General features: G+C 33.2%; 8 protein-coding genes and 3 pseudogenes across 14 annotated transcripts in view; 4 read left to right on the top strand and 7 right to left on the bottom strand.

Moving 5' to 3' along the window:
• LOC114181611 (acidic endochitinase-like) overlaps positions 1-807 on the bottom strand; it is a 1,597-nt gene extending 790 nt beyond the window's left edge. Inside the window, exon 1 of the mRNA XM_028068112.2 lies at positions 345-807. Coding sequence (XP_027923913.2) covers positions 345-747 — 403 coding nt within the window. The 5' untranslated portion in view covers positions 748-807. The remainder of the gene's footprint in view (positions 1-344) is intronic.
• Positions 808-8,188: 7,381 nt separating this feature from the next.
• On the bottom strand, positions 8,189-10,364 carry LOC114181475 (tRNA dimethylallyltransferase). The gene is made up of 2 exons (XM_028067943.2): positions 9,848-10,364; positions 8,189-8,486 (listed from the first exon to the last, which is right to left on the bottom strand). Exons 1-2 carry the CDS (start codon positions 10,246-10,248, stop codon positions 8,381-8,383), a joined length of 507 nt encoding a protein of 168 aa, XP_027923744.2. The 5' UTR covers positions 10,249-10,364; the 3' UTR covers positions 8,189-8,380.
• Positions 10,365-20,324: 9,960 nt separating this feature from the next.
• Positions 20,325-26,320, bottom strand: LOC114182214 (ABC transporter C family member 10-like; annotated as a pseudogene).
• A 21,826-nt stretch (positions 26,321-48,146) lies between these two features.
• LOC114182217 (Tetratricopeptide repeat (TPR)-like superfamily protein) lies at positions 48,147-51,325 on the bottom strand. The gene has a single exon (XM_028069033.2). The coding sequence runs from the start codon at positions 50,519-50,521 to the stop codon at positions 48,500-48,502; it is 2,022 nt and encodes a 673-aa protein (XP_027924834.2). The 5' UTR covers positions 50,522-51,325; the 3' UTR covers positions 48,147-48,499.
• A 35,009-nt stretch (positions 51,326-86,334) lies between these two features.
• On the top strand, positions 86,335-92,673 carry LOC114182212 (ABC transporter C family member 10-like). Its single transcript, XM_028069031.2, has 11 exons — positions 86,335-88,558; positions 88,777-89,097; positions 89,174-89,260; positions 89,397-89,984; positions 90,056-90,220; positions 90,420-90,714; positions 90,857-91,071; positions 91,159-91,464; positions 91,539-91,602; positions 91,811-92,050; positions 92,363-92,673. Exons 1-11 carry the CDS (start codon positions 86,513-86,515, stop codon positions 92,473-92,475), a joined length of 4,440 nt encoding a protein of 1,479 aa, XP_027924832.2. The 5' UTR covers positions 86,335-86,512; the 3' UTR covers positions 92,476-92,673.
• A 13,891-nt stretch (positions 92,674-106,564) lies between these two features.
• LOC114182215 (uncharacterized) lies at positions 106,565-123,595 on the top strand. The gene is given in 15 exon segments (XM_085672062.1): positions 106,565-106,920; positions 107,000-107,639; positions 107,730-108,021; positions 108,024-108,236; positions 108,239-108,455; positions 108,457-108,727; positions 108,729-108,881; positions 108,967-109,521; positions 115,267-115,537; positions 115,784-116,034; positions 120,435-120,718; positions 121,227-122,334; positions 122,485-122,775; positions 122,876-123,023; positions 123,026-123,595. Coding segments are annotated over 15 exon segments (5,496 nt in total). The 3' UTR covers positions 123,472-123,595.
• On the bottom strand, positions 110,366-112,907 carry LOC114181793 (uncharacterized). Of its 2 annotated transcripts, none has more exons than XM_085672293.1 (2): positions 112,267-112,907; positions 110,366-112,129 (listed from the first exon to the last, which is right to left on the bottom strand). In XM_085672293.1, exons 1-2 carry the CDS (start codon positions 112,585-112,587, stop codon positions 112,052-112,054), a joined length of 399 nt encoding a protein of 132 aa, XP_085528419.1. In that variant the 5' UTR covers positions 112,588-112,907; the 3' UTR covers positions 110,366-112,051. The 2 variants fall into 2 exon arrangements, with proteins under 2 accessions (XP_085528419.1, XP_085528420.1); XM_085672294.1 differs by having other exon boundaries at positions 110,366-112,126.
• Positions 118,512-120,051, bottom strand: LOC146887211 (uncharacterized; annotated as a pseudogene). The gene is made up of 2 exons (XR_014994364.1): positions 118,956-120,051; positions 118,512-118,641 (listed from the first exon to the last, which is right to left on the bottom strand). The product of XR_014994364.1 is annotated as an uncharacterized LOC146887211 (transcript).
• A 171-nt stretch (positions 123,596-123,766) lies between the features above and the next one.
• Positions 123,767-125,135, top strand: LOC114181799 (uncharacterized). Of its 2 annotated transcripts, none has more exons than XM_085672291.1 (2): positions 123,767-124,299; positions 124,376-125,135. In XM_085672291.1, exons 1-2 carry the CDS (start codon positions 124,150-124,152, stop codon positions 124,856-124,858), a joined length of 633 nt encoding a protein of 210 aa, XP_085528417.1. In that variant the 5' UTR covers positions 123,767-124,149; the 3' UTR covers positions 124,859-125,135. The 2 variants fall into 2 exon arrangements, with proteins under 2 accessions (XP_085528417.1, XP_085528418.1); XM_085672292.1 differs by having other exon boundaries at positions 123,773-124,299; positions 124,379-125,135.
• A 929-nt stretch (positions 125,136-126,064) lies between these two features.
• On the top strand, positions 126,065-132,757 carry LOC114182218 (disease resistance protein RML1A-like; annotated as a pseudogene). Its single transcript, XR_014994237.1, has 7 exons — positions 126,065-126,643; positions 127,013-128,117; positions 128,279-128,569; positions 128,906-129,700; positions 129,781-130,327; positions 131,163-131,212; positions 131,577-132,757. The product of XR_014994237.1 is annotated as a disease resistance protein RML1A-like (transcript).
• Positions 132,758-137,797: 5,040 nt separating this feature from the next.
• Positions 137,798-143,826, bottom strand: LOC114182211 (ABC transporter C family member 10-like). 3 transcript variants are annotated; one of them, XM_028069028.2, is made up of 11 exons: positions 143,668-143,825; positions 141,473-143,550; positions 140,770-141,261; positions 140,036-140,623; positions 139,786-139,950; positions 139,352-139,646; positions 139,057-139,271; positions 138,662-138,967; positions 138,526-138,589; positions 138,219-138,458; positions 137,798-138,090 (listed from the first exon to the last, which is right to left on the bottom strand). In XM_028069028.2, the coding sequence occupies exons 2-11, from the start codon at positions 143,519-143,521 to the stop codon at positions 137,978-137,980; spliced, it is 4,527 nt and encodes a 1,508-aa protein (XP_027924829.2). In that variant the 5' UTR covers positions 143,522-143,550; positions 143,668-143,825; the 3' UTR covers positions 137,798-137,977. The 3 variants fall into 3 exon arrangements, 2 of the variants coding, with proteins under 2 accessions (XP_027924829.2, XP_027924831.2); XM_028069030.2 differs by lacking the exon at positions 143,668-143,825 and having other exon boundaries at positions 140,770-140,856; positions 140,941-141,261; positions 141,473-143,557; XR_014994514.1 differs by lacking the exons at positions 137,798-138,090; positions 138,219-138,458 and having other exon boundaries at positions 138,563-138,589; positions 138,662-138,956; positions 143,668-143,826.
• Positions 143,827-144,179: the final 353 nt, after the last annotated feature.

Raw genomic sequence — 144,179 nt, 5'->3', positions numbered from 1 at the left:
ACATAAGGTATTGACACCATTCTCAACTCAAACACTTATCTAAAACCCTTGCTAGGAAGACTTTCGATACAAGAACCACTGCATTCAGGAAGACTTTCGATATAAGGATCATACTGCACTCGTCTGAGTCGGTTTTAACCTTCGGCTTATACTACTTTTTAGGTCTACAGAGGAGATTTCACTAGAAAGATACAACACTAATGAGACTTGAACTCAACCACATAAGACATTGACACCACTTTTAATCAAAAACCTTAAAACAATGAGTTTATGAGTCTTACATAACCATTTTACGCTTATATAAGTGTGAAATGGTTGATAAATAGTTTCAAACGATTTCTTACCAGATTGTCCTCCAAGAAAATTGTCCCAGAGGTAGGTTGCAAGTTGATTGGCTTCCTCAGCTGAGTTGAGGGAGTAGCTTCCAGCACCTCCTCCAAGGGAGAGGAACACTTTGACTCCACCGTTTTGGCAAGTTGTGATGTCACTGCTCAAGCCATTGCAATCATTATTCTGGGGGTTACAGTGGTCAGCGAGGTTGAGTTGAGGGGTTTGGCCATTGCCAAAAGTGGACAAAAAGGCTATGTTCACAAATTGGTAGTTTTTGGTGTTGCAAGTTTCTGCTAAGGTGCCTTCTCTACCGTCTTGGCCCCAGTACACAGCTATTCCTCCACCATGGGAATGGCTGAGCAGGGAAAGGAGCAAGAGAGGGAGTAAGAGGAGTGAGGCTTTGTTTAGGGATTCCATGGTTCTAGGGCTTGGTGTTTGTTGTGTGTTATAGCTTCTGGTTTGGTTTTGTTTGGTTTATAAGATGCAAGAGATGGTACCAATTTATAGGTGCTTCAACGTGTGTGAACAACATAAATGTAAATGTTGGGTATTTTAGAAAAGTCTTTAGTTGACTGACTGGAATGTATATAAATTCTAAAACATTATTTGTAGTGCATTTTTTTAATATTTTTATAAGAAATATGAAATAACGAGGAAGAAACATTAAACGGGAAAAAATTATAAATTTTTTACCAATAATAATAAATATATTAAAAGAGTGTTAATTTTTTACATTTTTAATCAATTAAAATTATTTAAAGAAATCGTTATAAAATTATGGTTTTATATATATATATATATATATATCAAATAAATATTTATTTTATATAATTGAAAATTATAATGAATAAATATTTTTAGTATATAAGTTATATTTAAATGTATGATAAATAATGTATATTGTAATGCAATTCTATATTTAATATAAGATGAAAAATATTTTATAAAAAGATAAAAATGTTAATATTTATATTGAAAGAAACTTTTATGTATAATTATAATATATATATATATATATATATATATATATATATATATATATATATATATATATATATATATATATTTACATGATTGTTTTTTTGTGCTAGAAAAACTTTACATCGTTTTACATACACCCCATAAACTAATTTAAATAGCATTGTGAAATTAAGCTTTTGACTCTAGTAATGATGCATGACTCTAACTTGTTAAATTGGGTTTAGGCATGATTTTTCGGGGTTTTGTTTTTTTGTAAAAGAGAAAGTAAGAAAATGAAAAAAAGAAATAAAGAATAATTAGAATGAAAAGTAAAATTTTTTGGAGTATGTAAAAGTGAGAACAAAAAAAATGAAAAGTTTATATGAATTTGAGGAAAAGAAAAAAGAAAAAAAAAGAGAGTAAATCCTAATTAGCTTTCAAAAATTGAATATTTTTGCAATGTGAATGAGTATATAATGGACTATTTTCATTATGCTTATTAATATATATATATATATATATATATATATATATATATATATATATATATATATATATATATATATATACCAAATTGATGAGTATATAAAAATTGTGTGAACACCACATCAATTTACAATATATTTTGTAGTAACATAATGATTTGAAACTAACATATTCATGTTTTGAACAATAGGTGATTATTAGTCATCGATAATGTAAAAAAATATATAAATAAACATGGATGGGTAATGGATTGAGAGCAAAATTATTCTCCATCATGCAAAACCCAGCGTGACTTTCACTTTAGTTCTTCCTTCAACATCTCTTTAAATTTCATATCACTTTCAGTCAGTCAATAGATGCAAAGAAACAGAAACTTAAAGGACCCAGATCTAAATTATGTTCCCTTTGAGTCAAGTTATTGTGGAAATAAGACTTCGAAAGTTGATGATTCAAAAGTTGAACGTGTCCTATGGTTTTTTCTTATGCTATAACGTATCCTATGGTCACATTATTATTCTCAACTGCATGTTGTCTTTACGGTCACAAATAAATTTTTTCTTATGCCAAAGTCAACCTAAAACGAAATTTGGCTCACAAATAAATTTTTTCTTATGCCAAAGGCAACATCGAACGAAATTTAGTTGTATTTGGTTGAGTTAACTCCGATCTAAATTTAATTGTATTGGACTGAGTCGATCTATGACAAAATTTATTCATATACGACTGAGTTGACCGTGAACAAAATTTTGTCATATTCAGACTAGCCGACTCTAATCGTAATTTGGTCGAATTTAGTCGAGTCAGCCTCACAAAAATTTGGCGGAGTCGACACTGCACCAAATTTAGCAATATTCGGCCAAGTTGGCCTCAGACGAAATTTTGCCGTTTCGGCCGAGCCAATCGTGACCGAAATTTGGTAGTATTCAGATGAGGCGACCTCAACTAAAATTTGGCCAAATCAGCCCTGGCCTAAATTTAGTTGTATTTGGCCCAGTCATCCCCGGACAAAATTTGGTCGTATTCTGCTAAGTCGGTCATGACCGAAATTTGGTTGTATTAAGTCGAGTCGACCTTAATTGACGTATTTAGTTGAGTCAACCCTGACCGAAATTTGGCCAAGTGGGTCTTGGCCTAAATTTGGCCATATTCGACCGAATCAACTCTCACTGAAATTTGGATGTATTAGGCTAAATCGGCCTCGGTCGAAATTTGGCTAAATCCAGTTAAGTCGATCCCAATCGAAATTATACAGTCTTGTTTACATGAAAACAAATTCGATCTTATTGGCCTAAACTTTTTCTTCATATATATTAAAATTTTTAAGTTAGATAAAATTAAGTTAAAGTATTCTTATTTACTATATATTTAATGTAAGTTTTCTAAAAGATATATAGTATTAATACTTCACAATGAAAGCTATCTTGTAAAAGCCAAAGATATTAATAATTTATTATGAAATGGACTTAATTAGAGTATAATAGAAAATAGTGTAAATTACTCTTGAAATTTTTAGAAAAGCTAGAAATGCTAGCAACAACATATTAGGAATGGAGGGAAATCTGTTTAGTTTGAAAATGATAAAAGAGACTTTCTTATGATGTAGACCTTTGGACAAAATAAAAATATTTTTAAAGTATTCAATAAACCATTGAAATCAAACTTCTAAATAAAAATTATTTTGATAAAAAAAATTCAAGTTTAATTTATGTTTAATTAGTAATTCAATTCTTATATTTAGGTTTTGATTTGTTGCTACCTTTCTATTTGTTTTTTACTTAATTGAGTCATAATATATATTAAATAGTTAATATTGTTGCTTTAGTTAAAGTGGTGTTAAGGCCATTAAGGATATGACTAATGTGTCATTTCAATAAAAGACTTAATTAGTAATTTAGTTACTATATTTTTCTTCTTTGCGTCTCTATATTTTTTACATGAAAATAATGTGTTCCTTTTCTGTCAGTGTAGACTTCCATGGATCCTAGGGATAAACCTAAAATCCACAACAAAATTTATATGTTCATCTCCCCAATGATGTAGTAGGCAAAAACAAAAAATTTGGATATGTGGTATTAGATTTGAATGAGACAATCTTGAATCTGAAGGAAACAATCTCAATGGGATTGTATTATTGAAGAAAATTTCAGTAAGATTGTATTGTCGGAGAAGGGTTGGAGAGGGAGAAGGGTTTGGACTCACATGTGGTGACCTCCTAATTATGTTAACGTTGATTTCACATAAGGGACCACATTGTCTCTATTTAAAAAATAGGGTTAAATATGTTTTTTGTCCCTTAACTTTCATTAAAAATTAGAATTAGTCTCTCTTCAAAAATTTGACTCAATTTAGTCCTCCAACTTTATAAATGTTTGGATTTAGTCTTTTTAACCAAATTTTATTAAGTTTATTTGACATTTCAAATGCATGTTATGATATCATTTGAGTTGTTTACATTGTTTGACATATTAAAGCTTCAACATTAGTCGAGAAACTTTTTTGAAACGTAAAATAAACTTAACAAAATTTGACTAAAAAGACTAAATCCAAACATTTCTAAAGTTGGGAGACTAAATTGGGTCAAAGTTTTGAAGAAGGACTAATTCCAATTTTCCATAAAAGTTAAGAGGACCAAAAACATATTTAATCCTAAAAAATATAGAGACTCAACTGAGTAAAAAACAAAATATATAGGGATCGTTGGAAGAAGGAGCTATAGATCTCCATGTTCTCCAAGTCTTTGGTTTTTTATGATGCCTATCTACTGACTTTGTCTAGATAAGTAAATTAAGTTTAAATAATATTGTAAGCCAAGCAAAATGTTTTAAAATTAACCATGAAGAACAATGAAAGAACCAATGAAACAGTATTGCAAGAAAGGGATATAATTGATCAAAATAGAGAAGTTTGAATAATATGAAAACAACATAAATGAAACATAACACGAACAAATTCTATGAAAGTATGGCTCCTCTATAGCACGAGTCAACCTAGAAAAGAGAGAATGAACACTCTAATGAGAAAGGAACAGTAGAAATTCAAAGAAAGAGTCACACCATACAAGTCATTCCTTATTTTGCATTATCTTTTAGGCTGTGTTAGGATTCATGAGAAGATTTAAAGGAGAATAAGTGGATGAATTTGAAAGAATGAATAGAGAATTATGGTGTTGTTTGTTTTAAAAGATGAATGAAGAGATTTAGTGAAAATTTATAAAAGTTTGTGAATAATTTGATTGATGGATAAAAAAAATGTTTTAGTAGATAAAATGTGTTGATTACTGTATTGTCCTTATGTTTAAAATGAATATAAAATAAAAAATATTAATGGTGTTATTAATATAATAAGTATTATTATGATTATGATTATTGTTATTATGATTAAAAACCATTATAATAATTAATAATATGACTATTAATATTAGAGGTGTCAATTTGGCCCAGTCCACAAGACTTGGTTCTGGTCCATGTGTGCTAGGACCAAAAAACCCCACATTGAAAAAAAGTCCCCTCATCAAAGAAGCCTACAAGGCCAAAAACCACACAAAAGCCCTGTGGGTCAGGGCCAATCTATGGGCTTTCATCTTCAACATGAAAAATATATTATTTTTTAAAATATATTATTAAACTTTCTGGCGACCTAAACGTGTCCGATGACCCAGATTGACCGAGCAGGCCCAGCAACCTAGACGGGTCGAGCGGGCACGATGACTCAAACATGCCCAACGAACCGGACGAGCCCGATGACCCAGACGGTACCGACGATACTGACGACCCGAACATGTCCAACGACCAAGCCAACCTGGACTGCACCTACGATCCGAATGGACCCCACGACCTGAACGATCTTGAAGACCCAAACAAGATCGAGAACCTGGACGGGCTCCAGGACCCAAACAACCTAGATGTGCTCGAAGACCCGAACGAGCCCGATGAGACAGACAGGCCTAACGAGACAGACAGGCCCGACGATCTCGACGGACCAACAACCCAAATGACCCGAAAAGTTCTGAAAAACCAGGACGAGCCCTACGACCTTGATGAGCCTGACGACATAACAACCTTGTCGACTCGGACGGGCCCAAAGACCCAAACGGATCCGACGACCCAGATGGGCTTGACGATCCGGATAGGCCTCACGACCTAAACAACCAAGACGGGCCCGACAAATAGAATAGACCTAACGACTCGAACGAACCCGATGAGCTGGACGGGCTTGTCAACCCAAACGACCCAGACAAGCCAAAAGACCAGGATGGGGCCCGACGACCTGAAAAAACCCGACGATTTGGGCGGACCTGACGATCTTGACGGGCCCGATGATCCGAACAAGCCTGATGACCCGAACTGGCTTGACGACTCGGACGGGTCCAACGACCCGGACAGGCACGACTACTCAAGCTGGAATAACGACTTAGAAGGGCCTGACGACCCGGACGGGCCTGACGACCCAGATGGGCCCTACGAGCCTGACATCCAAGATGGGCTTAACGACCTAGATCGACCTGACTATCTGAACGAGACCACGACCTGGATGAGCCTGAATCCAGGACGTCCAGGCCGGGTCAGACCAGTCGTCCAGATCGTCTGAGTCGTTGGGCTTGTTTGGGTCGTCGGGATGGTTTTTGTCATCGACACATTCGAGTCATCGACACGTTCGAGTCATCGAACTCGTCTTAGTCATCTGTATCGTCCAACTCGTCGGACTCATTCGGGTTGTCGTGCTTGTTCGTGTAGTCGAGCCCGTGCAGATCGTTGGGGCTTTCCGGATCATCTGGCACGTCCGGGTCGTTGGGCTCGTCTAGGTTGTCGAATATGTCCTGGTCGTCAAGCCCTTTCAGATCGTTGGGCTCGTCTGGGTTGTCGGGCACGTCCGGGTTGTCACGCCTGTCCAGTTCGTCGTGCTTGTCCGGATTGTCGGACCATTCCGGATCGTCAAGCTTGTCAAGCCCGTCTAGGTCTTCAGGCCCATTAGGGTCGTCAGGCCCATCTAGGTTGTCAATCGTCGGGCCCATCTGGGTCATCATGCTTGTTTGTGTAGTTGGGCCCGTTCTGATCGTCAGGCCCGTCTTGGTCGTCGATGCATCTGGCTCTTCAGATACGTCCGGGTCTTCAGGCCTGTTTAGATCGCTCGACTTAATCTTTGACTTTGGCTTAATGTAGTATTATTTGGGGGGCCTAACCCACCTTAGCCCTGACTCTAACCGACTAAAGAAGGAGCTTTGAGAGCTTAAACTTTTGTTTGACCCCCTCATTTGGGACCTCCTAAAAGGGGCTTAATGAAGAGTGGGTCAAGATGACCCTCGGACTAATTTCGAATTGACACCTCCAATTAATATCATTGTTACTATTAATAATAATAATAATAATAATAATATTATCATTATCAATCTTGTTACTATTCTTTCATTATTATTAAACTTGGTAATATTGTAAATTTTTAATATTATAATTAATATTTCTATTATTAAGCATGATTAATTCTAGTTTGTTATAGAAAAAATATTCTAATATTTTTATTCCTGTTGCACAGTAAACATAGTAAATCTACGGTCCCTTCAGTTTGCAAGTATGATTCATGCACCAAATTCTTTGCAATCCGTATGTGCATTCACCTTTAAATGTCCAAAAACAAACCCCTTAAAACATTGATGAAATATCTTCTTTAATTTTCAGTTTCTTAATTTTCAGTGAAGTCTGTTTTAAAAATTGAACCAATTCAATCTTTTATCTTTTAAAATACGTGAATTTAGTCCTTTTAATCAAATTTTGTTAAATTTATTTAACATTTCAAACGTCTTTCATAATAATATTTCACTTAAAAGTTAAATATGTTTTTGATTTCTTAACTTTCAGTAAATTTTGGAATTAATCTATTTCAAAACTTTGAAACAATTTAGTCATTCATCTTTACGTGAATTTAATCATTTTAATCAAATTTTGATAGATTTAAACAACTCAAATATAATCATAAAATACGAACAAAATTTTAAATAAACTTAACAAAAAGACTAAATTGATAAAAAACTAAATTAGTGTAAAATTTCAAAATAGACTAAAATTATGTTAAATTTAAGAGATTAAAATCATATTTCACTCATTAAACATTCTCCTTCGTGATACATGCACTTTTTCTGATTCCCACTACTCCATGATAGTCCTCCACATGACTAACTAACTCTGCCTCTTCCTTTCTTGTTACAAATACGGTAATAAGAGAAATGCAGAAGCTGAAAATCCAATGAAATATAATGGATGGTTTCAAGGGTGTTAACGAGAAGACGGAAAATCTCTAACGGAAGCATATGACACAAGTTTATTAAAAGAATTATTTTACGCTGGCAGTACATTTTTTTTAATATTTCATTTAGGTAAAACATTAAAAAGAATTTGGACTGAAGGAATACTAACTCATCTTTCAACAAAAAAACTATATTAACATTACAGTGTATTGTCAGAGCACCAAAAATATATCTATGTTAAGGGGAAACATGGGTAACATTTTCTTTAGTGCTTCCTTTAAAAAAAGGCCATGCTGACATGAAAGTTAACAATTCAACAAATAATCAAGCCATTTTTGTATATTTGACAGATCGAAAGAACAATGACTATGGTCCTCCAAGTACAGCATTCTCAATGTCTTCTCGGCTTAAAGCATAACTAAACCTCCTCTCTACATCTTTTTCAAGATTCCCTGGTCCACTCTTCAAATACCTGCACCATTTATACAATCATTGACATTAACTTTCTAGTTAAACTTCAGTATGCACCAATACAATGGGACTACTCAATCCATAGTTACCAAATATTTCACACTCAACTTGTTATTAAAAGACCAACAATTTACTCTGTAATCAAACTTATTGATCTATGGATAGTATGAACTATGAATAAATATGACTAATTGGAGGATGTTAAGGTTATAGCATGAATCAGAAGAAGTTCAATCCTAGCACCTGGCCTTCTCTGTCCCCAACAGACAAACCAGATATCGATAACAAGCTAGTCACAGAAATGCAGACAAAAAGTCGACCTTTAATATTGTCTATATATTTTTCTTTAATGCCTTCAGCAGAATCTCCAAGAAGAATTCCATCAACATTTTCTCAAAAATTCAATAGACATTGAAGTAATATTATCAGTTATGTTTTCAAATATTGACACCAATTACTTCTCAGGTCCAAATTATGCATCAGTTCAACTTTTAGAAACAAAAGGCATTCATGTTTTCAGTTTGCGAGCTTTCTGATTGACAAACCTTCCTAAGCCTTTCACAAAAATACAACCCTTGAGGCAGGGAAGGGAATGTTTCTACATACAAAACAGATATAATTAGAGAGGAAAGGAGCAAACTCCACATCTTTCTACTTTCATAACCATAGCTGCTCCTCTATCTTCCTCAGAATGCATACTATCATTTTCCTTCCTTTTAATCAAAGAGAAAACTCTTATCCTTAACCATGCAACACATTCTATGGTCAATCTTTAGAAACTCTGAGGAATACATGAAAGTTTGCTATGTCCATTTTAGCAAAGAACGTGACTATTAAACAGTGAAGTATGAAATATTTACATACATTGAGCATAGCATTTACATACATATGAAATATTTACCTTGCCAACTGTTTTCAGTACTTTGGCAGATGTATATATATAATGAACAACTACTCAACTTATTCTTTATAATGAGAACAAAAAAGAAAGGAAGGTTGTCACAGTTTTCTTCTGCTCACCATCGTTACTACTATATATATTGTTTCTATATCACTCTTTTTCACTACATCGACACATTATATGTGAAAAGTAAACAAATTTCATGCTTGATTCGACCTACTAGTGTAAATTTAAAAAAAAAAAAAAAAGAAAACACAGCAGTCACCGTTAATAATGATAATAATTAAAGGAATTGATATTTTGCAGTCTCAGTGTACCATAATCAATGGCTGTAATTTACAGAAATATTGCTCCATGCTCATAACAATGCAAAAGCAAGTTAATTTACAATGAAAAAAGAGAAATCAAATATTGTTTGAAGTAGCAAGGAAGTGAAGGAAGCATAAAAGAGAGGCAAGCACCTTATGTAGAGATCAGTGACATCAAGGGAGAGATGGGCGTGCCAATCGGGCTTGTGAACCAGCCAGAGGGCCCTGTCTTCCTTGCTCTGGCAGAAGCCCAGGCTTCGGAGCCAGGCCTCAATGCAGGGCAGGCTGTGGGAGTAGAGCGGCTTCGACTTCTCCGGAAGCTTCTGCAGCCAGTGGTCCTCCGGCGGCGGCGCCTCCGCTTCCGCCTCAGGAGACTTGCAGAGAAGCGGAGAGAGGAAGGTCGGTGTTCGGAGGGGGAGAGAGAGGGGGTGGGAAAAGGGAAGAAGAAGGGGTTTGGGGAAGAGAGGGAACTTTTGGGAAGATAAAGTGAGAGAGGGATTAGAGTTTGGGAAGGTTGAAGAGGAAAGTGTAGAAATGGACATGGAAATGGACATGGATGAAGGTGGAAGAAAAATGAAGAAGAAGAAGAAGAAGAAGAAGAGAAAGAGGTTGGGTGAGAGAGACGAAGACAGTGGTGAAAGGAGAGTGTTATCCTGCAGCACGGCACAGAGAGGTTTAAGTCGGTTATTTGTTCTAATGAATCTTCGTTATCGGCTGCACGTGCAAGGCACGGGAAATGCTTCACACTTAGGTGTGGGAATTTGGTTACTTAAAAGGAGATTATGGAGAATAATTCACACTTTGATTTTCTTCTCCAAACAAAAAAATAAAAAATAAAAGTATATCTTATAATTGAATTAGTGTTATAAATTTGAATTACTTGTTTACATAAGAACATTTTTTTTTTCTGGATTATAAACGTGCAGTAAACAGGTTACTTTTTTAATTGTACAATAAATAGGAGCTTAATTTGTCCACTCTATTCGATGTATTTCTTTTACTAATCAAAGACCATTTTAAAATAATCTCATTTCTAGGATAATTATCTTCTATTTAAGTTATAACTATCTGGAAATTATATTTGATTATCTTTGACATAAGTAACTGAAAAATTAGTTTAATGTTGCTAACGAGTAGTTGAAAGATATTAGATTAACTTACTAAAATCATAAATGTTTAATAAAAGTACATAATAAACTAACTAAAAATGTAGAATAATAAATATATACATATCTATGTTAGATTTTTTATATATATTTTTAATTTTATGGTGGAAAATATACTTTGTGTGAAACCCCTTAAAATCTAAAACTACCTTTCTCACTCTCAAAAACCATCAGAAAACACCACTCTCATTCTTCCTCTCTGCTTCCAAGTTCTTTCCTCTGTTTTCACCAATTACTCAGTTCCCTCACCAGTTCCTTTAATCTTGTGATCAGATTCTGGAGGATCAGACCCAGCTGGACCCTCTAGTGCTTCAACCCTCAGCTCCCACCCTCCTCGGTAGGTTCCAATTCTCCGTTTTGGTTCAATTTCCACTAGAGTTCATCTGCTCATCCCTGAATTCGAAATTAATTATAAGTTTCCATCTTTTCTATCTCTTGCTACTGAATCTCTAGGTTAAATTGAGATCTCTGCCACCTTGGTGCCTTTTTCAAACTCTACCAAACTCAATCTTAGCAAAAGAGGTAAGGGAAGCTAACCTTCGATCAATTTTCGAGTAATTAGACTTCTTGTGTGTTTGGATGAGACGATCCTTAGTTTAATTCTCCTTTATGAACTGTTATTGGTGTGCAATTGGATTGTGGTGTGGATTTCGTAACCTTGCATGTGAAGAACAGTGCAGAAAACCTGATAATTTCGCCTAGGCGAGTGGCTCTCGCCTAAGCGAAAGTATCAGAAGGTTGCCTCTGGGTGTTGCGCGAGATCTCGCTTAGGCGAGCTGGGGTCGCCTGAGCGAGACATCTTCTCGTCTAGGCGAACCAGCCTGGCCTGAGCGAGAACTCGCTCTGGCATTCGAGTTGCCCACTATAACGGGTCTCGCCCAGGCGAGGGTAGTTCGCCTAAGCGAGACTACTTCCTAGCCTAGGCGAGATTCGCTAGCTTAGGCGAGTTCCACTGCAGGGTTATACTTCCTTCTCTGTTTTGAATGAATGATGGTTGTATTAATATAAAAGAAATGATGTTTGCTTTTAGTATGTTGGATGATGATGAGATGTAGTATATATATATAATGGTATGAGGAAATTTGATAAAATGAGAATTGTGAAGAGATGAGATGAACTAGGATTTCATGGGAATTCCTAGGAAAAGTACATAGTGTGTGTAAACATTTAAGGACTCAGTTTTGGTTAGCATCCTGACACTCCAATAATCCATTGAGACTTATGTAGAGTGTGATGGGTTATGTCGTGAGGAGTAGCAGGAGGTCCTAGTCTATGGACCCGATCAGTCATAGACGCGAAGGGGACTTACCTTGGGAGTGGTTGGGTGATAACCCCTTGAGCCTAAACTCTGCAGAGTTTAGGAACCTTCACAGGTGCAAGCTACCAAGAGCTCCAATTTGTTTACATAATCCGGATATTGAGTTAGAGTCGGGTACTTGTGCGTCTTGAAATAGTGATTTGCTTTCAATCTATGATGTGTGTAAAATTTTTTGTATTATATTTATGAAAATTCACCTCTTACTATATGAGCTGTTAGCTTACCCTTCTTACCTGTCATGTTTGCCCTTGAACTTCTTCTTTTGCTATGATCACTTGCGACTTGGTGTGAGTAAAGAAGAATTTAGGTGAAGGAACTCCTCCTTTAGACCGGACCTGATCTGTGGCTCTTGATGTTCCCTTCTTTCAATCTGTGTTGTTAGAGAAAGCATTTTGGAATGTATAACGTTTATTCTCCTTAAGTTTGTTTTAGAAAATAGTACAATAGTTAGAACAGGTTCTTTTGGGATGACTGTATTATACTCCTGAATGACTTTTCTGACTATCTGCTTACTTTATCATAATATGATATTTTGTTTAGTAGTTTAACAGACTATTAAATGGGATGTTACATTTTTGGTATCAGAGCAGTGGTTCCTTTAGGATCTGTAGGTGTGAGCTTGCTTAGTTTCTGTTGTGTGTTTCTCAGTGTTGTGTCTTGGTTGTGGTATCTATTAGAAAGACTAATGATTCCCTCTTTGTGTGGTCAGAGAGAGAGAACTATGGCACCTAGACTTCCTCCTCCTCCTATTCCGAATCCTGATAATCCTCACTTGGTGGGAGCGATTGAGGCTATGATCGCAGTCATGCAGCAACAAAACACCAATATGATGAATCAGCAGAATCTAGCCTTGCAACAAATGGAGTCTGCTAGGCTAGCAGCAGAGGCAACACAACAGAGACATTTAGAGGCTTTACATCAATTGGGGGAAAACCGTTCAGCAGCCGGCTCCTCCCAAGCTCCACCACCCCGGGTACAAGAATGGAGTTTGGAGGATTTCTTACAGCATCATCCATCCCGCTTCGATGGCAAGACTAGCCCGGATGAAGCCGACCAGTGGATGCGAGACATGGAACGGATTTATGATGCTAAGCGGTGTCCTACAGAAAACAGATTGGCGTATACTGAGTACCTTCTTGCTGGAGAAGCCGTTCATTGGTGGTCTAGCATGAAGATGATGTTGGAGGATAGTCAGGACCCCATCTCTTGGGAGTTGTTTAAGAAGAAATTCTATGCTGAATATTTCCCAGATAGTGTGAGGTATGCCAAGGAGGTTGAGTTCCTACAACTGATGCAAGGGAACATGTCGGTATCTGAATATGCTGAGAAATTTAAACATCTAGGCAGATTTCATACCTTGAAGATGGCTGAAGACTGGCAATGCAGAAAGTTTGAAAATGGGTTGAGGGGAGATCTCAAGCTCATGGTGGCCCCACTCTCGATTAAAGAATTTCCGGCCTTGGTGGAGAAGGCACGAGTGATGGAGAAGCTTAAGGCTGAGGTTGAAGCACAACAGCGACCCCAACAGAAGGTGGGAGGATCATCAGTGTCCATGAGCAGACATGAGGACAAGGGGAAACCATACTCCAGGCCTCAGCCTCAGGGGCCTAGGAGGCCTACTCACCAGCCTCAGCAGTTTCAGCCCCATAGGGCACAGTGCTTTCTTTGTGGAGGACCCCATATGAAGAATGCTTGCCCTCGGATCTCTAGCAAGAGGACGTGTCACGGTTGTGGCAAGGAGGGTCATTTCATCAGGGATTGTCCTACCAACAGGAATGCATCGCTGAGACCTTCATCACAGTCTCAGCCGCAACAGTCTAGGGGAGGTGTGAGACCTTAGGCAGCCGGTCGGGTATATGCTATGACGAGTACAGAGGCGGTCAGATCAGGTAACCTTATCATTGGATCATGTATGATTGCTGGTAGGAGTTTATGCGTTCTGTATGATTCAGGAGCTACGCACTCCTTCGTGTCGGAGTCTAAAGTGCTTGAGTTGGGTCTTCCGGTGAGGGAGCTCCAGTTTGACCTGGTAGTATCCACGCCTGCTTCTGGGATAGTCAGGACCTCGACCTTGTGCACGAGGTGTTTGATAGAGGTTGAGGGGCGCAAATACAGAGTGAATCTTATTTGTTTACCCCTGGAAGGGCTAGATGTAATCTTAGGAATGGATTGGTTGTCCACTAATCATATTCTTATTGATTGCAACGAGAAGAAGGTGGTGTTTCCTAGCTTGGAAGATGAAGATCAGTTGATATCCTCGCAACAGGTGGACCAGGCAATCAAGGAAGGATCTCAATGTTTCTTAATTCTGACTCACTTGTCCGTTGAGGGGGAAGGTGGGAGTGTTGAGACACTTGTGGTGAGGGACTTCCCAGACGTGTTCCCTGAAGATGTGCCTGGTTTACCCCCTCCTAGAGAAATAGAGTTCTCTATTGATCTTGTGCCAGGAGCAGGGACAGTATCAATGGCACCCTACAGGATGGTTCCGGCTGAGCTTGAGGAATTGAAGAAACAAATTGAAGAGCTGCTTGAGAAACAGTTTATTAGACCGAGTGTATCACCTTGGGGAGCGCCAGTGTTGCTAGTTAAGAAGAAAGACGGCAGTTCTAGGCTATGTGTGGACTACAGGCAGCTAAATAAGTTAACCATCAAGAATAAATACCCTCTGCCGAGAATAGACGACTTGATGGATCAATTACATGGAGCCACAGTGTTTTCTAAGATCGATCTAAGATCGGGATACCATCAAATTCTGGTCAAGTCAGATGATATTCAGAAAACCGCTTTCAGGTCCAGGTACGGGCATTACGAGTACGTAGTAATGCCTTTCGGAGTGACTAATGCCCCTGCCATGTTCATGGACTATATGAACAGAATCTTCAGACCATTCTTAGACAAGTTTGTGGTGGTTTTTATTGACGACATCTTGATATACTCTCGGAGTTATGAGGAACATGCTGAACACTTGAGAACAGTTTTGAGCATCTTGAGAGAAAAACAGTTGTATGCGAAACTGTCAAAATGTGAGTTTTGGATGTCTACAGTTCAATTCCTGGGGCATATGATATCAGCTCAGGGCATATCTGTAGATCCATCCAAGGTGGAAGCGGTATTAAAGTGGGAGCGTCCTAAGTCAGTGACAGAAATAAGAAGCTTTGTGGGGCTAGCGGGCTACTACAGGAGATTCATTGAGAGATTTTCCAAAATGGTAGCACCTTTGACACAACTGACTAGGAAAGATCAGCCTTTCGCTTGGACTGACCGTTGTGAGGAAAGCTTCCTTGAATTGAAGAAAAAATTGACAAGTGCACCTGTGCTAGTGATTCCAGATGCTAGTAAACCATTTGAAGTGTTTTGCGATGCTTCCCATCAGGGGTTAGGATGTGTTTTGATGCAAAGCAGGAGGGTGGTTGCCTATGCCTCGAGACAGTTAAAGAATCATGAGAAGAACTATCCCACTCATGATTTGGAGTTGGCAGCCGTAGTTTTTGCCTTAAAAATCTGGAGACATTATCTGTATGGCGCACAGTTTCAGGTTTTCAGCGACCACAAGAGCCTGAGATACCTGTTTGACCAGAAAGAGTTGAACATGAGGCAGAGACGATGGATGGAATTTCTTAAAGACTTTGACTTTGAGTTACTATACCACCCAGGGAAGGCAAATGTAGTGGCTGATGCTTTGAGCAAAAAAACGGTTCATGCAGCTCATATGATGGTTAGGGAGATGGGCTTAGTGGAACAGTTCAGGGATATGCGGATACAGATAGTCCTAGGGGAGGGAGTCATTAGATGCAATCATCTAACTGTGTCTAACGATTTCCTTATTCTGATAAAAGAGAGGCAACTATCTGACCCTAAGCTACAGAAGACCGTGGGACTACTTGGCACCGAAAAGGCCAAGGACTTCACAGTGGGAGTTGACGGGGTGTTGAGATTTAGAGGCAGAGTCTGCATACCTGAAGACTTAGAGGTGAAGGGTATGATTCTTGAAGAAGGCCATAAAAGCCGTTTTAATATGCACCCGGGCATGACCAAAATGTACCATGATTTGAAAGAGTCTTTTTGGTGGTCGGGTATGAAGCAAGATGTTGCTCATTTCGTGTCGTCCTGCTTGACCTGTCAGAAGGCCAAAGCAGAGCACCAGAGACCTGGAGGGATGTTGCAAAAGCTGGAAATACCAGAGTGGAAGTGGGATAGCATTTCCATGGATTTTGTTACCCATTTGCCTCGAACTATGAAGAATCATGATGCCATCTGGGTTATAGTGGACCGCCTGACTAAGAGCGCCCACTTTTTAGCTATAAATCTGAGGATGTCCATGACAAAGCTGGCCCAACTATATATCAACGAGATAGTGAGATTACATGGAGTACCATCTAGCATAGTCTCGGATCGAGACCCACGGTTCACCTCCCGCTTCTGGCAGACCTTGCAGAGTGCCTTGGGCAGTAGATTGGCCATGAGCTCCGCTTATCACCCCCAGACAGACGGTCAGTCCGAGAGGACGATCCAGTCTCTCGAGGACCTTCTGCGGACTTGTGCAATAGATCATCTGGGCGCCTGGGATGACGTTTTGCCTTTGGTTGAATTCACCTATAATAACAGCTTCCATGCAAGTATTGGCATGGCACCTTATGAGGCTCTCTATGGCAGGAAGTGCAGAACCCCTTTGTGCTGGTTCCAAGATGGGGAGTCGGTAGTAGTGGGTCCAGAATTGCTAAGGCAGACTACCGAGAAGGTTAAACTAATACAAGAAAGAATGAAGGCCTCTCAGAGCAGACAGAAATCCTATGCTGATCAGAGGAGGAGACTGGAGTTTGCAGTCGGAGACCATGTGTTCTTGAGAGTATCCCCGACTACTGGTATAGGGAGGGCCATCCGCTCGAGAAAACTATCTCCTAAGTTCATTGGTCCATATCAGATCTTGAGAAAGATAGGACCAGTGGCATATGAGGTCGCTCTGCCTCCTCAGTTGGCTAACCTTCACTCTGTGTTTCACGTCTCACAACTCAGGAAGTACGTACCTGACCCCTCCCATGTACTGGAAGCAGAAGATTTACAGATTATAGGAGATCTTTCAGTAGAGGTTCATCCAGTGGGTCTTGGTGATTTTCAGACAAGACAACTAAAAGGAAAGGTCATCAGATTAGTCCAAGTCATATGGGACAAACGGACGGGCGATTCCACCTGGGAATTAGAAGAGGATGTGAGAAGGTCATACCCCCACATGTTTGCAGGTAAGCCTTAATTTTCGGGACGGAAATTTTTGATGATGGGGAGAATGTGAAACCCCTTAAAATCTAAATCTACCTTTCTCACTCTCAAAAACCATCAGAAAACACCACTCTCATTCTTCCTCTCTGCTTCCAAGTTCTTTCCTCTGTTTTCACCAATTACTCAGTTCCCTCACCAGTTCCTTTAATCTTGTGATCAGATTCTGGAGGATCAGACTCAGCTGGACCCTCTGGTGCTTCAACCCTCAGCTCCCACCCTCCTCGGTAGGTTCCAATTCTCCGTTTTGGTTCAATTTCCACTAGAGTTCATCTGCTCATCCCTGAATTCGAAATTAATTATAAGTTTCCATCTTTTCTATGTCTTGCTACTGAATCTCTAGGTTAAATTGAGATCTCTACCACCTTGGTGCCTTTTTCAAACTCCACCAAACTCAATCTTAGCAAAAGAGGTAAGGGAAGCTAACCTTCGATCAATTTTCGAGTAATTAGACTTCTTGTGTGTTTGGATGAGACGATCCTTAGTTTAATTCTCCTTTATGAACTGTTATTGGTGTGCAATTGGATTGTGGTGTGGATTTTGTAACCTTGCATGTGAAGAACAGTGCAGAAAACCTGATAATTTCGCCTAGGCGAGTGGCTCTCGCCTAAGCGAAAGTATCAGGAGGTTGCCTCTGGGTGTTGCGCGAGATCTCGCTTAGGCGAGCTGGGGTCGCCTGAGCGAGACATCTTCTCGTCTAGGCGAACCAGCTTGGCCTGAGCGAGAACTCGCTCTGGCATTCGAGTTGCCCACTATAACGGGTCTCGCCCAGGCGAGGGTAGTTCGCCTAAGCGAGACTACTTCCTAGCTTAGGCGAGATTCGCTAGCTTAGGCGAGTTCCACTGCAGGGTTATACTTCCTTCTCTGTTTTGAATGAATGATGGTTGTATTAATATAAAAGAAATGATGTTTGCTTTTAGTATGTTGGATGATGATGAGATGTAGTATATATATATATAATGGTATGAGGAAAGTTGATAAAATGAGAATTGTGAAGAGATGAGATGAACTAGGATTTCATGGGAATTCCTAGGAAAAGTACATAGTGTGTGTAAACATTTAAGGACTCAGTTTTGGTTAGCATCCTGACGCTCCAATAATCCATTGAGACTCATGTAGAGTGTGATGGGTTATGTCGTGAGGAGTAGCAGGAGGTCCTAGTCTATGGACCCGATCAGTCATAGACGCGAAGGGGACTTACCTTGGGAGTGGTTGGGTGATAACCCCTTGAGCCTAAACTCTGCAGAGTTTAGGAACCTTCACAGGTGCAAGCTACCAAGAGCTCCAATTTGTTTACATAATCCGGATATTGAGTTAGAGCCGGGTACTTGTGCGTCTTGAAATAGTGATTTGCTTTCAATCTATGATGTGTGTAAAATTTTTTGTATTATATTTATGAAAATTCACCTCTTACTATATGAGCTGTTAGCTTACCCTTCTTACCTGTCATGTTTGCCCTTGAACTTCTTCTTTTGCTATGATCACTTGCGACTTGGTGTGAGCAGAGAAGAATTTAGGTGAAGGAACTCCTCCTTTGGACCGGACCTGATCTGTGGCTCCTGATGTTCCCTTACTTTCAATCTGTGTTGTTAGAGAAAGCATTTTGGAATGTATAACGTTTATTCTCCTTAAGTTTGTTTTAGAAAATAGTACAATAGTTAGAACAGGTTCTTTTGGGATGACTGTATTATACTCCTGAATGGCTTTTCTGACTATCTGCTTACTTTATCATAATATGATATTTTGTTTAGTAGTTTAACAGACTATTAAATGGGATGTTACACTGTGAGGTGTCTATAGTTTTTTATTTTAATTATTTTTCAACTCTTGAATATTTTGGAGATTAATTATTTTAATTTCATTTTTTAGTTTTAATATTCATGTTTTTCACTATATATTATACTATTAATGTCATATTGTATTTTAAAGTATTTTGAATGAAGTTTACAATTAAGTAAAAAAATAAAGTATCCTTTAGTAGATATATTTTTGTGATGATAACTAGTGTAGTGTTAAAATAAATGATAAAACATCAAACTATTAAAAAATAAAATGAATCTGTCATTACCAGTTTATCGAATTATAATATTGAATTGATAAAATAAATATTATAAGTAATATACTAGTTAAAATAAATAATACAATATAAAAGAGTAAAACTGTGAAAGAAAAAAAAATCAAGTAAATAAATAAATTACCTTATTTAAAAGGAGTAACAATAAGATTTAATAAATATTTAAAACATAAAAATAGAATAAACATAAAAAAGGTGAGGAACTAGAAGACAGAAAGCTAACAAATTTAAAAAGACTACTTCAACCGGTGTCTCAGAAATCACTAATTTATTTAAGGACTATGATATTTCTTCTTTTTTTTTTGTCAAAATTTACTTGTTAACACGTGTAAACTTTTTTCTTCAAACATTTCTTTCATTTCTTTTATTTATTAAAGTGTTCTTATGTATACATTGTTAAAAATTTGTTAACCAAACTTTGTTTAAATATATGAAGTGATAAAGTGATTTAGTAATAAAAAAAAAAAAAAAGAGAGCGAAAGATTGTGGGTTCAGTCCCTCGTATTATCAGAAGAAATAAGATCTTTAACATATATAAAATTAAATTAATTTCTATTATTTTTCAATCTCTACGTATGTTCATCCTACATCTCTGTTTCTTAATTTCAGTTTTTAAAATATATTCGTCATTTATATTTTCCTTTTATGATTTGTACTCACACAGTACAAGTTATATTTAAAGCTGAAGTGGAGAAATACTAATTTCACAATTTATAGTCACATCACATACCTACAAAATAGCATACATGTGAAAATGTAAAACTTCTCAGGATTATAGGCCAACTTTGGCAAAGGGTTGGAACTAAATTTGAACAATTGTGATCCATTGAGTAACAAAAGTTCCATTAAACCTTACATCTTCATAGAAAACTTCGTTTACTTTTTTCTAGCACATAACAATAGCATCAATGGGATTCTGAAGAGTGAAAATGAGACCAATATTCTTGGACAAGTTGTCTGAACAATGACCCTTCTCTCTTCATCAAGGTATTTGGTTCATCATACTCTACCAATTTTCCTGTAAATGGAATCATAAGGTTCTTTTTCTTTGATCAAGCATAGTATTAACATTTTTTCCCTGATAAAAGTTCAAGTGTGAAAATCAAGAACTCCATATTTTATATGTTATAAAGATGTGCCATGCAAATTGAAATGTTAACTTCATCTTGTAAATAGGTTAATGCAACCATTTTTTCGGTTTAAGCAAACATATATTTGGTGTGTTAAATCAAGTGGTATTAAGCAACTGAACTCACTGTTTATGTGAAATGGAATAGGAGTCATGAACTAGAATGAAAAGTGTTTGTCAAATGACATAAAGAGACTACAACGATCAATATGAAACGTACCATCACTGATTGAAAGAACCATAGTGCAATCCATCACAGTTGGTATTCTGTGTGCTAGCTACTGTTATAACTGTACAATCAGCAAATTCAGTCCTAATGGTTTTCTGCAGAATCAAATCAGTTGCATTATCAATTGATGCTGTAGCTTCATCTAGCACCAATATCTTACTACTTCTCAAAATAGCACGCCCCAAACAAAATAGCTGCCTCTGTCCCATGCTCCAGTTTAATCCATCTTCAACAACTGTGTAACAATTTAACATTGTTCTTCATTACTAATTGCTAACTTGGAGGAAAAAAAGTACTTCAAATGCTTGCAACATAGTTATGATAAAGAAACTTGGAAGTGTACCTGAGGAGTTTAAGCCCTCTTCTTTCTCTTGGACAACTTCTCTCAACTGACACTTCCCAAGAACCTTCATGTTAAGCAACAAAATTAGTCCACCTTTTGCTATGAAAAACAAAGACAAGTAGAATGCAACAAAGTTTTACCTCCCAGATCTCTTTATCAGAGTGTTGAAACAAAGGGTCCAAATTGTATCTAACAGTTCCATTAAAAAGGGTAGGATCCTGAGGTATAACACCAAAACGTGACCTCAAATCATGAAGGCCAATAGAAAATATGTCTATGCCATCAACTACAATTTTTCCACCTGCTGCCTCCACCAGACGAAATAAAGAAGCAATAAGAGTGGATTTTCCACTGCCTGTTCTTCCAACAATTCCAACCTTGTGTCCTGCTTTGAATGTGCATGTCATTCCATGGAGTATAAGTGGTCCATCAGGCCTGTATCGTACCTGTCTTAGTGTATGAACCAGTAAATTATTCAGTTCACTTCAACATTACTTTTTCTAAACATTATACTCCAAATTCTAAAGTATGTACCAGTTACCTGCAAGTCTTTTACTTCTATTTCACCTTCATCTGGCCAATTAAAAGGAGGGCGTCTTGTTTCTATTACTTCTTCAGCCTCACTTTGTATATGCATATACTGATTTAACCTCTCTACAGATATTATGTAATTTGCAAGGCTGCATTGACTTTGAATTGAAAGTACTAAGGAAGAGCTTAGTGTAAGGCCATAAGAGAGAGCCATGCCAATAAATCCTGGGTGAAAGGTTAGTGCAAATAAGAAGTTTGTTTCAAAAGTGATAATGCTTTTGCTCAATAATTTGAAAATAATTAAAATACTCAAACAAAAACATTTTAGATGTTACAATGACCAAGTCTCACCAGATGTAAAAGTCCCAGGTGGAAACAAGACCATGCAAAGTGCTGAGAAGGAAAGAACAACTGCAGCTACAGTTTCTAAACGTAGGATCAACCACTCATTTGAGGCAAAACTATGGAAGAAAGAACTAGCATTGATGTCAATCAAATCAAGATTCTTTACAAAATAACGATATTCCTCCTCAAAAGCCCTTATTGTCACAACTCCAGCAACAGTTTCAGCAATATGATTAGCCACAGAGGATTTTGTTGTGCCATTCATCCGCATTACTTCTTTAGCAGAGGCAAAGTAATATCTCTGTTAAAAGAAGAAACAAAACTTACCATGTTTACTTTCCAACTAATATTTTAAATACTATAAAAAAAATTAATAAGTTAACCCAAGGGCATAAGGTAGAAGCTCCAAAAACCTCATGAAATTAAAATTTGTTGTATTTCTCACAGTTGATAAAGAACACTATTTCAGTGTTTTAATGAATTCGAAGAATAGTCTGTGTTACCTGCAAGCGAATTGCAACATAAACTAATGGTATTGAGATAACCAAGACTGGCCAAGTGACAACTGCTAAAACTGTCAGAGTTGAATAAGCATTTATTGTTGCTCCCACAGTAAAGGTGAGGCTAAATGGAATATCAAGATCCACAATGCTTAGATCTGATGAGACCTAACGAAGAAAATAAGAGTCAAAGTACTATGTTACTTCCATCACCATCACATTTCGCAGCAAAGAAAAAGATTGTTTAATATACTTACCCTACTAAGTATCCTTCCTAATGGTGTAGAGTCATAAAATGACATTGGTGCACGAAAAAGTGAGTTCATTAATTGTAAAAAAAGATACTTTGATGATAGAAACCCCAAAGAAACAAGACTTAGACTTCTGATGAACATGAAAAGTATTGAAATAACTCCAAGCAAGAAGTAAACTACAATCAACAGCAAAGTGCTGACATGATGATTATCAACATTAGTAGCCATCCATGAGTTTTGTAATATTTGGAAAATTGAAAATGTAATGTGACAAAGAGCAGCAACAGAGAAGAGTATATAGCACTTCATTTGATTCAAATATTGTAAGTAAGGCTTCAACCCAGTATCTCCTATCTCTCTCTCTTCCTGCTTTATCAATTTACTCTGTGCTATGCTGAATTGGTTTATCATGAAAGCTTGTCTAATCTCTCTAACAGAAGTTGAATGTCTCTTGGAAAAAGTAACATTCCCAAGCTTGTTAGAACCAGCCGTCTTCTTGTGAGCATTGACAAGGTTCTGGAATTCTTTGCTTGAGCTCAATAGATGATGATAAGGAGCAACTTCAAGGATTTCTCCCTTCGAAATTAACTATACATAAAACAAAATTTGAATTAGAAAGTCCAAGATGGAGGAGTGTCATCAAAAGTATTTGAACACTAATTTACTTCAGTTAGCTACATTAACTTGAGTGTTGAAATATGATTAACATTTCCCTAAGATGAATGAAATTACCAAAACATAATCAAAGGCTGAGAGGAAGTCAACTTGATGAGTTACTACTAAAACTGTTTTCTCTTTAAGTCCTTCCATGATGTAATCCTGCCATATTTCAAAGCCATGTTGAAGTAAAAAATGACACTTACAATATTAATGCAGCATGAGAAGAAAGGAAGATGTGATTACATTAAACAAATTTGTGGCAGTATGGGCATCAACAGCACTGAATGGATCATCCAAAAGATATATATCAGCATTCTGATAAAAAGCACGTGCAAGTTGAATTCGCTGCTTCTGACCTCCACTTAAGGTAACTCCTCTCTCACCTATTTCTGTTAGGTCACCATTGGGAAACAACTCCAGGTCCTTCACTAGTGAAGATCTATGAAGTGTTTCTTGATATCTTTCAGCTTCTAATTCCGATCCAAACAAAATGTTTTCCCTTACAGTACCTGTTTGTATCCATGCTGTTTGAGAAACATAAGCAAATTTCCCATAAACGTCTATCTGTAGTTCAGAAAAGAGAATCAGACACCTAATGGTTTGGCTAACAATGAACAAAAGGGAAAGAAATCCCTCCTTACAAATGTATGTGCTAATGACAAATCATTGTTCACTACAAAGTATGAATATCATCAAGTTATTACAGAATGGTAAATCACAAGATTTAGTAGTTTATTCTATGAGCACATAAGGAGAAAAAAAAACTTACAGTTCCTTTTGTGATCGGAACCTCTCCAAGAATCAGTGATAAGAGGGTTGATTTGCCTGAGCCAACTTCTCCACAAATAGCCACCTTTTGCCCATGTTTAATCTCCAGATTTATGTTCCTCAATGTTGGCTTTGATACATTATCTTCCCACGAAAAATCGGCATGTTTGATTAAAATTGGGTCATTAAGACTGTTAACAAAGCTCTCTTTTCTAAAACTGTTACTCTGTAGTTCTTGTGCCTCAAGGAACTTAATAATTCGAGTGAATGCAACCTTAGCTTGAATGACGACCCCGATAACATCTGGGATGGTTGTAATTGGCTCTTGCACAATCCGTAGAGCTGCTACAAATGTGAAAACATTATTTGCATGCAATGGAACTTTAAGGAAGTAACATACCCCAAAGGAAGCAGCAGAAACCAAAACAGGTGAACACCAAAAGATAATTACGTTGTATGCCTTTCGTAGTTGCACTGCAGCTAACAATTTGAGTTCCACTTTTCTTAACTTCTCTATAGCATTTTTAAAATGGTTTTCCCATGCATATAGCTTTAGAACTTTCATGTTCAAAAGAGCTTCAGAAATAGCCTTCAATCTCTCATCTTGTGACACCATAAGTTCAGTCTGAAACTTGTGTTGTAACTTAGCTATTGGAGTATTGCACAACACAGTAAGAACTATCACCACCAATGAGGCAATAGTTGCCATCCCAATGGCACGAAAAAGTATCACTAATGCAATACATAGTTGGACACTTGTAGTCCATGTTTGGTGAAACCAAAATGGAAATTCTCCAATTCTATAAGCATCCACAGTCACATAATTCATTATCTCACCACCAGAGTGTGTCAATCTCGCAACATTGGACAACCTCAACAGTTTTTTATAAATGGCTGCAGTAAGCAATGACCTAACTTTCATCCCAATAAGTCTACTGCGGAAGTACCACTGCCTTTGTGATAGGGACTCTATGACCTTTATAATGAAAAGTGATATGACCAATACATAGCCCTCATACTTGAAACTTTCATTACCTTCAGCTACCAGTATAAAGGCATTTAGAAGAACAGGACCAGAAGACACAGTCACCACCTTAAGCAATGCAAAGAATCCTGATATCAAAATCTCTTTTTGATGGCACAAAATTATTGTCCGCAAAATTGACACAGGTGACGATGGATCTTTTTCTTTCTGTTTGTTCAAGTGTTCTTCAAACAATAGATAACAACTTTCTGCTCGATCTAACTCTCCCAACTTTGGGATATCCTCATCCTCAAGGGTTTTCTCTTGACCCTTTTTCATGAGTGGACTCAACCACCAAAACAACATCCTACTACAGAATCCAGCTTTTGCAAATGGGGTTACATACCTATTAGTAGGATCAACTCCATTGAACTGGTCGCTTAAAGGGGTATAAAGGCCTTCTCTAGTTTCTCTGTTAGTGTCTTCAATTTTACATACACTATATGTGCATGAAAGTAGTAGAAAGGCTCCAAAAAGAGATAAAACATCTAAAACGATCTTGAAGGATAGTTCTCTGCTGGTAATTAAGTAAGACATGGATAAAAGACAGACAATACCATGAACAAAGAATGTCAATATAGAGAACAACCATAACCATACTCTTGAAAGTTGCTTCAGCTTGAGACTTACAGTTAATCCCACAAACAACCATGTGAATCCCTGAAAAAGTTCTAGCACCCACCAGTGAAGGGGAAATGTAGTATTGTTTTTCCTTAACTTCTCCTCCAAAAACCAAATGCCTAAACACAAATTCAACAACCCAAGAGAGCCACTGGTTATGGCAGAACATAGTTGCAATTTTGAATATCTTCCCACTTGGATTAGACCCTGACATGGTCTTGAGAAAGACCTGTGGATCATAGCGAAAGACAACATGATCAAGAGTAACGCATCAAAGGAAATTATCAATAAATGGTTGATGCATAAGGAAGGATCTTTCAGAAAACACGAAAGCTTTCCCATAGTCGTTGAACTAACAGAATCACCACAAATCATGCTCCAAAAATCTTCCATCTTCTTTGTTATTTCCCCTTAAACACTGTAACATTCAAAACAAATTCATGAATGTCAATATTGAACCAAAACACTGGGTCATCAATAATAAGCTAACCGACACAGCTAGATGATGCAACTCTCAAGCAAGAAGCCTTAGTGTTCAATGATTAGGCCAATTCTATCATATGCTCAAATAGTATACTAAGTAAGTTGAAGGTTAACTTTCATGACCTCAAATGTCTTAAGCTATACAACACGCATTACCAAAATAGTAAGAGGAAGTTAATTTCTTGAGAGCTTATAAGTATCAAATATGAATGTTCAACTTGAATTCTCAAGACCTTTACTAAACGATGACTTAATGTCTAATAGTAACAAACGTCCGAAGCTAATTTAAGAGGATCACAAACACAAAAGTAAGCCTAGAAAAGATTTATAGAGACTATATCTCTGAACATAAATAGTTTACTGCAACACTATGCAGAGAGAAATGTTTAGTTTGTGAAGACAAAGTTGCATACACACAATGAACAATTTTTCATGAAAACTTTGTTGTTATGGATAAAATGAATACATCCACACCTTCTCAACTCATGCAGCGAGAACCTTTCCAGCATTGTGACTCAAGGGTCACGCAGATACTCAGTAGCTCAATGATTCACCAGAAAACATATGGTTCAGAAGGTAGAGGAAATCAGTGATGAAAATATGGTGGCAATGATAAATATATAGAAACTTGAAGCGTGCAAAAAAGCAACTTTAATATAAAAAATTTGTTAGGTTTATAAAGAGGGGGTATCACCGGGGAGAACAACACCAATGAGACCTGAGCCTAATCACACCAATGGATCTTTATTCACACCAATGAGACCTGACCCACACTGTCAGGAAGACTTTCGATACTAGGACCATACTGCACTCGTCTGAACCGATTTTTAACCATCGGCTCTGATACCAATTGTTAGGAACAAGGCAATAAATGAAAGAATAAAGGAGAGAAAAATAGACACAAAGAGTTTAACGTGGTTCGGCGTACAATATGTATGCCTAAATCCACGAATACACTAGAAAGTATTTGTATTTCTGGTGTATCTTAAAGTTTTACATAGAGTCTCTTATATAGTAAAATAGAAAACCACATCTCACTAGTCTAAACGATATAGTTCTTTATTTTAATAGTAAAATAGAAAACCACATCTCACTAGTCTAAACAATATAGTTCTTTATTTTAAGTGTTAAAGTGAGCTGAAAAGCCGGTTAAGTTAAAAATAAGTAAGTTTAATTCAATTTTCTAGTGAGCTGAAATTTGGTAATCTAACTCAATCGGGTGGATTGATCAATTCATTTTTCTAATAACACTATAATTAAAGTATTTTCCCATTTCACCGATTATTATTATAAAAGTAATTGTTTAAAATTAAAGTATTAATCTAAGTAATTTTAACAAATAAATAAATTAAATATTTAAATTATTTAAGTGAATAATGTTATAATATTTAAGAATACAAAATTGTTAATTTATCTAAGTAGAAGTAATAAATAATTATAATAAAAATATTATGAAAAAACTATAGAAGAACTAATAAAAGATTGTTAGTTGTTAAGTTTCGGATCAAACTACCCTCAATCTTATTTAAATTCGTGGGTTAAAGTAAGACAGTTTCGATTTAACTCACATTTAAAAAAAAAAAACTTAAATTTTCCAATGCCACTTAACCCATAATAAGCCATGTTAACTCATTAGTTGAAAGTATCACTAATTTAAGATTCACTGTCAATTTAAAAACTTACACTATGTTTATTAAAACGAAGCTCAATAAAATTCCTTATATACTTTTTGATGTTGTTTTCTGATTCAGTTAAAGTTTTACTTTAATAATTTTCATGATAAGGATATATATAGTGAAAGCGGCTATTAATTGTTGAGATAAAATTTAATTCTAATTAAAAAACAACCTCAAAAACACGTAGGAACTCTATTTGATTTTTTTACTTCAATTATTTTTCATCTTATACTTTTATTTTTTTAAATAATTTAATTTTTTTCTCTACAAGTTATTTATTTTAAGTTTTTTTTTTTTGTTTTTTGTTTAGAGATGTTACTTTTTTTACCTTTGGAAGTGTACGAGGGTCGTGGACAGTCTTTGGACAAAAGCAAGAGACAGGGAAAAAAGATGCTAGAGATGCTAGTTTATATACAACGATTGTTTTGCTGATTTCTCAATGGACAATGATTATTGCTTACATATGTTTCTTATGATAAATTTCTAAATTTTGTAATACTACATAGATTTAAAAGTTCAATTCAAAAGTATATTTAATACTAAGAATGTTAAACAAAATACTTATCTTAAATATTAAGTTTTATGAGTAGTTTTCTTTAATTAATACCAACCACAATGTAAATACATTGTTACATCATTTATACTTTAATAGAAAAAAAATTGTTAAAATAATTAACCCTACTTAACTTTAAGTATATAATTCATGCAATCACATTCGCTTGAGATTATCTTAAAGTATATATTTGGCAACTTGAAGTGTCATGAATATTTTGCGGTATAGTTGAAAAAACATGCGACAAGTGTTTAAAAAAAGCACTCAATGGGAGGGAGTATCTTTATATGACTACATTATAGAATATTCATATATCTTTGGTCACGTGCATATGTTGGATGTTTTTGGAGCTATTTTATATTGAATAGGAAAAAAATGTAGTCATGACTCCGACGTTTACTTTTGCAACCTTACGTGGTATGATAAGTCACAATATAGAATTTAGATGGATTTCACAAATCCTAATTAGTAAACACTTAATTTGATTGACACTCCGTTCTACCTTCCTCGCCTCTTGTATGTTAACTTTCTCCATAATATCAAAGGAATGGATGATGACGTTCAAACATCATGCCTCATATAACTTGTCGTCTTCAATGGTACCACAAACTTTCCTACCATACTTCCACCTATATGTAACATGCAACCTTTTGTCATCATACGCCTATCTAGACCTTGTATCTTCACCTTGGCGCAACATACTTCGTTAGACATAAAAACTATTTAGTTTTTGATTTTCAGAAAGAAAAGAATAGAATGCTATGTTCATAATCTAATTGATCTTTTTGCTCAAAGTGTCTTTGTTATCTATGAAAACCAAATTTTCCTTTTAGCTAGCCACAATACAATCCATTAAAGTCTTTGTGATTTTAGCATGTTTGTGAAAGTTCGTACCTCTCTTAAAACAAAAAGCAAACTTAAACTGCACTGAAATAATGATGGAAGAGAGGAAAACAAACATCCTTATACAGAAGTGTGCTTGAGTGCCACACTTATTCTAGTAAGGAGTGACTCTTTAGTTGATCAATGAAAACATGTTTCTGTGATTGTTAGCCTCTAATAAAACATGAGTGTATTTTTGTGATAATTATGATGTAGCTTAAACTTTACAAGGAAACACATTTTATTTGGATTGAATAAAAAAAAGGCTACATAAATGAAATTTTAAGAGATTGTGTGAACTTTCTTCTTTATCATTATACCATTCTTGATTAGATGACTTTTTGTGTCAAGTTACGTACAAATAAAGTTCTAAATCTGGGGAAGTTGATAATGTTAATTTTCACCATTATTATTTATCATGTTACATTTACAAAATCAATTCCATTTTAGATTTTAACTCAATTAGTCCTCATTTTGACCTTATTTTGTAAGTACTTAGATATTGATTACTCTTATCTAATTATACCATTAATCCTCATTATTTTTTTATAATAAGTGAACATGAAGCACTTGAGTTAGCAAAACAAGATTAAAATCCAAGGAAGAATGGATAGAAAACCAAAACTAAAAATTATAAAAGAGCATATGTGTCAAGCGCCACATGAATCACGCTCAACACCACTAAGGCGATTTTTCATTGTAGTTAGGTGCCACTAAGCCAAGGTTGAGCACCAACTCCCAGTGGTGAACTGTGTTGGGTGCCACTAAGCCAGGTTTGGGTGTCAATTGGATAGAAACCTTAATTTTTGCCTCTTAGTAAATGTAGTCAACGTAAGATAACTTGCACTAACCGCAAGTCGAATAAGGAGCTAAGTTTGTGTGTGAACCCGCTTGGAGTGTTTGGTGTTCGGCGATGCTTTGCTGATATGAAACATTTACTTATTTCTTCTTACATCTTCGAGGGAGATGGGGTTTTTAGTGATTTGGAAGAATAAAATGCATTGGGAAGACCTTTAGGGTCTGCTATGTTTTCTAGGAAAATCTTCTTTCTCCTTCTTGGATCTCCATGTTATTCCATTATTCACATTTCTCTTTTAGGATCTTCATGACAATGAAAAGATATACTTGTATTGTTGCGATTAGATGTAACCAACTAAACTCTCATGTAATTGGTATTAATTTTCTGAATATACATGTCTTTACATTCAATATTAGCATTGTTTCAATGCTTAATGTTTGTTGTGGTTTGATCATCTGTAGCTTGATATTTGATTCATTAGACATATGATCTAGAAATAAAACAAAAATACCTAACAAAGATTTATCTAGGAATAGACCATGACTCATTAATTGTATCAAACCCTTGTCATGAAAGCAAGTTTGTTGGTTAAGTATTCAAGGAATAGATCTATATGCTTTAGATAGTTATAAAGTCCTATTCTTTATGCAAGGATTAATCCAATTAGGGTTGAAGGAATCACACTGATTTTGAACTCCTTAGATTCTAAAGTCAAGGAAATGATTTAGAATTAACTTAGTACTTCCAAGAACATTGGATAATGATTTGATATTTAGTAAATCAATAATAGCGCAGTAGGATCAAAGGAGTGAAACTCAATCCTAACACACTCATTCTCATTAATTTTATTAACTTTAATTTGCATCTTCCTTTGATTTAAACAACCAATTTTTTTTCCATTCCAAATCTTTACAAATTAAAAGTTGTGGATAAATTTGAACAAATTCTTGTGACCTTTGTTTACTACAAGTAAACTAATGCATTTATTGGAATTTGACAATATATCAATAATGTGTCTCTTAAAATGATCAGGATTTTGATGGTATCTCTACATGCTGAAAACATTTGAGACTATATTTTGGAATTGTTTATGGTTCGAAGACCATGAAGACAATATTGTAGAATAATGAAATTTTTTTATAGTAAAGAACAATTCTAGATTTGTTGTCTTTTAACTTTTTAGTTTTAACTTTGATAGGTTGATATTACTAATGACTTCAAGACAATATTTTAATCTTGTAGTTTGAACTTTAAAATTGAAATATATGTATAGTGATATTTATCATGGATATTTTGTCTACAAATATTGCTTAAAATGTTAGTCACACTTAATATAGTGTGGCCTTTAACTACACCATGTTGTGATTCGAAGACATACATAATAATTTTTTCATTTGAACTCTTGTATAAACAATTTATACAAAATGAAAAAACAAATATTTTACATAAAGCAACAATTTAATAAATGCGATTTAAACCCAAATGTGACATTTATGTAAGTATTGGTTAAACCATTATAAAAATAAAAAGGAGTAAAAAATCATGATTGTTGTCATCATTTTAAAAACTAGTTTTAAAATTATTGTAACACTAAATCTGTTGTCTTGAAAAACCATTATCTATACTTTAGACCACAATTTTTATATTTTAAGTCACGATTTTACGATATTGTCTAGACTAATATTTGTTGGAGATGGTCACCAATGGCATTTTAAGTCAAAATTTGGGTCACAAATGTGAGATGAATACCAATTTTATATTTCACAAATATGTCTCACCTTATGTAAACCTTATAAATATGTTGTCATTTATGTTCATATCTTAATTATGGAGAAATATTATTAATAATTACTTTACATTTCACAATCACAACTCACGTGACCTCAACCTTCAAATTATATATTATTTTAATTATTTTAATATTATAATTTGGTTAAATCTTATTAAATGGTCCAATTTCCTCAATCATACTATGACTCATATACCATAAAAGTTAGGAGTGGCAATGCGGGCCGATCCGGTCCATTTATGCCCAGTGATAGAACTTGGACCAAAATCTTAGAGGAGCCAAAATTATTTTTTTCATATGTAAATTATTTTTTTCTACATTAAAATAAAATTATTTCCTCACATAATTTTCTATATTTAAAACAAGCATATATGATAATAGAATCCAGAAAAATATGATAATAATATATATGAAAGTGTAACATAAAGTTTATTATCAACAATCATATATTAAAAAAAGCAAAAGTTACCTTTAGTGTTTCTCAATGTTCTTTCAATTACTTAAAATCTTAAATAATGGATTTATAACTGAAGTTTATTGCAATATCTCTTCCAATATGGATTATTATAGTGCTTGTTATAAAATCTTTTAAAACCTATAAAAGAAACACTAAAAATGGTTAAAACATGTTGATGACAAACAACTGAATGCCAACTAGAATTCAATGAAAATCAATTCAATTACATGTAACAATAAAAACATTTAAGTCAAGTCGTCTGCTTGATTTTTTACTAAAAAAATAGCACAGTAAGCAATATGCAACATTTTTTAATTACGAATACCGAATACTTTAGCCATAAAGGAAATAAGTTAAATCATGTGTATTGAAATCTTCTTGGATAATCATCTTTAGTAGACAACAGATAATTTTATAGATGCATTTGATATGAACCCCATTTTAGATAAGCCCTTTGTACCTCATCAATTTGATTTGGTGGGTATTATCAGATTTGAGGATGTTTTCCCGGATCACATTCTAAAGCATTTTCAAATTCATTGTATGCAACTCTAGGAACTTTAGATAGTTGTTTTTCATTTTCTTCATTTTTTGGATTATCGTGAAGTTTTTCAAGTTTAGATGATGTAGATACATTTTTTCATCTTCATCACAAGCATTCCTTTTGAAAAAAGAATCAATTATTCTACTCTTTATCATAATTTTTCTAATGTAAATTTGTCACCCTCACCTATTTTGGAAAAGATAAAATTATGAATACCCCAACCAAATTAAATCTCAAAACCAAAACTTAATATTTTAAGAAAATTAACACCTTCTAAATGGTCCCTTACCTTAACGTAGATTCCTAATATTGTTCTTCTCTTATACAACTTCAAAGGCTAAAATAGCTCTATCTACATAAAGAGAGTTTGATAAACAATTAGAGTATGATTTTATGACCATAAAGATATGCCTAGAGTGTAGAAAAGCCATAAAGAAGAGGAAAACATATTGTTTCGAGAATAAAAAGGATAAAGAATGAACTTACTCAAAAGAAAAAATTGTTCAATCCAAAATGTTTCTTAACTCTTCAATTTTGTTGTGGTGCTGTTTGATTTTGAAAATGATAAGAGATTGATGGCAAAAATTGGAATGGAAAGAAGAACATAAAAAGAGATGAAAGTACTAAAGAAAAAAAATCAAATAAAGAAGTAAAATAATTTACAACAGGGAGAGAAAACATGATTTTTAAATTTAAATAAAACTTTTTAAAACTAAATTATATAAATTATATAAATAATATATAAATATATAAATATATTTTTAAAATATATATATAAAAAATAAAGGAAAAAAAAAGGTTGGGGGAGCCACGGCTCCCTCCTGTCATACGTAAGTTCCGCCATTGTTTATGCCAACCCTATACTTGGCCCGCCCCACGTTGAAAATGCGGGCTAAAAAGTCTGGCTTGTCTCACATAAGTTCTGACTCACGGGCTAGCTCACGTTTTTTCTTTTTAAATCTTATGATAAAACTTTTAATGTTCAACAAATTAGGAAACTTTAACAAGTTCACAAAATTAAGCAAAGATTTTGGGGAGTTGAATGATAAATTGATAATTCAACATTTTCATCATATTCATATTCGTACTTTGACATGCACAACGTATTCTGCAAATTTTATCACATTCAAAACTACATAACATTTATCTTTTTCATTAATACAAGAATTTTAAACGTTCATGCATAAGTCCATAAGGGAAGTAACCAATATAGATACAAGTACAAGTTTTTTTTATGTGAGTCGCGGACCAGCCCGTACAGGCTGCAAGTTATATGAGTTAGGCTTTTGCAGGTCAGCAAACTTAATATCTCAGTTGGTCCTATGTTTTTTTTTTTGCAAGTCTATGAATTGACCCACCAAGCCAAACCCATATTGCCACCTCTACTAAAAGTCTCCCAATATTTTTTAAAATATCTTACAAAAAAATTTGACCAAAATCTAAAGAACATTTTACTTTAATTGTAGTGTTAATTTAATGTGACTATCAAACTAAATTCACTCTTTTATATAAATCCAATAAACCACACGAGTTATGCGGGCTAGCAGACTCAACATCTCGATCTGCCCCACGTTTTTTCGGCGGGCTTACAAGCAACGTCTTACTTTAATTGTAATGTCATTTCATCATGTTAGCGTCAAATTAAATTCACTCTTTTATATATGCTAAATCCTATAAACCACACTGGAACAACTATGAAAGGTTTTTCAAATTTCAAATAAGGCACAACACATTTAGCAAATTAGTTACATAAAACACAAAACACCTAAAAACACGTAATCGTTGTCCTTACAACAATGTCAAGACAATAAACAAATCTATAACACTACAATTCTTACATGTTACCCATCTACACACACAACGAAACATAATTACAATAAAAAAATCCATTTTGCAACTATAATGGCACATATCGACCAAAAAATTGCCTTTAACCTTTTACCATTTTCAACCCATGCTTCAACGTTATGATTTAAATTCACCACTTCTTCCGTCAATGAATCAACTTTCTCCACTAGTAATTTTATCTCTTTAGTAATGTGCTCAACTTTCTCTACTGCATTTCCAATAGAAGATGTCTGACTTGACAATAATTCAATCATAGAAGAATTGTCATCTTCTTCGTTCGAACAATCACACCACAAAAAATACTTACAATGATTATCGCCACCATTGTAGTTTCCACACCCAAAAAATTTCCTTCCAGGGTTTTTAGCTGTCCTTGATATCTGAACTTTGCAAGGAATGCCACAATAACAAGTAGTTTTTGATGGGCTTGTTGTGGATGACTTCCAACTACTAAAGGTTGAACTTGCTGATTTTGCCATGTTCCCTAATTCAATTCAACCACAAGAACATCAATAATATACTTAACAATCATTATGTCGATTGTATTCCAAATTCATTAATAAAAGTGTATTCCAAATGTTAAACGATATATGTAACAACTACATCTCACAAAAATGTATTTGACTTACATTAAACAATCAACAATTCAAAACCTTATATCTCACAAACCCTAATCCACACCATTGTTTCCAAAAATCCCCTACAATTGGCCTCTACTCACACACAACAACAATAACAATGACTATTATAGATGAATGCATTTGTTATGCTAACATTAAGCCTCATCCCACATCTTTAAATACAAAAATTGAAATTTCCACAACAAATACCTTCTTTCATGGATATATGGTAAAAACAACAAACTCTTACAAAGTATATATCATAAACCAATATTAGGGTTCAACTGAGCATTCGAGTCACTAATCCCATTTCCTCCAATTACCTTCAAAATGAATTCCTCCAAATAAATTCCAAATCTCAATGCCTTGTACATTACATCATTCATTTTGTACTACATCAAGCACTTTGTTAGAAATACTTACTTTACTTTATTATTATGAACTACGATATCTGACATCCAATATTTTTTTACACTCATTCTATATATGTTATTTTATCCTCCATCATCTATTTTTCCCTATTACAAGTTCAAAAATACAAATTTTTAATGATCATCTAAAAAGTGGATTTTCAAATAGTTTGTACAGGGTCAAATGTATTGATCATGTATTTTTCTCTAGATAATACAATGCATTTGACTAAGCAAATGTTTAGTTTTTGAAGACAAAGATGTATAAACACAATAAGCAAAATTTTCATGGAAACTTTATTTCTATGAGTAAAGTAAATACCTACACACCTCAGCTCAAGCAAGTGTTGTGAATCAAAGATCACGCAGATACTCAATATCTCAATGATACCACAGAAAACGTTTTGGTTTAGAAGTTAGAGGAAGACAGTGATGAAAACAAGGTGTCAATGATATATAGAAATTTGAAGCGTGCAAAAGGCCACTTCACATATAAATTGTTAATTTGAGATTCACTGACAATTTAAAAACTTACACTAATTAACTTGTATCTTTATTAAAACGAAGGTCGATATAATTATTTATACACTTTTTATGTTGTTTTCTGATTCAGTTGAAGTGTTACTTTTAATAACTTTTATCATAAGGATTTATAAGTCACTAACAAACAACATTAGAAACACGTAAGAATTCTATTTAAAAAAATATATGTTATCCTTCTATTTTTTTTTTTAAAAACAATTAAAATATTTTCCCTACATTATCGTAATTTCTTTTGTTTGAGAAATGAGTTTGTTTACCTTTGGACGTGTACGAGGGCCGTGAACAGTCTTTAGACAAAAGCACGAGACAGGTAAAAAAGATGGTAGTGTGCATTGTTTGGTTAAAATTGTATCTGTTTATCTCAATATACAAAAGGATTGTTTCGCTGATTTCTCAAAAGACAATGATTATTGCTTCACATGTTTCTTATCATAAATTTGTAAATTTTGTAATACTACATCGATTTAAAAGTTTAATACAAAAGCATCTTTTATACTAAGAAACAAAATACTTATCTTAAGTATACAATACTAATGAGACCTAAGTCCAATCATATAATGAATTGATATCACTCTCAACTCAAAACTTTAAGACAATGGATTTATGGTTCTTTATCCTTATATTATATAGTACTCTACTTTTTCATTTCTATCCAATGTGAGACTTAGACTCACACTTGAATTCCTAACAATACAAACCACAATCTAATTTATTTAAGGAGCTCACTCATGTAAATATACATTTTTACGACATTTTGATAGAAAAAATTGTTAAATTAACTTTAAGTATTTCATGCAATCACATTTGAGATTTAGTATAATGTGTTTGGCAACTTTTTAGTGTCATCAACATTTTAGGGCACAGTTGGAAAAAAAAAATAATGTTAAAAAAACTCAGAGGGAGGGAATATCAGAATTCTTTTTTTTCATATTAGTATAAAATATTTATTTGAATTAAAGGAGAAGTCAATTTACAAGTATAATTATTTTATAAATCGATTTTTTGAAGACAAAGATTCACTATATGAAACGTATTCACTATTCATGTCACCAAAATATTCTTAATTTTTTATTTAGTTCTGGATCAAAATTTTAAGAATTTCATTAAATATCTTTCGAAGAATGTTTTCAAGATTTTCTTTTACTTATTTTTTCGGTCTCTTTTATGTATTTTCTTCCCTTTTCTTTCGAGCATTCGAAGTGTAATAAGAAAAGTAATAATAAGAATTTTGTATTATATACACAATGTAACATCTCATTTAAATAGAAAAATTTTATTAAATAAAAGTCGCATAGTCATAATATCTTAAAGCATAAGATAAACAATATATAAGAATCCACAGAATACAATCATCCATAAATATACTCAGAAAGAAAAGCTAAAGACACGCAACGATGCCATGGGTTAAAACATGAATTTAAGAGTTTGACAGTTGTCCCAAAAAAGTTGCTCATAAAGCACTGAAATTACAAAGGCAACAGTGTCCCTAAAGATACTCCATAGAGCAAGAGCCAACCCGTTCATAGTACTGCAGCATTTCCATCATCCTAATGACCACTAGGAGTTTCCATATCTGCTCACACCAATAAATTGTTGATCATTGTAAAAGGAAGAAACCACACAAGAAAACATACAAGCAAAAGGTAAGTTAGAGGAAAAAGAAATTGAACATATTATAGCAAGTAGATAAATAAAGCAGATTTAAACAAGCAAAACAGTAAGCATTCAATCATGTGATAGCAAACAAACAGGACTCTATGACTCAATTATCCGGATACATATAATAAGATCGGATTCACTGGATGTCTGCACTTTCCATTGCCAATGGGTTTCACCCTACCATGCACAAGGTTAGCCTTCAATCATCTAAGGCTATTATCCTGTCAAAGATTAGGGCCTCCCGCTACTCTCACCACTTGAATCAGTCTACTCTACGTGAGACTAACTGATTCTTTAGAGTTTTGGGATGCAATCCTTACTTGAATCCTTATCTAATTATTTACACTACAACACCACCGTGAAATCTCACCAAAAGATTCATGGAATTACGTCTATCTCATGCCACATCCATGTTCTCACACCATATTCCACATGTTATCTCATAACATCCAAATGGCATGCCAATACTCAACCAATCAGCCATGATTCATGATTTAATTCATACAAAGCTCATCAATTCCAGTTCATAACATGTAAAGCCCTATACCTCGTGCATTTCCAAGATATAAAACCAATTGTAGATGAAAGAAGGAAATTAAAATCAAATATGCACCATTCTCGCTTAGGCTATAAGTCTTTGCCCACGCGACATAGACTCTCTCGCTTAAGGTAGGCATTCTCACCTGAGCGAGAACTGCGACAGTGGTATAGTGAGCATTCTGCGAGTTCTTGCCTAAGCGGGGCCTTCTCGCCTGAGCGAGATCGCTCTTCGCCCAAAACTAAAGTCTCTCGCGTGAGTGATAATTCAAGCAGAAAACGCAACAGGTTTCCAGGAGTTTCTTGCCTAAGCGAGATGATTCGTCGCTCAAAACGAAAGCTTTTTGCCTGAGTGAGTGCTCGAGCAGAAACCAGGGCGAGATTCTACTATTCTTGCCTAGGCGAGACAAGCTCACTTGGGCGAAAATAAAAGTTCTCCCTAGTGTTCCATGCATGCAAGCCAGATTCAAATCAAAAGCGCACACCATACATTTTTCACACCATCAACAACACCATACAATCATTTAAGAACACAAAATAGTCCAACAACAGGCAAAATAACATAAGAACATGAAACCCTAGCTTTCCTTACCTTTGAGCGAAGCTAAGCTTGAGAGGATTTAAACACTGACAAAGGGAGCACCACAGCTCCAAAGACGAACTAAGCAGTTGTAAAGTACGAACATAGGAGTGAGAGTAAGTCTCTAGGGACAACTCAATACAGAACCAAGGCAATAAGAATGCAAAAGACAAGAGGAGGTTCGAGCTCAACTTACACGAAGAAAGAGTTTGAGTAGCTCACGAAAGGTTCTTGTTGTGCCCTAGCATAGCTTTATTGGAGAAAAAGAGAAAGGTAAGTGAGATGTTTGTGGAAAGGTGGCAGAATGGGAAGTGAAGGCAACTGGACAGGCTCCTAGGGACACAAGGCTGGTTATGGGCCCTTACTCACTAAAGTTGAGCCCATTAACTTAGAGCACAGAAAGTGGGCCTCACACACACCCGAGATAATTTCAATCTATATTTTCATATCATCTCAAATTATTGAATGCATGATATCATTTCAGATTGTGATGTGTATGACCTAGATCTCCTCAGAAAATACTACATCATGTCAGCTAGGACATTGCGGTAGAGGTTAACAAGGAAAAATCATAATCAATTAAGGTTTAAGAGTTAAAACATATTAGCAAAACATGAAGCAAATTAACCAATTATCTATATGGTTCTGGCCCAACCAAGTAAAGGCCCATAAAACATAATCTAATATAAATGGCACTGCTCACGAAATAATTATTACAACATTTATTATCATATGATGCACACCTCTAAATTGAGCGTGAGAGTCTCTTTTGCATAGACACACCTCCACTCGACTCGAGATGACATCCAAACCTAGGAGCATCTAAGACTAGAGACTGAAGAGTGAAGAAAAGAGCATCTTGTGGAATCTTTACCATGTGCATATTTTGTCCTGTAAGAACAAGTTTCGTATCATATGCAGAGATATGATAAAATATGTTTTATAATTTTATCATAGAGATAATTCAACTATTTGATATATTTTTAATAAAATACTGGAATATTAATTTATTATTTAATTTTAAGTAGTTTGTTCTTTAATGTTATTGTTATTAAGTTTATTCAATCCCTTAAGTTTTATACATTAATTCTTTTAATAATCAAAATTTTAATAATTAATCTTAGTGACCAATTTAGAATTTAATTTATAAATTAATTATAACTTTTTATTCATAATAAAAATTATTTTAAATATCAATAACTTTAACTTTATAAATTAATAAAGTAATTAATTATTATTTTTTCTCTGAAGTACAATTAGTTGATATTCTCACTGAACCTTTAAATATAAGAGAGCTGATTGGTGTTATTCATGTAAACACAACTTTAACTTAAGAAGGAGTGTTAGAAAGTTAAGTTAGTTTTCTGTTTATTCGGTTACTTTGTGTTCTATTTTTTCCGTAATTCTATATATATATATATATATATATATATATATATATATATATATATATATATATATATATATATATATATTCATATAGTTAGTGCAATAAAGTGTAGAACGAGACATTCTCTTTATAGATATTTTCTTTTATTTTTATTAGTTTTTACAATGGTGGATCTTAACTAAAAATGTTAGAGGGGTCAAAGCAATATAATTTTAAAATCATTAGATTTGATCATTAGTATAATGTTTCAAATGGTTTCTCTACTAAACAATTTGATCATTAGTATAATGTTTTAAAACATGTGAAGAAGTAGAATCTATCTTGTTTTTATCAATATTTTTTATCATTTTTAAACGATGAATTTATTATTTTATTCTTGATTAATATACTTTCTTTTTGTAAATAATTAAAAAATAATTTATCATAATCTAATAAAAAATTGAGGTACGTAATTATTAAAAGAAAAATATATTATAGTTAAATCACAATTAAAAATCAGTTATGAAAAACATATGATACATTATTTTTTTTTCTATATTCATTAAAAAAATGAATAGACAAAAAACTAATGAGATAAAAAATAATGTTTTCATTCTCAAGTGAGACAATAGACAAGAAAGGAAAAGGATAAATGAGAAATGAAACAAAAATAATGAGTTTGTGTCTAACTTTTTTTTTTCATAAAAAACAAAAGGAAAACATATGAGAGTGAGAGATGATTACAATTTGTGAAAAAACTAAAAAGACAATAATAAGAAGAAAAATAAAAGTTATCTTAATAAATATTTGGTTTAATTACTCTTTTGATTCATGTTTTCGTTTAAATATTTGGTCCATCAAATTTTTTAGTCTCAATTTAGTCCCGATTTTTTGAAAAACTAATGCAATTTGATCTTTCAGTCAATTTTTGACAAAAATAGAGACCAAAAGAAAAATTAAACCTAAATATTTTTATTCTTTATTATCTATTAACATTAAATATTGTGCTTTATAAAAGAAATAAAAAATACCCAATTTAATTTTCATCAATTCCTAAAATATATTACCTATAATTTAAAAAATTTAATATATATATATATATATATATAATTAAAAATATTTCAAAATTTTGGGAGTCATGGCCTCCCTACCCCGATAACATCCGCCCCTGTCTACATGCATAACAGGAATGAATGAACTATAGCATGAATAAGAAGATTTACAATAGCTTTTACTAATTCAATTAAACTAGGGTTTGAGACGACAAAAAAGGACGTGAAGATAGATGAATATAAACAGGAGGAAATGAAGACAAAACTACCTAAACTATCAAGGTTACGTTCATAGTAATAGTATCGACAGTTATATTACTATTATATTCGTCGGTGAAACTTCCTCCCCATTATAAACATCCTCCGAATTGGATCAGCTGCATTCACGAAACCATGCACACAAGAACCAATATTATTAAAATGAAGATCCAATGGTTCAAATTTTGTCTGCATGTTTCAGGTGTAATTTACCAATAAAGTATGATGAATTCCAACGGCCATGATTATCTGATTATGTGATGCTTTAAATTTCTGACTTTCAAAGCTTGTCCTTATCCTTTACAACTTCATGGCTTAGCATTCCTCACTTGTCTTTATAAGAACAACCTTTTAGGTTTAAGTACAAGAATTTTGGAATCATACTTCACACGGCCAAATGTATTTAATTGTGCCCGATACCTCTGTTTAATCGAGCAAACAAAGAAATCTACTTATATATATTTATATATATATATATATATATATATATATATATATATATATATATGGACATACACATATATCTCTGTAAATACTATCCAGCATTTATCTGCACTTTTCTCTTGATTGTGTTTGCATCAACACAATGAAGCAGAAAGCTTATACTATTCTGATGGCCCTTTTGTTAAGTTCCATTGGAATCAAGTATGAAGGCTCAAACAACAATCCCTTCCAACATGCAAGCCCCAGTAAAATGGTTTTTGTTACAGCTGCATGTTGTCATGTTCTTGTATCTGCTGTGGAAATGAGCTTACCAACCACTGATTTCATATTCCACTTGTCTGGGATTGTTGGATGTGAGGCACTGATGTGGATTCTGGTGGATGAGTTTGTATGGTGGTATCTCACCAACGTGCTTCTTTTACTAGTGGCTTCATTCTGCTTAAACGACTACAACCATATCATTGACTTCATTCGTGGGACAAGGGGCCACGTGCCAAATTTGGAAGCACAAGAAGGTCAAATGTGATACTATAATGGAACATGTTTTGTTTAGGAAAAGAAATGAAAGATATAAAAAGGATAACATGTTTATGGGTGCTTTTTAATATAGAAAATAATATGTTTATAAAATAATATAAATGCTCCGAATAAAAATGAAGGAGTATACTTCACTCTTCTATTGTATAACCAAAAGATTTTCACTGTGGGTCCCACCAAGTTTCTTTTGTTCTTCTACACTTTCAATCGTTATGTCTATAATCATTCTGTTGAAAGTCATGCGTTCAAAACAAGGTTGTGTTCCTGCAGAAATTTCCTTAGTAATGATATTTTGTTCTGTTTATCTAAATTTGAAGAATGTTATTCTGGACTTGCTCATTTTACATTATAGTGAAGTTAAAATGTTTTCTTTTCTAAAGTAGAAATTCATTTCGTTGCTTCTTGTGTTCACTGTATAATAAATATACTTTGTTTAAAAGAGATAATTGAGGATTTGTTAACATCACGGATTCATGAAAGTTATTATGACAAGTCACAGAGTTTCCGGATAAATTTTACATTTTGGATCTAAAAGTTGACAGGATAAGTGTCCTGTTATCATAAGAGTAGTTAAGAACCTTGTAGAGGATTTTCATAAACGTGGTGAAGGGAGGACCTCAATTGGTAGGAAAACAACACCAACTCCTTCGGGGGTTTTCTGCACCAGGAAGAAGTGTAGAAAATGGAATACAAATAGTGATAGTTTGATTAAATGACCCTACCTCTCTTAGAAATTCAAGTGTAAGTTTAAGTTCTATATTGATTAAAAATGAGAAAGTTGAACATTATATAAGGATAAAGACTCACAAACTCATTATTTTAAGGTTTTGGATTGAGAGTGGTATCAATACCTTATATAGTTAGACTTAAGTCTCATTAGTGTTGTATCTCCATAGTAAGAGATTCAAAAAAAATGCAAATGATGTTAAGAAAGCTCAGAGGGAGGGAATATCAAAATTCTTTTTTTTTTCATATTAGTATATAATATTTATGTTAATTAAAGAAGTTAATTTACAAAATATAATTATTTTATAAATTAATTTTATGAAGATTAATTAGACGGAAATTTAGAGTTTAGGATTTAGGATTTACGATATAAAAAGTATTTATTATTTTACCTCATGTCACCAAAATATTCTCAATCTTTTTTTAGTTCTGGATCAAAATTTTAAGAATTTCATTAAATATCTTTTGAAGAATGTTTTTAAGATTTTCTTTTTCTTATTGTTCATGTCCCTTTTATGTATGATATAACGAGAAAAGTAATAAAAATTTTGTATTATACATATCCGAGATCATTTCAACCTATATTTTCATGATCATCCTCAAATTGTTGAGTGCATGATATTCTAGATTGTGATGTGTATGGCCTAGATCTCCTCAAACAACTATAACATGTTAGCAAGGACATTGTGGTAGAGGTTAACAGGCGGGAAAAATGTAATCAGTTGAAATTAAGAGTTAAAACATATTAGTTGAACATGAAGCAAATTAACCAATTATTTATATGATTCCGGCCTAACCAGATAAAGACCCATAAAACCTGTGAGAAAAATGTAATCAGTTGAAGTTAAGAGCTAAAACATATTGGTTGAACTTGAAGCAAGTTAACCAAATTGATTATTTATGTGGTCCAAATAAATGTCATTGTGTTCACGAGGTAATTAATTATGTATTTATTATTATAATATTTATTATCATCTGATGTACTCCTCAAATTTAAATTTTCTATTAGGTTTTTTTGTATTGTTTATCTACTGTATCTTTAAAATACACCGATTATCCCACTCACTAGAAACAACATCCAAACCTAGGAACATCTAATACTAGAAACTGAAGAGTCCAGAACAGAACTTCTTATGGAGTCTACAATGTGCATATTCCGTCATGCAAAGATGAAAAGGGACGGGAATAAGTAAATAATATTATTTAACTAATTTTTTAGAAGTATCTTTTATAATTTTATCATAAAGATAATTCAACTTTTTATATATTTTTAATAAAATACTGGAATATTACTTTTTTCATTTTATTTTAAGTACTTTGTTCTTAATTGTTATAAAGTTCCTTTCGATCCCTAAGTTTTATTCACTAATTACTTTAAAATTAAAACCTTAATAATTAACATTAATAATTAATTTAGAGTTTAATTCATAAATTAATTATAATTTTTTATTCATAATAAAGACTATTTTAAATTCTAATAATTTTAATTTTATAAATTAATTAAGTATTTAATTATTTTTTTATCTTAAATACAATTAGGGGATATTTTCATTAAATCTTTAAAGGATACAATTAAGTTAATTTTCTGTTTTTTCGGTTACTTTTCTATGTGTTCTATTTTTTCGGTTCATATATATATATATATATATATATATATATATAAGTGCAATAAAGTGTAGAACGAGACATGTTTTCTCTTATTTTTACCATGAATAAGAAGATTTACAATAACTTTTACTAATTCAATTAAACTAGGGTTTGAGACGACAAAAAGACGTGAAGGTAGATGAATATAAACAGCAGGAAATGAAGACAAACTAGCTAAAACATCAAGGTTACGTTCATAGTAATAGTGGTGAAACTTCCTCCCCATTATAATATAAACATCCTCCGAATTGGATCAGCTGCATTCACGAAACCATGCACACAAGAACCAATATTATTAAAATGAAGATCCAATGGTTCAAATTTTGTCTGCTTGTTTCGGGTATAATTTACCAATAAAGTATGATGAGTTCCAACGGTCATGATTATCTGATTATGTGATGCTTTAAATTTCTGACTTTCAGAGAAGCTTGTCCTTATCCTTTACAACTTCATGGCTTAGCATTCTTCACTTGTCTTTATAAGAACAACCTTTTAGGTTTAAGTACAAGAATTGTGGAATCATACTTCACACCGCCAAATGTATTTAATTGTGCTCGCTACCTCTGTTTGTGCATATTAAACTCATCAATTTCCAGTTCAGGTTCAATTTTAGCATCTTACCCTAACAGGGGAAATTTTGTTCTGTTGATCTTTTAAGTTAATTAGCTGTTCTTAGGTTCAATTCACATTGCCTTAGTTGAGTTTGCATCATTAGCATATTACTTAGGTCATCTAGGTGCATAGAAACCGAATTCACAGTTCAGACCTTAGTGCTGTCACGATATTAAGCTGGCAACCTTTGGTTCAAAGTGTGGTTTTGGGTTCTTTGTATACTTTGCATGATTAAACAGCATTTTCCATATGCTCTCATCATTATATACTTGTCCAAACCAGTACATCTGCATAAACTGCATTTTAGGTTCATAGGGGCATTTAATCAAATAGTTTCATAAATTCTGCATTTTCATTCATGCATTACATCAAATAGTTTCAGATTTAACAGCAAATCACATCCTTCCTGCATTTATACCGTCAGCACATGTTCCTTTCATCATCCAACAGATCATAACTTCATTAGTGCATTCTTGCTAGACTATCATCACAGCATACATCATACAAGTTGAAATCTTCATACCTGCACAATCTTTCAAAGTTAGGTTCAGAACGTGATTCTTGATTTTGCATACTTTTTATGTGATTAGCTTGCATCTTCCATTCATAATCATCATTTTAAAATCATTCCAACCAGGAAGGTAGATTTGGCTTTGAACCTGTGTTCATAACCTGTCAAAACTGCCAGAATTGGTTTCCATGCATGATTTTTATTCTTTGCATCATTCTTTGTGTCCCAACTGCATATCTTGTTTTAGACAGTTTATAGGTTTTCTAGGTTTGATTCTCTTAGTAGCCAATATAAGGCTTAGTCTTGACCGAATTCGTGTGCTTTAAAAAAGGAGAGTTCATTTTAGTTTAGATTTTCTTCATTTTTTTCTCTGAAGTTGGGAGAGGGGACAGTATCTTTGGTGCATTCCAAATTCCAGCTCCAACATCTGTTTTTCATTTCTCTGAAGTTGGGAGTGGGACAGCAGCTCTAGCAAGGTGTTCCACATTCTAGCTCCAGCTCTTGTAATTTCATAATGCATTCAGCTTTGTTCTCTTCATGTTACTCTTCTATATTTTCCGTTGAACTTGAACTTTTTCTGCATTATGAACCATAGACATCACATTTATTCAGCTACTAGAAATCAAAATTGAAAGTAACATGAACAAGGATGAGTTTATGAACTAATTTTTCAGCATATTCAAGTTCTGCTCTATTTTCACCAATTCTGACTTTTGATTCTGTTTTCTTCAATTCAAACCATTGTTCTTTCTTTCCTTTCTTATCATACGTATACAATCCTTTAACTCATAAACACATCTTGCACCAAGTTTCAGAAAATTCAAAAGTTAGATTATTTAGTTTTTACCGTTAATATAGTTGTTCTTGGTTTAGCTTAGCAATTTCTCAGTTTTGCACTATTCTTTATGTTTTAATTCATTGTTTTGCATTTATTAGCTTAGGAAATTTGTACGAAGCACCTTCAACACGTTTGATTTTAGGTTTATCGGTTAGTTCCGTTCATTTCTATATTTAGAAATTAGGTTTTTTAGTTTTCCAGATTTATACGTGATTTTGCTGTTTGAGTATTTTAGTGATTCTAAATATTTTCCTTACATTGTTAAAATCGTTCAAACGTGTTCTAAGCATTAGCATTGCATAATCCACATTTTTAGTGCTTTGTGGCATTTTATCGAACACTTTCATTTCCATTGTTTTAGCATATCTCACTGTATCTTTTATTCAGATTTTAGGTTTCAATTTAAGTTCCATTCATTGTCTGTAGTTCTTTTAATTTCGTTTCCCCCAAATTATTCCTTTTACATGTTGGAATAGGATTTCTTTGGATTGACATTCATGGTCAAACTTATGCTACATTAGGGGCACTTTGGATTATTGTATGAACTTGACTGTGACTTTACAGTTCATCAAGGGTTCTACAAAATGAATTTGGATCAATTTGGACATATTTTACTCTATTTGTAATCAAATTATGCCACAGAAGTAGATTTTAACTTCCGGAAGTTTGATTCAATTTAACTCCATATTTTCTTCTTCTATAAATACTTACGAGAAGATTTATCCAAATTGGTAATTATTTTGAAAGCAAGTAAAGGCTTTAAGAAATCCAAAGCCACTAGGAATATATACTTTTGTCACCTAACTTTAGAACAGCATTGTCCCTAAAGCGTGGCCAATGCAAAATTGCAACCTTTAAATAACCTGTTGACAGTGTAATGAATAAGAACAACAATGGTTCTGCCTTATCCTGCAAGACGAATCAATCACTACTAAAATGCATTGTCCTGCATCAAAAAGGATTTTTCTTTGTTGTACAATCATAGAGGAAGCTAACTAGTACCATTTCCAATCTGTAACATTGGAGTGTGATGGTGCTACAAAATCCATCTCCCTCTACACCATTTATTCCCTCCTTTATCCAAGTTCTTGTTCATCTGATGTACCAAACAAATAAGAAATAAGAGAATTATCCATCAGCATGTATAGAAACCTTGGAACTTGCAGTTCTCTCGAACTATAATCAGCCTGAAAAAGCTTCACCAATAATCGCAACAAGAGCATGTACCATCCTTAAAATGGTGGAATCGATTGGTGTCCCTGACGACAATTTCACGTTGAACTATCTTAGAGATAAGCTTGATAGCAATATGACAATCTCCACAAACACGGAGGTTTTTGGTAATTCTGATTGGAAATTCTCGGGTATTCAGAATAGCAAACACAATAGCTAACTTCTCACTGTGAACAGCTAGATGGCATTCTTTATCCTCCTCCTCCACGTCATGAAGAGCAGAATCAGTCTCAGGGACGTATCCTAACTCTTTCATCTTTCCAACCAGCACACTTAGCTCTTCATATATCTCCTTTGACTGTGGGTGTGACGTGTCACCTGCAAGAAAGGTGTGGACCTGATTATTCAGCTCAACATTGCTGATCCCAGGCATTTTTCGAATTTTTCTTCTCTTCATTAGTGATCGAGTAGCTGTTACTTCTGTCCATCTACCAGCCTTTGCATAAATATTTGATAACAACACATAGTAGCCAGATTGCTCAGGAGCCAACTGAAGCAGTTTGTCAGCAGCTAAAAGCCCAATATCCATGTTGGAGTACACCCGACAGGAGCTAAGCAGTGACCCCCAAACTCTTTCATTAGGCTCCATTGGCATCTGTCTGATGAAATTATACGCCTCATCTACTCGTCCAGATCGTCCTAAAAGATCCACCAAACAAGCAAAGTGTTCAATTCTTGGTGTTATTCCATAATCGTCTGTCATCTGCTTAAAGTAAAGCTTCCCTTCATTGTATAATCCTGAATGGCTACAGGCTGAGATAATCGCGACAAAGGCAATGGAATCTGGACTTTGACCTGAATTTAGCATTTCAGTGAAGAGTGCCACGGCATTATAGCCTTTTCCAGTCATACCATAGGCAGATATCAATGAAGTCCATGATGCAACGTCACGAAACTTCATTCTGTCAAACACTCTTCTTGCATCTTCTAGACATCCACATCTAGCATACATGTCTATCAATGAATTCTCCAGAAGCAAATTTGGACACAGCTTCTTCCTCTCAACATATTCATGAATCCTCCTTCCTAACAACAAAACTGAAAGATCGCCACATGCTGGAAGTACACTAGCACAAGTGATTGCATCTGGTTCCACTTCACATTTCTCCATTTGTAAATAAAGATCAACAGCTTTTTCAGGCATTGAGTTTTTCATATACACAGTTATCATCACATTCCATGAGACCAAATTTTTCTTCTCCAAATTCACAAACATCTGCTTAACATATGAAATATTTTCTGATGAAGTGTCAGTTACTGCAGGAAGGAGACTAGCCATTGTACCAGCATCCGGTTTATGCCTTAGACACTCCATTTCTCGGCAAATATGTAGCGCATCATCAAACCGCATATTCTGAACATATCCAGCAACCATTGAGTTCCATGAAACAACATCCCTACTTGGCATTTCATCAAGAACACGCCGTGCCTCCAGCAAGCAACCACACTTCCCGTACAACGCAATGAGACCATTTCCAACAAATAAATTCAAGTCAAACCCAACCTTAAACACAGCTCCGTGAAGTTGAAACCCAATTCTCGCATTGTCAGAGCAAGAGCAAGCCTTCAAAACACAAGGGTAAGTATAGTTATCAGGACTAAATCCACCACCAACCATGTCCCTGAAAACAAGCAATGCATCATTGTACCAATGGTTATTCACATAGCTTCTGATCATAACATTATAGAAAATAACATTCCTCTCAGGAATTCCATCAAACACCTTGCGTGCCAACCCAGGTTCTCCACAGGCAGCATATGCCCGCATGAGTTTGATTCCCAGAGATGGGTTTTCGTGAAAACTGAGATTAAAAACCTTGGAATGCACATTTTTCAATGCTTTGATATCTGGGTATTGGTCTAACGCTTTGCCCAGAAGTTCCAAAGCAAGAACTGGGTTTTGTGAGGACCCCGATGAATTTCTAATTGAAGAAAACAAGGTCTGTAACTTAGGAAATTGTTGAGTCAATGGAGGAATTGGTTTCATGAATTTGAAACTGTTACTCTGGTTATGTTAAAAATGAGTGCGTGAGAGAGGGAAGAAGAGCAAAGGATTCATAAGTCCAAGAGAGTCACGTTCTTTTCTGAAATGGACATAGCACATGTTCAGATATTACTCACAGTTTGTAAAGATTGGCCATAGAATGCTAAGAGCTTTCTCTTTTATCAAAAGGATGGAGAATGACCGTGTGCATTTTAAGAAGGAAAATGCTGTCTTGCATGGGAAAATTTACTCCCATTTTGACACTGATAATGTGACAAATATTGCTTAGGTGGCAAGGGTTAGAAAGGTAATATGGATGAACATTTAAATATTTCTAAATTTCTTAGGGTTGGGAGAAAAGGCAGAAGAATAGATGGGTTGAGAGAAAGAGAGGAGAAAGAAGTGGTGGAGGAGAAAGAAGTGGTGGTTTTCAAGGCTTGGTGCTGCCGTGTTTGAAGGAGTCCAATCCTTGGTGCCGGCGGTTTGGGAACATCATTTGAGGGAGTCGAAACTTTGGTAGTGGCGGTGTCGGAACCTTCATATTTGGCCAGAACTATCGTTCGAGAGTGAATCCCTGGTCACCGTCACTGTAAGGGTGGTCATCGGAGAGTATGCTTTCTTTTGGGGTTCAGTAACTTCCTATAAATCTCAAATCATTTAGAAAAATCTGATCTTTAAGATTACTTATCTGTCATCATCATCGCTTTTTGCTGAATTGGCTTGCCTTTTGGGTTGATTCCACAAATTTTTAAGAATCTTTTCAAGTACATGTTGGTTTGGCTTTCATATCACAACGAAGGGGTTTAGATATCAATTATCAAACATTTTACTCTCTTTTGAATCTTGATATGGCGTATCCTGCTTAAAAATTTAGTCTTGTCAACAGTGGTATAAATATTTTTTATTTTGATAAATTTGACCAAATTTTTATAAATAAAATTAAAATAAATTATTTTATTTTATTTTTTAATCAAAATGAAATAATAAAGTTTAATTCCTTAACAATTTTATGGTGGGAAATTGGTTCACCAGACATTTGTGGAGGCAAAACAACTTCCAATAGGAAGTCGTGGGGTCACACGATTTTTTTAATTTAAATTAACAGTTGTGGGTTCCACGACTTTTAGTAGGAATGTCATTAGAGAACATGCGACTTCCAATTCCCATAAATCTTCCAATTCCTACAAATATTTCTTGGACTTTGGTAATTGATTAAAGTATGATTACCAAATTTAAGAAACTTTTAATGTGGTAATCGACTATGGGGAGTAATGTAATCGGTTACGAGAAACAATGTAATCGATTACCAAATGCCAATGCAATAGGTTAGAACATTTAAATTGTAAGAATATATATTAATCATATAAGATACAACAATAATTTCATAATAGAAATAAGTGAAATATACAAAGCATCAAACTTCATTGATGAAATGAATATTTTCCTATGACTTTTTTCACAAAATTAGGCAAATTTTAAGAGAAATTATGCAAATTTTAAGAAAAAATTACAAGATTATTAAATGTTCTATCACTGTATGATGGAATATCATATTATTTGTTAATTTTTAATCATTAGAAAATGAATTAGAATATAAACATAGATAAAATATTCTAAGAGTTTGGTTCTATGAATAAACTTAATCTTTTGGATCACAGACATCTTATCTTAATGTAAATAGTATGTTAACACAGCGAAGAAATTAATGATTTAACATATAGGTTTAAAACTTGTTTCTAAAGAATTAGAATAAATACGTAAATTTTAGAATAAGTTAGAGATATATTGTGTTAGTGTTGCATTTATTTGGTTCATGAAGTCCGATCATGATGGAGTTTTTACTGAATCAATATCATCTTAAATTAACATACATAAACAAATTTTCAATTAAATATTTATTGGAGAAATGGTAAAAGTTCATATTATTTAAAAGTCAATTCCTCTCTGTTCAAAAACGAAGAACATGCATAATTTAATTATGAAAAATAATTATAATAAGTTATTATATGGTTATTTTAATTCTCCTTTTAAAAAAAAGTTCATATTCCTTAGAACTTTACTATTTCTCTATTATAAGTAAAGTTTTAGAATTAAAATTAAATATTTTTTAGTTCATCAACTTTAACTTAATATTAGAATTTATTTTATAACAAGTTATTGTTTCGTTACTTTAATTCTCCTTTTAAAAAAGGAAAAAAAATTACTTCACATTTCTTAGAACTTTACTATTTCTCTATTACAACACTAGCATAGAATTCTCATTTTACCTCGCCTTATATGCCTCGGTTGGCCAGGAACCGAAGCATATAATATGCGCGGTGGCATTTTTGTAATTAGAGCCAAGTTTTAGGCCTCGGTTCTCCAAATACCCGAAGCCAAAAAGGGGTATAGGCCCCGGTACGGCCAAAATCGGTGTCAAATAGTGGTATAGGCCTTGGTCTAGTAAGACCCGAAGCCAAAAAGTGACTGGACGTTAGCTGTTTGGCCTCGGCCCAAGGAGACCCGGTGCCAAAAGGGGCATAGGATTTATTTAGGGTTCAAATTTCGCGAACCATTCTTCTTCCCCGCCGCTTCCGAAGCCTAGTGTGTCCGAAGCGAGGTTCCCTTCCGAAGAGGAAGCGTCGATGTAGGAGAGAGTGGCGTGGCAGAGGTTGTTCGAGTCGCAGGAAGCGGGTATGGGAAAATCTCGGGTCCGAATTGTGCAGGTTGACGAAGAGCACAGGATTGGCGTGTAGGTGGAGGAGGCATTCGGGTTGAAAAAAAAGGGTCGGGCATGAGGCGGTTTATGTTTGTGTGGTTGTTGCAGTGGAGCCATGAGAGTTCGCTCCCTGTGTCAATGACCATGGAGACGTTCTGTGGGGGTGTGCCAACAGTGATGGAGATTGTGAGGCTAACGTTGTAGTTGAATCATAACTTGTTGGGTGGTGGGAGATACCCGGATGGAATCACTTGTGATTTTAGTGGCAAAGTTAGAGTCTTGGCCTCACACATGCTAAGGGAGGCTCGATTCTGATAAAACATAAGCGTCGAAGTAGGAGTTTCCGACGGCTGAAACCACCATGCATTGAAGCTCTTGCACCATTAAGGGTTTTGTTGGACTAGGATAAGTTGGGTGCCATGAATCTACTGCAATCCCATTTTAGAAGAAAGGTTTGAGGGTCTCCAAGAAGCGTTGCAACACTGCGTAGAACAGGCTTCGGTTCAAGCGTGATCCGAGGCAGAAAAACGCTTTACGGCTTCGGTCCACACCCGAGGCCAAAAGCCATCCCTTTTGGCCTCGCCCCAATATGCTTCGGTTCTGAAACCGGGACAGAATATAAAAAACAACCGAGGCCAAAGGCCCTTATTGTACTGGTGCAAGTACAAGTTTTAGAATTAAGGTTAAATATTTTTTTAGTTCATTTACATAAAATTAGACCTTATTCTTCAAACTTTAATACAATTTAAAACTTTAAAAACATGTTTACCCATAATAATATTTTGTAAAGTTTTGTTCATCAAAGTATATTTTAGTATAGTATTATTAGTTAATATTATGGTAAAGTATCTAGATACAAACAATACGGTTATTAATAATTGACAAATTTATTACTTGTTTTCTAGTTATTCTTCCCTTTTGATAAACAATTAATTATTGTAAAATATAATAATATTATCATCTCAAATTAACATACATAAACAAAGTTTCAATTAAAAAGTTACCGGATAAAATGGTAAAAATTTATATGCAAGAAAAATAACATATTTTAAAAGTGCATTCTTCTCTCTTTATCGAAGAGTATGCATAATTAAGTTATGAAAAATGAATTATAATAAATGAGTGTGTCATTATTTTATTTCTCCTTTTAACAAAAAAAAAAAGAAAATAAAGTAATCCATATTTCTTATCTTTAGTATTTCTCTATTAAAGTATAAGTTTAAAATTATGGTTAAATATATTTTTAATTTTTGAATTTTAACACAAATTAGAATTTGTGTCTGTAATTTTAATACATTTTAGATCTCAAACTTTAAAAATAAATAAATATAATTCTTTTAATTTATTTTGACATCTCTATTTCTGTTTAATATATTAATTTTAAAGTAGTTTAATTACTTAAAAGTTATCTAATATAATAATATCATTTTACATAATTATTCACACAATAAAGTTATTAATTTTATGAAAACTTTTAAAATCTTTTATAATAGATGAAAAATGTATTCATATTTTTATTACACTATTTATAAAAATCCTCGTAAAAGTAAAACACGATTTGGTTGGAGAAACTTCTCTCTACATATAAAGAAAATAAAATAAAATATACTCTTCAAAAAGCTTAAAACTAGATCCTTCATAAATTAATATAGAAATTCTCTTATACAACTTCTCTAAATTTTTTTTACCTTCAAACATTGTAATAGAAAATTCTAACTCATAAAAAAGAAATATCTCTTTTCATTCTTAAAAGTTTCTATGGAGAAATTTGTTCCCAAAGACCTCATTTCAGGTTTGATTGGAGAGGATAGAACACTTTGGAAAGGAACATGGCATAGTAACCCTCGTACCGAAAAGTTGAAAATGTTATGTATACATGATAAACATAGCATAGCCACTTTTACAATAATGCCAAATTCATCCCCTCTGATTTGCCGTCATAAGCTTTTATTTACTTGTTGTATATCAAGCACTTAGACAAAATGTGAGTTTCAAACATGCTAGTTAGTACTCTGCTCCTTCCAAGCACAGTGATGACAAAGTATTCTTCCCATATGTGGGACAAGTTAAGTTAGAGACAAATTACAGATACAAATTGTCAAATCCAACTAAAGAAAATGTTAAATTCTAAGAACACTCTCTGCTGACATCATCACTCCCTGCCTACATATATATAGATATGTGTTGTCCTGCTTGGTCAATATCATAAAACATAAACTTCACCCTTTCTCTTCTCATTCTCTGTTTTTCTATGCATCAACACAATGAAGCATAGTAAAGCTTATACTATTCTTATGGCCCTGCTGTTAACTTCCATTGGAATCAAGTATGAAGGCTCCAACAACAATCCCTTCCAGCATTCCAGCCCCACTAAGATGATTTTTGTGACAGCTATGTGTTGCCATGTCCTTGCATCCACTGCGGAAATGAGTATTCCAAGTACTCTTTTCATATTCCACGTGTCTGGAATAAGTGGATGTGAAGCACTGATGTGGATTCTGGTGGATGAATTTCTATTGTGGTATGTCATCAACGTGGTTCTCATATTGGAGGCCTCATTCTGCTTCGGCAACTACAACCACGTCATTGACCTCATCCGAAGCAGAAATGGTCACGTGCCAAATTTGGAAGCGCAACCATCTCAGATGTAACACTATGTTGCACGGATAAAAATAACATGTCTTGAAAAGTTCCACATCGCTTAAGATAATCAAAGGGTGGGTGTTAGTGACTATATAATGGGCTCTAAGTCCATAATGTTTCTTACCTCGAGTCAAAGAAACTTCAGACTTATATTTGACTCCTCTTTCTTATTTCTTATACTATTGTAATAAGAGTGTTGTGCGAGGTTTAGGTTAAATTATTGCTTTGGAGAGTGTGAGTGTATTTGGGATCAAAGGGCATGGGAGAGTTGTTTATGTGTTTCCTTATGTTTATTTTATTTCTCTATTAATAAAGTGATTCTTAGAGGTTTTTCCAACAGTGGTATCAAAAACTATAAAACTATGGTTTGATATAAGGATGAATTTTGGCTTGTGGCAAGCTCAAGTCAAAGATGTGCTGATTCAATATGGATTACACAAGGTGTTAAAAGGAAGACCTTCTGACATGAAGGAAGAAGAATGGGAGGAGATAGATTTGAAAGTTGCTAGTGCAATCCGTCTGTGTTTGGCTAAGAATGTTCTTGCAAAAGTGCAAAAAATGTTGATGACAAAGGAACTTTGGGAGAGACTCAAAGGCTTATATCAAGCAAAAGGCATATCAATCAGTTGTTATTGAAGGAAAAGTTTCATAACCTACACATGGGTGATGATACAAAAGTCTCTTATCACCTTAGTAATCTTAATGAAATTGTCTATGAATTAGAGGCAATTGGAGTTAAGGTTGAGGAAGAAGATATACTCTAAGACTCATTTGGTCTCTTTCGTCCTCTTATGAGCTTATCAAGCCTGTCTTGATGTATGGCAAGGAAACATTGAGTTTTGATGAAATTGCTAGTAATATCTTTTCTGAAGAGAGAAGGATGAAAAGTAATGAAAACATGACAACAAACTCAATGATGGCAGTTAGAAGTGGGACACATGGAAACAAAAACCACAAGATGAATATGGTATATTGGCAATATGGAAAGATTGGGCATGTGAGGAAAAATTGTCGAGGTGGAGATACATCATAGAAAAATGATTTAGATTCGGCTAAGAGTCTATCTCTCATTATGGGAGACGATGATCTTTTGTGAAAAAAAAAATGTGAAAAATATCCTCATGACATTTGTTGTAGGGTTAATGTAGCAGTAGATCTAATTTTAGGATTTGGGCTTGCTTTGCGTTTTGCTGGCGTTTGTTGCAGGGTGTATAATATTTATGCACGGGCATTGGCTAATATTCATCCAAGGTGTGTGGTGATTATACACAAGCATTAGTTAGCATTGATGCAGGGTGTATGGAAATTCTTGGGATGACTTAATTCGGAATGGAAATTCTTGGGATGGTTTGATTCTAAGTGAAAATTTTTGGGATGGTTTGATTCCAAGTGGAAATTCTTGGGATGGTTTGATTCTAAGTGAAAATTCTTCGAATGGTTTAATTCCAAGTGAAAATTCTTGGGATGGTCTGATTTCGAGTGGAAATTCTTGGGATAGTTTGATTTCAAGTGGAAATTCTTGGGATGGTTTGATTCAAAGTGGAAATTCTTGAGATAGTTTGATTCCAAGTGGAAATTCTCGAGATGACTTGATTCCAAGTGATACTCCTTATGATGGAGTATGATTGTTGGTATAGGCAATAAAGATGTGTTTATACATTGGGTTGATAAAAATAACATGTCTTGAAAAGTTCCACATTGCTTAGGATAACCAATGAGGTGGGTGTTAGTGACTATATAATGGCTCTAAATCCATGATGTTCTTTGCCCCAGTTAAACATACTTTAAGCTTGTATTATACTCTTGTAGTAGAGTGTTGTGATATTTGAGTTTAATTTTGCTTTGGAGAGTGTGGGGTGTACTTGGGATCAAAGGGTATGAAAGGGTAGTGTCAACACTCAATTTCGTCCGGATAACAATGATAAAAATAATAATTGAAAAAAATTAATTAAAGTTCAATTGAGATAAATAAATAAATAAATAATAAAATAAAAAGGTAAAAAAATATGTTTTAGTTTAAGAAAGAATAAATATCTGTGTTTATTTTATTTTATTTATTATTATTTTTAATTTAATTTAATTTTTTGTTTTATTTATTTATTTAGGCTTTTTATTTTATTTTATTTTTATTACTATTACTTTATTATTATATTATTTTTCTTTCTTTTTATTACAGTTCTATTTTGTTTAACGTCTCTCATTCTAGTTTAGTTAAAAAAAATAAGAAAAAAAAACAAAACAAAAGGAAAAAACAAAAAACAAAAAAAAAAGAGCAGGAAAAAGGAAAAAAAAGAAGAAGAAAGAAATAGGAGGTTAATGTAAGGTCTCTGTTTTCAGCAGACCTATGTCTTTTAGAGTAGACCTATATCTTTTTAGAGCATACCAATATCTTTTTACTATTTTACTAGTTGAAAGATGTTCAGGGGTGCATCAGTTATGCCATCATTGTTTTTGTATTGGAAATTACGTGTAGTAGTTAGTTGGCCATGGTCATGATGGCTAAAGGAGCAGGAAGCAACATCTGGTCTCAGCCTTATCCCACATCTCGAGATTGGAAGGGGCAGAGAAAAAGTGAACATAACAAAAAAGAGAAGATTCATGAAAAAGAGGAGATTTTTTCATTACAGAGGAGAAGGGAGAGTAAAACATAACAGAGGGGGAGATTTCATAAACAGAGGAGGAGGAGGAAGCGTGCCCTGGCTGGGAAAGAAAGAAGTTGCTAGGGCATTAAGTTTTATCTCCAAGGTAAGTGCCCTTAACTTCTTAACTTTTGTTACATGGTTTGATATTGATGCTTATGAATGCATGAATCGACGATGCTTATGAATGCATGAATCAGAGTTGAGTTGCGCATTGTTCACATTCATCATCATATTCATCGTATTTGTGTCCCACAGGTTGAACCAATATTCAACTTTATTTTATTTTGTTAATCTTCACTCATCAAAACCATATGTACCTCCACTAAGAATAACTCAGAGAAGACATCAAAAATAATTTTGATCACCATCCCAACACACGGTTTCTTCATTTGTCTCGTTATCTCCAAAACCACGCTCCACTCTTTCTCTACACATTGGTCACGACCAACACACACAAATTCACGACATTCTCGGACATTGCAACTCGTTCACCCACTACCATCATCTTCATCTCACACCTGCATAAAAAACGAAATAAAAAATAGAGAACTCCCATTCATACTCCACTCAGCGAGCTAAACCACTGAACGGAGATATGCTACAACGGCGTGGTGCGACAACATGGATTCCGGCTCTGGTTCCGCGGGAGGAAGAGAGAAATCGCGTTGAGGAAGTGGCCGCCGACGGTGACCATAGCTCTGATTGTCAGTGGCGATGGCAACGACCCTGGGTGCTCGCGCGGAGGTGGTTCGAGTCGCGCTTGAGAGGAAAGTGAAGTTCGCATCTCTCTAGGCTCACGTCGTCAACGACGATTGGCGTGTCGGCAAGCCTACTACGTGGTGGCGTGGTGGCATGGCGTGGTGGTGTAATGTGATGGTGCAACGATTGTGGACTTTGCAAGGGGGAAAGTCACATGTGAGATGAAGAGAAATAAACCCATTTTTACTCTGTGCACCCCCTTTTTTCTTTATCTTGCACCTTTGTTTTAGTTTTATACTACGAGCACCCCCTAATGTTTACTAACCTCGCACCCCTACCACACTTGTTTCATGTTTTACTTTGTGCACCACCATAATTGATAATCTCGCACCCCTGTTTTAATTTTATGCTGAGAGTACCCCGTGATGTCTACTAACCTCACACCCTTGTCACACTTGTTTCATGTTTTACTTCACACACCACCATAATTGATAACATTGCACCCCTATTTATGATGGTCTGATTGTGTTTGTTGATTGCACCCCAAATTTTCAGAATTTACACCCTCCTCGTATTTTTGCTCTATTTTTAGATTTTTACTTATTGCACTCCACTTTGTTTTATGCCTACACCCTCCATGCACTTTTTTTTTCTTACCTACATTTAATTTTTGTCCCATCTTTTTATGCACATGTTTCTTTATAAAAAACCAAAAAATATTTGAAAATTATAAAAATTACAAAAATAGAAAAAAAAATCTAAGAAATATTCTCTTTCATTCTATAGTGTCTGTCCGATCACCTGCACAGTGTTGTTGGTAGGGGGCTACTTCACCTATGAATGAAGAATGGTTTTGATGATGTCTACTAGATTAGAATAGAACATAGATTTGGTCTAGTTAGGTTATGCATTAAGGTAATAGTTTTTCTTTATCATATGTAAATTAGGCCTACTTTGTGCTGCTTTGGACCATTACACTCTTGCTGGTGCAAATATGAATGGCTAGTTGTTTAACTAATGGATTAGCTGTGAGTACTGCATTAAGGCAGTGAAAATACACTCACGATAATCGATTAGGTAAATTGCTAATCAATTAATGGCAGCAGAAAACTCTGTATAAAAGTTGGTTTTAGAATCTGTTTTGGCATTGGAGAGCATTGACAAATCATGCAGCTTTTCCTTCTAAGAGAGAGCCTTATGATAGTCACAAAGAGATTGATCATTCTGGAAGATCATTCAAGTGCAGATCCAAGAAGATTGATAGTTGATTCTAACATGATGGGTCTTGCTTGAATCAAGGAGCATATTGTCAAATTTGCACAACATAGGTGTATTTGTTTCTTGATTCTGTTTATTGTATTCCTGATTACAGTTGCTTCATTGTGTGAAGTGTAGGCCTAGGTGCAATTGCGTGGATGCATTACTCTTAGGGGGAGTTCTTGATTGGTAGATCAAGTTCTTGGGTTTTAGGTTCTAGAATTATATAGGTGTTCTTGTAATTCTTGGATCCTAATTGTATTAGTGGAATCCTCCTAAGTGGGTTTACTTAGGAGAAGACTGGACGTAGATTCTTTTTGAATCGAACCAGTATAAATTGTGGTGTATTGCTTCTTTCTCTTCTCTCATAATCTTTCTTAATTGTTTTTAAACAGTTCATTAACCCAGAACTGCGAAATTGATTAATTGAGCTTTAAGACTTAAAGACTCCTTCAAGATTCACATTAAACAAGTGAAAAACTCATTAATCAATTCAGATCCCTTCGTGGTTAAGAATATTAGACAGATCTATTTTTTAACAAGTGTGACACTCATTTTTAAAAATACCAAAAAAATATAAAAATATCAACATTTTCAAACAACGATATCTTTACCAAGAACTATGTGATCCTTGATTCTCTATAGTGAGATACGTAGGAGCAAGGTCAGTCCTTGTCATGTTCACTTCCAAAAAAATCAAATAAATTTTCAAATATCTTTTAAAGAACTACGTAACCCTGATTTCTCATTTTGAATGAGAATACGTAGAATCAAGGTCAATCCTTGTGGGGCCCAAAAAATCAAAAAAATATTTTTGTTTCTTTTATATATTCTTGTCTTATTATTTTTGGGAAAAATTAACATTTTGAAAACCACATCAACTTTGTATGTTTAATTAAAGGTACCGCCTTTGGGCGGGCGCAGTAGGGTGCTACCACCTTCCCTACGCGTAACCGATTCTCGGACCCAAAATTCAGTTTTTCGCAGACTTGTCTTATCTTTATAGTTTTCCATAGTTCTCCAAAATAACTATGGTGGTGACTCCAATTTTTTTTTTTTTAAAACTCGTTTTCTTTTTTGGTTCATTGTCCCATCGCGATTCCTATTGCGACAGGTAGTCTATGTGTTGTACAAATTTTCACATAATATTATTATCTGGTGGTCATGATTTTTCTCCGATTTTGGGGTTTCCACGTTATATTCTTGTGTTCTTTGTTTTTATCTTATTTATATGTTAATAGGGTGATTTTTTATGATAAAGACGGTAATATTCTTAATTGATGATGATTTTTTCCAACACACTAAGACTTGGGAAGATCAGTTTCTGCATATACACCTTTTTGCTTTTATATGTTGTGCTGTTTGTTTATATTTGAAGAATGATATGCTCGAGTAGTTCTTTTACATTTTTCATACAAAGATTATTGTTTTGCATGAAGTAGAAAACCTTTGTTGTATAATAAATATACAACATTTATAAGAGATAATGAAAATGGCTATTTGTGATGTTATTGAAATATTTCTATTACTAATTACATCTCATAAAACACATAAATTTACAATTTGATCCGTTTGATATCCGAAAAACAGCTTGCAACACAACTTGGTTAGATACCACTACTAAAAAAGTACATATTTTTTACCAATTATTTTTTGAAATTTATTTCCTAAAAAGTACTGGCAAATTTCGTTATAAATAATGATTTGTAAGAATTTATTACTAATTTCTTTATAAAATATTTTGCAGAAATACTTGTGAATTTTATAATTTTTTAAAAAATAATTATTTATGAAGAAATTATCCATCAATTAAAATTTTTTTAAAAAATAAAAAAAATCTTTTCTTGTAAAATTTTATAACAAATTTGCAGAAAAAATATTATAAAATATTAAAAGTTCTAATAGTCTTAGTGTAAATGCACGTTAAAGTGTCCAAGTTATGAACTTTTGTAGACCATCCACATGAAAGTGGTGAAGGGAGGGTCCCAATTTGCAGGAAAGAAACTGCAACTCCTTGAAGAATTTCCTCTAAGAAGAAGATGTAGACAAAGGAATGAATATACTTTTTTTATGGGTGATCCTGGGCTCTACTTTATGCTTCATGATTGTACTTTCATAAGACAAGTGATCAAATGTGAGTTGAAGTACCAAAAGAAAGTTACTGAAAGCAAATAAACTATGGATCTTTAAAAGATGCATAATACAAGAGACAAGAAACATAACCCTCCAAGACCAATTTTTCCAATAAGCATAACTTTTTATTCAAAACATTTGGAATAAAGTAGAATATTAAATGGAGTTCAAATAATTTGAAATATAACTCCAACACCTCCTTAAAATACATATTCTAATTTTAGAACACATACTCATCCAAATCTTTAAGATGAACTAATGGGATTGACTAGGACATTGTTACTTTTATCTTAGACAATTTCTTTTGCCATCTTATTACTTTTTTCTTGCACTTTTAGGGGGAAACTCTAAATTGTCTATAAAACATTTTGAATTATATAATATGGAATCTATTTTGAATTGTGTAATCTGCTAATCTATTTTAAATTATGTAATAAAAAAATTAAAAATACATTATAAATTGCACAATCTTAAACATATACCGGATTGGATAGTCTAAAACATATTTCTGAATTTAAATAAGTATATTTTAGATGGTATATTTAAAATATATTTTCAAATTACACGATAAAAACATATACTCAGGATTAAATTTAAAATTACACAATCCAAAATTACATTCTTAATTAATTTAAAATATATTTCTAGATTTCAGAATGAGCAATCTAGACTTTCCCGACTTCCATTAAGTGCATAAAGAAAACATGGGGTGAGGAAGAAATAGTTTTTATATATAATGCTCTTTTTGTATCATTTGTTTCTTTATGTTATTTTATTTTATCAATTCGTTTTGTGTTATTAGATTTTACGTATATAATGGATTGTTTCTTCATATATATATATATATATATATATATATATATATATATATATATATATATATATATATATATATTATTATAGAGGTGTCATGAAAATAAAGACATGCACACACAAATAGTCTCCAAATGAGTCATATCCCTTCTAAGTCCAAACCGGAAAGAGGGTAAAATGTTTTTATTTTGTTATTGGACTCAGCTTAATTTTAAGTCCCCAATTGCTTTCTACACCCCCATATCATTTTCCTATACCTCTCATATTTTTTAAATACTCGCAAATGCTTCCTGCACCCCATATTTTCAATCTATATTTGATAGTTGCGTTGGCTTATTTTACATAACTCGGAAATGTTTGTTTTAGAATTTTTGTTATATCTTACATCTTATATGATATTTTTGTTCACATTTTATGTAAATTAAATTACAGAATATTATTAGTTAAATATGCTTCTACTCTAAATTTGTACATAAAATTGAAATTTGTTTTTGACTCAAACTTTTATATGTTTTGGTTTCAAATTTCAAAAATTTTTACGTATTACATAGTATTCTAGACTGACATCTAATTTGGAAGAATATTATTAGTTAAAAATGTTTTTATTCTAAATTTGAAAATTCGTTCTTTGTTTAAATATTTATATATTCTATCTTTAAACTTCAAAAATTAATGTATATAATCTTTTTAATCTAACGTTATTAATTTTTTTTTATATTAAATGTTATTTTAGATTTACATTGAATACAATTATGTGTTTGAAAATTTTCATAATCTAAAATAAAATAAATTTAAAATATATATAAATAAATGTAAACCTGGACACTTGAATGTGTAAGATTTTCTCTCGCTGTTTATAAGAATATATACATTGATAATGTTTGTGTACACTTGATGCTATTTGTGGGTGGGGTAGGAAGATAACGGGAGCATTTCTGACGCTGACTATACTTGTTAGAAAATACTAATTGGCTTGCATTTTGGCTCCTACTTTATATTAACATCATAATGTTAATCTTGACTTATATTTAGTTTTAAGATGTGCAAGTAGAATATGTCAATTTGATTTTGTCTTCTCTCTCTTAATGTATATAAGAATTTATAACTAATCTATATTATTTAATTAATGACTATCATTACAAATATATCTTTACATAATGACCAATTTTAGTTATAAAAACAATTAGTTGATACATTTAGATATTAATTTATAAATTAAAAATTATTGATAACCGTTAAATAGTTTCAAAACATTATAATTAGTATGTAAATTAGTAACTAAAATAATTTCTAGTATAAATTAGTTTTTAAATTGGTTATTAATATTGACATTAGTTACTAAAATTTTGGTTACTAAAGGAATTGGTCTCTAATTAGAAAATTAATCTCTAAATATATTTATTGTCATTAAAATTTGTCATTATTTCAAAATTTTCTTATAGTGTAATGATTTCACGTTATATACCTATATTTTTTCTATTATATTTACATTTTAATATATATATATATATATATATATATATATATATATATTTGTCATAATAACCTAAAATTATAAAATAATAATAATACTATTAATAAAATAAAGATATGAAGAACTTGTATTAAAATATTTAATTTGGAAGATTCAAACGAATAAATGTTAAGTAATATAAAATTATCTTGTATTATTATTTTTAATCATGATTAAACTTATTTATTTTGATTAACTACTAGAAAATTAACTTAAATATTTTTAATATAAAAATAAAAGTTATATATATATATATATATATATATATATAATAATTTATTATAATATAATAAAATAAATTCAAATAAGTTCATATTTTAATTAAATTTGTTCAATTTAATCTCATACTCTACTTCGTTATCTTAACCTTCACTTCATCATGGCCCTCACCATTCACTCATTCATTACCTTGAATCTCCATTTTATGACTCTTCACTATTGTCACCACCACCACCACCATCACCAAACTAAAACCACCATTACTACCTTACAACCACCACCACCACATTAAAATCACCACCCCATTTGTGGACAATTTTTTTTAACTTAAATAATGATATTTCTGGTTATTTGGTTTATTTAATTTTTTGTAATTTTTGGATACCTGTAGTTATTTTATTTTAATTAATTGTTGAATAAAAATTAATATTAAATATTGTACTCTCAGTTTTTGGTTCTGAAATTTTTTTTACAAATTCCTGTTATGTTGATGTCTTGTTGACTACTTTCCCTAGAAGCATGTTTATACTTGAATTAGATTTTTTGACCCTTATTTATATCAATGTTTACATGTTATGTGGTTATTTAATGTGTTGTTCAGGCATAATACATACTAAAATTTTATTATATTTTGTTAAGCTTGAGTAATATAATTTTATATGATTGTGAACTCATTTATTGTGTGAATGAGATAATTTAATTATTTCATTAATTAAATTTATATTACATTATATTAATGTATTTTATTTTATTTCTTAATGCAATGTGCTTTGAATTTTATCTTATCTCAATTATTTGTCTTGTATCCTATCGATTTATGACATGAATTATGAAAAAATATTTATATTTTATTTTATAATTATAATAATAACAATAATTATAATTTTTTTATCATCATAAAAAAACTAAATACAATGTTTTTACTAGTTTATATAAAATATTTGGAAATACTCTCTCACTTCATACTTTTGTTAAAAAATATAACATTGGTCTTCCTATTTTTTTTAAACTTAATTTGGTCCCAATTTTTGAAAAAATAATGTAATTTGGTCCTTTTTCCGTTAAATTTCTTGAATCATATCTAGATTTTTTGCATCAAAATTGATGTTGTGGATAAGGATGATTTGCTTTCTTGGTGTAATTGATATAATTCTAGTTCAATTTTGATGAAAAATTCTCAAGTCACTTAATAAATTTAACGAAAAAGGATAAAATTGTATCAATTTTAAAAAAATCAGGACCAAATTGAGATTAAAAAAACTAGAGAACTAACTTGACATATTTAGACAAAAAATTGGACCAAAAGAGTAATTCAACAAAAATTTTGACACCACTAAATACTTGTTGAAGATCTGCCACTAATAACATAAGTTGTGCATTATATTTTACTTTTTAATTATATTTCTTATTAATTTTCATTTGACACCCTTAGACGGAATGAAGGAAAATTTTGGTATTATATGCATGTTTTATTGCGTATTCTAGAACATTAATTTTTTATTGCATAATAATTATGCATATTAAATGTTTTTTTTGTTTTGATATCAGCTTCTCTACTTATGTCATCTAATGAGATGGGAAAAAATCTCTAAACTTTTATCTAACAATTACTGATATGGACCTTTTTTTAAAAGAGAAAAATCCTCCCACTCTTATTTTTGAGTCCACTACTATTCACAACGGTCCTCGTGACAAATGGAAACAATCAAATTCCTTGGAAATATATACTTAAATATACTATAACATTGTTATATTGTCGTTGATATAAATATCCTAACAGTTTATATAATTTCTAATATATATTACTTTCAATCTACATGTTCCAAAATTTCAAGTTTACACCATCAAACTTTTCGATTTTCACTTTTCTTCTTTTGCATTGATTTTTTGCCACCTTGGTTTGTTTATAATAATAATAATAATAATAATAATAATAATAATAATAATAATATTAATAATAATAATAATAATAATAATAATCTATAACAATATATAAAGAAGATTTCTTCTTTTGTGTTCACATTCATAATATCAATTCTATCATTTATAATATAATTATTTATTAAATTTTTTAAATTAACGGTTACTTTTATCTATTTTTTATAAAATTATTTTCTTTCTTTTTTATTCATCAACAATTATTTTCTTTATTCATTTCACTTTATTTTTAATAAATATAAATTTATTTTATATATTAATTTAATAACCTTATGTTATTGTCACCTACTAATATAATATCATTCATATTTAAAAGATACGTACACACAGACGTGATAACGCTTGTGTTTACGCTAATAATAATAATAATAATAATAATAATAATAATAATAATAATAATAATAATAATAATAATAATAATAATAATAATAATAATAATAATAATAATAATAATAACTCTCGACTAAAAGCCTAATAATAATAAGTATTATTTTCACTGTATCAGATAAAACCACAAACCACAAGTATTGTTTAATAATCAACTAAAACTTGAGGACAAAGCCACTCCTAATTAAACTACTTTTAATTACAAAAAGATTGTTATAAGAAGATCAGAGAGTTGCTAAGCAAAGGTATTACATCCTAATATAGAAATAAGATTGGGCTCCCTCTTTTAAATTGTTGATGAACAGAACCAATAATTTTTCTTAGAGATTTGACGTCGCATGCTATCATTATTATTCTTAATCTTTCTCATCCCAAACCTTCCATATAAAGGCTTGAAGTAAATAATTATTGCAAATCTTTTCTTTTTCTGTTTGCTTGTTGAAAAGCTTCATAGAGGATCTTAACTTTTTTATTTAATGTTATAATAAAGTGAAACAACTTTTACTGCTGCAAGGTCCAATTATTTTTTACACATGTTCTACCATGAACACGAGAGGAGTCATAACCACCTTTTGGGAAGTATCTCTTCACTATATTTCTACTCAAACTATAATTTTTAATGAAGTCGTCCTCAAACACTCTTTTCAACGACAAGATAACAAAAGGAAATTGACTATACAAGTTCATTTTTTTTTTCTTTTCCAATTTATTACTATAGGTGTAATACCTTGATAGAAAATGAAGTTTTAGGTTAAAGTAGTAAGTAGCAAAACACTGTGTCAGTGTCCCACTCTATTATTCACAATCATGGAATGAGTTTTCTTTCATTTGTCGCTATTGAACTTTTTTTCCTCCTTCAATAAATAAATAAATAAATAAATAAATATATATATATATATATATATATATATTTTTTTTTTGGGTAGATATATGCATTTGTTTGATGACGTTTTTAATTCAATAATTAAAAATAACGATTGAATTAAATAGTGGTGTAATATTTAAGATAAAACTATGATGTGATTATGAACTTAAGATACAACTATGATGAACAAAATCAGAAAAAATAAGTCACAAAAATCACAAAGATGTCAAAATTTTTAAGGTGAAAAACTATTCAAAGCAAAGGTAAAAATCACGATTCGTAGATTATAGAAATAAGTTGATTATGATCAACAAAGGATACAATGGTGAGGGATCTTGACTATCAGCTTTGAGATAGTAAAAATAATATATTTAAAATTTATATATTTTATCACTATAACCAATATAAAAAAATATATAACTTAATTATAATTATAAAGTCATATATATTTACTGATTTTTTTTTTACTGTTAGATAATTGAACCCATCAATAAGTCAAAACATAAATTTTTAGTTATACTTTTCTCAATGTAAATAATTAAATTATATTGTATGCTAAAAAGTTATCTTCCATTTTATTTCACAATCATGTTTGACAAAAAAAATATTTATGTTCAAGTAAAATATTTCAAAAATTGTTATAGTTCAAAGATGATCGATAGATTTATAAATTTATAATTAAGAGTATTAATTAAAAATAAAATTATGAAGTTAAAATTTTAATCTAATTTTTATTGAATATGACATTAACAATTTAGTTACAAAATTATTAATTAATAGTAAGTGAGTAAATAAAAAAGTGATAATAAATATTTTTATCTTTTTATAATTCAACAAATAATTAAATTTTTTCTATAATTAATTTAATTTTTGTAAAAGTCATAAATATATCATAAATTTTAATAGGTAAAGTATGAAAAAAAAAACTGGGAGAGGGGCCATGGCCTCTTGAGGACCAACTAAGGTTTGCTCCTGGGTACAAAAAAGTCTTAATCAACGGCACAAAAAATAGTGCTAATACCTAACAAACAGTCAAGCAACAAAGCTTGCAAATAGAGAACAAGAAAGATAAAGAAAACCTAAATACACAACTACAGTGCGAATTGAATATTTCCTAACTCAGACCTAGTATCAACGATCCAACTGGTTAGCATGATCCCATAGTGAACGAATCTGCAATATTGATTTACAGTCACAGTTTTGTGAAAAAACATGAATATTTTTTTCTCCTCCTTTCTCTCAATATGCGATGTTTCTTTAAGTGAATATTACTCCTTTTCTGTTTTTCTCATACTTTTAAGCTCCTTCTCCACTGGGTTAAGTGAAGTGGGCTTATCAACTTTTCAACCCACCTGTGCAGAATAAACTTTTTATACCAGTTAAAAAAGACTTTTTAGACCAATTTTAGAATTGGTATAAATACAGGCAATATAGAAAGTTAGTTTTTTTTACCATTTCTAAAATTGGTATAGAAAGTCCACTTGAGAAGAGATAGTTCTACAAAAAAAAGATTTACTATATCGATTATAGTTCTAACTAGTATAAAAAAATTCAATCTTTTTATACCGATTGTGACCTTAACCAATATAAACAATGATTTTTTTTTAATTTTTTTTATGAAAAATCCGTTTCTGTTTTCTACCACATACAAAACTTGTATATAATTACTCAAAACATCCATAAAACAAATTTTTTCAATTTAATACTTACATGAAATATAATATAATGTTTATATAAAATATAATACAACTCCAAACCGAATGACTATACATCTAATATTCACATAAAAACTTATAAAATACCTAACATAATCTTTTATAAATACTTAAAAGAAATGAAACCCATTTCTCATGAACCTCCTTTAAAACTCCTTGTTTCATTCGAGATGCAAAATTCTGTAACATTATAATAACAAAATTCTGATGTAAGAAGCAAAATTCTGAGAGTCGTGTGATTTACACTCACTTTTTCTCTGACCTCTTTTAGATATATGACAATAGAATATATAAAATATACGTATTTTTAAAATATGAATGATAATATGTTAGTAGATGATAATAGTGTAATGTTATTAAGTTAATATATAAAATAAATTTATATTTATCAAAAATAAAGTAAAATGAATAGAGAAATAATTTGTTGATGAATAAAAAAAAAGAAAAAAATACAGTTTTATAGAAAATAAGTAAAATTAACCGCTAATTTTAATAAATTTAATAAATAATTATATTGTAAAAAATAAATAACCAATATAATAACATGATAAAGGTAATGGACCGATATGCTCATTTGATGGAAGAGTTTGTCCTGAACTTAGTTTGGAGGTAAAAGGAAAAGAGGAATGTTGTACCGGAAAAAGTATAAAGAGAGATTTATGATGGCTTTAAACACCATAACTTTAGACGACAATACACTACATGGTTGGAGACAGATGCAAGAACACTGAGACCAGTGAACAAGTGACAAGTATTCAATGATACAAAATTAGACCTTACATATTATATCATGTATTATAATGTTATATTATATCATAACATGTAATTAATATATAATGTTGTGAGCTTGAATGAGTAAAGTTGTCCTAACGTTTTTAGTTTGATCAACTATAAACAGATTTACATGAATCATTTGTAAATTAATATATATATATATATATATATATATATATATATATATATATTGTTCATCCAAAAATAAAGTTCATCCCTATTCTTAGCCAAAACGGATATGACGTTTTTATATCATCATCACTTCCATCAATAAATACCGAAAAAAAAATCATATTAGTATACCATAAATAACACTGAATAAATTATTATCCAATAAACAGAATCATATATAAAATCTTATTTTAATAATATTTTTATCGTAACTAAATAAATGTATTACATTTATATTTATTTTTCATAAAAGATATTGAATAAATCCGTGCATTTAAAAATCAGTTTTTCTCACGTATTGAAACGAAATATCATTTTCTTTGACACTTCGGTGTGGACAGCGACTACTGATTTATCTATGTAATTATTTGTAGACAGAAAATGACCGAGACTTAGGTTGTGTTCTCCTCGATAGATGAATTTGGAAAATAGTGTAAAAATGGATTTCAATGGATTTACGCGGGTGGATGCATGTGTTTTTCTTTTATTTTTAATTTAAAAGGTAAATTGAGTGAATTTGAAGATAAATTTGATAAAAATTAATGAATGGTTTGAGTGATGTGATAAATAAAATAAAAAGTTATAATAGATAAAATTTAAAAATTATTAAAATATATCCTTGATATAAAAGTGTATTAAATCATTTTTACATTAGTTAAAAATATTACATTTTAAAAATTATTATTTAATAAAATTAATACAAAAATAAATTATATTACATTATTATAATTATTTTTATAATAATAAATATTTAAAATTATTAGTTAATATATAATATTATTATATATATATATATATATATATATATATATATATGTTTCTATTATTTATTGTGGCATGCAGTATTTATTTTGCCTTTAAAAATAATTGAAAAAGTTTTCTGACTCATTTTTTCTAAAAATTAAAATTGTTATTAACAAAATGAGAGCAAATCAATCCGTACAATGCCTTGCCATACTAATATATCTACAAAGCAAATGTCTTGTTAGGTTATAAATGTGAAATTGCTATGAATCCTTCCAAATTTGTGGCTTTACGGAGAGATGAGATTTAGGTGGTTATTCGTGCAAATCCATCTTTAGAAATTTGTACAGATCATCTAAAACGAACACAAATTTTTTTAACAATTCATTTTCACAAATCTACTGATTTTAAGAATCATCTCAAACAAATATGCTCTTAAGATGGGTTCACATGTAAGAAATGATTTGGAGTAAGGGAAATGATGGATTTGAGTGAATTAAAGGATAAAATTTGTGTTGTTATTTCTAAGTGATTTGAGACTCTAAATGTGACTTAGAAGTAAAATTTGTGAAAATTTGAGAATGATTTAATTATATGATAGATTAAAAATTAAATTTAATCGAAAGAAAAGAAAGATTACTAAATTGTCTTTGATATTGAAAATAATTTAAAATTATATTTAGATGGGTTAAGTTTATTTTATAAATAATATTTAAATGAATAAATTAAAAAAAATAATAAAAAAATAATAAAAATACAATAAATTAACATATAATATTAATTTTTTTTTGGATAAACATAATTTTAAAATAGACGAGAAACATAGCAAATGAATAAAAAGTGGAAATGAATTGATGATATAATAGTATTTTATCATTAATGACTCTCAAATCAACTCATGTGAGGAGAGATGGAAAATCATAGAATCTTTCTATTTTTTTCTTTCTCTCTCAAATATCAATAAGTGAACACACTTGTCATCCTCAAAAAAATCATGTCCCTACTTCCTCTAAATAAGAAATCTTAATAAGTGAGCACAATGCTAGGTGAGAGAGTTGGATGAAAACGTAAACATGTTTTTCAAATTTAAATGAACTATTTACAAAATCATGTCGTATATAGTATTTCATTTGTTTTTTATGTTTTATGCTCATTAAATAAAACTATTACATCAACAAAGTTTATGTCCATACACATTTATACCTCAAAAATAATTTATTTTTTCAAATGAAGTTTGTAATGAGATTTTTTTTTTACTCAAATCAACCTAAAATATACAAAGTTATTCACTTGAAATATTTTAATTTAACTTATAATCATTTTAATAAATTCATAAAACAAATCATTACTCACACATAATTTGAGTGTTCTCAAACTTAATTTTTATGATAAACAACAAAAGTCAACTGAAGATAAAAATTATTAATAAAAAGTATAATTTTTATACCATAATTACTACTTCAACAATATTATTTTCATCAAACTGTCACAATTTTCTGAAACACGTATCTTTGATCTTCTTTGTTACACTTACTTTTTTTCTTTCTATAGATATAATCTGTAATAATATTATAAGATTTTAAGAAAACTTTTAGATAGTAACCAATTTTAATAATCAATAATTATTAGTAATTATAATGACTAATTTAAATATCAATTTATAAAATTAAAAATTATTGGTTACTAAAATAATTACTATTGTGAATAAAAATTATAATTGGTCACTAAATTAATTATCATGATTTTGACTACCAAAAGAAATTTGTTACTAAAAATTAACTATCTAGGTTTTGGTTACCAAAATGAATTAATTTCTAAATTGGTCTCTAATTAATTAGTAATCAATTTAGTGACCAATTATAATTTTTTATTTATAATAGTGACTATTTTAGTAACCAATAATTTTTAATTTTGTAAATTGGTATCTAAATTGAACACTATAGTGACTAACTATTTTTTATTTCTAAAATTGGTTTCTAATTGAGAATATTCTTATAGTGTTTCTTTTTTACAGCTCTTGGCTAAGAAGAAGGAATTCACTTGATATTTTCTCTTCCACAATTATTCAGTGTTGGAAGTCTCACAATTATTAGAAATAAATTTAATTTAAAGTATATAAGTGTGTGAAAACCTTACTTTACAATCCAGTAAGTAAGTTAGACAAAGGTCAAGACACACTTAACGAGAGAAGGGAATTTTGAAAGCTAGAGGCATTCAATTTCATCATAGTCTAATATTCAATATGTCTAGGAGTAACTAACTCCCTCATTCACAGGAGTTGGGTGTAACATATTCTTAATTCTTTGTGGATTCATCATTCAATATAAGTCTTTTCCATGATCTCTTGTGCTTTATTCTTGTTTTAACAACATAGTCTAGAAATTTTGCACATGTAGGAGTACCTACCGATCCAAAACATAGTTTGAGGAACTTCAATTGCATATTCTATATATGGTGCATATTTGGGAGTACTGGCTGATCTAAAAGATATTCGGGAAACTTGAGTAGGATAAAAAAACTAATTGATTTCACATGCTAGACATAGATTTGGTTATTGATCATTCTTAACATCAACATATAGTTCAACAATACGAAGTTAATAATAAAATTCCTAGACATAGAGTTTTTATTATTCAAGTTTAGACTTGTCTATGACAAAATTGTGACTTGTTACAAAAGATGTGAATGTAAGAGAAGGAAGTAGAATTATATTGTTTGTTGATTTTACTTTGAATGGAATCATGGAACCCAATCTCGGTAAAGCTTTTACAATATAGTTTCTTAGATGAAGTTGATTGTTTCCATTGCGCAAATTTCTATTATATTTTTATTTTTGAATTTATTTTTTATTTTTATACACCAAAATGTTTCGTTATTCTTCGCCTTTATTAGTAAACAACCAATTATATTAAATCACATTAGTATTTGTGGGAAACAATATCAGGACTTGTCCATTATATTACTTATGCGACTTGATACATTTGTCAATTCCATAACAAGTTTTTGGTCCAACTATCAATGCCAAAAACTAATTGTCCACTATATTATCATGCATTTAAACCAAGAATAGAACAAAAGAGTGATGGAAGATAATTACATTGAATAGTAGAATTCATAAAGAGTTAAGAATACATTATACCAAACCCCATAAATAAGGAAGTTAGTTACTCCTTAACATTCTGAATACTAGAATAATGATGAAGATCAATGTTTTCAGCTTTTAGAATGTGCCTGTATCATCTTTCCTTTTAGGTCAAGTGTCCTTCTCTCCCAAAGTAATTATTTTCCCTCTCTCCCCCAATAGGGTTTTCCCCCCAAAAGGGTCTTTTTTCTACCTGAAGGGTTTCTTTTAACCTCTCTATCAAACCTCTTATTTATAGATTTTTTTGAATTGGATTAGGTCTGCAACTTTATACTTGATTTTGTATTGGAGTAACCAACTTTATAAATATATCTTCTTGTTGATAACTTTGATAATCAAATTTTGTTGATATTTTTCTTAATTTCTTTAATATTTATGCTTATTTGCAAAATATTAAATATGTAAACTAAATACTCATCTTTTCCAATTTATTAAATAAAACCTAAAATATCTAAAATAATAATAATAACATAATGATAAAAGATAAAAATAAACAAAAAATAAAACATGATATTACGAATTATCATTCCACATAAAATGAATCAGTATAACTTATTTTAGTTTTGAGATCTAGTTAGTCTATAACAAAATAAAATATAAAACCTATAAAACATTATAATAGATGACCTATAAATAACATAAAGTATTTCTAAATATCATATAAACATATATGTGTATAAAAGAAACAACTTTATTAATAATTCATAAATAATCCAATTTCAGTCTAATACAACAAACAAAAATATAAAGATCACACATGGATCTATGTGTGAAAAGATATTTAACAAATGGAATATCGCCTGATATCCATATTAAGTATGTTCTGTTAAAGACTAACATTTGACACAAAAACTCTCCCCTCTACTTCTCCCCACTTGATATTTTAGTATGTGACTTAGATCATTACTGAAACAAGGGAAACTCGATTATAGCAGAGGTTTCAATACTTAATAAATAACTCAAACAATGGTTCATACATTATCCCATATGTATGACCTCAAATTCATACAAGTTCAATCAATCTCAATAAATATTGTTGAGGAATATAACTCATTCAAATAAAATCACAAAGCAATCAAATATAAAAATTAATATTCATCTTACATAAACAAAAACATACATATTCAATCAGTTAAAGATAAAAGAAAATATTTTTTTAGCTTGAGTGAAAATTTCTTCTTTTGAGTGAATTTTGGAGAGATTGTGCTTGAGTTGTAGTGTTATTTTTTCTTGAGTGAAAATTTCTTCGCTTAAGAAAAAAATAGGGTCAAGAGTAAGGTAATTTTCAATTCTATTTTTACTTGAGCCAAAAAAATTTCGCTTGAGCGAAAGGCAAAAAGTAAGGTTTAAGTTTCACCAGTGCAGTAAGGGTTTTTGGCCCTAGTTATTTTCATCATTCTACTTCGATTTTAGAGCCGAGACATATTGGGGTGAGGTCAAAAGGGAGTGTCTTTTGGTCTCGCTTGCAAAGGAACCAGAGCCATAGAGGGACTTTTTTGCTTTGGGTATGTGAGAACCGAAGCCACTTTTTTGTAGAGCCTTTTTTGTAGGTCTGTGGAGGTGCATTCCGCAGCAAGCAGTGGTTCATGCAGTGTCGACGCGACTCAGGAGGGCTTTTTTGCAGCGGCACGCGACTCGCAGTGGTGATTCTGCAGCGGCAGCGGCGGAGGTTTCCGATGACGGTGTTGATGGTGCAGTCGCGCGCGAGTCGCATGTGATGTTCCTTCAATGGCGCGACTCATGGTGGTCACCGGAGGAGCGAGGCAGATCTGATTCGCAAGACAGAGCAATAGTGGCGAGGTTGATGACGTCGTAACAAAGGTTGTCTGCGTCTTCGCTCGCAGTAGTGTCGATCTCTATCATTGAAGTATGGCTCCGAACGCGCAGCAACAACCTGGTTTTGTGTCGTTGTGGCACCCGGTGGTCTGACGTCGCGCTGGCTCCCGGTCTGGTTGTGTTTTGGGGGAGTTGTGCAAAAGAGTGCAAAAGAGAAAAAACCAGTTTGCGATTTGGGTTCGCGCAAAGAAGATGAACAGGTGCATGGTTCGCGAATTTGGAACCCTAAATAAGGTCTATGGCCTCGGTTCCATTAATAACCGAGGCATAAAGTCGTATAGGCATCGGTCCTATTCCACCCGAGGCCAAAGCCTCTGTTGTCAGTGGCAATTTTGAAATTTTGGGGAACACTGACGAGTGATAGGCCTTGGTTGAGTGATAATCGAGGCATAAAAGCTCTTATATAAGCTTCGGTCGAATAAGGACCCGAGGCAAAAAAGTTCGAAAAATTTCAAAAATGCCACCGCGTCCTTATAGGCTTCGGTTCTGCAGTAACCGAGGTCTATAAGGCGAGTTAAAAACACGATTCTGCACTAATGTTTTTATTATTTTTGCTCAAGTAAAAATCCCCAACTTAAGCGAAAAGAATAGAAAAATCAACCTTAGTAGCAAAATCAAACCAATTTTCAAGGATAATTTTCGACAACATTTTAATAGTACAAGTTGCATTTAATCAAATTTATCAATCCAAACAATGATTTTCTCAAACATCATCCTTTACTCATTTCAAATTAATCTTGGTCTTTTGTCTTAAAGTATGCATGTTTACACTCACATCAAATTCCTAAATATCATAAATTCATCAAAAACATAACTTAACGACATCCAGATTCTAGCATCCACACAAATTCTCAAGATACTATCTATACCTACATCACCCTTACATCAAGATTATCCAAGGTTCTATTAAAAACATAAATAGATTTCCTTACCTAGAATGTTCATCCTTAAAGCAAATTTCCAAAAATCTAAGTAATAAAGCTACCCAAAACTTATAGACTTGAAATAAGGTATCCAAACATAAAACATAGCTAGAGGATCACTTTTGTCAACGAACCCATCAATATTAGTGACTAAATCGCAAAAAAAAAAAAAATAATAATAAAAGAGAATATATAGCATAAATTCAAATTTATTCTATTTGAAAATCCGATCAAATAGAAATGTTCCATAATTTCTCACTTATATTGTAAGGTGTGAAATCAAATTCTAGAAAGAGATAAGGATTGGAGTCGATTTTAAAAAGAAGTGAGAGGGAGAGAAAAGAAGAAAGTGAAATAAAATAAGAAAGAAGGAAGAAAATTTTAATTAGTTAAATAACTTATGATGGGTATACTTTTTCAAGGGAATTTATTAAGAGAGAGATTATATATATTATATATATCTAAAATGAGTCTAACCTAGATAAGGGATTAACACAATTTTTAACCAAAAATCTTATGACAATGAGTTTATAGGCCTTTTTTTTTTATATGGTATTTAACTTTGTTATTTCTATTCAATATGAAACTTTGGCTTACACTTGGATTATTGCTAACAACCTCCCCTCAAGGATAAGTCCCTCTGGAGAAGGTGTACGGTGGCCCTTACTTAATACCATTGTTGTGGGTATGGTGTTGTTGTGTTTTTGTTGTTGTTGTTATAATGATCACCATGACAAATTATCAGCTTTGATACCACTATGATGGATCTATTAATGGATTATTAATCTTTTTTTATTTTAATCCCTCTTTTGAATTTTCTTCATTTGTAGTCAATTGATTTTTCCTCAAATCCAAAACAATTCTTCTATCTTTTGTATGAATTTTGAATATTTTTAGTTTGTTTAACTTTATCATTTATACTTAATGTGAGACTTTGACTTATACTTGGATTATTGTCAATACTTATTTTATTATAATTATTAATTTAAATTTAATTTATGAGTACTACTAATTTAAAATATAACATTATTATATATTTCTAAGTTTTAAATAATATAATATAAAAAATACTTCTTAGTTTTTAGTTTAAAAATTGAGCAAAACGCTTTTTTACCTTGAGTTAAGAGATATCATATTAAACTAAGAGGTTAGAAATACCAATAAATCCACTAAATTATGGCCATATGAGGAATTGGCGGAATTCACAGGCTCTCATCAATATTTAACATTAGTTTTATAAATCAACTCAAATGTTTATTGAATGCCACGTAGCTACCTATTCTATCTCGCAATTTAGGTGTATCATGCATGCAACAACCCTCTTTTTTCCAACCCTTCCTTTGTAATCTTCTACAAACTATACTGTTTTAGATAATCTCTTTTACAAAACACCACACCATCTTCAACGTCAATACAAAAAAGAAGGAAAATAATATCCTACACTTCCGTCATCATCCACTAAATTACAATCTTGTAACCCCAGCAATTCTAGCCTTTATTTATTACTTTTATTTTCATCACTATAAAATAAATGTAAAACCAGAGCGATAATTCATCTGATATTAACGAGAAAGCAGAAAAAAAGAACACCAGCAGCAGAGGAAAAGTAAACAATGGAATAATGACTAACGAACGATAAAGTGGGAAAATTGGAACGCGAATTTGTCGTGTTACAAAAAGCAAACTATGATTCCAATTATTTTCCTTCTTTTTTGTATTGTCGTTGAAGATGGTGTGGTGTTTTGTGAAAGAGATTGTCGAATGAGTACAGAAAATAGATCACTAGGACAAATAAAAGGAGACGTAACGAGAAAAAAATCTTATTACTAGGATGGAAACCTCACCAAATAAAAAAATTTAGCAGTGAATAATCAAATTAAGTGTTTTAAGTGTAGACATAATCATTATAAAGATAATTCTTTTTAAAAGAGTTATCTCTTTAAAGTGTGGAAAATATGGTCATGAGTTTTTGTAATCTCTAAATTGATATTACACATTCTTCTCACCCAAGCCCCTTTCACGTAACACCAAAATTACTACCCCAATACTCACTCACAACTTCAAAGGAAGATTGTAGAGGTTTATACAAAACTAGAGAACTCATTATTCTCCAAAAGCATATATACATGCCCTATATATAATCATGTTTTCAACAAAAAAAAAAAAAAAACAAAATTAATTAAACAACATAATTATTGAATTCTGTATAAAAGGTTGCTATTACCGGGGATGTCAAAAAAATCTGTACATACGGTTATCCACGGATAGAAAATATATATTGTAAATGGATACCCACAGGTAACGGGTATGAGTATTTTTAATATTTACATGTTAATGGGGCGAATACGGGTATCATAGTATCTCTATCCATAGATACTCGTACCCGTTATACTCTAATTTAAATTTTAAAAAACTAAAAAAAAACATGATTAAAATATTAACATATTGATTTTGAATATGTTATTTTTTTATCAATTAGTTTTAAAAAAAAATTATTTCTTTGTGAACTATCATTCAACACTATTTATGAATGTTATGTATTCTATTTTATTAGAATTTATGATTAAAATATATTGTTAAATATTTATTTTTATTTTTTTTTGTAAATATTTGTGGATACCCGTGGATATTCGTGAATATTAAAAAATTATGCGAGTACCCGCATAACGGATACTTGACAGATATAGATACGAGTACGGGGTAATTATTTATCCAGCAGATAGGGTACGGGGGAACTACTACCTGTACTCTACCCACCCGTTGACATTCCTAGTTATTACAACATGTATTACAATTATTCCCCCTATCAAAAAGACTTGCTCTCAATGTTGTTATTAGAACATTTATGTTTGTGTGGTATATGTAGACATATATTAAAATATTTATTTGGATAGTTGTTTAGATTATTTGGCTAGGATAATTATGAGATTGACAGGTCTAATTGTACATATGTGAGATTGCAGGTCTAATATTAGTTATCTAAAATTGGGAAGCTAGAATTGCAGAATGCACTGAAAAATGACATTTAAAATATTGACGGATAAATCTGTCACCATATTCATCGAAAAATTCACCACTTGATGTAGGTAATTACAGACAGATTATGCTCTTTGGTAATTATTGACGGACATATCCTTTGGTATCTGTCGGTAATTACCGAAAGACATAATTTGTCAATAAATATTATCTACGACTAGGGATGACAAAAATACTCGTACCCACAGATATCTGCGGATAAAATCCGTGACAGATAGTTACTACCCGCTGGTAGCGAGTAACGGATATTTTAATACCCACTTATAAACGGGTCGGGTACGAGTATCATACTATCCGTACCCACGGGTACCCATTACCTGCAAAAAATTAAAATTAAAATTTAATTTATATTTTATTAAGTTAAATTTAATTAAAATTAAAATTAACGGTATATTTTATTATGTCAAATTTAATTATAATTATAATTATAATTTAATTTAATTTATATTTTATTTTTATAATTTTATATTAAAAAATTTATAAAATATATATTTTTTTAAATATTTATGGGTATCGGGTATCCACAGGTACCCGTGGGTTTGAAAAATATTCGCGGGTATTTTTTAAACGGATATGTGGCGGGTAAACAGGCGGGTAACAGACTGATTTTTTTTTTTGGCGGATCGGGTTGCGGGTAGGCACTATCCGTACTCGACCCAACCCGTTGCCATCCCTATCTACGACCCTTTTATTGATGGATATGTGTCTGTCAATAATCCGTCAAAAGCACACGGTTTATCGATGGATATTGGTTGTTTGTAATGGATTCTAACTATTGATAATATCTTTCTTTTTTTGTAGTGATGACTGACTATTTTACTCCAATTTTTAAGTTTTCATATTATAATTTTGTGTTGATTATTTTTATCTTATCTTTCTATCAATAAGGTAATTTTTTAAAGTAAAGACGTTATGTTCTTCCGAACAAGTTTTTTTCCCAACAATTCATACCTAACTAACCCTTTTCACCCTACATTTTCCAATTCCTGTCCCTTACCGTTCTCTATTTTTTCATCACTCCTTCTCTATCATTATTTTGATTTAATAATTTATTTTTTCTTTATCCTTATGCAATAATGTAAAAGATAAAGTAAATAATCAAAGTTCCTTTTCTAAAACTCAATGAAAGTTTTCTTGTGAATGACGCTCTTATATTCAATAAGTTGAAGTGATTATTATCTTTTTTGGCAAAAAATAGATGAGCAGCTATCATTCAATAATGCTAACTCTTAGTTGGAAGTTTTTAATTTTTAAGTTCATAAGTGATAAACTAACTTATTTACTTCGAAATGTTCGGTAATAATTAATAAATTAATTGGTAAATGTAAAATAAGATAAAAAAATATAAAAAATAGGTTTTAGCATTACTTAAATTTAATTTTTATTTATTTTCAAAACTTAAAATTTTTTATTTCTTAATTTAAATCATTATTAATTACATTGAATTTATTTATTTTTATAACATTCATTGCGTAATTTTCATATAGTATCATATAAATGAAATATTGTTTGCTTTCAATTGTTAATGAAAATCTTTTTTAGTTTAAACTGTATAAAAAATTAAAATTATAAATAACATAATAATTCGGCGTGAAAAGATGAAAACAAATAGATGAGCGAAAGAAAAAAGAAACAAGTAAAAAAGACAAGAAACCCAGCATAAAAACAATAATAAAAGCTCATATATATTTTTCTAACCTTGCGTTTTCCATTATAATTTTAAATGAAAGCTCATATGTCAAAACTACTTTCGCCAAAACCAAGACAACTTTCGATTATATTAATGTCAATACCGAATCATATGAATTTTATATTATAATTCCACATATACTTACAAATTTCATTTGTCCATGTACCTTTAACCCGTCACGATACCCTCACTTTAATGCATAAAAATAGATATTACATCAGCGTAAGCCTATGCTATACATTTTAAATATTTATGCTTATTTTTAAAGTTCTAAACAATAATTTCATATTATTCCAATAGTAAAAATGAAACAAAAATAGTATTTTTACTTTTTGTTCACCTATCATTCCACATTTTCATAAGTAGTGTTAGAAGAATACATGAAAAGAAAAGTGACATGGTCAGTTAAATTTGTAAGAGTTAAGTTTAAAATTCCCCTTCTTAATAATAGAGCTTATCTTAATTCAATTTATGGACTCTATCTTATCATTTACTATCAAATTATTGTTAGACTATCAATAAATATTTAATTTCACATATCTAGTTCTTTGTTTAATGTGATGTATTGAAAATTATTAAAAAATGGACATTAAGTATAACTTAATCTTATAAATCAAATTTGTAAGATTGAGTTAGATATAAAGTTCATTTTTTAACATAGTATCATTGTCAAGTTATATTCTATCTTAGCAAAGTTCGTTATTTGTTGAGTTTATTGTTTGTTATCAGACCACCTATTAATGTTTAGCCTTGCACTCGATATATATGAATAGGTTAGAGTCTATCCTAACAAAATTTTATTGTTTGTTGGATTTATTGTTTCACCTGCTATCAGATTAGATAATCTATTAATGTCTAGTCCTTCTCTCAAGGGATGTAAATGCCTCATCATAGGAAAGTGCGTTGGAAGCCTCGCATAAACTAGATAAAGTCAATTTAGAATATACAATAAGTACAGACCTTATATTACAAACTAATTTTTTGAATTTGAATTAACTTTAAAATTCACCATTTAACAAAAACCCTACGTCTAACAAAAAATAAGATGAAATCATATTATTTAAGCCCATGCAAATTTTATTTTGCAATCCATTGTAAAAATAATCTTAAACTTAAAATTTACTTATTTTTAAGGTTATATTATATTTTAAATTTACATCACGTGAGCAATGACGACAAAGTACTAGGGTTTCCAACGATTTTGTCTCTTCAGTCTTCTGGTTTACGACCTCTCGTTTTCGCTCCAGACAAGGTTATCTTCGACAAAATGGAAAATAAGAGAATATTTGACACCTAACTTTGATTTTACAATAACACGGACAAACAATCTTTCGCTTTTACAGAAGAGAAGGCCACGTTCTTAACAACTTATTCTTCCAATCATATTCATTCCAGTGCTCAATATAATTTTTTTAATTTACTTTCACCATTATATTATATATATACAATAAAATAAGTAGAAGTGGTTGGCAATGGCATTTTTACTTTTTCTACCATCGATCATGCACTCATTTGGGTTTCGTGTTATAGCTGCTGTAGTTTTTCTTTATTTAATATATTATTTGTTCCATTCTCCTTGTTTTCAATGCTTTCACTGTCTTATTGTATGAATATTATATACTCAGATTAATTGTTTGTAAGATTTGTTTTACTCCTACACCCAAAGTCATGCAATCACGTGTACCAGTAGAAAAATTCATTGTACAATTATTTACATGTTTGTCTTCTAACAGTTGTCTTACGTTAGTCTCTCTCTTCTATAAGTTGACAAAATGGTTTTTTAGTACATGTACATGAAGTAAATTTGGAGTGATAAAAGTACAAACAGATCTTGTTCCATACACTGAAAGGTCCTTTAGGATTATTATATTTCTTTCTGTGCCATACTACATATCCACCAGATTTTCCTTTTCGGCGTTACTTTATTCATCTTTCATCTCCAAATTCAGCTTCGTGATTTTCGCTAACTGGTGCTTGTTAGGTACGTATGTGGGCACTCACTATAACAACTTAAACATTTAGAAGAATTAAAAGTATCATGATATATCAGAATTTCTCTGTTGTCACCTTCCATTCTTTTGAGTGTTATGTTTCATGTTTTCAAATCCAAAAGGGTTGCAGCAACAATCTCCTAACTAGCGATAAGGGTTGAGTATTTTTGATTTAAACCACCCTAAAACCAACCTAATTAACCTGCAACAGCATGGTAGAAGAGTTTTAAAATTTTGAGTTCATATGAAATACAGATATTGTGTTCACGTGAGTTGATTTATCAATTTCACTGATGTTGAGCTTCATGCGTGTTCCAATGTGATGATTAGGAATGTAAAAAGAATATGTACTCACATATATCACATATATTTGTGGATAAAATCTGCGGATACTTATAAATATTCATAAATATTAAAAATATATGTAAATACCTGCATAAAAGATATCTGTACAAATATAAATATAGATATAAAATGAATATTTATCCAAGTAAGGTAATCTTACCTGCTTCATTGATGATGTGAGAGTGAATGGAAAGACGGATTTATATCGTACCATTCAAATCTCATCTCTTCACAATTTATAACATACCATTCAAATCTCATCTCTTCAAAACTGAAAGGATTTGCAAGAATAAATAGTCATTTTACCCGTTACTTCTAATTCATGATCGGTGGTGGTGGAAGAATTCCGTAATTCATATATATGAATATATAATTAATTGTAGTAAAATTAATAATAATAATTAATATTGATAAATAATAAATAATAATAATTATTAAAATAATAATATTTAATGATATTAATAATAACATTAAATAATAGTAATAATTATATTAAATAATAGTAATAATTATATTAAATAATAGTAATAATAATATTAATAATTAGCTACAAGGATAAAGTAAATTTTTTTAATTTATTAAAAAAATTATCACATAAGTTAAATAATTTATAAATTTTCAAATTACTCTTTTACCTTCAAATCTGAAATATATAATTGAAATTTATTCATTCAAATTCAACGACGGCTCATTATTCTTCAAATCCATCCGAACTTTTTTTTGAAATCCATCTTATGCCCTTAAGTCTGGTATGCATTTAGTCCTTGAATAGTTAAATAGCTTTTATCTTCATATCTACGGAATTTTTATATTTTAATGTAAATATATGTAATGTTAGTATAAGTTAGATGAAATAATTTTTTTGAAAAAATCAAGTGGAATTTAACTACCATCATAATTGAATGGTTATTAAAGAGTGATATATATATATATATATATATATATATATATATATATATATATATATATATATATATATATATATATATATATATAGTACTAGTACAAAGGGCCATTATACTTTATAACATGAAATAAATGTGACAAAGTAGATGTGTTTATTATTTGGAAAATTATACTATAACAATTAAATTCTGACAATTTCTCTTACAATCTAAGTTGTCATTTTTTAAGTAATTTTCTATCTTTTTTATTTTTTCATTTTTCTATATTTCAAAACCACTCAAAGTATGTCAATTCAGATTATATGAGAAAGTTGTCAAAATTTAGTTATTATAGTATCATTATCATTATTATTTTATGTTTTAGTTTTTTTTCTCTTTATAAATATAAAAGTTTACTCTTTCAATATTTAGTTTTTTCTTTTCTTTCTATATACAATAGTTTACCTCCAAAAATGGATAGTCAAGTAATGTTTGCGGTGTAATAAAAAATAAAAAATTGTTAGTATAAAATTGTAAATTAAGTATAAAGAACACATTTTAAGGGGTTTAAAATATAAATTATGTTACTACTTGGGATAAATATTTTTTATATTATAAAGTACGGTTAAATTTTTTAAATATGGAAAGTTATACATTTTACAGTAATATTATCAGTTTCTTATTTTATATATATTTTTTTCTAAGTATGAACTTGTTACAGATGATTCTGTCTTAGATAACAGTGCAGAGATAGGCTTTGTGGAGTGAGTTTCATGGGTTCATCTTTCGTTAGAGTTGGTATTATTCTACTTACTGTGACCATTTTTTGGTTAACTTTTTAAAAGAAGAAACATTAGGACAATGTTTTGTTAAGAAAGAGATATAACTTTCTTGTCCTTCATATCAGAGTTTAAGCGGCAGAGAAAACTTACAGTGATGGAGGATTTTTGGAGCATGGCTTGTGGAGAAACTGATTGTCTTGGGAATGGTGGAAAACCACCCTTCTGTTACGACTTCAAGTTTTTGAAAGATCCTTCTGCGTGCACCATCCAATTCTTGATCATCTGCTTTGATGTTTTGTTAATGATCATGCTAGCATTCATTTTGATCCAGAAGTCTTTGTTCAAACCATTTCGTGGTCAGTTTCAGGTGGAAAGATATTCAAACTTGCAGCTACTGTCTGCCATGACCAATGGTTTTCTGGGGTTGTTCTATGTGTGCTTAGGCATTTGGGTTTTAGAGGAGGAATTAAGAAAGAGACACACTCTCTTCCCTCTTAAGTTGTGGTTGGCAGAGCTTTTTCAAGGATTCAGATGGCTTTTTGTAGGCCTAAGTGTAAGTCTTCAGTTGAAACAACTTTCAAGATCATGGTTGTGGTTGTTTTCTCTTGTTACGTTATTTGTTTCATTTATTTTCTGTGTTCTATCCATGTCTTACGCAATTAGTAGCAGAAAATTGATCTTCAAGGAAGCTTTAGATTTTCTGTCTTTACCAGTGTCAATTTTACTACTCTTGTGTACTTATAAAGTACATAAACGTGAAGACACTGACGGAGAAATTGATGAAGGCCTTTACGACCCTTTGAATGATCACTGTAGTGAAGTTGATTCAGATCACCATGTGACTCCATTCGCCAAAGCTGGATTCCTTAGTAAGATGTCATTTTGGTGGTTGAATCCATTGATGAAAAGGGGTCAAGAGAAAACACTTCAGGATGAGGATATGCCGAAGTTGCGAGAATCGGATCGAACAGAAAGTTGCTACTTGTCCTTTTTAGAACGTTTGAACAGAGAAAAAGGAAAAGAACCATTATCACAATCATCAGTGTTGTGGACCATAGTTTGGTGCCACAGGAGAGAGATTTTGATGACTGGATTCTTTGCTCTGCTCAAGGTACTCACCTTGTCCACTGGTCCTGTACTTCTGAATGCTTTTATATTAGTTTCTGAGGGTAATGGAAGTTTCAAATATGAGGGTTATGTATTGGTCGTATCACTTTTCATTATAAAGATCATCGAGTCCCTGTCTCAAAGACAGTGGTATTTTCGCAGTAGGCTTGTTGGAATGAAAGTTAGATCACTGCTTACTGCAGCCATTTATAAGAAACTATTGAGGTTATCAAGTGCAGCTAGATTGACACACTCTGGTGGTGAGATAATGAATTATGTGACTGTGGATGCTTACAGAATTGGAGAATTTCCATATTGGTTTCACCAGTCGTGGACAACATGCCTCCAAATATGTATTGCTATAGTTATACTTTTCCATGCTATTGGAATAGCAACAATATCCTCATTGGTAGTGATAGTTCTCACTGTGCTTTGCAACACTCCACTAGCAAAGTTGATGCATAAGCTTCAGAGCAAACTCATGGTGGCACAAGATGAGCGATTGAAGGCCAGTTCTGAGGCTCTAACAAATATGAAAGTGCTGAAGCTTTATGCATGGGAAACTCATTTCAGAAAGGCTATAGAAAGACTAAGGAATTTGGAACTGAAACTTTTACGTTCGGTCCAACTGAAAAAGGCCTACAACATCTTTCTTTTTTGGAGCTCACCGGTTTTGGTCTCTGCTGCTTCTTTTGGGACATGTTACTTCTTGAATATTCCTCTGCATGCAAATAATCTTTTCACATTTGTGGCCACTATACGTCTTGTGCAGGAGCCAATTACAGCGATCCCAGATGTTATTGGGGTGGTCATTCAAGCAAAAGTGGCATTTGCCAGGATTGTTCAATTCCTTAATGCACCTGAATTGCAGAGTGCAAATTTCAGGAATAAAAGTTTTGATGGCAGTAAAGGGTCAATTAAAATCAAATCTGCTGACTTTTCATGGGAAGGTAATGAATCAAAATCAACACTGAGGAACATAAACTTGGAGATCAGACATGGGCAGAAGTTTGCTATTTGTGGAGAAGTTGGCTCAGGCAAATCAACCCTCTTGGCTACAATTCTTGGAGAGGTTCCAATGATAAAAGGAACTGTAAGATTTGATTCTTCATGCTCCTCCTATATTATACATTGCACTATTAAATCTTAGGGTACTGTTATTGGCTATAATGTTGATGACATTTCTACTTCGTATAATCAATAGTTATATTTAGCATATGAATTCAACTCACTATACTCAGTACTATTTTTTCTTATTCTTCTTTTCAGTGTAATATTAATAAGTGCTTAATTCTCTCTATTGAATTACAGATTGAAGTTTATGGAAAGTTTGCATATGTTTCTCAAACAGCATGGATACAGACTGGTACTATACGGGAAAATATTTTGTTTGGATCAGATTTGGATGGTCATAGATATCAAGAAACACTTCGTAGATCTTCACTACTAAAGGATTTGGAGCTGTTTCCCCATGGAGACCTCACACAAATAGGTGAGAGAGGAGTTAACTTAAGTGGAGGTCAAAAGCAGCGAATTCAACTTGCACGTGCTCTTTATCAGAATGCTGATGTATATCTTTTGGATGATCCATTTAGTGCTGTTGATGCACATACTGCAACAAATTTGTTTAATGTAATGTCATCCTCCTTGCTTCACACACTACAATATGAGACATTCTTTATTCAAACATGGTTTTTAAATTTTGCAGGAATACATCATGGATGGTCTTAAAGAGAAAACTGTTTTACTCGTGACTCATCAAGTTGACTTTCTACCAGCGTTTGATTCTGTTTTGGTAATTCAATGAAACCAGGACATGGTTATGCTAAAGTTCTTCTTTTCTCAGTTTCCTGCACATAACTAGTGATAGTAAATTAGTAATGAATTGGAAGTTACTGAAGTTTGTTTTTTTTTTTTTATCTTTTCCTCAGTTGATGTCAGATGGGGAAATCCTAGAATCTGCTCCTTATCATCATTTGTTGTCCACAAGCCGAGAATTCCAAGATCTTGTTAATGCTCACAAGAAAACTGCTGGTTCTAACAAGCCTATGAATGTTTCTTCTTCCAAGAGGCCTTCAATATCTGCCAAAGAGATTACACAAGCTTCCAAGGAGAATCAATTAAAAGAGACATATGGAAATCAGTTAATAAAGGAAGAAGAGAGAGAGATAGGAGACACAGGGTTGAAGCCTTACCTTCAGTATCTGAATCAGACGAAAGGCTATATATACTTCTTTGTGACTTCTCTTTGTCACCTCTTGTTTGTCATTTGCCAGATACTGCAGAACTCATGGATGGCTGCTAATGTGGACAATAACCAAGTTAGCACATTGCGGCTGATTGTTGTTTACTGCATGATTGGGGCTCTTTCTACTGTTTTCTTGCTCATCAGAACTCTACTTCTAGTTGCCTTGGGCATTCAGTCATCAAAATATTTGTTTTTACAGTTAACGAACTCCCTTTTTCGTGCACCGATGTCCTTTTATGACTCTACACCATTGGGAAGAATCCTTAGTAGGGTATGTATATTAAATGATTTCTTTCCATGCTGTGAATTGTGATGATATTTTGATAGTGATTTCCTATGCAGGTCTCATCAGATCTAAGCATTATGGATATTGATATCCCTTTTATTATTGCTTATACTGTGGGAGGTACTACAAACTTCTATACCAACCTCATAGTTTTAGCAATTATCACTTGGCAAATCTTGTTTATCGCTGTACCGATGGTTTACATTGCAATACGCTTGCAGGTAATGGCAAATTCTTATTTTAAAAGTGTTGTGATACTAAAATAGTGTCTTCTATTTTGACTGGCATTGGGAAAGTTATCAAATTTGACCATATAATGCTCGTTGTTCTGTTAGCTTTTATCTTTTGGTAACTTTTTGTTGATCTTTTAGTGTGTTTAATATCAGATACTGAACAAAGTATTTCATTTTTTAAAACTAGAAATATTACTTTTCCACTGCAAAAGAAGTGATGCGGATGAATGGCACAACAAAGTCCTTTGTAGCTAATCATGTAGCTGAAACTAATGCTGGAGTTGTGACAATAAGAGCCTTTGAAGAAGACAATCGTTTCTTTGAGAAGAGTCTTGATCTAATTGACATCAATGCTAGTCCCTTCTTCCATAGTTTTGCCTCAAATGAGTGGCTGATCCAGAGATTGGAAATAGTTAGTGCAGTACTTCTTTCCTCCACAGCACTATGCATGGTTACACTTCCACCAGGGACTTTCAGCTCTGGTGAGACTTCTGTCATGTTATATGTGAAATATCATGGTTTTTAGCGCTACAATTATCTTAATAGTATTTTTCTTTTATCACCAAACAGTATCATTATCTCTCTTGATGCAAGTATATTAATTTTAAATATCTTCTGTTCTAGGATTCATTGGCATGGCTCTCTCTTATGGCCTTACACTCAATGCTCAACTAGTATTTTCAATTCAGAGTCAATGCAATCTAGCAAATTACATAATTTCTGTAGAGAGGATAAATCAGTATATGCATATACCGAGTGAGGCCCCAGAAGTAGTAGAAGGAAATCGTCCTCCTTCAGATTGGCCAGTTGCTGGTAAAGTAGAACTAAATGACTTGCAGGTAGTTGGAACTTACTTAAAATGTGAATCTCAGTGTTCAAATATGTAATGATACGCTTATGTAATTTTCTTGTTTATACAAAAACAGGTACGATACAGGCCTGATGGACCACTTATACTTCATGGAATCACATGCACATTTGAAGCAGGACACAAGATTGGAATCGTTGGAAGAACAGGCAGTGGAAAGTCCACTCTTATCAGTGCATTATTTCGTCTGGTGGAGGCAGCAGGTGGAAAAATTGTAGTTGATGGCATAGACATATCTTCTATTGGCCTTCATGATTTGAGGTCACGTTTTGGAGTTATACCTCAGGATCCTACTCTTTTTAATGGGACTGTTAGATATAATTTGGACCCTTTATCCCAATACTCTGATCACGAGATATGGGAGGTAAAACCAACCACATTCTGTTTATTTTGTGCTTAACTTTCCAAATGTAGCCTAATTTTTTCATCAATATGAAGGTTCTTGGGAAATGCCAGTTACGAGAAGTTGTCCAAGAGAAATTTCAGGGCCTAAACTCCCCAGGTAATATTATTGCCAACGTTATGGTAATCAAGGTTTGAAATTTCAGTTGGGTTTTGTCACGATACATAGTATTGTGGGAAATTGTGCAGAAATGAGGTTGATGCAGCCACAATTGTGGTCATAAACTGTTTTCTGAAATATTGATGGTGATATTATGTCATAAGTAACTTACCTGGTTAATAACAACTAGAAAAATGTTGTTATGCAGTTGTTGAAGATGGATCAAACTGGAGCATGGGACAAAGGCAATTATTTTGTTTGGGGCGTGCACTTTTAAGGAGAAGTAGGATATTGGTGTTGGATGAAGCTACTGCTTCCATTGACAATGCAACTGATTTGATTTTACAGAAAACAATCAGGACTGAGTTTGCAGATTGCACAGTGATAACAGTAGCACACAGGATACCAACTGTGATGGATTGCACTATGGTTCTTTCAATCAGTGATGGTAATTTGGATATAGAAAAATAAAACCTTTATCCTTTTCAACAAATCTTTATCAAATTATCCATAACCCATTTTCTTATGTTAATATCAAACTAAACCTTCCCACTTGGTTTGGCACAACCATGCATTGCATAGGCATGGTGTTTGGCATATAGTTTACTTGCATTCAATAGTTAAAGGTTAATGTGATAAACAATGGGTTAGTTGATTTAGACACCTTCTAGAATATGGGGTACTTGTTTTTCACACTTGAAATCTTTTATTAGAATAAATGTGAAGATTTTTTTTATATCATTTTGTTTGTTTTTTACAGGAAGGTTGGTGGAGTATGATGAACCAACGAAGTTGATGACGAAAGAAGGATCGCTGTTCAAGCAACTTGTGAAAGAGTACTGGTCTCATTTCCAATCAGCAGAATCACATTGATCGTGCAAACATGTTTGATTTATGTCAATATTGTGTGTCTATCTTTTGCATTGAAGAGGTTTTTGAGGTTATGAAGTAAATGATAATACTATTGACATAAAGAAACTACGAAATGAAGAGGTATTTGTTGTTATATGTTCTATAAAGGTTATAACTATTTTGGTACAATAAAATATCAATCAATTTACAAGTTTTATATACTTTTATTATTCCTTACAAGCTGATATCAGAGTTTAAACCAGACCTGATATATTTAACTAAGTTGCAATTAGCTAAGAAAGAAGAGAATACAACACAAAGATTGTCAAAAAGATCTAAGACAAAATTCTCCACTTTGATGGTCTACATTATCATTATTGGAGTGAGTTGATGAAACTTTTTTCTATTTGCGAAGGATTTATGGAGCTTGATTGAAACTAGTTTTGAGGAGCTTGGTGAAAGGTTGTTATTTTTAACTTAAAACGAATATTCTTATAAAAGATGGAGAAGTCAAGTTGGTACATTACAGAACCTAGAATCATATTGAAAATTTGATAACTAAAGTTATGAAACCTGAGACTTTTTAGAAGCTCTAGAAGATTATAGGTGTTGGAATTTTTAGGACTGCTAAAGATTATATGTTGCTGAAAATATTACTTAATATCATTTTTATTTAAATTAGTTTTTAGAAAATATTTCAGTTTTAAAGATATGTTTCGGTTTTAGAAATTAGTTATTATTTTAGATTAGGAGTGAGAAATTCTAAATATTTGATATTTGATATTTGTTATATTTTATTCTATATATAGGATATATCAATAAAATGCAAAAACATGTTCCTCCGTATAACATATCACATATATCTCTCATCTATCTCATATCTCTCATATTTTCAAAAGCCCTAAAAATCCCATTAAGTGGTATCAGAGCCATTATTCTTATTGCCGATAGAATGGAAGGAAATATGTCACATGTCACTATTCCACTCTTTGATGGTGAAAGCTATGATCTATGGGCGGTAAGGATGCAAACATATATAGAGGGGCTAGATATATGGGAAGTCTGGAGGAAGATGATGTTCCCTTGTCTGAAAATCCCACCTTGGCTCAAATAAAAGTGCATAAAGACAAGAAAACGAGAAAGGCAAAGGCAAAATCATGCTTGTTCGCAAGTGTTTCACAAATGATTATGATCAAGATCATGACTCTAAAGTCTCCCAAAGAAATTTGGGAATACTTGAAAGCAAAATATGAAGGAAACGAGAAGATTCAATGCATGAAAGTTTTGAACTTGATAAGGGAGTTCGAGATGCAAAGAATGAAAGAGTCGGAGACAATCAAAGAATACTCAAACAAATTGTTGGGCATTGCCCACAAGATAAAATTGTTGGGAAAGGAATTTCCAAATTCCAAACTCGTTGAGAAAATTCTGATGACGGTGCCAGAAAGATTTGAGGCATCTATTGCTTCCTTAGAATACACAAAAAATTTGTCTACAATTACCTTTACAAAGGTGATACATGCCTTGCAAGCACAAAAGCAACGAAGATTGATGAGAGAAGATCATGAGGTGGTTGAAGGTAATTTAAATTACATTGAAGAGAATGCTCTCATAGTCAAGAAAAAATAGAAGGAGCAAATACAACAACAAACAAGTTTTTTCATCTTGTCCCATTGTAAGAGAAAAGGTCATCAACCCAACTGGTATTGGTGGAGGCCAGATGTCAAATGTCACAAATGCGGTCAATTGGGACATGTGGAAAAGGTATGCAAATCTAAAAACTCTCAAGAAGATGTTCAAATTGTGGAGGATAAATCAGTGGAGGATAAATCAAAGGAAGAACTACTTCTTACAACATCATGTGTCACAACCAATGAATCTACAAAAGATTGGATTATAGATAGTAGTTGCACAAGCCACATGTCTCATGATAGAGAAATTTTCAAGGAACTCAATAAATCAAATATTTCCAAGGTAAGAATTGGGAATTGAGAACAACTTGCTGTGAAAGGTACAAGAACAATTTCAATTAAAACTCATTCAGATATAAATTAATTTTTGATATCTTATATGTTCCTAAGATTACCTAGAATTTGTTAAGTGTTGCTCAATTGTTAGAGAAAGGTTATAAGGTCTCCTTTGAAAATAAAGTATGTGTGATAAAAAAATGCTAACAACATAGAGGTATTCAAAGTCTACATGAAAGACAAGAAATTTGCGCTGGATTTTATGAAGGAGGAATGTGTTACAAATAAAGTGAGTATGAAAGAAGGATCAAAATCAGAAGATAAATATCTCTGGAAGAAAGTAGATGTCCAAGTGAAGAAAGTAGATGGAGGTTCACATTTTAATATTCACAAAAGGTCCAATGTCACTCCAATGAAATCCACACTAGACAAAGAAAAAGAAGATGATGCTGATATAAGAAGAAATATGAAGGATGATGCCAAATTGAAGAAAGATGTGATGTCATGGAAGAAAGAGAAAAACAAATATTACAAGCACAAAAAGAGGAGAAAATCAAGCATCAAAAGATGGAGAAAAGATGGAGAATCAAATCTGAAGATAAAAAATTTAAATAAACAAATATTAAGCAAGGAGGAATATTGAAAATATTACTTAATATCTTTTTTATTTAAATTAGTTTTTAGAAAATATTTAAGTTTTAGAGATATGTTTCAATTTTAGAAATTAGCTATTATTTTAGATTAGGAATGAGATATTCTAAATATTTTATACTTGATATTTGTTATATTTTGCTCTTATATATAAGGTATCAATAAAATACAAAAACATGTTTCTCCGTATAACATATCACATATATCTCTCCCATCTCTCTCATATTTTCAAAAATCCTAAAATTCCTAACATATGTGATATGTTATACGGAAGAACATGTTTTGTATTTTATTGATATACCCTATATATAAAGCAAAATATAAATAGGATATAAAGTATAAAATATTTACAATATCTCACTCTTAATATAAAATAATAGTTAATTTCTAAAACTGAAACATATTTCTAAAACTAAAATATTTCCTAGAAACTAATTTAAATAAAAAAGATATTAAGTAATATTTTCAACATTCCTCCTTACTTATATATGTTTATTTAAATTTTATATCTTCATATTTGATTTTAATTTTTGGTGTTTGTTTTCTTCTCTTTTTGTGCTTGCAATTATTGTTTTTCTCTTTCTTCCATGGCATTACATCTTTCTTCAATTTGATATTCTTCTTTGTGTTTCTTCTTCTATCAGCATCATCTTCTATGTCAATTGTGGATTTCATGGTAGTGACATTGGACCTTTTATGAATATTAGAATGTGGACCTCCATCTATTTTCTTCACTTGGACATCTACTTTCTTTCAGAGATATTTATTTTCTTCTGATTTTGATCTTTCTTTCATACTTACTTTATTTGTGGCACATTCCTCCTTCATCAAATCCAACGCAAATCTTTTATCTTTCATGTGGACTTTGAATACTTCGAGGTTGTTAGCATCTTTGATCACACATATATTTATTTTCAAAGGAGATCTTATAACTTTTCTCCAACATTTGAACAACACTTGATAGATTTTGAGTAATCTTATGAACGTATAAGACATAAAAAATTAATCTTAAGAACATATAAGACATTAATAATAAGTGACCTAAGTAATATTAAAAGGCTGAAAATTGTCTAAACTTTAGTAATTATTAAAACTTATCAGTTCCTAAGTTGCAGAATGGAGAAATACGTCACATGAACTATTCATAAAATTTTAATGATAAAACTATTAACATAAAAAAAAATTCTTTTTTCACTTAAATGGAAATTAAAATTTATTTATATTATTTACTTTAAGAGATAAATAATTTTAAGCAAATATTAAAACTTAAGTTTCATTATATGTGACTAATGACATTCACCCATGATAAACAAATATTTGGTTGAAAATAATTTTTCCATTATATTATATAGATCAATTGAGAAGTAAAGTAATCTCACCCAAGTTGTCTAGTGATAAGATTGAGGCAAGCCTGTTAAGACAAGTAAGAAAAAATTGAATGTTTATACAGGCTTCTTTCATATGGACTTTTAAACAAATTCTAAGGTAAATAAAAGAAAGCAAATGAAATAAACATTTAAAAAGTTAAAATTAATTCATAAAAAATAAAACATTTCTAAGTTTTAATTTTTAATTTTTAATTTTTAATTTAGAATTTACTATATTTTTTATCTTTATTTTTATTTTTTTTTTAACTTTTTATGAATTTTCTTTTATCCAAATATACCTTCTTCTACCTTTTTAATGGCATTTTATAAACAGAACCACAAAGTTCTAAATAAAAAAGGCCTGATAAAATTAGATTCTATGACATTAGAAGATACCTTGGGCCAAAAAAGCTATGACAAATTAAGTTTTTCTTTTCACCTGTTTGTCTTTTGTCTTTTCACCCTGACGACTCCTGATAACAGAGATAAGAATACGAATATCAATTAACAGTTTACTAAAATGGGTTTAATTTTGTGGCCACTGAAATATTTAATTAATGTAAATGATAGATACGATTGAACAATAGAGTAAACATCATATTTACTTTAGAAACTTGGAAATTAAAATGAATATCTCCTTAAAATTTTGAACTAATTTGATCTCCTCTTTAGTAATATGTAAATTTAATTATTTTAATCAACTTTTTTAAATTTATTTTACATTTTAAATATTTTTAAATTCGATTTTTAATTAATATTAAAGTGAAAAATGTATCAAATAATATACATAACTGAAATGTTATCATAAAATGTGTTTGAAATGTCAAATAAATTAAACTAAATTTGATTAAAGTATTAAATCCACACATTTGTAGAATTGAAAGATTAAATTTAGTCAAAATTTGAAAGATGGACTAATAATATTTAAATGAAACTCTATTAGTATTACATAATATATTTAATAACTGTGCCACTTTTATAAAATTGATTAACTAAAGCTATTAAGCAAATAATTAAGATTAGTTCGAATATATTATAATCCTATATTAAATCATTGTTTATTTAATTTCATATTATAAACTAAATTACACAAAGTCGAATAAAAACTCTCTTTACCTTTAATATATATATATATATATATATATATATATATATATATATATATATATATATATATATATATATATATATATATATATATTAAAGGTAAAGAGAGTTTTTATTCGACTTTGTGTAATTTAGTTTATAATATGCAATTAAATAAACAATGATTTGAATATGTTAGTGGGATTGTTACAAGATATGAATTGTAATGTAAATATAGTCTTGGATGAGGTTGTTGTTCTCACAAGTATATTTTTGAAAGACTCATACAGAGCAGAAGAGTTATATTATTATTTTTTTATTTTTATATATATATTACTTTGTGCATTGTCTGGCAACCAAATTATCTTTATTTTATTTTTTTTCTATTATGAAAAAAATACAACTAATCAAAATATGTCTTTATTAATCATTTCATAGTATCAATATATAAATCGACAAGAATTCAAGAAAGGATTGGTTCGCTCTTTAAGAACTACATTCAGTCTATTTTGCATCTTCGGCAAATAGTTCCACTAATCAACAAAACATTACAAGATACAAAATATTCTCAACACAATATCACATTCATACTTTTTGAATCCTAGAAGAAGCCTAAGTCTATGCAAAACCCTATTGCATAACTCTGGAACCTACCAAAAAAGCAAGAAATTACGAGACAAGGTTAAAGAACAAAACAACCAGAGCAATGATTTGCTTAGAACTCCCACAAGTTCTTAGACGAAGACCATACATATCCTCAAGAATGTTTGATCTTGGTAGCATCTCAATATCACACACATTTTTAGCTCACTTCATATTAAAACTTTTTTTCCAAAAAAGTTAAGTTCTTCATGCACCGAATGATTGATATATAAATATATTCTCTAATACATTCAACCGATTTGATATAACAAACAATAAATTGATTTCACTTAATTAGTGAAATCAATTGATTTATATTAATAAGTTAAGGGTTAAATATGTTTTTAGTCTCTCAAGTTTCAATGAAATTTGGAATTAGTCTATCTTCGAAACTTTATACCAATTTAGTCTTTCATCTTTAAAAATGCGTGAATTTAGTCATTTTAACCAAATTTTGTTAAGTTTATCTGACGTTTCAAGCACATTTCATGATAATATTTGAATTGTTTATACCGTTTGACACATTTTCGCTTCAATGTTAACTCAAATATTATCATAAAATGCGTTTAAAATGTCAAATAAACTTAAAAAAAATTGGTAAGAAGGATTAAATTCACGCATTTATAAAGATGAAGGACTAAATTGGTATAAAGTTTCGAAGAGGGACTAATTCCAAAATTCACTGAAACTTGAGGGACCAAAAACATATTTAACCCATAAGTTAAAATGCTCATAGTATATATCCTAGAAACTAAGAACATTTAGCTCGTTAAAATATTTTAACAAACTAAATATATTATTGAGATTTGGAAGATTGTAAATACATATTATATGTTTATGCAATGATCTATTACTTAATATCTAACTTGTAATAGTTTAATTAGTAGTATAAATCTACTAAATTTGGGATATTACTAGTGCATAATTGCATTTTTACCTCGCCTTATAGGTCTCGGTTGGCAAGGAACCAGAGCATATAATGGCGCAGTGACATTTTTGCAATTCCAAGCAACTTTTATGCCTCAGTTCAAGCAAAACCCAAAGCCAAAAAGTGTTATAACCGTTACGTCTTTGACCTCGGGTGACATTGAACCGGGGCCAAATAGGGCTATATGCCTCGGTTATTAATTGAATTTAGGCCATATAGTTTAATTAGGGCACAAAACAACGAACCCTTTTTCTTCTTTCTCGCACGCGCTGCATCTCCTCCATCTCTATCTCTCTCTCTCTACAATTGTTCCGGCGACACCACCACGCGAGCCCCCTTCTTCTTCCACCAACGTTGTGCTGCCACCGTTGCGTCTCGCCTCCGACCAGTCGTTGCTCCGATTGGACAATGTCTCTCTCTCTCTGCAATTGTTCTGGCGACCCTCCACCACCTCTGATAGGACATGTATTTGGATTGTAAATGATTTGTAATTTTCTTTTAAATGAATTTGAATTGTGGATGTGTTATAAAATATTTTGTTTTGGTCTGTGCTGGGTGCTGAAGAAAATTTGTAGGTTTAAATGTGGGAATAACACCAAAACAAAAATTGTATTAAAACAAAAACACTATATTAGGCCTCGGTTAAAAAGCCTACATATGGCCTTGGGTCAAACTAAAATCGAGGCCAAAAGATGATCAAATTTTTAAAATTAATGGCACATATGGCCTCGCCTCAGGTCAAGCCAAAACCGAGGCCAAAAGATGATCGAATTTTTTAACAAATTAAAAATTAATGGCACATATGGCTTCAGGTAGACTTGAACCGAAACAGAAAGGTGCTCTATGGCTTCGGTTCATAACTGAGGCCAAAAGCGTTCCCCTTTTGGCCTCATCCCAATATGCTTCGGTCTGGGAACCGGTACAGAATATTGAAAACAACCGCTGCCAAAGCCCCTTCATGCAGTGGTGTATGTTACACTAAAAGTATCTAATATTATGGTTATAAAGACTTTTGTTGATAAAAAAGTTAAAATTTAAATAAAAATATTGTATAAATGTATTCATTATTCTTTTATATTATATTTATATGAGATACATAAAAAAGAACTTCACATATAAGTTGTAATTAAGCTTAATTACTAATTTGATCTTAATTTAGAGAGGACAAAATTGAATCGTTTAAAAAAAATGAATAAATTGAATAAAAACTAATAAGGGGGACCAAATTAAACATTTTAAAAAAATTGAAGAACTAAATTGAACCAAAAATAATAATAAGAGGACAAAAATAAACTAAAGTAACAAATTAAAGGACTAAATCACTAATTAAGTCTAAATATAATGAATAATTATTTTTTATCTATAAATTAGTTGTTATTCATAATTTTCTTGTGGTGATATTATGTTATATTCAATTAGGAAAATTATATTTTGTTATATATATTGGTTTAGGATTTAGGGTTTAGAGTTTAGTAATTTAATTTGTTGTGATTGAATTAGATATCAATTTAGTGATCGAAATTATTTATGAATTTAGTAACCAATTTCAGTCATTGATTTAGTGATTTGATTTGAGTAATGATATACTTGGTCATTAAATCACTCTCTAAATTGAGAAAAAATAATAATCGTTCATTCGATCACTAATAAGAACAATATGTTACTGATTTTTTATGTTACTGATTTTTTGTGATTGAAAATTCGTTTGCCAAGTTGGTTACTAATTTAGAAACTAGAGGTGTCAATTTGGCCCCTAGCCCATGGGCCAGCCCTGGCCCACTCTTCATAAAGCCTCTTTTTAGGGGGCCCCCAAATGAGGGGGCCAAAAAAAAGCCCCAGCCCCCAAAGCCCCCTCTCTAGTGGGTTAAGGCTAGGGCTAAGGTGGGTTAGACCCCCAAATAATACTACATTAAGCTAAAGTCAAAGATCAAGTTGAGCGACCTGAACGGGCCCGATGACCCGGACGGGCTCGACAACCCGGATGAGCCCGATGACAAGGACGAACCCGATGACAAGGACGGGCCCGACGACCCGGACGAGCCTGACAACCCAGACAGGCCAGACAACCCGGACGGGTCAGACAACCCAGACGGGCCCAACGAGCCAGATGGGACCGACGACCAAGACGGGTCCTACGACCCAAACGGACCCGACGACCCGGACAGGCCCAACAACAAGGGCGTGCCCAACGATCTGAACGGGCCTGACGACCTGGACGAGCCCGACGACCCGAACAAGCCCTACGACCCAGACGTGCCCAATGATCAAGACATGACCAATGATTCAAGCGGGCCCGACGACCCAGATGAGCGTGATGACCAGGATGAGCCCGATGACAAGGACGGGCCTGACGACCCGAACGGGCCCAAAGACCTGGATGGGCCCGACGACCTAGACGGTCCCAATGGACCCAATGACCGGGACAGGCTCGATGATCCAGACAGACCCAACGATCTGAACGGGCCTGACGACCCAAACGAGCCCGATGACCCAAACGGGCCCAACGACCCAAACAGGCCCAATGACCCGGATGAGCCCGATGATACAAATAGACCCAACGACCCATACGGGCCCGATGACCGAAATGGGTCCGACGACCCAAACATACCCAACGACCCAGATGGCCACGATGATCTAGACAGGCCCAACGACCAGAACGAATCCGATGACCCGACCCGCATGACGACACGAACAAGCCTATTCGGGTCGTTGGACAATTCTGGATCATTAGGCTCGTCCGTATCGTCGTACTCGTTCGTGTCGTTGGGCCTGTTTTGATCATCGGGCGTGTCCGGGTCGTCGGGCATGTCGAATCGTCGGGCATGTCCGAGTCGTCGGGCCCGTTCGTATCGTTGGGCCCATCTGGTTCGTAGGGCTCGTCCGGGTCGTTGGGCTCGTCCGTATCATCGAGTCTGTCTGGGTCGTCAAGCTTGTCTGTGTCGTAAGGCTTGTCCAGGTCATTGGGCCTGTTCTGGTTGTCGGGCTAGTCCGGGTCGTCGGGCCGTTCGCATCGTTGGGCCCGTCTAGGTCGTAGGGTTCGTCTAGGTCGTTGGGCCCGTCCAGGTTGTCGGACCCGTCTGGGTCATCGAGTCTGAGGCGTGTCCGGGTTGTCGGGCTCGTCCGGGTCGTTAGGCCCGTTTGGGCCATAGGGTTCGTTCGGGTCGTCGGGCCCGTCCAGGTCGTTGGTCCCGTCTGGGTTGTCGGCCCTGTTTGGGTCATCAAGTTTGTCCGGCTCATCGGGCCCGTCCATATCGTCGGGCTTGTCCGTGTTGTCGGGTTTATCCTGGTTCTCAGGCCCATCTAGGTCGTCCGGGTTGTCCGACCCGTCTGCGTCGTCCCGGTCGTCGGGCTCGTTCAGGTCGTTGGGCCTATTTGGATCATCAGGCCCATTCGAGTCGTCGTTCTTGTCGAGGTCTTCGGGCAGGTCCAGGTCGTTCGATCTATTCGGGTCGTCGTGCTTATCCGGTTCGTTGGGCTTGTCCCACAGATAGTAATATATTTTAAAAAATAATATATTTTTCATGTGGAAGATGAAAGCCCATGGGTTGGCCGTGGCCCATAGGGCTTTTGTAGGGTTTTTGGCCCTGTGGGCTTCTTTGTTGGGGGCTTTTTTATCAATGTTGGCTTTTTTGCCCTAGCTCACATGGGTTAGGGCCAAGCCCCGTGGGCTGGGCCAAATTGACACCTCTACTACCGCATGTGAACAAACATCTTGTTTGTGATCAACCATTGTGACATTGTGGTAAAATAACATGCATATACATAATCCATTGGTCTGAATCTGAATCATTTGATGAAATAAGCTCATATTCGTAGTACCCTCAAAGTAACGAAGTATATGTTTTACTCTAAACCATTTTCTTCTCGTAGTTGAAGAACTATATCTTGCTTAGCAAATTTACAGCAAATGCAATATTAGATCGAGTATAATTAGCAAGATACATTAGTGTTTCTATGACACTAAGATATGGTGCTTCTGGACCAAGAAGATCTTCATCATTTTCTTGAGGTCTAAGAAGAGTCTTTATCAACATCTAACGACCTTACAACTATTGAAGTGCATAATGGACATGACTTGTCCATTTAGAACATTTTAAGCACCTTAATTAAATAAGCCTCTTGACGTATAAAAACACATTTATTTAAATACTCAATTTCTAATTTCAAATAAGACTTTGCCCTTCAAAGATCATTCATCTCAAATTATTTCTTTGAGTAATCAATTGCCTTTATGAGCTCATTAGGAGTTCCAACGATGTTTATGTCATCTACATAAACAATAATTATGAAAAATTCATTTTTGGATCTTTTCATATAAATACAATAACAAATATGATAATTTCTATATCTTCTTTTAATAAGTACTCAATAATACGGTTATGTCACACACGTCCTGATTGCTTTAATCAATAAAAGAACATGTTCAATTTTATTGAATAACCCTCTTTAGAATTTGTCTTGTTGGACGAATAAAATCCTTCAAGATTTTTCATATAAATAAGATTCTCAAAATAACCATACGAATAGGTTGTAACATCATCCATTAGATGTAAATGCAAACCTTGTTGTGCAACTAGGATAATCGACTATTGCAATGTTGTTGCATCCAATACTAGTGAATATGTTTTTTCACAAATCAATACAAGGTTTTGTGAACAACCTTGAGCAACCAATTGTGCTTTGTATCTAACAATTTCATCATTCTTAATTTGTTTTTTGTGCAAAAATCCATATGTACCCAACGGATTTCCCAACTTTAGGTGTGTGAACTATACGTTCAAAAACCTTTCGTTTAGCAAGCAAATATAATTATGTTTTTTTGCATATTTTCATTTTGGCCAATCTTTTCTTTGCCGACAATCTTTAATGATCATTGCTTATTGATCCTCATTGACATTCATAGCATTCATCGCTATATTATAAGTAAAAGTTTTGTCAATGTTAACTTCATTTTGGTTCCATATTATATGATTCATGACATAATTTATTGAGATTCATCATTTTGAACAATTTCAGGTACCTGAGGTTCTTCTAGAACCGAATCATTAATTATATGAAATAAATTTTTTGGGATTTTCACCTTTTCGAGTAGGTCATCTTGCATTTTAGCTCCCTCTAGTTTTTATCTTTGGAACCAATCGGCCCACCACGCTTCAAGCGTGTCTTTGGAATTAACAAACCATAAGAGAATGTTGATAATTTCTCCAATATACATTTTTTTTTCAACTCAATTGTAGAGATATAAAGATATTTCATATCTTTTCCATTGTTTGTCTCAATATAATATCTATTTAGACAAATATCCTTGAAACTTAATAAGTTTCTATTCAACTTCTTGGTAGAAGTATTAAAGCTCTTCTAGAGCCTTCAAATATATTTGTAGTACTATAAAAAATACTAACATTGATGTCTAGCACTATCAAACAATAGAAAAATTTATTACTCTTGAGAATTGTATAAGTTGTTGCATTGTCAATAAGACATAACCTTTGGTACTAGTGTCAACATTCATTCTTCATATAAACGTAAATATAAATATGATTTTTTTTAACACTCCCATAACTAATGAGGTGATCAGTGATCAATGCTTCCATCTGATTTAGCAAAGAAAATAATAGTATCAAGATGAGTAACATCCATATGACCATAATTAGAATCACCATCTTAATAAGCAAAATGTGTTTCTATGATCTTCACATTATTTGTAAGATGCTTTGGTGTACAATAAGTACAATTCAAATGGTATTTACCATTGTAAAGATAATATATACTTTCATCTTTTCTTTTGTCAATATTTTCAAATTTTCCTTTTCCCTTTTTCACATTATTGTGCCACTTATGATGACAAAATGTGTCTTTGAAATTTTCTTTATAACCATGTCCATAATCAATATCACGATCATGAAAATATAAATCAAATGTTGCTGCATTCACTTCTAGGAATGGAGCAGAACCAATTTGGACAAGTTTCATGATTTTTTTATCAAAAGCTCATTGCTTTGTTCAGCCATACAAAGGCATGAAATAAATTCAGAATATTTATTGTTGCATTCACTTCTGGGAATGGAGAAAATTAGGTGGATCTTATGATTTTTCATCAAAAGCTTTATTGCTTTGTCCAGCCAGCCATACATAGGCATGAAATAAATTCATAATATTTGTGAAATCTCTTTTCACACTATTTTTGTTGCATGAGCAAATTAGTTGTTTAGATGCTTTATTTCTTTATTTAATGGTATCTCAATATCCATTGCATCTAAATGTATTTCAATATTTAAAATCCAATATAAGGAATTCTTCCTTGTAATATCAAGGGTCACAAATCCAAATTTTGCAACGTTTTGCGTGTTTAGAACTAGCACATAAAATAATAATATTAATAATAATAATCATCAAAATAATAATAGTAATAATAATAATCACCATCATAATAAAAATAAAAATAATAAGACGGAGATAAAAATTAATAAAGTCAAACAATTCCTATCATAAGAGGAAGAATATAAGGTAAACTTATAAATTGAGAAAGGATTAGAAAGAGCCTGGATTGAGACACGCAGAGCACTGTCGTTAAAGAGAAAAAACCTCCATTGGTCCTCAGTTGGTTGAAGCATCATGCTGATAACGTGTTATGAAAGAGAGCCAATAACAGAGAGAATAATAGATAATAGAGAAAAGAAGAAACAATAGAGAATAGAGAATGAGAGAATAGTGAACAACTCATCTATGTATTACTATTGAGTCCTATATATAGACACAACATGTAATCCATCTAATCCATAAAGAAACAAATCAACTTAGTTAATACAAATATTTATATAAAGAGAAGTAATGAATATTAATCATATGAGTAGATGTCTCAAATCAATAGACAATTATTAATTCATAATATTAACATATATATATATATATATATATATATATATATATATATATATATAAATTATAATTAAATATGTAATATTATTAGAGTATTAAAAAGGAAAGAAAAATTAAGATTGAGAACAAAAAGTAAAAAAAATAATAAATAATAAATGTGACAAAGAAACAATTATTCTAAATAAATCACTTTTATATATATATATATATATATATATATATATATATATATATATATATATATATAAAGAAATAGTGCAAAAAAATATTTTAAAAGCATTATGAATAAATGTGGATTATATAAATTCAACTTAATCAAACAAATAAATTTAAATCGAACCGTTTGGAGAGATAGAATTAACAAAATGAAAATGACGTATAGTGTATATTATCTTTATAAGATGGAGATAAAAGTTTAACATTATTGTGTTGACTACTGTTGCATTGACCAAAACTGGAGCATACTAGAAAGAGACCAACAGAGATATTTTCCAAAAGTTTCACGTGTTTAATGTACAACAGGAGGACCCACTCTAATTACTGTTTCATACTTTACCCTGCATTACCTTACATTTCATTGTTTGAATTTCATGTTTATTCAAAGTTTGATTCCATTTGGTCCCAACACGCTCAATTTTCACTCCGGACTTTGTTCTAATGCCAACTCCAAGTTCCCTTGGTTTCACATACGATGTGTTCCTCAACTTCAGAGGGAAGACACGCGTTATGGTTTCACTGGGAATCTCTACAAAGCTCTGTGTGACAGGGGAATTCACACTTTCATCGATGATGAAGACCTTCAGAGCGGAGAGGAAATCACACCAGCACTTCAGAAGGCAATTGAAGAATCTAGGATTGCCATAGTTGTGCTCTCTCAGAACTATGCTTCTTCCTCCTTCTGCTTGGATGAACTTGCAACCATCCTTCACTGCCACACCCAAGGATTGTTAGTTATACCGCTCTTTTATAAGGTCAACCCTTCTGATGTTAGACACCATAGAGGTAGTTATGGAGAGGCATTAACTAAGCATAAAAAAAGGTTCAAAGATAAGAAGGAGAAGTTCCAGAGATGCACAATTGCTCTCATCTCATCTAGTTAAAAGAGCTTATGAGGTCAAGACATTGAATGCAAAGGATGCTCCTAAGTTGCTTACATGGAAAGCGTTCAAAACGGAACAAGTTGATCCAAGTTATGTAAAGGTCTTGAATCGTGTAGTAGCATATACTTCTGGCCTTCCATTGGCTTTGGAAGTAATTGGTTCCAACCTATTTGCAAAAAGTGTGGAACAATGGAAATCTGCTGTTAATAAATATAAAAGAATTCCTAACAATCAAATCCTTGAGATACTTAAAGTAAGCTTTGATGCTTTGGAGGAAGAGGAGAAGGGTGTTTTTCTTGACATTGCTTGTTGCTTCAAAGGATATAAATTAACAGAGGTCGAGATTATGCTTCGTGCTCTTTATGATGACTGCAGGAAACATCATATTGGGGTGTTAATTGAAAAATCTCTCATAAAGGTCAGTCAGAGCGGAACAGTTGAATTGCACGACTTGATTAAGGACATGGGTAGACAAATTGACCAGAAAGAATCACCTAAGGAACCAGGAAGGCGCAGGAGATTATGGTTACCAAAAGATATAATTCATGTTCTAAAACACAACACTGTAAGTGAGACAGATTCATGAATGAATGGTTTGGTTTCTCATCTTGCTTAACCTTTTTTTTGTCTCATATAGTCATGTTATATTTAACAGGGAACTAGTGAAATTGAAATGGTGTGTCTTCATTTCTCCACAACTGACAAAAGAGAAAGGGTGGAATGGAATGGGAAGGCCTTTCAGGACATGGAAAACCTCAAAATACTAATTATTAGAAATTTTAAATTTTCCAAAGGTCCCAAATATTTTCCAGAAAGTTTGAAAGTAATGGAATGGCACGAATATCCTTCAAATTGTTTACCATCTAATTTTCATCCCAACAAACTTGTCATATGCAAGTTACCTGACAGTTGCTTTGCGTCATTTGGGTTTCATGCCTCATCGAAGGTATATTTTCCTCATCTTCTAAAGTGATAAATGTACTTAAAATGTATCCATTAGGTTCTTATTTCCTTCCCTTATTGTTTTCTTTGCAGAAGTTCGAGAATCTAACAAGCTTGAATTTTGACGACTGCACACTTCTAACACGAATACCAGATGTATCTGATCTCCAAAATTTGGAGAAACTTTCCTTTGAATGGTGTGATAGTTTAACTGCAGTTCACGACTCGGTTTTATGACTAAACTTAAAATATTGAGTGCAGAAGGTTGCTCAAAGCTTACGAGTTTTCCATCTCTTCACTTGACCTCTCTTGAAAGACTAGAACTTTCATATTGTTCCAGTCTTGAGAATTTTCCTGAAATATTAGGAAATATGAAAAACATAAAAAGACTTCAACTGATTAACCTTCCCATAAAAGAGTTGCCGAATTCATTTCAAAAATTTAATTGTGAAATGTGATTTTGTTAGGTTAAGTAGCATTTTCATGACGCCTGAACTGTCTGATTTTAGAGTTTATAACTGTAAGGGGTGGGAATGGGAAAAACCAGAAGAGACTCAAGAACAAATGGGCTCAATCGTATCTTCAAAGCTAGATGATTTTATGGCTCTTTCTTGCAACCTCAATGATGATTTTCTTTCAACAGGTTTCACGCAATTGGCTCATGTGAGTTATCTATGGCTACGGGAAAGTGATATCACGTTCCTTCCTGAAATGCATCAAAGAATTTCACAACCTGCATGCTCTTGATGTGAGTGATTGCAAACTTCTTCAAGAAATCAGAGAGGTTCCACCAAAATTAAAACATTTCAAGGCAAAAAATTGTACATCATTGACTTCCTCGGGTTCAAGCGTGTTGTTAAACCAGGTTTTGTGTTGTTTTTAATGAATTTGATTTGATAACAGATAGTTTCATTTGATGAATTGTTGAATAGATGAACTGTGACTAGCAGAAACTTCACGAGGCTGGAGGAACAGTGTTTATCGTTCCAGGAGGAAGTGTTCCAGAGTGGTTGGATAAACAAAGCAAGGGACCTTCAATTTCTTTCTGGTTTCGAAATAAATTCCCTGCCAAAGTACTTTGTCTTCTTATTGCACCTGTACTGGGCCCTTTCGACTTGGCTATACCCATGGTGTCCATCAATGAAAAAATTAGAAAATCTCTTTTTCATATGAATAAAGAAGTTAAGATTTTGGAATTGGACTATACACATCTCTTCGACATACGAGAGTTAAATTTCGAAGATGATCTTATGGGAGTGTCTACAGAATGGAAGCAAGTGGAGGTCACCTATGAAGGTTTGTTTGATACCTCCGTCATTAAAGCAACAGGAATTCATGTAGTAAAAGACGAAAGCAGGAGCGTGGAGGACATTCGATATGATGATCCTTGTACCAACAATAAAGAAGACAGTCATCTCAACACTTTCCAATCACAAAACTACTCATTATGTTTCTCCTTTCAGCAGTACCATTATGTTATGGCATGTATAAAGGTGTTACCTCATGTATTAATATCCCTTTATCAGCACAGAGACTTTGGAAATCTATACTGATGTGTATTCTCCTTCTCCATCAGTTCTCAACACTTGAACATTGTGTCCACTTTGTTTCTTAGCTTCTTAGCAAGCCGTTTAAACCTTTTAAGTACATCCAAAGAGTCACACTTTCTTTTTAGCATATAAGTCCTCATTTTCCTAGTCACATCAATGAATGTGATGAAATATCTATTTCCAGCAGGGGTATCAACCTATATTAGCCCATAAATTTTGTGACACATGTTACACTATAATCCTTTCGCCTTTCCAAGCCTCAACGTACCCAACCGGAATTTGTTCTCTTTAAATCTAAATCATAAAGTATTTCCCTATACAGATGAAAGAAAAGGATAACCAGAACCTCACACTTCAATCCTCCATCTCTTTCAAAATAACAATTGAATAAGTAAATACCAATTAGGCTCTTATAAATACACTTAAACTCCATAAGAACCTGTTAATCAGACGAATTTGGACTTTTTTACTGAATTTCAGGTACTGCAGAAAACAAAGGAAATAACATAAAGAAATGAGAGTGAGCAATCCCAATATAACAGAAGCACACAACACTCCTTTATGCTCTAGCTAACTCTCACCTGATTGAAAAAATTAAGGCCTTCGATGATATATTTCTAAAAAGCCCTATCCCACTTAGAAGGTAGATTCCTATCAATACCACATAACTTCCGAGTTACTTATCCTCATTGTTCTAGTTGTACCACTCTTTGCTGGATCACATATAAGATCCTTTATGTTAAACTTTCAAAACTAGGTTCAATTAACCAAATCTGCTATTCATGTTGATAGAACAAAATATAAAGAAATATCACATGCTTTTTCATTTCAGATAAGGAAATAGTTACAAGTCAAAGGTTTCCTACCTCCTTTTATTTGGCTCTGTCTGACATGTAAAATTTCTTGTTTTCTAAATTAGTTCCATTGCATAACAATTCAATCACTCTATTTGGCTCGGTGCTTTCCATTGATTTTATTTTATTTTATTGAAAGTGAATTCATATCATCTACAAACTTACAGTTATCTATAGTTTTAAAGAAAAAATTTGGATTTAAGTGTTTCAATAGAGTGATTGAATGCTATGCTTCACAATTAGCTGGACAAACAATGACATGCTTTTGGACTTCTTCTACACTAATATGAATTCAATAGCTAAAGCATAATATAAACAACAGGCACCTCTTCTACTTTCCATATCAGGAATGGAATGTTTGCAGTCACTGATTCTAAATCTGCAATAAGCAAGGCCTTTTCTAAGCAACAACCACAAAATAAAACCAGGGGTTTCAACCTATATTAGACCATAAATATCTGAATGGATGACTTTCAACTTTTCAGTTGCCTTTTAGGGTAAAAATTTAGAAAATTTTCCCTTTGTCTGTTTGCACTGAATACACTCCTTACACAATTCATCTGGAAGCAGTACAATAGGCAATCAAAACACCATATTTCATTGGTTGAGCTGATGTAAATCTCTGAAGTTCAAATTTCTAGATCTAAGATGCAAAAGCCATTCATTTCTATTCACTGCACTGGCAAAACACTGATATTTCAAAATGCTCATTCTCACCCGAAATGTCCTGTTTTGAGACAAGTTAGCATGTATAACTAACCTTCTGTTCGTATCAAAGACACTCAAAGAGTTACCTTTCATTGTCATCATTAACCCTTTCTGCAATAGTTGACCCAAGCTTAAGAGATTTGTGTTCAAACCTGCTACACACAACACATCTTCGATAATGACATCTCTGCCATCATAATCTTTTAAACCATATGTTCATTGCCCATAGCAATCAAGTTGTTATCATCTGCAAAGTGAATCCTTCCATGAGCTGCCTCATTTATACGAACATGAGCTGCCTCATTTATACGAACAAACTAGTCTTTTCTACTAGTCATATGTGTTGAACATCCTGAGTCCAAATAACAAGATGATTCATCCACAACATCAGTGCCAGTTTGAGCCATCAACATTATCGCTTCTAAATCAGAATTATCATCTTGTGCAAGATTTGCTTCGTTTTTTCGGTTTATTCTTTGCTAGTATAAATGAGGCAGCTCATGACAGAGACAACATTTCGAAGATGTGTTGTATGTACCAGGTTTGAACACAAATATCTTAAGCTTGGGTCAACTATTGCAGAAAGGGTTAATGATGACTATGAAAGGTAACTCTTTGAGTGTCTTTGAAAAAAAAAATTCTTTACTCCCTATCCATCCTAGAAATGTCGAGAAAAATGACCAAATTTTTTGCAATTATAACACATAACCTTTTTATCAAACTTCCACTCCTTCCTTCCACTGGAAGAAGCATTCACCTTCTAATCTTTAGCCTTTGTAGAGTTACCAGAACCATTAGAATTGTGATCAAGTTTTTGTTTATGCCTTTTCTTTCCCCCTTTATTCTTCCCTTTATAACCAGACCTTGCTTGGAGAGCTTGTCCTTGGATGTGTCTTCTTTCATTTATCCTGTAATCATGCGCTTCAAGCAAATGTTGCAACTCTTCGATCTCCATGGTCAAACTTTGGAGGTAAAGTTCTCATAATCTTGTCCACAACCTGCTGATATGAGATGTTATCTCAACAAGATCCCATAGCATGAACACGCGTTCTTGAATTTTATCAAAATAATCTGATGTGGTTTCACTATCTTCCATAGTCAGAAATTCAAACTGTTGTAGTAGAATTTGGAGTCTTACCTTCTTGATTTTATTACCATCATCATAGGTCTTGACCAAAATTCCCCATTCTTCTTTGGCGATGGCTGCTTTTGAGATTTTGTTAAAGATCTTGGGACTCACACATTGATAAATGAGGATCTGTTCCTTGCTATCAAGCTTTTGCTGAACCTTGTAATTTTTCTTTTCTTCATCGGTGATCTTCGACCCCAATTCTGACAGCTTTTCGGCCACCACTTCTGCAGCATCTTGAAAGCCAAAGATGGCTAGCATCTTAATCTTCCAATCATCAAACATCTTGCCGTAAAAAACTAGCAACACCCCTTGTATCATTCCAACCATTTCTTTTTTATCAAACTTGGAGGTTCTTCTATCTTCTTGTTTCGCTCAAGAAACCACACCACAATATGAAGAATCATTCTTGGCTCCGACACGTCATTTGGAACGCGCTTCCCGCTCCCGAAGCGGACACCGACGCGGAGGTGGAGCAGACACCTGCACGACGCGGTGTCCGGAGCTTGCTCATGGATGAGATGCGGCCATCAATTTGGACACTGCATCAGATACGCCTCCATTTATTTGGATACCGCATCAGATACGTAATTTGGGAAAAAATTTCACCGATCCCAAATTTCAGAGTGAAAATTTCACGAGTCAAACATTTCCACATCTATTCACGTTTAAGATATTCATTGTAGATTATATATACGTATCAAAAAGATTGATATTTTTTAGAGAATAAAGGGAAACTAAAGAAAATTTAAATTAAAAAGGAAATTAAAGGATAAAAAAAATAATCTTTCTTAGTTTCTATCAAAATAAAATAAAGATTAGCAACAAAATAAAATCTATAAAATATATAAGATTTGATATTTTAAATGTTTATTTTATTTTTTTATTATAAAATATAATTATTAGATTATATATATTTTTTATAAAATTCACTTAGTATATTTGTTTAAGATTATATATATATATATATATATATATATATATATATATATATATATATATATATATATATATATATATATATAACGGTACAAAAATATAACGGGAGAGAATCCAAAATTCATTCTTATAAATGATAAAATAATCATTTTAAAACTCATGAAAACCCAGTTAAAAGTTATGAGGTATACAAAAAAGAAGTTATTTTTTTCTTTCTAGAATTTGGGCCTTTGTTTCCAATACGTGAAGCATACGAGGTAGCATGTTCTCTCGGCCTTTTGCAATTTTAATTGATTTATTGTATACCGATGCTACCCTACAAGATGATGTCATTTTCATTTCTTAACCAATCTTTTCCCATTTTGTATAATATTTAAATAATAACTTATAAAACATCATATATCTAAATTACAAAAATATTTATAATTTATTAAATAAATCTCTAGTAATATCTATGTCATGTGCATTTCAATATGATGGTTATTACAAGTATATACAAAATTAATTTAAATAACTTCAATCTTTGTAATTCATACAAAAATTAATTAAAACTGCTTTGACATTTAATTATTTAAGTATTTTTGATAGATGTATTTTCAATTTAGCTGTCGTAAAATTAATTAAATTAAAATATAAAATAAATATATGTTTTAGGATGTTACTACCATCCTTCTAATAAACTTTTCGATATGAAATTTGGCTCCGGAATAATTATTTCTTTAATTTTTTAAAAGTAAATATTAATAGTATTTTTATTATATTTTAATTAATTTCTTTGTCTTAATCCAACTCAATTAGACTAATATATTTGTTTTGCTTCAACCTCAAATTTGTAGAAACACTCCATCTGAATTATCTGATAATTTTTTTTTTGTGTGAATAATAATACTCAAAATTCTATTTATACTAAGTTTATAATGATTATTTATGCTTTCAAATCTGTTTAGAGGGAGAGTTTTTCAAAAACTTTGGTTAGAGAGTGATTCTTCTATAATCTATCATGATTTTTTAGATCAAGAAGTGATTTTTTTGGAGTCTTAGAGAGAGATGACATCCGTATTTGCCTTTTTATAAGCATATACACTTCAAAGTTTTTCATGATTTTTGTGAAGGAAATCATTGTACTCATAAAACAATTCCAAAACTGAGATGGACTTTTGTTTTTGAACATGCACGGATCCCTGAACTCTATTTTTTCGCTGTATATTACAAAATATCACATTTTTTGGAGAAAAAAAAATATACATTTCTTATATACTCGTTTCTTCGTTCGTTTATTACTGACAGCCTTGAAACTTAAGATTTTGAAAGTGCGTAAACAATTATGTTATGAGATACCATATTGATATTTAATATTTTCTCAAATATTATTCACTCATTACATTATGTATCTTATCTCAAATTTTCTTCTTATCTCTTTTAGAATATCCGTGGAACTATATCTCTAAACATTAACTCACAGATTGGGCTGCCTACTCCTTTTGAAAAACTCAACTAATCTAGTCATGAAACATATAATCAATAATACTGTAACAATAAACATATAATCAGCTTTTAGATTATCAAAGAGAAGAAAGATTGAAATTGAGAAAAACTAAAAAACATTCACAGTTAACGGAAATGAATCAATAATTTAAAAATAATTTTTTTTCATTACAAGAGATGTAGTTGCAAAGAAAATCAAAGTGCACGTATGAATGGAAGTAGTAAAAACAATAGTTTGAGATTATTAGGAATGAATATGACTTAGATCAACCCAACTTAATCAAACAAATCAATTTAAACTCAACTGTTTGGATTGGGTATAGAATTATCAAAGGTGAAAATCAAGTGAACTAATCCAAGTTAATTATGTCATTTTATAATTTATAATCTTTATAAATGAATGTTAATAACATAAGTGGAGCAGTATTGTGTGGCTATTGTTTGCATTGACCAGTGTGAGGCAAATCAGAAAGACCGAAACAACACGAGGATATTAATTTTCCAAAAGACCACGCTAATTACTGTTTGGCACTTCACTCTGCATTACCATACATTTTACTCCTCCAATTTCATGTTTATTCAAAGTTTGATTCCATATACAGTCCCAAGACGCTAACAATTATCACTCGAGACTTTGTTCTAATGGCAACTCCTGGTTCCCGTAGGTTCACGTACGATGTGTTCCTCAGCTTTAGAGGGGAAGACACGCGTTATGGTTTCACCGGCAATCTCTACAAAGCTCTGTGTGACAGAGGAATTCACACTTTCATCGATGATGAGGATCTTCAGCGTGGAGATGAAATCACACCAGCACTTCTGAAAGCAATTGAAGAGTCTAGGATTATTAGACTGCATGGTCCCTCATAACTGAAACGTAGGAGGAAGAAAACAGCAAGGTGCTTGACAGAAGATCGTGATAGCAGAATAGTGATCAGAAAAAGTGAAAGCATAAGCGAAGAAAAAGTTCCCTTATTATTGGTGTAAGCAAAAGATGGTTACAGAGGTTATAGTTTTAGAGGAACAAGTTCCTTATATACAGAAAAGGTAAAAAGAAGTAACTGCAAAATAAAAACGGAAAAACTGTTTTAAAACAAATTAATAGATTCTAAGACCCCCCGCAGGCTGGCAATATATATTAAGATTACCAAGCTTGGAGTTGAGCTGAGTGAAGAGTCTAGGAGGGAGAGTCTTTGTCATAATGTCGGCAAGTTGATGATTGGTTCTGACAGGAAGGAGTTTGACCAAGCCTTGCTGAATCTTTTCTCTTATAGTGTGGCAATCAATCTCTATGTGCTTAGTACGCTCATGGAAAACAGGGTTATTGGCAATTTTGATGGCAGAAGTGTTGTCACAGTAAATGGTTGCAGATTGTGCCATTGTGATATTCAAATCGTGCAGCATATGAGTAAGCCACTGAACTTCACATACAGTTTGTGCTAAAGCCCGATATTCTGCTGCAGAGGAGCTCCTAGATATGGTGGCATGTTTCTTTGATTTCCATGCTATGAGGGTGTTCCCTAGATAGACCAGAAAGCTTGTTACCGATCGTAGTGTGTCAGTGCACCCAGCCCAGTCGGAATCATTATAGGATTTGAGTTGAATATCACTCTTTGCATCAAGAAAGATCCCTTGTCCGATGGACCCCTTTAGATATCGAAGGATTCTGAACACCGCTTGATGATGATCCATAGTTGGTGCAAAGACATATTGACTAAGATGATTGACAACATAAGTGATGTCGGGCCTTGTGTTGGTCAAGTAGATAAGTTTCCCAATGAGTCTACGATAGGTTGTGGGATCAGGAAGGGCTTCACCATCTGCATGATACTTGACAGAGAAATTCATAGGAGTGCTCACAGGAGAGCAATTTAACATGCCAGTTTCAGATAACAAGTCGATGGTGTATTTTCTTTGAGAAAGAATTATTCCTTTATTGCCTCGGGCAATTTCAAAGCCAAGAAAGTAGTTCAGATTTCCCAAGTTCTTCAGTTTAAAACGTTGATCAAGTAAAGCAGTTATACGATGGGTATTTTCCACATTATCTCCTGTGATAATTATGTCATCAACATAAACTAAGAGAAGTGTGATTTTACCTTGATTGTTATGAATGAACAAGGAGTGGTCAGCAGATGATTGTTTAAAATTGTGACTAAGAAGAAAAGATGATAGTTGAGCATACCACTGACGGCTAGCTTGTCGGAGGCCATATAGAGATTTGTGTAAAAGGCATACCTGCTGAGGATCTGTTTTCGTCATTCCAGGAGGCATATCCATATATATAGTTTCATCTAACTCACCGTGCAAGAACGCATTATTGACGTCAAGCTGGATCAATTGCCAATCTTTAATCGCAGACACAACAAGTATCATACGTACTGTTGTAAGTCTGGCCACAGGCGCAAAGGTGTCATGAAAGTCCATTCCTTCGAGTTGAGTGAATCCTTTTGTGACTAAGCGGGCTTTGTAGACCCATTTATGTTTTAACTTGTAGACCCATTTACAACCTATAGAGGAGCAGTTGGTAGGGAGCTTGACTAACGTCCATGTCTTATTTTGTTCAAGAGCTTTTAACTCCGTATCCATGGCATCTCTCCAATTAGAGTCTTGAACAGCTTCGTTGAAGGATTTTGGCTCACTGTGACTATCAATGTTGAGAGTGACCTGTTGGAAATGAGAAGATAACCTAGATGGAGAAACATATGACTGAATGGGGTATTTTGAAGATTTGACACAGGCTAAATCTGTATGATAATCTTTCAAATATGCAGGAATATTTTTAGTTCTGTGAGATCTTCTATGACCAATGTCAACAGTACTAGATTGTTCAGAGTTGTTAACTTGGGTAATGATTTCAGAATGTGCAGACGTGTTAGCTTGTTCACTAATATCATATTGCTCAACACCAACAGTATCACTATATGCATTATCGGGCTAATCAAAAGTAGAGTTGTATGATTGATTAACAGGCAAACATATATCAGTTTTGCTAACAGCAGAATCATCAATGTTAATGCAGCTAGGAAAAACATCTTCATAGAACAAGACATTACGAGACACTTTGATATCATGATGCTTCAAATCAAACACTATGTACCCTTTTGTATTAGATGGGAAACCAAGAAAAATGCCAGGTTTTGCACGAGGATCAAACTTAGAACGCTTAGCAGATATAGTTTGCATATAACACAAACATCCAAACACTTTAAGATTTTTAAAATTATAAGAATCACCATATAATTTTTCATAGGGAGTAGAATTTTGGAGAAAAGGAGTAGGGGTTATATTAATCAAGAAAGCAGCATGAGTGAGTGCATAAGACCAAAAAGGTGTTGATATTTTAGATTGAAAAAGTAAAGCCCTAGTTACATTGAGCAAGTGTTGGTGCTTTCTCTCGGCAATCCCATTCCGTTCGGGAGTCTCTACACAACTGGTTTGGTGTATAATGCCCTTAGAGCTAAAGAACTCATTCGTTTTAAATTCACGGTCATTGTCACTCCTAATCACTTTCACTTTGGTTTCAAACTGATTTTCAACAAAGTTAATGAAGTTAGTGAGATGTGTTTTGGTTTCAGATTTATTATGCATGAGATATATCCAAGAGTACCTACTAAAATCATCAATGACAGTTAAGAAGTAGCGATGACCATGTAAAGAAGGAGTGGGTGCAGGACCCCATATGTCAACATGAATGAGATTGAAACATTTATCAGCACGAGATTGACTATTGGAAAAAGAAAGTTTCTTTTGTTTTGCCATATGGCATACATCACAGTGTTCATTTCTGATATCTATATAATCATGTTTACTTTTCAAGATGTGTAACCTTTGATCAGATAGGTGGCCTAACCTTCTGTGCCATGTATTACTACAAGCAGAATTAACAGAATTCTTGGAGTCAGACAAAACGTATAGTCCTTCATGAAAGCTAACTGAACCAATCATCTTTTTGCTCACTTGGTCCTGAATGAGGCAGCCAGAGTTAGTGAAAACAACATGTACTTGAGAATCTACTACTAACTTTGAAATAGATATCAAGTTATAGTTGAAATCGGGTATAAAGAGAACATTATGCAGTATAATACCATTATTCAACTTGATATCTCCTTTGTGAGTGGCATTAATACAAGTACCATTGGGAAGGTTTATTTTGACATGATTAATCCTTTTATATGAAGTAAAAGAATCAAGGTTTATGGCAACATGATCTGTAGCCACTCAATCTATACTCCATTTCTCATTATTATGAAAGAAACTACGACAATTAAAGATATTACCTGGCTCAACAGTGTTAGAGTAGATGCTACCGACGTGACTTTGTTTATGAGTGGTGTTATCAGAATCACCCCCAGGTTTGATTAAAGCCATCAAAGCTTGATACTGTTGTTGAGTAAATTTCACCTCCTGGTCATCTTCACCATTCTTGGGTTCGTTGAATTTGGCTTTAGTACTGAAGGTTTTATGACCGGTAGGTGGAAATCCATGCTTCCTATAACAAGCATCCACAATGTGGCCATTTTTACCACAATGGGTGCAGACACACTTTCCCCCTTTATTATTAGGAAACCCATTCTTGTTGTAACAAACGGATTCAACATGACCGCTTTTCCCGCAAAAGGAGCATGTGGTTGCTGAATTATTTGCAGCGGCCACAATTTTATTTTCTTGATTACCAATCATATGATTCCTGAACAATTGTCTTTCTTGCTGCATCACATAGGAAAAAATTTTCGAAATAGGAGGTAAAGGATCCATTAATAGAACGTGAGATTTGATATTACCGTACTGCTCATTCAAGCCTCTCAGAAACTGCATCTCACGATCCTCAGATTTCCTTTGGATGACTAATTCTGAAACCTTGCAAAGATCTTTGCAGCTACAAATGGGATCCGGACGAAAGTTCTGAAGTTCATCCCAGATGACCCTTAATTTTGTGAAATAATCGCTAACAGTTTGGTCCCCTTGTTTTAACTGTGATGCGTCTGATTGAAGGTATGAAATACGGAGTAGATCACCTTGAAAGAACCAAACCTTGAGATCTTTCCATATCTCTTCAGCGTTCTCAATTCACAGAACAAATTGCCTAATTTGAGGTGAAACAGAGTGCACAAGCCAAGAAACTACCATATTATTGCATCTTATCCAGGCATTATGTGAAGGATCACCTTTTTCTGGTTCAGTAGCGACCCCGTTCACGAACTGTAGTTTGTTCTTGGCACTCAAGGCTGTTAACATAGACCTGCTCCATGAATGGTAATTTCTAGGATCTAACACCGGCGACACAAGAGCAACCGCTGGACTTTCTCCAGGATGTAGGTAAAGGTGACCTTCACTGGTGATGGACATTTTTTCAGAAATCTCTTCTTTAGTCATGGTGAAGAAAGAAGGAAGATAAAACCGTGAAAGAAAAAGGAAATAACAGCAAGACAGATGAAAGAATCAGAGTAAGCAAACCGGGCGCAGCAGAGCTCTTCAATCGAAGAGCTCTGATACCATATTAGACTGCATGGTCCCTCATAGCTGAAACGTAGGAGGAAGAAAACAGCAAGGTGCTTGGCAGAAGATCATGATAGCAGAATGGTGATCAGAAAAAACGAAAGCATAAGCGAAGAAAAAGATCCCTTATTATTGGTGTAAGCAAAAGATGGTTACAGAAGTTATAGTTTTAGAGGAACGAAGTTCCTTATATAAAGAAAAGGTAAAAAGAAGTAACTGCAGAATAAAAACAGAAAAACTGTTTTAAAACAGATTAACAGATTCTAAGAAGGATTGCCATCGTTGTGCTCTCTAAGAACTATGCTTCTTCCTCCTTCTGCTTGGATGAACTTGCAACAATCCTTCACTGTCACACCCAAGGATTGTTTCTTATACCGCTCTTTTATAAGGTGAATCCTTCAGATGTAACACATCAAAAAGGTAGTTATGGAGAAGCATTGACTAAGCATCAGAGAAGGTTTAAAGATAAGAAAGAGAAGTTGCAGAAATGGAAGATGGCTCTGCGTCAAGTGGCTGACTTGTCTGGGTATCATTTCAAAGACGGGTACACCACCTTACCAATCTTTTTACTTCATTACTTTTCTTGGATTAAGTTTTACTTCTCTAATGATATAACGTTAAAATTCTTGTTACCCTTTACCATACAAATTACAAGTATTAAGACATGGACCGGTCTCAATTTTTGCCAGGGACTTTTCTAAATACTTTAACACTTTTAAGATTTTATTTTCTGTTTCCTCTGTCTTCTCAGATTCGATTTAATGATAAACCTTTTCGTGGGCACAGTTAGCTGTACCGTTAGTGATTAAGTAAAAACGATTGGTGCTGGTATTTTTTTTGTGCAGATTTACACATCTGTGTAATAATCAAAAAGAAAAATTTTGTACCACACAACCTACACTCACAAAATTGAAGTTTACTGTTTTTTTCCCTCTTTTTATTGCAACTTCACAAACAACACTCTTTTCTGTTTTATTTTGGTTTTACAGCTCTATATAGTTTTCTGATTTTTTAACAATTTTAGCCTCATTAAACCTTTTTGTTTGAAATAGTAATGGGTACGAATTCAAGTTTATTGGGAATGTTGTGGACTGGGTCTGCCACAAGATTAATCCTGCTCGTTTACATGTTGCGGATTACCCTGTTGGACTAGGGCCGCAAGTGCTAGAAGTAAGAAAGCTTCTAAACGTTGAATCTGGTGATGGATTCCACATGACAAGGATCCATGGAATGGGTGGTGTAGGAAAAACAACACTCGCTTTAGCACTTTATAATTTGATTGCTGACTGTTTTCATGGTTCTTGTTTTATTCAAAACGTGAGAGAGAAATCAAAAAAGCATGGACTGGAACACCTCCAAAGCATTCTTCTTTCAAACGTACTTGGAGCGAAGGACATCAACTTAACAAGTGAGCATCAAGGGATTTCAATGATACAACAAAGGTTGCAGCGAAAGAAGGTTCTCTTGATTCTTGATGACGTTGACAGGTGCGAGCAGTTACAGGCACTGGCTGGAAGCCCTGATTGGTTTGGTCCCGGCAGCAGGGTCATCATCACAACTCGAGATACACAACTGCTTGCATCTCATCAGGTCAAAAGAACGTATAGTGTCAAGACATTGAGCAAAGATGATGCTCTTCAGTTGCTTACATGGAAAGCTTTCAAAACGGAACATGTTGATCCTCGTTACGTGGAGGTCTTAAATGAAGTGGTAATTTATGCTTCTGGCCTTCCATTGGCTTTGGAAGTAATTGGTTCCAACCTGTTTGCAAAAAGTGTGGAAGAGTGGAAATCTGCTATCAACCAATATAAAAGAATTCCTAACAATCAAATCCTAGAGATTCTTAAAGTAAGTTTCGATGCTTTGGAGGAAGAAGAGAAAAGTGTTTTTCTTGACATTGCTTGTTGCTTCAAAGGATATAAATTGACAGAGGTTGAGATTATGCTTCGAGCTCTTTATGATGACTGCATGAAACATCATATCGGGGTGTTGGTTGAAAAATCTCTCATAAAGGTTAGTCGGGGTGGAACAGTTGAATTGCACGACTTGATTAAGGACATGGGTAGACAAATTGACCAGAAAGAATCACCGAAAGAACCAGGGAAGCGCAAGAGATTATGGTTACCAAAAGATATAATCCAAGTTCTAAAATGCAACAAGGTGAGTGAGACTCGTGAATGGTTAGGTTTCTCTTCTTGATTCGCCTTTTTTGTCTATCATATGGTCATGTTGTACTTGTGTTTTTTTTCTTTAACTTTATATTGAAGTCTGACATATATATTATGGTTGATTTGTCTTGTGGAATAACAGGGAACAGGTGAGATTGAAATGGTATGTCTGGATCTCTCCCCATCTGACAGAGGAGAAGTGGTGGAATGGAATGGAATGGCCTTCCTGGACATGGAAAACCTCAAAATACTTATTATTAGAAATTGTAAAATTTCCAAAGGTCCCAAATATCTTCCAAATAAGTTGACAGTACTGGAATGGTGGAGATATCCTTCACCTTGTTTACCATATGATTTTTATCCCAACAAACTTGTCATATGCAAATTACCTGACAGTTGCTTTACATCATTTGAATTCCATGGCTCATCAAAGGCAAATTTAAAGAATATATTTTCCTTATATTGTTAATTGATAAATGCATTTAAATTTATTCATTGATTCTTATTTTTTTTCCTTATTATTTTTTCTGCAGAAGTTTGAGAATCTAACCGTCTTGAAATTTGACTACTGCAAACATTTAACACGGATACATGACATATCTAATCTGCCAAACTTGGAGAAACTTTCATTTAAATGGTGTGAGAGTTTAGTTTCAGTTCACAACTCTGTTGGTTTTCTGACTAACTCAAAATACTAATTGCTGAAAGATGCGAGAAGCTACGAAGATTTCCGCCTCTCAACTTGACTTCTCTTGAAAGACTAGAACTTTCATATTGTTTCAGTCTTGAGAATTTTCCAGAAATATTAGGAAAGATGGGAAACATAAGGAAACTTAGTTTGCTTAAACTTCCCATCAAAGAATTACCAGATTCATTTCAAAATCTTACTGGACTGCAAGAGTTAGACTTGAACTGTGATTTTGTTCACTTAAGTGGCAATATCTTGACGCCCGAACTGACTAGGCTCTACGTTCTTACTTGCAAGGAGTGGAAATGGGTAAAATCAAAAGAGGGTGAAGAAGATGTGGGCTCAACAGTATCTTCAAATGTACAATCGTTTTGGGGTTCTTGCTGTTGGAACAGAGAGGCACCGCTAAAAGAAAGCTGCTCTGAGAATATTTTTATTTAGACAAAGTGAAAATGTCTAATCACACTAATGGTGAGCAATGTACAACTGAATGTAAAGAATGACTTATATACAAGTCAGCACCGAACAAACTAAAACAGATTTTTAAATCACAACCTAACACCCTTCTCTGATTAAAAAACTTTTACAAATGGAAATCAAGAACATTCAGGGATGTTCTCATTTCATTGAACCTCTCGTGCTTCAAAGCTTTAGTCATGACATCAGCTAATTGAAGTTCAGTCCTGCAATGCTTCAATTTGATGCTTCCCCTGCTAACTTGATCTCGCAAAAAATGGTATTTAGTGTCGATATGCTTGCTTCTTCCGTGAGACACTGGGTTTTTGGCTAGATCAATAGCTGATTTGCTATCCACTAGTAATTCTACAGTGTCATCATTAAACATCTTCAATTCTTTGAGTAAGGCCGTGAGCCATAGTGCCTGGCAAGCTGCAGAACACGCAGCAATGTATTCTGCTTCACAAGTGGAGAGGGTGACCACCGTTTGCTTCTTTGAACTCCAAGATATTGGAGATCTAGACAGCAGGAAAACTTGTCCTGAGGTGCTTTTTCTGTCAGTTGCATCACCACTATGAATTTTTTTCAGCAGGTTTCACTCAGTTGGCTCAAGTAAGACAGTTACGGCTGGTTAACGGTAATGTCACATTCCTTCCTGAATGCATGAAAGAATTTCACCACCTGAATGCTCTTGATGTGAGTTACTGCAAGAATCTACATGAAATTAGAGGGCTTCCACCAAACGTGAAAAGTTTCAGGGAAATAAAGTGCACATCATTGACTTCATTGGGTTCAAGCATGCTGTTAAATCAGGTTTTGTCTTGTTTTTAATGAGTTTGATTTGATAATATATTGTTCATCTAATGAATTGTTGGTGAATTGTGATCAGCAGCAACTTCACGAGGTGGGAGGGACTGAGTTTATATTTCCAGGAGGAAGAATTCCAGAGTGGTTAGACAAACAAAGCAATGGACCTTCGATCTCTTTCTGGTTTCGAAATAAATTCCCTGCCAAAGTTCTTTGTCTTCTTATTGCACCTGTAATGTGCTCTTTCATGTTTGTTACACCCATGGTGTTCATCAATGGAAAAGTTAGAAAATGTCTTTCTAATCCTATGAAAACAGAAGTGGAGATGTTGGAATCGGATTACACGAATCTCTTTGATCTGCGGAGGTTTCTTTCCCATGGTGCTCTGATGGACGCGGGTTTAGAAAAGGAATGGAAGCATGTGGAGGTTACCTATGAGGGTGTGTTTGAGACCTCAGTGATTAAATCTATGGGAGTCCATGTAGTGAAAGACAAAAACATCATCATGGAGGATATTGGATATGATGATCCTTACACCAACATAAAAGTAGAGAATCAAGAATGATTGAAAGTTCATCTAAACAAAAAGAAGAAACATGGTTTGTAGAGAGCACATTAATGGCAATCTTGGACTTTTCTTCACAAGTACTGGTGTATTTTCTCTCCACTCTTAAGGCCCTCAACAATAATGCTTTCTGATGCCAATTGTTAGTAACTCATTTTAGTAACGTATTACAAAGGTTAGCAAGAGTGGTGATTTTGTACTCATATAAAAGGACTTTATATAGGACGTATATTGTATTTTTAATTTGTATAAAGCATAAAAAGTGTTAGAACAATAAGATAGCACACGAGAGAGAAGAGAAAAGTGAAAGAGAGAAATGAAATCTTGTTATTCACCGAACAAAGACTAAAGAGTTACTTGTAGAAGACTCACTAAAACAAATTCAAATAATAAGCCGTAATTCATATGGTATTTGAATCACATTCTAGTATTTCATAAAAAAGAGTGGAAAAAGTTCCACACAAAGTTTACAAGCAATGACAAGAGGCATTTATTAAATCTTACTTTAGTTAGTCCAAGTTTGAAAAATGATTATATGTTAGCATGAACATGGACTCAAGCTTCAGTGGTCCTGCTATTTGTTTAACGTGTACTTGCCGTAGTCGAATTCAACATTTTTATTCAACAACTCTGTTTTCTCACCGACAAAGATGGAAATTGATTACAGAAACAACTCTGTTTAACGTGTACTTGCCGTAGTCGAAATTGATTAGTATTATATACCCATATTTATAGTCGAGATAAACTATTTTTTATTTTCTAAAATATTATTCGGTAGATTGAGTTTTAAATTGATAGAAAAGTAATTACAAACAGTGTCAAAATAAATGTGTAATATTTTTATAGTACGAAAGTAAAAAGAAAAGAAAAATTAAGATTGAGAACAAAACTAAAAAACCAATAGTAAGTAATAAATGTGACAAAAAAACTGTTATTCTATATATAAGTAAGAGATAGTGCAAAAAAAATATTTTAAAACCATTATGAACAAATGTGGATTAAAAAATTAAATTAATCAAACAAATAAATTTAAACTGAACGATTTGGATAGATAGAATTAACAGAGTGAAAATGAAGTAAAGCAACCAACTTGGTTAATTATGTGAGTTTATAGTATATTATCTTTATAAGATGACCATAAGTTGAGCATTATTGTGTTGACTACTCTTTAACGTACAACAGGAACCCACGCTAATTGCTGTTTGCTACTTCACTCTACTTTATTTCCTCTTCCAATTTCATATTTATACCAAGTTTCATTTGATTCCACTTACAGGTCCAACACGCTCACACCATTATCACTCTAAATTTTGTTCCAATGGCGATTCAAAATTCCCCTGCATTCACATATGATGTGTTCCTCAGCTTTAGAGGGGAAGACACGCGTCATGGTTTCACCGGCAATCTCTACAAAGCTCTGTGTGACAGAGGAATTCACACTTTCATCGATGATGAGGATCTTCAGAGTGGAGAGGAAATCACACCAGCACTTGCGAAGGCAATTGAAGAGTCTAGGATTGCCATCGTTGTGCTCTCTAAGAACTATGCTTCTTCCTCCTTCTGCTTGGATGAACTTGTAGTCATCCTTGACTGCAACAATAAAGGACTACTTGTTATACCAGTATTTTATAAGGTGGATCCTTCAGACGTGAGACACCAGAAAGAGAGTTATGGAGAAGCATTGACAAAGCGTCAGAGAAGGTTTGAAGATGTGGAGAAGGTGCAGAAATGGAAGATGGCTCTGCGTCAAGTGGCTGATTTGTCTGGCTATCATTTCAAAGACTGGTACACCACCTTACGAATCTTTTTACTTCACAATTTTTCTTGGATTATGTTTTACCTCTCTTATGATTTAACGTTAAAATTCGTGGTAACCTTGACCATACAAATTTCAAGTATTAAGACATGGACAAAATGCCTCAATATTTGACTGGGACTTTTCTAAATACTTTTAGGATTTTATTTTCTGTTTCCTTTGTCTTGTCAGATTCGATTTAATGATAAACCTTTTTGTGGGAACAGTAAGGTAGTGATAAAGTAAAAAGGACTGGTACTGGTATTTATTTTGTCTGTTTTATTTTGGTGTTACAGCTCTTTAACGTTTTCTGATTTCATAACAATTTTAGTTTCACTAAACCTTTTTGTTTGAAATAGTGATGGGTACGAATACAAGTTTATTGGGAGTGTAGTGGACCAGGTCTGTCAAAAGATTAATCCTGCTCGTTTACATGCGGATTACACTGTTGGACTAGGCCCACAAGTGCTTCGACTAAGGAAGCTTCTAAATGTTGAATGTGGCGATGGATTCCACATGATAGGGATCCATGGAATGGGCGGTGTTGGAAAAACAACACTCGCTTTAGCACTTTATAATTTGATTGCTGGCTGTTTTGATTGTTCTTGTTTTCTTGGAAACGTGCGAGAGAAATCAAACAAGGATGGGCTGGAACACCTCCAAAGCATTCTTCTCTCAAAAATACTTGGAGAGAAGGACATCAAGTTAGCAAGTAAGCACGAAGGAATTTCAATGATACAACGAAGGTTGCAGCGAAAGAAGGTTCTCTTGATTCTTGATGATGTTGACACGTGCGAGCAGTTACAGGCACTGGCTGGAAGCCCAGATTGGTTTGGTCCTGGCAGCAGGGTCGTCATCACAACTCGAGATACACAACCGCTTGCATCTCATCATGTCAAAGAAACATATGAGGTCAATCCATTGAACAAAGATGATGCTCTTCAGTTGCTTACAAGGAAAGCTTTCAAAACGGAACAGGTTGATGCAAGTTACGTGGAGGTCTTGAATCATGCAGTAACTTATGCTTCTGGCCTTCCATTGGCTTTGGAAGTAATAGGTTCTAACTTGGCTGGAAAAAGTGTAGAAAAATGGAAATCTGCTATCAATCAATATAAAAGAATTCCTAACAATCAAATCTTAGAGATACTTAAAGTAAGCTTTGAGGGTCTGGAGAGAGAAGAGAAGAGTGTTTTTCTTGACATAGCTTGTTGCTTCAAAGGATATGCATTAAGAGAGGTGGAAGATATTCTTGGTGCTATTTATGATGACTGCATGAAACATCATATTAGTGTGTTGGTTGACAAATCTCTCATAAAGATTGGTTGGTGGAGTACAGTTGAAATACACGACCTGATTGAGGAGATGGGTAGACAAATTGACCAGCAAGAATCACCTGAAGGGTCAGGGAAGCGCAGGAGAATATCGTTACCTAAAGTTATAATTCAAGTTTTAAAGGAGAACACAGTAAGTGAGACTCATGGATGATTGGTTTTGTTTCTCAAATTGATATATGTTTCTTTTTAATCATATATCTCTATCCTAGTTATTTTTATCTAGATGATTTGCAACTTCTCTGGATTTGTTACACAAAACTACTTGATATGTTTGCTTCTTTGCATTAACAGGAAACTAGCATGATTGAGATTCTATGTCTTGATATCTCGATATATAAGGAAGTAGAAACACTGGATTGGAATGGAAACGCCTTTGGAAATATGAAAAACCTTAAAGCACTTATTATTAGAAATTGCAAAATTTCTGGAGGTCCCAATTGTTTTCCAGAAAGTTTGAGAGTATTGGAATGGCATGGATACCCTTCAAATTGTTTTCCATCGAATTTTGATCCGAACAAACTTTTGATATGCAAGTTACCTGATAGTGATTTTACGTCCTTTAAATTCCCTGGCTCATCAAAGGCAAGTTTACGGAATATATTCCTCATCTCGTAAATTTGTAGGCTTTCTTACACAAATGAGATAATTCCCTACGAAAATAGGCAACTTTTTAAAAAAGTACAGTTAGGAGAAGTCATCTCGGACGACTTCAGCAATAAGACGTCGTATCACTTGAATACGAACTGAATCTCTATCGAAGTTTGTTCAATTTCCTGAAGTCGTAGTGATACGACTTCTTATTGAAGTTGTATTTAAAAAAGGCAATAACCTCATTTGTGTCAGAAAATCAAATTTGTAAATACACTTCCAAGTTATTCATTATGTTCTTATCTCTTGTTCTCATTGTTTTCTTTGCAGAAGTTCGAGAATCTAACCGAATTGAATTTTGACTACTGCAATCTTTTAACACAGATACCTAACGTATCTCATCTCCCAAATTTGGAAAAGCTTTCTTTTAAAGAATGTGCGAGTTTAATTGCAGTAGACGACTCAGTTGGTTTTCTGACTAAACTTAAAATATTGATTGCGGAAGAGTGCGCGGAGCTTAAGAGATTTCCACCTCTCAACTTGCCTTCTCTTGAAGAACTAGAACTTTCAGACTGTTTTAGTCTTGAGAATTTTCCAGAAATCTTAGGAAAGACGGGAAAAATAAAGAAACTTCGTTTGGTTAGACTTCCCATGATAAAAGAGTTGCCAGTTTCATTTCAAAATCTTACAGGACTCTGATACTTAGAAATGACAGGATGTCATTTTCTTCGGTTAAATAGCAATATCTTGACGTCTGCATTGACCCATTTTAGAGTTTTTGGATGCAAGGAGTGGAAATGGATAAATTCAAAAGATGGCGAAGAAGTGGGCTCAACGGTATCTTCAAATCTACGTTCGTTTGGGGTTATGTATTGCGACCTGAATGATGATATTTTTTCAGCAGATTTCACGCAGTTGACCACAGTGACGTCTTTAAACCTATCGGGAACTAATATCACATTCCTTCCTGAGTGCATCAAAGAATTTCAGCACCTGGATGATCTTGATGTGAGTTATTGCAAGTATCTACAGGAAATTAGAGGGATTCCACCAAAGTTGAGAAAGTTCAGGGCGAAAGACTGTAGATCATTGACTTCCTCGAGTTCAAGCATGTTCTTAAATCAGGTTTTTGTCTTGTTTTGAATGAATTTGGTTTGATAATATATTGTTGATTTGCTGAATTGTTGATGAATTGTGACTAGCAGCAACTTCACGAGGCTAGAGAGACTGATTTTATCTTTCCAGGAGGAAGTATCCCAAGATGGTTCGATAAACAAAGTCGGGGACCTTCAATTTCTTTCTGGTTTCGTAATAAATTTCCCGCAAAAGTTGTTTGTCTTCTTATTTTATCTTTACAGCAGCCTGAATATGCAGAACTAGTTAAACCAATGGTGTTAATCAATGGCCTACTTCGAGGCTCTTATGATTATAGTTATTATTTGAAGAGAGAAGAGGGGATTGTGGAATTGGATCATGTGTACCTCTTTGATCTACGAGTGTTACCTTTCCAAGATGATCTGATGGAAATGCCTTTAGAAGAAGAGTGGAAGCATGTGGAGGTTACGTATCAAGGTATGTTTGATACCTCACTCATTAAAGGAATGGGAATCCATGTAGTCAAAACGGAAAGGAGGAGCATGGAGGACATAAGATACGATTATCCTTTATAGCTTTTCTTCTTTTCTTCTTTCGCTTTATGTTAGCTCTCATTTTATTTACAACTCTCATCACAACTCTATTTGGCTTTACATTGTAAAACATATATTTTCAAAATCCTTCATGACTTCGTGCTTTCAATCTTTCTGGTTTTAAGCGTTTTTTTTTTCTATCTAGTTATCTAAATTATTAACTTTTCTAATCAACCAAATTGTGAACCTCTTAACTTTTCTTTGGGAACATACCTTGATACGTGGAATTGACTTATTTAAATTTTTGAATGACATTACAAAAGTTAAACTCTCATCATATGGAATGGTTTTAAATTTGCTAGAAAAATAAGATCCATAAGCGAAAAATTAAATTAATTTATAAAACTATTGTATGAGTAACTAATAAAATTTTCATAAAATGAAATAATCAAATTTAGATTTAATTTTAGCATGAAGGTTTCCATAAAAAAATAACTTCTAATTAATTTATTTGTTTTTATTTATATATACTTTGTCAACTTTGTACAACATATATGTTCAATTTTTAAAACATTTATATCAAGAAAAAAAGTTGAAATTAAATACTTTTATCTAAAATCAAAGACTATCGAATAAATAAAACATTTTGGCGTTTGGGAAGAAGCTTTTCCATGTAGTAAATGACCAGGAGTGCATACCTTATCAATAAATGTGATGAAATATATATGAAGTGATCTCCTTCACCTGGACAGATTGGGAACAAATGGCACCTCAGTAAAACATAAGGCAAAAGGATCCATATTTGCTCAAAATTCAGCTTCCTCCACAAGAAATATGTCACGAACGCAAATAATTTTCAAACACGAGGAAGGAAAGAATATGTGCAGATTCAGTAAAAAAAAAATTCATAATTTCAATAGTGCTAATCATATTGACGAAAATCCAACCTGAATGTGAAGGATGAATTTTAACCATGTACATGAAGCTGATGCACCAAATCGTCAACACAGTAAATGAACTAGTAAAAGCTTGCACTGTTAAAAAAAAAAAAAAAAAAAAAAAAAAAAAAAAAAAAGAAAGAAAAGAAGTTCGAGTTACATCAATAAAAACTCACAACACAGATACACATGCAAAGCAAATCATTGTTACACTGAACCAACCCCAATAGATTACTCCAATTTTGTTTTTCAACAAATCCTAATAATCACAATACTCCTAACCCCAATAAGAAGGAAGAAAGTTGTTACCATTTCAGGCCAAGTATCAACTGCACAGGCTTCAACTGTATTAAGCAAGCACTCATTTGGTCTGTGCTGCAATCAAATCAATCTCCGACTTCTAGTTTTACAGATAATTTAGACAAAGATAAGAAGACATCTTCCTTTTTCTTTTTCTTTTGACAACGTTCATCGTAGATAACGGGTTACTTGTTATACCCGTATTTTATAAGGTGGGCCCTTCAGATGTGAGACACCAGAAAGGGAGTTATGGAGAAGCATTGACCAAGCAACAGAAATGGTTCAAAGATAAGGAGAAGTTGCAGAAATGGAAGATGGCTCTCCGTCAAGTTGCTGACTTGTCTGGTTATCATTTCAAAGACGGGTACACCGCCTTACCAATCTTTTTACTTCATAATTTTGTTGCCAATTTTGATAGTTTGTGTTTTCTTGAAAACGTGAGAGAAAAATCAGACAAACATGGCATAGAATACCTCCAAAGCATCCTTATATCACAAGTATTAACGAAGGAGGACATCAATTTAACAAGTAAGCAACAAGGAATTTCAACAATAAAGAGTAGGCTCAAGAGGAAAAAGGTTCTCCTGATTTTAGATGATGTTCACAATCTCGAGCAATTACGAGCACTTGCTGGAGGATGTGATTGGTTTGGCCCTGGAAGCAGAATAATCATCATAACTCGGGATAAACAATTGTTGGCAACTCATCAAGTTACAAGAACATATGAGGTGAGGGAATTGAATGAGAACGATGCTCTTCGGTTGCTTACGTTGAAAGCTTTCAAAACGGAAATGGCTGATCCAGGTTATGAGTTAGTATTGAATCGTCTAGTAACTTATGCTTATGGTCTTCCATTGGCTTTAGAAGTAATAGGTTCAAACCTCTTTGGAAAAAGTATAAAAGAATGGGAATCTGCTACCAGACAATTTAAGAGAATTCCTAAGAAAGAAATCCTAGAGATACTTAAAGTAAGCTATGGAGCTTTGGAGGAAGAAGAGAAGGTTATTTTTCTTGAGATTGCTTGTTGCTTCAAAGGATATGCATTGCGAGAGGTAGAAGATACGCTTAGGGATCTTTATGATGACTGCATCAAACATCATATTGGTATGTTGGTTAAAAAATCTCTCATAAAGATTAGTCTGCTTAGTCTCAAAATCATGAAGAAAATGAAGAAAATATTTGTTCTGCATAGTGCACTAAGTGTCACTGAGATTCGCTCAGCTCCCTGACTGGTTTTACAGTTTTATTTATCACGCTTAAGCGCCTCTTGTTCAGGCTTAAGCGTGTTTTTCTGTTTTTCTATTGTTTTACTGCTTTGTATAGAAGACCTTATGCCTCCTTGTTGAACAGACTATTTCCTTTCAAAAATATCCATCCTTTTCACATTCTCTCTTCATTCTTTTCTTCTGTTCTTTTGTTTTTCTTTTCTATACGGTTTTCAATCATTTCAAGGTTTGAATATCATGTTAATGAGGTGCATCCGGAATCAGTGTTTTCCAAGATGGTACCAAGCTCTTCATTTGAAGAGCTCTAGTGCGTATATCTGATCTTTTCTTTCTTTTTCTTTATTCTTGTTTTCTTCTTGCTTGATATTGTTATCTTTATTCTTATTCTTATCTTGATATTATTTCTCTTGTTTCTCATAATCTTGATTCAAATAATTATCATTCATGGAGTAGATTTTTGATTACTACTTTAAGTTCCAAAAATGAACTTGAGTTTTTAGATGGGACAGTTGTTTAACTTGATATAGATGATTTCTCATATCAAGCATGGAAGAGATGCAACAACATGATGCTTTCTTGGCTGGTACATTTGGTTTCTTCTGGGATAAAACAAAGCATTTTTTGGATGGACAAAGCTGAAGACATCTCTAAAGGATTTCAGAGTTGCAGATGAAAGCCTCTTGTCTGAGACACGAAGATCTTTTGATTATTGAATTTTTCATATATAATGCTAAGAATTATTTGGGATGAACTTAATAACTTAAGACCTTAACATTCTTGACCGGATACGATGAAGTTCTTAAGAGGATTGAATGGTCAAAAGAGCAATATCAGGTCTCATCAACTTCTCCCTGAAAACGAATCTGGTAATGACTTATAAAACATGTTGCTCATCATCTTAGCCAATTCACTCACCACTCAACACCATCAAACTTATATGTGTATCCTTCAACATCTCAAACAAGCTCTTGGATCTTGCTGACAAAAGTTAAGTCTAATTCAAAGTTTTTAGTGGTTTTGATTGAGTTGTATGTCTGAACTCACGTCAGTGTGTTAGTGATTCCATTATTTCTAGAAATCAAAAAACAACCAACTATCTCTAAAAGTTCATCAGAAGATGAATATAGAGTCATTGCTTCTACCACATGCGAAATAGTATGGCTCATGTATCTCATGAAGACCTTAAAATTAATCTTTATTTTAAAATGTGTAAAATCAAATTAATTTAAATATTTAGTGGAGTGATTTAATATCTAAATTCAAGAAAATTATTTTAACTGTTATGAAATAAAGTCAATAACAGATAGAATAATAGATAATAGAGAAGAAAAAAAAATAGAGAATAGAGAATGAGAGAATAGGGAACAACTCATATGTGTATTATTATTGATAGGAAGAGTCCTATTTATAGATACAACATGTAATCCATACAGGAAACAAATCAACTTAGTTAATACAAATATTTACATAAAGAGTAATGAATCATATGAGTATCAATCATATGAGTAGATGTGTCAAATCAATGGACAATCATTAATTCATAACACTCCCCATTGAGTGTCATTGATAAAATAATGTGCCTCGTTAAAACCTTACTAGGAAAAATCCTTTGTGATAAAAAACCTAGTGAAGGAAAAAGAGTACAACATTTTGTATTCTTTAATACAATATTGTTCATCACATATTCTATTTCTCTCCCTCATGTAAACTTACATCATTAAGGTGACGGAGTCCGAACTTGTGAATCATTTGCTCAAAAGTTTTTCTTGGCAAAAACTTCATAAATAGACTTGCCATATTTTCACATGAATGAATTTTTGGATATTTATATCATCTTTCAATTGAACAATACATTTGTCTTCATATATGGTTGTTGATTCCATCTTTGTCGGGGATAGTCACAAGTTTCTTGCACATGTTGAATTATAGACCTTTACAAAACATATTCACAACTTTCCTCGTAATTTTGTATGATTAGAGGATGTTGCTACTATGATTTATTTCATATACCTTCATGAAACCATTGTACTACCTAGAGGTGTCAATTTGGCCCCTAGCCCATGGGCCAACCCTGGTCCACTCTTCATAAAGCTCCTTTTTAGGGGGGGCCCAAATGAGGGGGCCAAAAAAAAGTCCCAGCCCCCAAAGCCCCCTCTCTAGTGGGTTAGGGCTAGGGCTAAGGTGGGTTAGCCCCCCAAATAATACTACATTAAGCTAAAGTCAAAGATCAAGTTGAGCGACCCGGACGGGCCCGATGACCCGGACGAGCTCGACGACCCGGATGAGCTCAATATCCCGGACAGACTCGACGACCCAAATGGGCCCGATGACCAGGACAGGCCTGACAACCCAGACAGGCAAGACAACTCAGACGGGCCATACAACCCACACGGGCCCAACGAGCCGGATGGGACCGACGACCAGGACAGGTCCTATGACCCAGACGGACCCGACGACCCGGACGGACCCAACAACTCGGACGGGTCCAACGATCCGAACAGGCCCGACGACTCAGACGGGCTCGACGACCCGAACAAGCCCAATGACTCGAACGGGCCTAACGACCCGGATGGGCCCGACCACCCGGACGACCCAACGACCCGGACAGGCCTGACGACCTGTACGGGCCCGATGACCGAAGAGGGCCCGACGACCCAAACATACCCAACGACTCGGATGGGCACGATGATTTAGACATCCCCAATGACCAGAACGAGCCCGATGACCCGACCCGCCCGACGACACGGACGGGCCTATTCGGGTCGTTGGGCAATTCTGAATCATTAGGCTCGTCCGGCTCATTGAGCCCGTCCGAATCGTCGGGCCTGTTCGTGTCGTTGGGGCTGTCTGGATCATCGGGCGCGTCCAGGTCGTTGGGCATGTCCGGGTCGTCAAGCCCGTTCGGATCGTTGGGCCCGTCCTGGTCGTTGGGCCCGTCCCGGTCGTTGGGCTCGTTCGGATCGTCGGACTCGTCTGGGTCGTCGGGCCCGTCCGTGTCGTCGGGGTCATCCGTATCGTCGGGCTCGTCTGTGTCGTCGAGTTTGTCTAGGTCGTCGGGCTCGTCTGTGTCATAGGGCCCGCTCGGGTCGTTGGGCCCGTTCTAGTCGTCCGGGTCGTCGGGCCCGTCCGGATTGTCAGATTCGTCCGAGTCGTCGGGCCCGAGGCGTGTCCGGGTTGTTGGGTCTATACGGGTTGTCGGGCCCGTTTGGGTCATAGGGTTCGTTTGGGTCGTCGGGCCTGTCCAGGTCGACGGTCCCGTTTGGGTCGTCGGGCCCGTCTGAGTCATCAAGTTCATTCGGGTCATCGGGCCCGTCCATGTCGTCGAGCTTGTCCGTGTTGTCGGGTTTATCCTAGTTGTTAGGCCCATCTAGGTCATCCGGGTTGTCCGGCCCGTCCGCGTCGTCCGTGTCGTCGGGCCCGTTTGGGTTGTTGGGCCTGTTTGGATCATCAGGCCCATTCGAGTCGTTGTTCTTGTCAAGGTCTTCGGGCAGGTCCGGGTCGTTCGATCTATTCGGGTCGTCGTGCTTATCCGGTTCGTTGGGACTGTCCCATAAATAGTAATATATTTTAAAAAATAATATATTTTTCATGTGGAAGATGGAAGCCCATGGGTTGGCCCTGGCCTACAGGGCTTTTGTAGAGTTTTTGGCCTTGTAGACTTCTTTGTTGGGGGTTTTTTTTTCAATGTGGGCTTTTTTGGCCCTAACCCACATGGGTCAGGGCCAAGCCCTGTAGACTGGGCCAAATTGACACCTTTATTAGAAACAAATATGTTTGATCACTAATTCGATCACAAATAATATATTAGTATTTGTAACAAAATTTAATGATTGATTTAGTAATCTATTTTTTTATGATTGAATTAGATATCAATTTAATTTAGTAATGAAATACTTAGACATTAAGTCACTCACTAGATCGAGAAAAAAATTATTTGCTCATTCAATCACTAATAAAAACTACATGTTACTGATTTTTTGTGATTGAAAATCTGTTCACCAAATTGGTTATTAATTTAAAAATATATATTTGATCACTTTTAATCACAAATTATTTTTATAATAATGTTAATTGCAAGTTCTTTTATGTTTCCTGAGGAATTTGGATGACTTTTTGTAGTTGCATGTAATTTTTATGCAGTTAATTCTTTAAAAAAAACAATGAAATTTGAATGTAATTTTTTTGTAAACTAGAAAGGAAATAAAAGAAACAATGGAAGAAGTGAGAAACTGTAAACAGAGAAATTATAATCATTACACAATTAAGTATGCTAGATGATCTATTAATTTGAAAACATTCTTAATTATTGATTAATTTTGACAAAATTTATCACAAGTAATAAACATCATATAAAATTGTAACTAAATTGTTGGATAAACAGAACTTTCTTTTATATGTTTTCATACGAAGTTAGTGATGTTGTAAAAGTTTCATTCATCTAATTTTAATAATCTTCTAATATTATTCAATATCTATTTCATATTAAGATATATTATTTTATTTTGGAATCTAATAATAATAATAAATAATAAGGTATTTTATAATATTGGGAGTAAGCCATTCCTCCTAACGATTTTATTAAACTTGTAGAAACATGGAATATATGATATTCCAAAGTTAATACATTTTCATAAATCTTTGTTGATACGAAACATGTGTCTTTTTAGTTAATTCCTTTTTTTTCATTATATTTAGTCTTTTTTGTTATGTATTTATGAGTAAACAGAAGTTGATCTTTATGGTTTTTTGTGAACCAGTTGTTAATAAATAATGATAGATACAGTGCGTGGACACCTGCATTAACTAATTCATTCTATTTCCCATAAATCACACTCAATTCATTTTGTACAGTTCCTTCACTTTATTATACAGTGGATGATGAAGCACATTACGAGATTTGAAACTTTATTATTTAAAACTTAAAAATCAAATTTCTAAATTAGTTAAAATTAGTTTATATATAAATTAAAATCATTTTTTATGAAGATAAATCAGAAAAAAATTATTTAAATATTCATTTTAATTTAGAAAAAAAAAGTTTATTTAACTTGTACTGTTTTGAAAGTTTATTCAACAACTTTGTATGATTTTCTTTTAATAATTAATGTTAGCTCATATACAACTCTAATCTAACATTCAAATACTTTTGCACTGTTTCTTTTCATTCCTAGAATTCCTTACCATTACCAACATCTCAGTCCTAGCAAATTAACCAACACATGTAGCATCTTATCAAACTTTATTGACTCATTGCTAACATCAAAGAAAAATCGATAATAATGTTGACAAAAGAAAATATATTTTGCAGTGTCAATATGATTCTGCAGAATGAAAATGAGACCAGTACTCCTTAACAAGCTGCTTGAATAGCGATCCTTCTTTGTTCATCAAGTTCATTGGTTCATCATACTCCACCAATTTTCCTGTCAATAATACAAGTATCCCATTCATTGAAGAAAACAAGTAAAAGTTATAGTCAGGAACATACGATACGAACTCTTCTATTTGCATTCCTTAGAGGAAATAAAGAGGTTTTCAACATGAAATTTACCATCACTAATTGAAAGAACCATACTGCAATCCATCACGGTTGGTATTCTGTGTGCTACTGTGATCACTGTACAATCTGCAAACTCAGTTCTAATGGTTTTCTGCAGAATCAAATCAGTTGCGTTGTCAATTGATGCAGTTGCTTCATCCAACACCAATATCCTACTTCTCCTTAACAGCGCACGCCCCAAACAAAATAATTGCCTTTGTCCCATGCTCCAGTTTGATCCATCTTCCACAACTGTGTTACAAATTGTTACAAGTTATTATCAACTAGGACAAAATAACTTGTGACATAGAACGTGTACCTGAGGAGTTTAGTCCCTCTTCTTTCTCTTGTACAACTTCTCGCAGCTGACACTTCCCAAGAACCTTCATATTCAGCAACAAATACGATTCACTTTCAATGCAAAGCAAAGATAACTAGAATGTACTTGGTTTTACCTCCCAAATTTCTTGATCAGAGTATTGAGATAAAGGGTCTAAATTATATCTAACAGTTCCGTTAAAAAGGGTAGGATCCTGAGGTATAACACCAAAACGTGACCTCAAATCATGAAGGCCAATAGAAGATATGTCTATGCCATCAACTACAATTTTTCCACCTGCTGCCTCCACCAGACGAAATAATGCACTGATAAGAGTGGACTTTCCACTGCCTGTTCTTCCAACAATTCCAATCTTGTGTCCTGCTTCGAATGTGCATGTGATTCCATGAAGTATAAGTGGTCCATATGGCCTGTATCGTATCTTTGTATAAACAAGAAAATTACATGTGGTTCATTTCAATTACCATTTTTCTGAACATTTTGATTCACATTTAAGTAAGTACCAATTACCTGCAAGTCATTTAGTTCTACTTTACCAGCAACTGGCCAATTTGAAGGAGGACGATTTCCTGCTATTACTTCTGGGGCCTCACTTGGTATATGCATATATTGATTTATCCTCTCTACGGATACTATGTAATTTTCTAGACTGCATTGATTTTGAATTAAAAATACTAAGGAAGCGTTTAAGGTAAGGCCATAGGAGAGAACCATGCCAACCAATCCTGGAAAAATAATGTGATGATTGTAATTCTCAAAGCCAAAGCCATCACAATTGACATGTAACAATGAATCAAAGTCTCACCAGAGCTGAAAGTTCCTGGTGGAAGCAGAACCATGCATAGAGCTGCAGAGGTAAGAAGTAATGCACTGATTACTTCTAATCTTTGGATCAGCCACTCATTTGAGGTAAAACTGTGAAAGAAGGGACTGGCATTGATATCAATTAGATCAAGATTCTTCTTGAAAAAACGATCTTCTTCCTCAAAAGCTCTTATTGTCACAGCTCCAGCAGTTGTTTCAGCTATATGATTAGCTACAAAGGATTTTGTTGTGCCATTCACGCGCATCAATTCTTTTGCAGTGGAAAAATAATATTTCTGGTTTTATAAAGAAATACCTTAGATACTTTGGATAATGAGCATTATTTAGTTAAATTTTTCAATTCTATCAAAATAGAAGACATAGAAGACACAATTTCAGTATGACAATATTTTCAAAGATGAATTTGTTCATTACCTGCAAGCGAATTGCAGCATAAATCATTGGTAAGGAGACAACCAAGACTTGCCAAGAGACAATGGCTAGAACTGTGAGATTAGAACATAAGTATATAACACCTACTGTAGTGAAACTTAGCATAGAAGGTATATCAAGATCCATAATGCTAAGATCTGATGAGACCTGAACAAGGAAATGATAATCAAAATACTATTATGCTATTACTAGCATTAAAATCAAGCGAGGAAAGAAATTGTATAATCCTTACCCTGCTAAGTATCCTTCCCAATGGTGTACAATCATAAAAGGACATTGGTGCACGAAAAAGGGAGTTAATTAACTGTACAAATAAATATGTTGATGATTGAATACCAAAGGCAACAACAAGCAGAGTTCTGATCAACAAGAAAATTATAGAAGCAACCCCAATCAAGAAGTAAACTACAATCAACTGCAGTGTGCTGACTTGGGAATTGTCAACCTTTGCAGCCATCCATGAGTTTTGCAGTATCTGGAGAATCACAAACATGAGGTGACAAAAAGAAGCCATAAAGAAGTATGCATAACCTTTCTTCTGATTCAAGTATTGCAAGTACGGTTTGAACCCTGTGTTTCCTATCTCTCTCTCTTCTTCCTTTATTAACTGATTTTCATTTGTTGCTTTTAACTGCTTCTCCATGAAAGCTTGTGTAATCTCTCTTGCAGAAGTTGAATGTCTCTCGGAAGAAGAAACATTCATAGGGTTGTCAGAACCTGCAGTTTCATTGTGAGCATTAACAAGATTCTGGAATTCTCGGCTTGAAGTCAACAAATGATGATAAGGAGCAACTTCTAGGATTTTCCCATTTGACATCAACTGTGAAAGGAAAGAAGAAAATTCAGTCTAAAAGTAGAAGCAAGAGAAAAACTAACTTCAAAATCATTATTAATTTACAATCACTGGTTATATGCAGGAAACATACTAAAGAAAGAATGAACAATGTCTTAAGGTTAACGAATTACCATAACAGAATCAAACGCTGGTAGAAAGTCGACTTGATGAGTTACGAGTAAAACAGTTTTCTCTTTAAGACCATCCATGATATATTCCTGCCAAATTTCAAAGCCTTTTTTGAGTAAGGAATGACTCATACCACATAAATGTAGAATTTGAAGTAAGGAAGATGACATTACATTAAACAAATTTGTGGCAGTATGTGCATCAACAGCACTAAATGGATCATCCAAAAGATATACATCAGCATTCTGATAAAGAGCACGTGCAAGTTGAATTCGCTGCTTTTGACCTCCACTCAAGTTAACTCCTCTCTCACCTATTTCTGTGAGGTCTCCATGAGGAAACAGCTCCAAATCCTTTAGTAGTGAAGATCTACGAAGTGTTTCTTGATATCTATGAGCATCCAAATCCGACCCAAACAAAATATTTTCCCGTATTGTTCCTGTTTGTATCCATGCTGTTTGAGAAACATATGCAAACTTTCCATAAACTTCTATCTGTAAGTCAAAATGTGAGATTAAAACTCCTCTTAGCAACACAACAACAATGGAGGACAGAATAACTTCACGGCAAGAAGTGGAAATCATGTGCTAAATACAACATTTCACTATAAAGTTGAACTACCAAGAAAGTGTTATATTATAACCAATTAGGTTACCCCAAGAATTAGTATTGTAATCTATGAGCATACATGGAAGAAAAGCTTACAGTTCCCTTTGTCAGAGGAACTTCACCGAGAATTGTAGTTAAGAGGGTTGATTTTCCTGAGCCAACTTCTCCACAAATTGCCAACTTCTGTCCATGTCTAATCTCCAAGTTTATGTTCCTCAGTGTTGACTTTGATACATTACCTTCCCATGAAAAGTCAGCAGATTTGATCGAAATTGAGCCCTTGATACTATCATCAAAACACCTATGCTTGAATTTTGCACTCTGTAATTCAGGTGCCTCAAGGAAATTAACAGTCCTGGAAAATGCAACTTTTGCTTGAATAACCACCCCAACAACATCAGGGATGGCTGTAATTGGTTCTTGCACCAGGCGTAAAGTTGCCACAAAAGTGAAAACATTGTTTGCATGTAAAGGAACATTCAAAAAGTAACATGCCCCAAAAGAAGCAGCAGACACCAAAACAGGTGAGATCCAAAATAAAATTATGTTGTAAGCCTTTCTCAGTTGCACTGCACTCAACAATTTCAGTTCAATGTTTCTTAATCTTTCAATAGCATTTTTAAAATGCGTTTCCCACGCATATAGCTTCAGCACTTTCATATTCACAAGGGCCTCAGAACTCACCTTCAATCTCTCATCTTGTGCCACCACGAGTTTACTCTGAAACTTATGCTGCATTTTTGCTAGTGGAGTATTGCAAAGCACAGTGAGAACTATCACCACCAATGAGGCAATTGTTGCTAGGCCAATAGCACGAAAAAGTATTATAAGTGCAATACATAGTTGTACGCTTGTTGTCCATGTCTGGTGAAACCAAAATGGGAATTCTCCAATTCTGTAAGCATCCACAGTCACATAATTCATTATCTCACCACTAGAGTGTGTCGATCTAGCTGCACCAGACAACCTCAATATTTTTCTATAAATGGAAGCTGTAAGCATTGACCTAATTTTCATCCCAACAAGCCTAGTGCGAAAATACCATTGCCTTTGTGATAGGGACTCTGCGATTTTTGTAATGAAAAGAGTTAAGACCAATACATAACCCTCATATTTGAAACTGCCATTACCCTCAGCAATCGATATAAAAGCATTCAAAAGTACAGGACCAGTACATACACTAAGTACCTTGAGCAATGCAAACAATCCTGACATCAAAATATCTTTCCAGTGGCAAAAAACTATTGCCCACAAAATTGATGATTGTGACAATGATTCTTTTCCCTTTCGCGTGCTCAATTGTTCTATAAACGACAAATAACAAAATTCTGCTCGATCCAATTCTGGCAACTTTGGGATATCCTCATCCTGAAGTGTTTTCTCTTGACCAATTTTCATCAATGGATTCAACCACCAAAACGACATTCTACTGAGGAATCCAGCTTTAGCAAATGGGGTTACGTAGTTATAAGGATCAACTTCATGAAAGTCGTTGTTTAAGGAATCATAAAAGTCTTCATCAATACTTGTAGCAGTGTCTTCACATTTGGGTGTTTTATAAGTGCACAAGAGTAGTAAAACTGCTCCTGGAAAAGATAGAACATCTAAAGCTTCCTTGAAGGTCAGTTCTCTGTTACTAATTGCATAAGACATGGATAAAACACAGAGAACACTCGAAAGAAATAGTGTAACAAGAGAAAACAACCACAACCATGATCTTGGAAGTTGTTTCAACTTAAGACTTACACTTAATCCTACTATCAACCATCTGAATCCTTCAAAGAGTTCTAGTAACCACCCATTAAGTGGAAGAAGATTGTGACTCTTCCTTAAGTTTTCCTCTAAACCCCAAATCCCTAAGCACAAATATAACAACCCCAGAGATGCATTGGTTATGGAAGAAATTAGCTGCAAGTTTGAATATCTTTCCACCTGAAACATACCCTGAAATGGTCTGAACAAATACCTCTGGATTAGAAGGAATGCCAGTATGACCAGCACTGACACATCAAAGCAAAAGATCAAGAACTGGTTGAAGCATGAATAAGGATCTTTCAAAGTTTTCAAATCAAAACAAAATGGCTGTTTTCCTCCAGTCCCAGGACAATCAGCTTCTGCACAAAACATGCTCAAAAATTCCTTCATCGTTGTATGTGCTCTTTGCTGCTTAAACCCTGTCATGAAGGAATACAATAAGCTTTTTTATTGAGAAAGCATTGTTCTAAAAATTAAAAAGAAAAATTGAGTCCAGAAAGAGGGTCCTCAATAGTAGAATTGAACCGAAAACTAACATAGCAGTTAGTTTTTGAAAACCAAGTTGCATATGCAGCCGCCAAAGCGAGAAGCGGCAGCTAAGTTAGTATTGAAAATATTCAACTCTGCTAAAAGGACACTGTACTTGTCATGGAAGATAAAAGAAAAACAAATCGTACAGACTTTAATTCATCATGATGAGTACAAAATTATTAAATAAGTGAAAAGATTGAACATAGTGACAGCTACGGGTTGGACCTGTTTCCAATACTTCACCGTTATTAAATCATTTTCGTCAACTAACAGTATATTCCTACTCTTCGAATATTTTTTAAATTATTTTTGCAAACACATAAAAGAATATATATTTTATCTCCTAAATGCCGAATAACGAAAGATATTGCTATTGTATAAATTTGGTCAATATATTTACCATTAACATCGAGATCACTTTCGGACACAACTTCCATGTTTATTTTCCATCATGTTAAGTTGACATGTCAGAGTCAGGTCCGTCGGACCAGTCTGTTAACTCACTAAACAAAAGACA

Source organism: Vigna unguiculata, chromosome 4 (genome assembly GCF_037176805.1).
Source record: "Vigna unguiculata cultivar grain cowpea cultivar isolate G323 ecotype 2 chromosome 4, ASM3717680v1, whole genome shotgun sequence".
Classification (NCBI taxonomy): domain Eukaryota; kingdom Viridiplantae; phylum Streptophyta; class Magnoliopsida; order Fabales; family Fabaceae; genus Vigna; species Vigna unguiculata.
Note: the sequence above shows the minus strand (reverse complement) of the source record. Positions and strands in the feature narration are given on the sequence as shown.

Coding starts and splice junctions, on each gene's coding strand:
- LOC114181475 (XM_028067943.2), bottom strand. CDS start 10,248: ATGTCCATTTCCATGTCCATTTCTACACTTTCCTCTTCAACCTTCCCA. Junction 8,487..9,847: donor GTCACTGATCTCTACATAAG/GTGCTTGCCTCT, acceptor TAAATGGTGCAG/GTATTTGAAGAGTGGACCAG.
- LOC114182217 (XM_028069033.2), bottom strand. CDS start 50,521: ATGAAACCAATTCCTCCATTGACTCAACAATTTCCTAAGTTACAGACC.
- LOC114182212 (XM_028069031.2), top strand. CDS start 86,513: ATGGAGGATTTTTGGAGCATGGCTTGTGGAGAAACTGATTGTCTTGGG. Junction 89,098..89,173: donor CTGCAACAAATTTGTTTAAT/GTAATGTCATCC, acceptor TAAATTTTGCAG/GAATACATCATGGATGGTCT. Junction 91,603..91,810: donor TCAGGGCCTAAACTCCCCAG/GTAATATTATTG, acceptor GTTGTTATGCAG/TTGTTGAAGATGGATCAAAC.
- LOC114181793 (XM_085672293.1), bottom strand. CDS start 112,587: ATGGTTGGAATGATACAAGGGGTGTTGCTAGTTTTTTACGGCAAGATG. Junction 112,130..112,266: donor ATGGTAATAAAATCAAGAAG/GTAAGACTCCAA, acceptor ATCTCATATCAG/CAGGTTGTGGACAAGATTAT.
- LOC114181799 (XM_085672291.1), top strand. CDS start 124,150: ATGAAAGAATTTCACCACCTGAATGCTCTTGATGTGAGTTACTGCAAG. Junction 124,300..124,375: donor CAAGCATGCTGTTAAATCAG/GTTTTGTCTTGT, acceptor AATTGTGATCAG/CAGCAACTTCACGAGGTGGG.
- LOC114182211 (XM_028069028.2), bottom strand. CDS start 143,521: ATGAAGGAATTTTTGAGCATGTTTTGTGCAGAAGCTGATTGTCCTGGG. Junction 141,262..141,472: donor TTCCTCTGACAAAGGGAACT/GTAAGCTTTTCT, acceptor TTTGACTTACAG/ATAGAAGTTTATGGAAAGTT. Junction 138,459..138,525: donor AGAGGGACTAAACTCCTCAG/GTACACGTTCTA, acceptor TTTGTAACACAG/TTGTGGAAGATGGATCAAAC.